The sequence below is a fragment of the Microtus oregoni genome, unplaced genomic scaffold (assembly GCF_018167655.1).
Source record: "Microtus oregoni isolate MIOR12 unplaced genomic scaffold, Mior012 000005F_ref0000423, whole genome shotgun sequence".
Taxonomy (NCBI): Eukaryota; Metazoa; Chordata; class Mammalia; order Rodentia; family Cricetidae; genus Microtus; species Microtus oregoni.
Window position 1 is genome coordinate 12,395,441 of NW_024543064.1, and position 107,278 is coordinate 12,502,718.

Here is a 107,278-nt window from a genome sequence, read left to right on the forward strand (position 1 = left end):
TCTCCACAGAGTCACCTGGCTGGAGGTGCAGCCTCAGGAGCCCTGCAAGACCTGTAAAGCCAGACCGCTTCTAAGCCAGATTCCCAAGGCTGAGGAGCACAGTGTGCGTGCTGAAGTCCCAAGTCCCAGGCTCTGCCTTCTGACTCCTGCTGGGTCAGTCTGGGTTATGTTGGGTGTGGTTTCCTCCTTTGGAAAGTAGAGACCAATAATAGTGTACACACACACACACACATACACGGCAGTGAGCTGATGAGTTAATACAACCTAAAAATGGAAAAACTATAAACAGCGTTGGGTCTAAAGTAGGGACCAAAGGTCACTGGTCACCCTGTTCAACCAAGTAGGCCCCTGTCCCCTGTGCCTTGGCTTCCCTCCCCTCTCCTCTCCTTGATGGCCAGGCTGTGACAGAGAAAGGACTGGTGAGTGCTAGGGCTTCTACAGGGTACCCCAAGTGATCACAGTGATGACAACGTGAAGGTGGGGCTGTAGGAGCTGAGGACAACCTTCCTGGCGTCCTTACACACTCTTGGCTTTCTAACACTCAATAACTATTCTTTCTTCTTTTTTCTTTTTCTTTTCCTGAGATGTGGTTTCTCTGTGCAGTCCTAGCTGTGCTGGAACTTGCCTTCTAGACCAGGCTGGCCTCGAACTCTCAGATAGCTACCTGCCTCTGCCTCCCAAGTGCTGGGACTAAAGGCATGCGTTCCCACACCCATCCCTCAATAACTATTTTATGGGACTGTTCACCTGGAGGCATGAGACTCTCTCCTTACTCTCCCATTCAGCTGCAAGGAAGGAGGAGGGGGAGAGAGGCGAGGAAACAGGGGACGCAGAAGGGGGAGAGGGAATATATACTGCGGTATACTGCCATAACAATCTCTAATGGCAGATGGCTCTGCGAGGCTTCCCCCCAACCGCAGGTGACCGAGGCTGAACTTCATCTCCTTCGTGGGTCCCACAGCCAAAGCAGGCCTGCCCACTGCACTGCCCCTTGAAGAGCTCCTCTCTGTCCCCCAGTGTAACTGCCCTGGCAGGAACGAAAGTGCGGTCGTCTCCAATGAATTCAAATCTCCCTTGACAGTTTTACGCTGGGAGAAGAAAAAGGCCGAAGGCTGCTGCAGGCAGAAGGAGGCACCAGCCTCTGAGGAAGAGATTCAATGCCCTCTGACAGTCTGGCAGACCACCTTACAGGACAGACAAACCGAGGCAAGGATGGTCAGTAGTGCAAGGCCACACTCGGACCAGGACTCAAGTGTGTGCGTCTCTGTCCCTCTGTTTAAATGACACACACTCAGACCTCCCAGATACATATGTGAGGGCCAGAAGACAGCTTGTGGGGGTCAGGTCTCTTCTTCTACTATTAGAGATCAGATCCAGGCTGTTCAGCTTGGTGGCAAAGCCCTGTACCTGCTGAGCTGTCTCTGGCTCCCCGTCCCTATGTACACTTCATGGTTAGGAACTGGAAATGGATGTTGGGGTGGGGGTCACTAGACTTCTTAATTCCTCTCCCCGAAGTGGCGCATGGAATAAACTCCCTTTCCCTGCTCTGCTTAGCTTCTGTGTTTAGTTAGCACGCTGGGGACAAACGGCTGAGCCTGCCTTGTAAGGGCTGCTGGGCTCTGGTCCCGACAGTTCCAGTTATCCCAGAAGCCTGGCTGCAGCTGGCATCTCGCCCTCCCTCGTTCTTCCAGTCCCTGTCAGAGCTCTCTCTTAATCCTTACCGCGCCTGCCTGGCTTGAGATCAAGGTCTAAAGGAGGAATGAGGTGGTGCTGGGCTCCACGGCTGGTCAGGGAGCAGGCGGAGGCCACGCCCTTAGGCTGCCAGCAGCAAACACCTGTCGGAAGCCTGGGTTTGAACTTCAGGTTTGGTGGAGTTGGAGCTGAGCGTGCATGGACCCTGTAAATATTCTATGGTGATTGGTAAAGGTCTCCTTTTTCCCAAGGGAGAAGGCGAGTCCGGGTACCCGCATTCATTTCTATGACTATTATAATAAATGGCTATAGATTTGCCAGCTCTGTAGGAGTTTTGGGGGTCAGAATTCTAACTGGAGTGTCTCTGGGCTTAGACAATCTCCCTCTGAGCAGGGCCTCTGCTCTTGGAGACCCCTCCTCCCCTGGTGTGGAGCCCCCCCTCCAGCCTCAGAGTGAACACAGTTGAATTTGGTTCCTACCATGCAGTCCCTTGCTCTACCACACCCGGAAAGGGTCCCTGCTGTGGTCAGGTCTGTGCCCTCTTGGTGAGATAGAGTTTCTCTATGTAGCTCTGGCTGTCCTGGAACTCTCGCTGTAGACTAAGTGGGCTGTAAACTCAGAGATCCACCTGCCTCTGCCTCCTGAGTACTGGGATTAAAGGTGTGTGCCGCCACCATCTGGCTATGGTACTGGAGTCTTATTCCCAATCCCGAAAATCCCCTCTGTAGGTTTCAAAGATTCTAGGAATTAGGAGGTAGCCTTTTTGTGTGTGTGGGATAAGGAGAGGTGGAGAGCAGGATCTTGAGTAGCCCAGGTTGGTCTTGAACTTCTGATCCTCCCACTGGCACCTCCCAAATACTGACATTTGTGGCAGGAGCTACCATATCCAGTAGATGTGATGCAAGAGATAGATCCCAGGGCTTCATTTATGCTGGGTAGAGACTACCAACTTTGCTTGGGGTGAATCTCCTAGATGGACCATTATTCTGCCTAGGACAGAGGTTAGGCAATCTGTCCCACCTCACCCCCCACTCCCAGGCTGGAAGAGCTGCAGCCAGCAATTCCCCCAAGTTCCTCCTTTCTAGTTCTGATAGCCACAGAACTACAGGGCTCGGAGGAAAGCGGTCATGGGAGTCTTCTAACTTGACAACTAAACCTTCCGAAAACTTAGACATCGTCCAAGGTGTCCTGGAGATAGGAGATCAGAGGACAGACATGCTGAAGACAGAAGCCCAACTGCCGAAGAGCCAGGGAAAGTCTCTCCCCACTTAACCCTAACCCTAGCGAGGTTCGTTAAAGGCAAGTCCTTTGTGTGAGAGAGAAGTGGTCCCTCGTGGGTGGCAGTGGGAAGCCTGGCGCTCACCCCCACCCTCACCCCCACAGCCAGTCTGCTCAGGCTTACCTGACTGTCCAGGGCTTTGGACATTGGCATCTGAGGTGTGACCGCGAGGTTGTTGCTCTGAGCTGTGGCGCGAGGGAACAGTGTAAATGGAGCTGGCGGGAAAGGGGGTCCCCTCCTGTCCTTTTATCTTTTACTCAGATAGTAAGAGGAGTCTTGAGACCCCTGTAAGACCCCTGTGTTGAAGCCGCTTAGGTTTCTTAGGTAGACTCCTCTTCCTTTCCTTATTTTCCTCAAGAAAATGAGTGGTTTTCTTGGCTTCTTGGTTCCAAGGAGATTTGACTAACAGAACGTGAGTTCAGACAGTAAGGAAATCGGGGAGGGGACAGTGGAGTAAGGAGGATAAAACGGGGGAGAGCCAGCTCGTGGTTTAACTAGCGCAGGCGCGTGCCTTGACTGAGCCGATTTCCTCATCTATAAAACGAGGATTCAAATCTCTGGAGCATAAAACCAAGAGGAGAGGTATGTAAAGGAAAACAGAAGCAAACAGCTTATCAGTCAACACCATTTCTTAAGGTGCCTACTGTGTGCCAGGTCCCATCCTGAGGACCCAGTGATGGGCCAGGAAGATTCAGGTGCTTGTGTCTGGGGACCTAAAGGGATTATCCACAGTGACTGAAAGATACCTGTGTCCTGGGAGCATCTGCACCCGCCACAGGTGGATGATGGCTTTCCCAAAGATGCTTAAAGGTGGAGGGCCTGGGACTTGAAGAGCCCAGAAGCCCCAGGAGCCCTTGGGTGGGTCCCACAGCCTCTCCCTTAACACACAGTAGTGCAGTTGCTGCCTCCTGGTCAAAGGGCTGAACTTCCCTGTTGTTTTCTTTTGAAGTCGCTCTTCCTGGCTCCAGGAGAAACAAGCCCTTCCCAAATTGCTCCTGGTAATTGGGGCGGAGAGTGAGTCAGGGCTCTGTGGTTCTACTTTCCCTGCCAGCTGCCCTGAGCGCCTTCCAGAGAAGCAGGCAGAGGATGAGGGCCGAGTAATGATTTTTGCGTTCTGGGATGAAGCCACAAGGAAAGGCAAGGGCAGCTTGGCTGTGGCTCTTTCTTTCTTTCTGTGACATGCTGTGTGGGCAGGTATGTGTGAGAGGGTCTGTGACCTCACTCCACTGTGCCCCAATCTCTCTAAGCCTCCTTTCCGGGCCTTGGTTTCCCTTCATATGCATGGGGGGCTCTTTGCTCCATCTATCCCTTGTCTTCCTTATGAGGAAGATGTCTGTTAATACTGAAGAAAGGAAGGGACACCCTGGGGGCAGAGGGTCACAATTTGGGTGCCGATGCCTCTGTTCAGGTTCCAGCTGCCTATCCCCAGTTGAAGGCATGTGAGAATAGTGTGAGAATCCAGCTGTGGCTCAGATCACTTCTGCAGCCCTTCTCTCAGGCACCAACAAGCACCTACGGAGACTCCAGCTGTAGGTCCCCAGATAACAGATTCCCAGAGGCCAGGGTCTCGCTTCTGGGAGGTGAGTTTACATCAAAATGGGTATTGTTGGACATGCACTGGGCTTCCTACCTCTTCCCTGCTTCCTACCTGGGAACCAGAGAGCCTGGCTGCAAGTGCGTAACCTCCCCTCTTCTCAGAAGAGACCCTCCCACCCCACACCTGCTTCTGCCGTGTGGACCCCAATTTCCTCCTCTCAGAGCCCTGCTGTGCTGTTTATCATGGCATTAACAACTCCCAGTAACCCCAACAACCTGCATCAGTGCCCCCCCCCCCCTTATTTGGTTTTTCGAGACAGAGTTTCTCTGTGTAGTCTTACCTGTCCTCACTCACCCATAGACCAGGCTGGTCTCGAACTTGCAGAGATCTGCCTACTAAAGGCATGCCCTACCAATGCCCAGCCATCAGTGTCCTCTTGAACCTGCACCCAAGACCTTTCAATGGCTTGGATTTCGCCTCTTTTTCCCTTAGTTTCCTCATTTGCAAAATGTGAAGACAGAAAAGGCAGTATTCCATCAAGTCTAAGACCCACCAGTCCACAGACACCACTGTTTTAAGTACTACACGAAGCCAGCTGGGGCTGCAGCTCAGGTATTAGATAGTCTAGTGTGCACCAAAACTGGAGTTTCATTCCGGGTGGTGGTCCATGCTTATGATTCCAGCACTCAGGGGTGGAAGCAGGAAGATCAGCTGTTCGAGGTCATCCTTGGCTATGTAGTAAATTTGGGCCAGCCTGGGCTACATAATATAAGTGTTGCAGCTCTAAAGGGAACACTATCTTGACACTCTATAAATCCTACAAACACCAAAACCCAAACAGACCCATTTTCTTTCTGTGAAACACTGTACTGTTTGGGTTGAACTCCCAAACATCCCTTCAAAGACTGAAGACCCTAAAGCAACTTGTCCTGGTTAGGGTTTCTATTGCTGTGATGGAAACACCATGGCCCCAAAACAAGTTGGGGGAGGAAAGGGTTTATTTGACTTATAATTCCACATCCACAGTCTGTCACTGAAGGAGTCAAGACAGAAACTCAAACAGGGCAGGAACCTGGAGGCAGGAGCTGATGTAGAGGCCATGGAGGGGAGCTGCTTACTGGCTTGCTCCTCAGTCTGCTTTCTTATAGGACCACCAGCCCACGGGTGGCACACCCATAATGGGCTGGGCTCTCTCCCATCAATCACTAATTAAGACAATTCTCTTCAGGTTTGCCTACAGCCTGATCTTACAGAAGCATCTTTTCGATCAAGGTTTCCTCCTTTCCAATGACTGTAGTTTATGTCAAGTTGACATTAGCGAGCACACATCTCTCTGCTACCAAAGCACAGGGGAGAGCAGTTACCCTGCACTGTTTAGGGGGAAAAAGCCAAAAATTTGTACTTGTCCAGCACAGATAATTTTTTTTTCTGGTATTTTGAGACGGGGTTTCTCTGTGGCTTTGGTGCCTGTCCTGGAACTAGCTCTTGTAGATCAGGCTGGCCTCGAACTCACAAAGATCTGCCTGCCTCTGCCTCCCGAGTGCTGGGATTAACGGTGTGGGCCACCACTGCCCAGCTTAATTTTTTTTTAAAAAAAGGAGAAACAGCAAATAATCCTTCCAAATGGGTTTTCAATCGGCTGTCAGTAATTGCTGTCACAAAGATCAGAAAGGCAGTGATTTTCATAAGAGAGGGGCTGACAGAGTGGGATGTGTGTTGTCTATGAGGGAGATGATTGATTGCTTGGGTCCCAGGCTGCTTCTCTATTGTTGCTCCACTCACCTTATACTTGGCTGGTAACTCACGATCTAAAGTGTCTGCCTAGGTTCCTTGATCACATCTTCATTCTAGCTAATGGGGAGGGAGAAAAGGGAAAAGGTGAGTGCCCTCCCTCCCTCTCTCCATCCTTCCTTTCTTCTTTCTCCTCTTCTTCCTTTTTCTTCTCTCTCTTTCTTGGACACAACAGAGAAACTGTACTTGTCACTTGTCCTCTCAAACAACTTGGACATACACTGGTTACACCAGTTGCCATAGATGTGGTAAAAAAAGGATTCTCAGTGGAACAGCCATGCATAGATCACCTCTAGGGGAAGGGCAGCCATGGAGACTTCTGAGGTGTGAATGAGGCCTCTGCTGGAGTCTCCAGTGCTGGCTTCCTCCTCCACCCACCCAAGCTGTTCCCCTTGTCTCCCCCAGTGATGTTTCTGAATACACCTACCAATTAATCCCCTTCTCCCCACCTTCCCAGGGTCCCAGGTTGACACACAGCTCCCTCCACCTGACAATATCATCACAGGGAGAAACACAACATTTTCAGCCAATCACGCAGCACAGATCAGTCATTCAACAAACAATGATCTTGTGAGCACCTGCATGGAAGGCGGATGGGTCTGGCTCCATGCATCACCTGCTGTCTGGGAGCTACTGTTCTCCCATTTCACAGATGAGGTGGGGTAATGTTTTCCAGGCACCCGGCCTGTAAGGATAATGTGTAGCACAGAGTGAGTGGTCACCTGCCGGATTAGGGGCAGGATGCTATGCCAGGCCAGGTGTCTGTGTCTCTGGAGTCTGCAGAGTGTCTTCATCCCTGTCACCTTATAGTCCTCCTCCAGGCTCCCATGCTCTACCATAGATTTTGTAAACTGGAGCGCTGGGCACCAAGGCGTGGTCCTCTCCCGTGATTCCTCTTTAATGAAGATAACAGCGCCCATTTGAAGGCCACTCACCGGGGCTGGCCTTATTAAACACTCCGCAAACATTGCGTCATTCCTCGCCAGCCCCTCAAGGCAGGTGGGGGTTGCAGGCTCTGGGTGTGGGCGGGGCAGTGGTAGCAGATTGCTTGGGGTCCCACAACTGAGAGTCAGAATTTGCCTGTGGCCTTGTGCCCCATGGCTGTACTCAGATCTCCGGGGTGACTCCAAGCTGGAGAAGTTTATCTAGTGTCTCAGGGCAGGAGCCTAGAAGGTTCCTGGTGCTGTTGGGGGGCAGGTCGTCTCTGAGAATCATCTCACTTCTGCCAGGGCAGAGTTCTGGGGTGCCGGTATAGAGGAAGCAACTAACCCTGCCTGGGAGTAGACCCTCTAACCTGGATACTGGGCCCTGTTCTAGCGAGGAAAGAAGAAACAACAACGGGGGGAGGTGGGTGGGTGAGAGGGGGCAAGGTCAGGTCCTACCATCCTCCTCCACTGCTCCCTCTGGTCTCTAGACAGTGAGTAACTTGCTTAGTGGCTCAGTGGCTGGTCACGAGGATGTGATGGGGCCTCATAAGGAAGCCACATGGGGCCCCTGGGGGGAGTGACTTGTGACTCAGTACTATCAGTAGTACTGTGCCTGGGGGTGGAGGGTCAGTTCATCAGCTGCTGGAGCTGTCCCCCCACCCCCATGCCTCTTGCTGGGTGTCCCAGGCCCACTCCTTCTCAATCCTCTGGAGGATGTCCTTGCTGTCAAAGCCATAGACCCTCTGTGACCTCATGAACTGTGTCCTCCCTGGGTTAGTGGTGGGTGCCCTAGGTTCCCAGAGTCAATCCTTATGCCCGGTCACGCTCTTTATGATGGCAGGGTACAGGGCTGGGGACTCTCGGCTGAACTCGGCTGTCTCTCCCAGCCACTCGTGGACTTTGCCCCTCAGCTCACTCTGGACATGGGACGGAGCAGTCCCTCAGATGTGGCGGGTTGTCTTGTTTATATCTGTACCACACTCCATCATGAGTGAGGCTTTTGAGTGTCTCTACCTATGGGACCCACAGCTAGGTGCCACTGGGACCCTGTGCTAAGGATCTGGTACTGTGTGTCTCTCACAGGTTGTTGTCCTGGGTTCCAGACCATGGTGTGTTGTTCTCGGTCTTCAGTAAATATCGATGGTCTGTAGGTGCCTGTGTGATGGAAGCTATGCCTTGGGCACCTTCATGTATCCAGAGGACCATGAGGAGGAGAGAGGAAACGTACCGGTGGGTCAGGACCGAGTTCTGCCTGTCTGCTGCTGTCCAAACTGACTGTCGTCTGGCAGGGCAGAGTGGCAGGAACTCGTGCCTTTGTCTGACTGGACTCTGTGGGCCTGGATTCCCACCTGGCCTTGGGGACGAGTACAGACCAGCATCTCTCCAGACTTGCCAGTTCCCTGAGGGCTTGTGGGCCTCTCGGACCCCAGACCTGCCATTTGGTGTCCACCACAATCATGGAGAGTGCCCCTTCTAGAAGACTCCACTCCCAAAGAACAGAGGGTAAGGAAACACCCCCAGAGTGGATCACAGCACCCCATGTTCATGACACTGGCCCACCTGTGGAGTGTCCAGGAAACAGTGCCCAGCCCTACGTGTAATTATTAGGTTTGGCTTTGGCCCTGAAGGAACTCACAGGACACCTGAGAGATGGACCAGCAGGAAAGGAAGCAGGGTCTGTCACTCCCATTACCAAATAGGTCCTAAAAGAGGGAGGCAGGGAGTGGTTGTGCCAGCAACTCACCTGGGTGGGCCTGATGTGGTAGGCAGTGTGTATACCGAGGGGTTCCTGGAGTGTCTCTGAGGGGTTCCTGAAGAGGGATGAACTGGGGACAGGCTGACAGAAAACTGAGAGCCTGTAGGGAGAGGAACGGGTGTCATGGCGGTGGAAGAAGCCGTATGCCAAGCCTGGGAGCAGCATGAGGGATGGTGGGAGAGAGGCCTGGGGTGTGACAGGAGTGGGGTGAGAGGCAGGGCCCACCCTTTCTTGGGGTTGGGGAGGCTGCTGAGGCTTTGGTTTTAGGAAGTCTTAGCGTTCCCATGCCTGCTTAGGCTAGACTAGATCTCAACAGCGGGGGGAGGGGGGAGGGGGGGGGAGGAGAGAGGGGGGAGAGGCCAGGGCTTCCAGCCCCGCACAGACCTCAGAATGTAGCTCAAGCACTCCAACCTCGCTGGGCCCCTTTGGTACCAGGCTCTTTCCCACTCTTTAAGCCAAGCACCCCGCCCAATGCTCCAAGTTTTCCCGGAACCCACTCAAAGCATCTAAACACCAAGCTGCCTGATGCCCCACCTGGAAAATTTGCGAATTCCTATGGCTGGGCTGGCATAGCCTCCACCACGATGACTTCCCCAGTCTATGCAGAAGGTAGACACCCTGTTCCTCAGGGGTCCCGGCAACTCTTGCCTAGAGCCAGGAGAACATGAGCTCAAGTAACTGGCTGGAAGAGCTCAGGTGAGCTGTTAAATGTCCCTGTTTCCTCATCTCTAATCCAGGGGGCATAATGGTTCCTGCCTTGAAAGGGTTGACACTTGTAAGCTCTTCCAAGAATGCCGGCTATGCACTAAGTAGTAAATATTACCCATTATTAAAGCAATTACTCTTACCTCATACGGCTGGCATGGGGATTGGTGTCAAGGGATTAGTACCTCATCAGGATCGTGGTAAGCACTCACGAAGGCTGGTCCTCCCTCGTTGCTGTCAACATCCCCATCCCCACTCTCCGTCCTCACCAATCCCACCTCCATGATTACCAGCAGCACTGTTGTCCCCACCCCCTCCCTTTCCACCATCACCAGTTCACCCAGCTCTCTTTCCAGAGGGGAACCCTGGGGGTAGATCTGTGCCTCGTTCTTTATTCTTGGGGGCAGCTTCTATCAGGTCACCAGGACTCCTGCATCTCCCTCTTTTCTGCCCTCTCCCCCAGCACCCACTCCCTGAAGAACACGTTTCAGGACTCAGCTGGGGAGGGCAGGGAGAGGAAGACTTGTGACCTGGCGTTGCCTGGGGTGTCATGCATCCCCTAAGCCCTCGAGATGGGTTTCCATCCTAAGACCTGTGTGTGCACTCTCCTCTCCTCACATGGGCACGGCTCCTGACACTGTCCTGGGCTTCTTACTCACAAGCCTTCAGCTTCCATGCATGTTTACGCAGGAGGCTTTCTCCAGGCTTTTCTATTTATTTCTTTCACAGACCGCATTACAATTTAAAATTGTGTTTCCTGTCTTAAATTTTACCATTCCCACTCTCTACTAGAACATCAGCTGCAGGAGGACAGGGCTGATCTGGTCCTGTCCCTGCCCTGCATGCATGACCAAGCCTTTCAGGCCTTGAAATGAGGAAGGTGGAGGAGGGCTCAAGAAGGGGAGGGATAGCAATGAGGAGGGGGTAGTGGTGCTCAGAGCCCTGGTCAGGCAGCAACTTTGTCCTTCCTGTGAACTGGAGCCTTGCTGTTTAAAAATCGCGGCCAAATTTACCTGTGGGAGGGGCCCAGGGGAATCACAGCCACATACTTTTAATACTTTTATTCCTATCTAGGTCTAAAAACTTCTACCAGAGCAAGGTTCTGCTTCTGGCAGGCTGTCCTGTGAGGTTTGAGACCATGGCATACCCATTTTGCAACCCAGTAGCAGTGTGACCCTGGAAGGTCCCTTATTAGTACCGGGTTACCTCACCTGTTACATGGGTGGGGGTGGGCTAATGATAATGGCAGGCAGGTGCTAAGTGCCTTTTACAGTGGCTAATTGGACCTTCCCACTGCCCCAGGAGACAGGTGAGGCTCAGGCGCTGTCTCTGTGGTCAGTCCTGGAGTTGAGGGGCTTGGTTCCATCCTGTTCTTCAAGAGCACCCCAACTCGTCAGCTGCCAATGAAACTGGCATTGTGGATTTGGCTCTCTGGCATAAGCCCGAGTCCTTGTGGATTTTGACTAAGCTTGAGTTCGTGTGGATGCTGAGTAGACCTGAATCCCATGGATGCTGAGTAAGGCTGAATCTTTGTGGATGCTGAGTAGGGCTGAGTCAAGTCCTTTCTCAAAGCTCTGGCCTTAAAGCTGCTGGAACATCTTCAGATCTGCTGGGCTCTCTCAGGAGCCTGGCCAACCACAGGTCCCCTGGGCCAGAGCTGCTGCTCCCCAGAAGTGTGTGAGTCACAGGGTACCTACCACCTCTCTGCCTTCCGTGCCTCACGTTTTTATACCAGCTAATTATGGCCATTAGTGTTGCCCGAGAAAAGGGATATGATCTTCAAGATCATATCAAGAAGTGGGGAGCAGCTGTGTGGAGGCCTAAACGGGGTCTCCTTTCTACACACTGTTTTCTCTTTGAGATTCTTGGATGGCATTTACCTGGTTGACTTGGAACCTATCTCAAACAAAATATACAAAGTGTCTCAAAATGTATGACTAGGCAGGCAGGAGAGCAGAGGCCTGTTCACAATATGCATGTGTGCACACACACGTACCTGCATGCACACACAAGAATGCATGTCCAAATCAAGAGAGCTTCCCCCTCCTTCCTGTGAACCAGAACTTTGCTGTTTACAAAGACACGGCCAGTTTACATAGAGTAGGTTTGTATCTGTTATTGTTATTATTTATTATTTGTTATTTATTTCAGATATGGTCTCATAGTTCCGGTTGGTTTAAACGTCCCTACATAGCCCAGGCTGACCTCTAGTACTGGACTCTCCTGCCTCCACCTCCCTAATTCTGGGATTACAGGTGCGCACCACCGTGAACGGTTTATGTAATACTGGGGATGGGACCCAGGACTTCGTATGTGCTAGGCAAGAACTCTAGCAACTGAACTACATTCTCAGCCTCCCTCCGAGTTTTGACCAGGACTACCCATTGCCACAGTTAAAGTAGATCCCCTTCAACCCATTTCCCTATATGTTTGGAGCCCCTGCCCTTCTCAGCCCCAGCCTTGGCAGATACCCACTCTGCCTTCCTGGTTTGCCTTTTCTAGGCAAATACAGATGAACCCAGACAACTTCCCCTCTTTGGTTCTCCTCAGTGTACCAGCAAGTCCTCCATGCTGTGTGTGTTTGTGTGCGTTGGTACTGCGTGGATGGATGGTGGGATGATCTATGTGCTTGTTGAAGGATGTGGGGAGTTTCTCTCTGTACTTTCATGATGAGTGAGACTGGTACCAGTGTTCACACTCAGGTGAGCTCAGGTTAATAGCTAGTTTGGGAGACTGCTGAGTTGCCTGGGAAGCCTTTGTTTAACTTAAGAAGAAACTGTCAGACTGGTTTCTAAAGTGGACATGCCACCCTGAGTCCCTTCTCTCAAGATGGTGGCACTTCACTTTCAGGAGTTACATCTGAGACAGGAGGGTGGCTCAGACCTGAGAAAGAAGGATCTAAGCGAGACCTCTCTGGCATTAATTACTTTTCTTGTTGCTATGGCAGGAGCAACTTAAGGGAAGATTTATTGTGGCTCACAGTTTAAGGGCTCACAGTCCATCACAGTGAGGAGGTCATGGTGTCAAGAGCCTGAGGTGGCCGGTCACATCACATCTGCAGTGAGGAAGTGGAGAGAGATGGATGCTGGTTCTCCCTTTATGTAGTTGGGGACTCCAGCCTATGGGATGGTGCTGCCCAGCCAGGGAAGGTCTTCCCTCTTCAGTTCAGCCTTTCTGGAAATGACTAGACGTGCCAGGACTGCAAATCCTGTCAAATCAATGACAAGGATCCTTTTTTACCATCATTTCTCCCTGAAGTGAGAATTTCCACGGTCCGTGTGTGCGTGTGCGTGTGCGTGTGCGTGTGCGTGTGTGTGTGTGTGTGTGTGTGTGTGTGTACGGTCGGGAGGGGGCATCTATGGGAAGAGACAAGCTTGAGGGATGTTTAAAAGAGGGAGGAAGACACATCCTCAATGTGAGCCACACCATTCCTGGGACTGGAACCAAAAAAAGGTGTCTACTCGAAAGTGAGTTCTACATAAAACCAGCCCCCAGGGAGTCCAGACTCAGATCCCTAGTTCTTGGTGGTCTTGAGGCCAGAAGCCAATGGTTTATTTATTGATTTTTAAAAAAGATTTATTTATTTATGTGGTTTTTTTCTGTATGTACATTTGCACACCGAAAAGGCCATTAGATAGCATGAGACTACAGTTATAGATAGTTGTGAGCCACCGTGCAGGTGCTGGGGAGTGAACTCAGGACCTCAGAAAGAGCAGCCAATGCTCTTAATCACTGAGGCATCCCTCCAACCCCAAGCCAGTGGTTTATTAAAGGAATCCTTTCCTGTATCCCTTTGGTTTCCCCAATCTTTCTATCCTTCCCAGTTCCACAGAAAGACTCACAAACATACACTTAGCAAGTTCGATGAAATGGGCTAGTTTATCCAAAGACACAATCGCATACACACACACACACACACACACACACACACACACACATACAAATAATAAAAATGTAATAAAAAGATAAATAAATGAAACAAAAATTGATCGGTCCAGTTCTTGTGAGAATACTAGGGGAAATAGTAGTCCATGTGTCTTGATAGTTAAAAAACAGAGGGTTCCAAAAACAGAGCAGTACAATCCGTAAACCCAGAGAAGATAAGTAACAAGGAGGGCTCAAGGGCAAAGGGGAAATAGAACAGACATTGCTGGTGGGCAGGGGAGGGGGTCTCTGGGTGGTGGTGGGGAACAGGAGGGATCAGGTATGGGAAGGATGGAGGGATAAAATACTGGGAAAGACGGCTAGAACGGAGCGGGGCATCTCTGGGATGAGCTAGAAACCTAGTGCGATGCAAACTCCCAGAGCTATGGCTCTAGCTAAGACTCCTAGCAATGGCAGATACAGAACCTGAACCAGCCATCTCCTGTAACCAGGCAAGGATTCCGGTGGAGGGATTGGGACAGCAGTCCTACCACACAACTTTCCACCTGCGATTTGTCCTGCCTACAAGATGTGCTGGGTTAAAGGTGGCATAGGAATTGTGGGAGCAGCCAACCAATGACTGGTCCAGCTTTAGACCCATGACACGATAGGGAGTCCATCCCTGACACTGCCTGCAGTGCCAGGACCCAGAGGCTGGATAGCCCAGAGACCCAGGATACATGTAAATACAACTGGTAAAAAAAAATGTCAACGAAATACTTCCCAGTGATGATCTACTATACTGACAGATTGGTGTCTAGCTCAATTGTCATCAGAGAGGCTTCACCCAGCAACAGATGGAAACAGAGGTAGAGACCCACAGCCAAACATTAGGCCAACTTTGGGGAATCCTATGAAACCGGGGGGGGGGGAGGATGGTAGGAGTCAGAGGGGTCAAGAACACCACAAGAAAACACAAAGAATTAACTAACCTGGGCTCATAGGGGCTCACAGAGACTGAACCAGGGAGCCTGCATGGGACTGATGTATCACAGTTGTGTAGCTTGGTCTTCTTGTGGGACTCCTAACAGTGGACACAGGGACTGTGTCTGACTTTGTTTCCTGCTTTGGGGACCCTTTCCTCCTACCTGGTTGTCTCATCCAGCCTGAATAGGAGAGGAGGTGCCTAGTCTCACTGCAACTTGATATACAATGGCTGGTTGATATCCACGAGAGGCCTGCCCTTTCCTGAAGAGAAAGGAGGAGGAGTGGATGGGGGAGCATAGCAAATGGGAGGAGAAACTACAGTCAGGATGTAAAAACAACAATAAATAAATACAAAAAAACCCCAAACCCAACCCAAACAAAACAAAACAGTGCAATTATCACTAGAAGATTGAATGAACATAGAAAGTTAACAAGACTGACCCAGTCAATGTGAGGGGGACTCTGCATCAGCCAAGAGTAGGGCATGGGACAGCCTTGAAAGTGGAAGCAAGTTTCAACAAAACTGAAATAAATCATGTCATCCTGACCACATCCTCCAATGCCGATAGCCCGGAGCTCTGTGGGATGGCCAGAAACCCCATCCACCCGGAAATGTCAAAAGCAGCCTTTGCAATAACCCTCTCTTCAAAGAAGACAGCAGGATGGAAATTATGGACTGAGCAATGGTGAGGAGACCACAGGGAACCCTGCACTCAGCGAAACGGTCCTGAGAACAGAAGGGCGCAGATGCTGACCTGAGAAGAGCAGTGAGGGCCGGAGGGAAGGAATGAGTCCCGAGTTTGGGAAGACAGGAAAACAGCAGGACAGTTGTCAAATGGAAAATGGTAGGGAAGAGGTTTTGGGTTTTTGTCTGTTTGCTTTTTACATCAAAATTTTAGGTAAAATTGGTGAATATCTAGAATGAATCCCTGGGCAAGAAAACAAGTTCCAAATAAAGGTACTTAACAAGAGAGGACAAGAGCTGGGATACAGTGCTTGTCTAGCCTGCACAGGCCATGAGTTCAATCCCAGCGCTGAAGAAAACATAACTAGGGCCTGGAAAGATGGCTTAGCAGTTAGGAGCACTTGCAGCTTGTGCTCACCTAAGTTGTTCTAGTACCAATAAAGACGTGGGAGTCAGATTTTGGGGTAAAAACCTAATAGATCAAAGAACATGTAAAAAGGTGATCAGCTGACCTTCTCTCCACACGTCCCAGACCAAAAGGGAAGGACCAAAAACCCAAGAATCTTCAAGTCCCTCCCTCCTCCTTCCTGTGTCTCTCTATTCATATCCTGGGTCCTCTGTATTCTCTATGACCAATTCTTGTCAACTAGTCACTAGCTCTGCCCTGATTCCAGGTTAATTTTATTAACACAGTCTCAGAGTGGCATAGTGTGATTAAATATCCTGAAGCATTTCCCCCTTCCTGTCCAAATAAAAAGGGAAGGTTTTAATTCTAACGCAGAAACATCTAGCTGCCTGGAGAATCAACCAAGGTTCCTCTGTGATGTCAGGGTATCCATATTTGGCCTACCAGCCTAGAATATCAGACAGACTTTCTTGTGAAGCACTAATGTTGAAGGATTTTCCTACCCTGTCCTGGCAAAATTTGGCAGACACTTTCCTTTGCATCCTGCTTGTACAATTTGGACAGCATACTGTCAGCAGGCAATGGCAGTTTCTTGCCCAGTGACCAACTTTGCTACATTGAAAGCAAACTCCATATGAAGGTTCTTCAATGCCCATCATCTTTTCTTAAGGAGATTGGTGCTACCAGGAGCAGACGTGTCTCACTGTCATGAAAAGCCTTATGTTATTAAAACATCTTAAATGCCATATTCTGTAAATCTCTTAAGTATTTTAAGATCACTTATCTATTTAAAATATAGGAGGCTAAATAGAGCTTTCTTTTGTCTATAGCTAAACCCATAATAGGAGTTTGACACCTTAATTATCGTAAACAGTTTATAGTAGTAGCTTACTAGAACTTTTCACTACAATTTTAAATGACAATCCTTTATTTTAGACAAAAAGGGAAATGTAGTGATATTTCATTTGTATTTTAATAAATAAAGCTTGCCTGAAGATCAGAGACCCTACTGGTCAGCTTTCCAGACAAGGCAGTGGTGACACATCTTTAATCCCAATAGCTACACTAGTTTGCCATAGAAACTGGGTGATAGTGGTGCTTGCCTTTAATCCCAGCCCTAGAAAGGAATAAAGACAGGAGGAGACAGTTCTCAGACACAGTCTCATTCTGAGATTCCTGGAGGCAGGATCATCATTTCGGACTGAGGTAGAGTTAAGAGCCAATGGCTGGCTGTTTTTCTTTTCTGACCTTCATGTTGAACCCCAATTTCTGTCTCTGGACTTTTATTAATTGTGTTACATTTAAATTTTTAATTGAATTTAGACCACAAAAAAGGCCATTTACCTTATATGTCTATAGAGAGCAGCAGAAACAAGCATTTGGGAAGATTGATGAAATTATACCCTATTGGAGGTATACTATACCATTAGGCCAGTTTGCTACTTTTCTTGGGACGTTTTCTCTAAATGATTTGCTTTTCTTCTTCAGATGTCACATTTTCCAGTAGTCTTCAGATTCCTTAGTTAGATGATTTTATTCTCCTGAAACGACAAAAACAAAACCCTAACCCAACCCTAACTTTGGAGAGTTCCTTTTTTGTCATGTTATATCTTTGTTAAGACAAAATGTTTTATTGGCAACAGAAAAAGTATTATTTTTTTCATACCTGATCAAATGAAAGGCATTTGTTAGCCTTATAAGTTAGTTTAAAATGAATGACAAAACTGTTTAATCAACTATCACCTCTCCTTATTCAAGATGGTATCCATAGCTTTTCTTCTGCTATGGAAACACAAGCAAAACCTCTTCTCCAATGTAACACATATCCTTGTTTCCATTCTGAGGTCAACACATCATTAAAAGAACATAAGCTGGTTTAATTCAGTAGGTTTTTCTATTATTAAGTGTCTCTCCACAGCTGTCATTCCTTTCTCATTATCATTTAAAAGTTTAAAGTTAATAAAGTACTGTGTAATCTACCTCTGGGAGTCTTTATTACCCCTTTCTGTTTATTAAGCATGTCTTTTAAAGTGTGATTAGACCTTTCTATAACTTCTTATCCTGTAGGATTGTGTGATATACCTGTAATATACTTTATGTTGTAAAAAACTGTTTCATTTTACTAGAGGCGTATGCTGGAGCACTGTCGGTCTTTAATTGTACAGGTATCCCCATAACTTCTAGTAAATGTGTAATTACAGAATCAGACTTCTTAAGAACTTAAAGCAGTTGCCCATTGAAATCGTGAATATGTACCGATTTTATGGTAAACGTTTTAATTATTCAAACTCCACATAATAAAACACATCCATTTGCCAAATTTTATTTCTTTTTGCTCCCTTTGGGTTACATTCTACAGGTAGTGGAATTTGATTATACAAAGAACAAGTAGGACATTTCCTTTAATTTCCTTGACTTGTTGCCAAGTGATAGAAAAATATTTCTTCAACCCTTTGCTATTAATGTGGTATTTCTTTTTTTGTTTTGTTTTGTTTTGTTTTTCGAGACAGGGTTTCTCTGTAGCTTTGGTGCCCATTCTGGTAATGTGGTGTTTCTTATGAAATTCTGAGGCTCCTAGCATGTATTCTACCAATATCTGCATCAATTTCATCATTACCTTGTGCTGGAGGGCCTGGTAGACCCATATGGGAACTGATATGTGGCATATATAATGGATGATTTATATTTCTGATTACTTGTTATAGTTAAATAAATAGTAAAATTAATTCTGAATCATCTGGAATAAGTTCAGTGGTTCCAATATGTAAAACAACTCTTTCTGCATATTGAGAGTCAGTAACTGTATTTGGAGGTTCTGGAATATCTAACAACACTGTGAGAATAACATGTAATTCTGATTTTTACACAGAATCATAAGGGCTTTGAGCCACTTAAATTTACTGACTTATAACCTTCTTTTCCTGATTTGCTTGCATCAGTATACAATGTAGGGACTCCAAAAATTGGTGTTCCTTGTACCATGTGAGAGAGGATCCAATCAGTTCTTTTTATGAACTCAAGTCTCTTGTTTTTGAATTTACAGGAATGTGGTTTGTTACAGCAATGAAAAACACACATTAGCCTTTTTCCAATCTCAAAAATAAGCCATAAAATAAAGTATGTTTTTGAGAGAAATATTAAAAGGTATTATTAAGAACAGGCACAGACTATTGAGGTTAAATATGAACAGGGAGTAACTGCTATTGCTCTTTCAAAGGATCAACAACCCTACCTTTAAAATGGTTAACTGACTACAACCTGTGTGGGTGGAACAATGGCCTTTGACATAAAAATTACAGGCACTAGAGCAGCCGGTACTGGAGCAGCTAAATGCTCAATATAATGAAGAACCGACCAGTCCCTAGAATTCTCCTATACTTGTCATTAGAAAGAAATCTAGAAAAAGGAGAATGGTAACAGATCTAAGAGCTGTTAAGAAGGTGATTCAACAAATGGGGTCTTTACAGCCTGGAATTCCCTGCCTTCCTTATTACCTAAATAACATGGTCTATTATACTGATTGATGTAAAAGGCTGCCTTTTTACTATACCTTTACAAGAACAGCATAGAGAAAAACTCACCTTCACAGTTCCCACTTATAATAATTCTCAACCTGTTAGATGATGCCAGTGGAAGGTCGTGCCACAAGGAATGTTAAATAGCCTCACTTTGTGTACAACAGTCATTAGAAAAAAATTGTAAACAGCTTCCTCAATCTATAATTTACCATTATATGGATGATACTTCACTGGCTGATTCATACAGAGATACTTTAGAAAACATGTTTGATGAAATAAAGAGAATTTTGCCTTGGGAATTACAAATTGCTCCTGAAAAATAAAAAGAATAGATTCTATTAATTGCCTAGGATATAAAATAGAGTTACAGAAATTTCAACCACAGAAAGTATAAATCGGGAGAGATCAGTTACAAACCCTTAATGGGTTTTCAAAAATTGCTGGGATATATTGACTGACTATGGCCCACAATTGGATTAGCAACTCAAGAACTAATGTCACCTGTGTAGCCCGGCTTTCTCCCTGCCTCCTCTTTTCAATTTTTAAAATTTCACTCATCCATTTGAAAGAATGACATGGTCTTACCGTGTAGCCTAGGCTGGTCTAGATCCTCCTGCTTCTGCCTCCCAATATTAGGATTTCGGGGGTGTACTGCTATGCCAAACTTCTTCCCTCCCTGGATACGGATATGGAAGGTTCAGAGAGAGCCAACCACACACCCAAAGTCACACAGCAGGTCATACATGGCGGTGTTCAATTGAGCCGAGTGTCTAGTCTGTTGATTCTGTCCCCGCCAATCACCCTCTTCCCCATTCCCTCCTGCTGCCCCAAGCTTCCCTGGGAATCTCAGTGGCTGGAGGAAACTCCAGGGTCAAGTGCATCTCTGCCTGCTGCAGTCTTCTCAGGGGGTCCAAAGAGGTGCAGCTGGGGGCAGGGGCAGCTGTGAGAATCTGCCCCTGCGAGATCGGGCCAGTGAGCGGGTGACAGGGTCCTCGGAGCCCTCTGTGGAGGGGGAGGGAGCTAAGGGGAAGATGGATGCTGACCTAGGTGCTGTGCAATCTCAGGTGCAGTGCGTGGGGATTGAGCCCCCGTGTCCTCTTGTAAAGTTGCCTGGTGACGTTAGCAGTTAATGGGTGATGTGTTCCAGTATCCTGCCCTGTGTCCAGAGGTCCTCAGTATGTAGTATATTTCTAATATAGCACAGCTGAGCCATTTTAGGGGATCCTGGTGACCGGTTAAGGGACGGATGGTTGATCCTCCATGTTCCCCAGACCCCATCTTGCCAGGGTCCTGCAGCTGCCTCCTACAGAACCAGGAATTCAGTCCCCTAAAACGGAAAGCCCATAAAATCCTCCATACAGGATCTTGCTGACGTCCTGAGCTGCCCCTACCAGCATGAAGACCTGTTCCCATGCAGCTTTGGAATTGTGAGAGTCCCGGGCAGAAGCCAGGGGAACAAGAGCAGGACCAAGGTGTGCTACAGGTGTGCTGTGTGGCCTCTGTAAGTTACTGCTTATCTCTGGTCCTTCCTGTTTCCCTTCATCCACTGACTCATCCCTAATCTTGGCTTCCATAGAAGCTGAAGTCAGAGTCTAGACTATATCTAAGTGGGTACTTTTGTTGGCACATGCCAAAGCTGTGCCCCAGGCTCTCTGGACCAGACCCATAAACCAGGCTCGTAAACTCCTGATTAGGCAGCAGGCCTCCCTCAAATAAAAAGCATTTTCCAAACAGGGTTGGGAAAGGCGAGCTCTGGGCAGCCCGAGGCAGGCCATCTTGAGGGCACTGGGGCAGAGGGTGCCCGGCAGCCCGAGCCTTCTGGCCAAATGTATGGGGAACCAGTTCCCTGAGTCACTAGCTGCTTCTCTGTTTCCTGTTGCAGGAACACTGGGCCCCAGTCTGGCCTTGGTGTGTGGCCTTGGCCTTGTGTCTTCTCCTTTGTGGTCTGGTTCCTCTGCCATGGGACAGGAAAATGGATGTCTGGCTGCTCACGTGCATGGCAGTCAGCTAGCAAGTGCAGCTGCGAGACCATGGGACAAGCGGTTGTGCAGTTTGGGAGGGGATTCTCTGTCCCAGAGGTGGCCCCTAGGATGCTCCCCCAGGGCAACTCTGGCTAGCACTTGCCTCCAGCCCTGACCACACTTGCCCAGAGGGATCCTGCAGGCATGGACAGGGACAGCCTGGACCATGGCTTCCTAGGGACCCTGCTGGGTGACTGCTCTTCTCAATCAGTCAGGAGGCTTCTAAAGGACCAGGCCTGAGTCCTGTCCATCAGATCAGGGATCTAGAGGACAATGGGATTTCGTTATCTCGGACACTCAGCCTGCAATCTCACCAAGCCTCTGCCTTAACCGCCAGGCTCCCACCCCTATCCTGCCCCATGTGTGAGAGGAGGACACAGGAGGCCTGTACTACTCTGTCGGTAGCTGGCATTTGGGACCACTGCTTCCATGACTAGGAGAAGGGAGTCACACATCCGCTGGATGTAGTGAGACAGGAAGCAATAAGTCTGACCCAGGTGCTGCCCTGCCCCACCAAGCCGGCCAGCAACCCCAGCTCCAGGGCTGGAAGCCAAGATCAGGTGGAATGATTCAGGCCTGGGTTGGGCTGTGGGTGCTCGGACCCAGCTCCAATCAACTGGCCTCATTCTGGAGGGTGGCGCTGAAGCTGGGGTGCTGCTGGGGAGAGGGTGAGGAAAGGTGTGTCTTGGTCTCCTGGAGTCAAAGCCAGACAGGCCTCAGAGCGGTAACTACCCAATGCTTCCTTGCAGAGTCAAAGAAAGTCAAGGCTAAGGAGAGAGAGCCAGAGGACCCCCCAACAGTCTGGGGGTCCTACTACTAGGACTCAAAGCTCCCTATATCCTGCCCAGCTACCTCTTGGAGAGACCCAGTTTGTACTAAGGGAGCTTCTGCCAGTCTGGGGGTACATATAATCCTTCCCTTGCACCCCTAGTCAGATTTCCATTGCTGTGATAAACTGCCATTGGGGAAGCAACTTACATGATGACAGATTTCTTTTGGCTCAGGGCTCTGGAGGTTTCACCCCCTGGTTACCTCGACCAGGCAGGCGGCATGTGACCACAAGCTAGCTGCTCTCTCCAGGTTGGCTGGGAAGAGAGGATGGGGGCCAGGACAACTGCCCCCATTCAAAGGCACACTCCCAATGGCCTACTTCCTTCTGCTGGGCTCCACCTCCTGAAGCCTCCACCGCCTTCCAGCAGCCCTAGTAAGCCGAGTCCATCGATGGATTAATCTATCAACTATGTAAGAGTCTCAGTGATCCATCACCCCAGAGGCCCCGCCTCTCAACCCGGCATCAGGAACTTTTAGAGAACACTTAAGATCTGATCCAGAACCACTCAGTAGTTAGCACTGTGCTGATGAACCTCTCCCCCACAGGGGGTCAGGGCTGGTCCTGCTGGGAAAACCACCCTCTGCCTCTTCTTCTGACTGCAGGCCTTCTTCAGCCTACTCCCCCTCCTTCAGCCTCCCACAGAAAGGCCCTGCCCTGAGCAGGACCTGGCACCGCCTCTCTGTGCTTGTCTGTAGTGAGTTACCTTCAAGTTGGATGTCTGCAACTCAGATCGTGGTCATGGGCACTCGGCCCTCCTTCTCTAGGATCAGTAGAGTCAAGCAGATCACAGCGCCATTGCCTAGATGACCCCTGTCCCCTCAGGAGTGCTATCACCTGAATGGTCTGGAAGCCTGACCCTTGAAGGAGAGAAAGGAGGTCTGGAAGCCCAGCAAGGCAAAGGGCAATGGAGACTGGTCTGTGGCTCTGAGGCCATCGAGACTCCCCTTGACCTGTGAGATACAGGCAGGGGAATTGTGGTCCAGAAAGAGAATTGTGTCTGAGGAGACATTGCTGGAGACTCCCTGTCCCAACCTGGTGTCCCTCAGGTCTGGCTGTATGTGGAGGGGAGCAGCTGCAGGTCAGCCACCTAACATCTTATTCCAGGACGAGACAGTTGGGGAGCCCAGGAAGTGGCATGAGCAGAGGGTTGGAGGGTGACAACTGTCCCACATCACCCATATGAGCCGGCGGAGGCATCCTGTGTCTCCTGTTCACGTGTACCTACCTGTGGGGTGAACCTGGGCAGATGCCTAAGGCGGATAGGACCTCCCTCTGCCTCCAGAAGGCAGGAGCTGGGAGCTGAAGACATCCGGCTGATACGGCCACCTGCCTCTCACTGTCTGCATGGTAGCCTAGTTCGGACAGCAGGGGCGGGGAGGTGTCCTTGCCATGAGCTGGGATCCAGCTCCAGCTTCAAAAGGAGAGGACGAGTTTGGGCAGCCCCCAGCTGCCTATTCCAGAAAGTGAGCAGAGGGAGGCAGGAGGCAGGGGAGGAGGAACACATGGCAGGAAGGGTTGGCAGATCTACGCGTCCGCAGATCTACGCGTCCGCAGTCGCCCATCTGATAAGATGTTGCCAGAGATTTAATGAGATTTACTTTGTTTTCTCTGGAGCCGGGCATTGTGCCAGGGGAGGTGGCTCTGAAGCTGCCTGCTGTGTGACCCAGAGCCAGTCACCACCTATCTCTGGGCCTCACTCTTTCTGTCAGGACTTTCCGGCTGTTGTCTACCTCTGCCTTCTTCCTGCTTTCTTCTTTGTCTGGCTCTGAGTGTTCCTCATTTCTGCCTCAGCTTTCCTGTGCATTCCCCCGTCTCCTGTCCCCCTGTCCTTCTTTCTCCCCACCCACCACCACTGGGATGCAGGGCCAGGAGAGGTAGGCTTATGTTGAGAGTTCTGCCCACAGGGGATCCTGCTCCCCAAGAGCCCTGCCGGGGGCACTAGGGGACCTGAGGGACCCTGTCTACCAAGGGCGGTAGCTGCTTCCCAGCGGTTGGCTGATGGTTCAGAACACCTATGAGACAGAAAGTATGAGGGGAAAGACTGAATCCATGATTATCTAATTGAAGCAAGCTTTGTTTTGGGGTGCAGTCTGGATTGGACAGTCCAGCTGTCTCTCCCTAAATTGGGATTTTAGAGAGTAGCCCTGCCAGCCTCTCGAGGTTCTTTTTATAGGAGAGATAAGGCGTTCACAGGAGCAAGCGACTTGGCTGTTACACGCTTTTAGAAAATACAATGAAAGGGGAGGGACAAGGGGAGGATTGATACCATGAGACTGGGGTCACAAGTTTAGCGTGGGCTGAAGAGCGTGTTTTGCAGCTTACGTCAGATCTAAGAAACAGGATCGTATCCTTAACTACGAATAGAAACCTTAACTTGCAAGGACTCACACAAGGACAAACAGGAACTAATTCTTAACTGTCTTGATGGCAAACAGAAGCCTTAGCCTGCAAGGTATATAATGCTTCTGTTTCAGTCTGACAAGACCCGAGTTTAAGACTTCCTTCACACGAGCCAGCTTCCTCTGAGCTGGTCCTGTCCCTGTCCATCTGTGGAACATGAATCTTGACAGAATGACAAGGGATGGGGCCGAGGTCAAGTTTTCCATAGTAGAGACGCTGCGTGGATTCAAGGACAGATACTTCCTGAGAGCCAGGGACAGCTGGGAAGGCTTCTTGGGAGGAGGTGAACCATGAGGGGCCAGCATGCATTTTGTGTGCTCACGGCCAGCTCCCTGGGAAGTGCTGGAAGGCCATGGTGTAAGGCCCTGGTTCTTGGGCCAGGTTTATAGCTGGTGTTCCTAATAGTCCCACAGACAGATGGGTCCAAAGCGCCCCCAGAAGGCTGAGGCAGCCAAGGGACACATGTTCTTGGGCTCACACTCTGTCCCCTGTTGGTTCTGCCTGCCCTACTACTGTCCTTGGTTCTTCATTCTCTGTCTTGTGCCCTCCTCTCCTCGGGTATGGAAGAAAGGGAATGTGCTATGTGGCCTTGGCTTAACTGCTCACCCTCTCTGGGCCTTCTTAGCAATACCAAGTCATTCATGGCTTTCTTAGTGGATCTGCTGAGCTCCTGCAAGAGTCATGGGGACTGTGAGTGGGGGAGGAGTCTCTACCAGGCTTAGTCCTGATCCTGACCTTCAGTTCTTCCGTTTGTGGAGTCTTTGGACTTCAGGTTACGTCTAAGCTTCCTCTTCTGATGCTCTTGGCACGGCCCAGTCGTCTTGGACTGCTGTCTACAGCACTCAGGACGCAGCCAGGTCAAAGCTATCAGGGGAGTGGCTTACATGGCTGGTGCCTAGACAACCTGGTCTAAGGCCCCCGGGGATGGGGAATCGGTGTCTTTGAGCCTTCTTGTTGTAACTGGAAAGGTTGGGCTCCAGACAAAGCCAATGACTTGATGGGGCGGGGAGCAGTGTGGGAAGAAGAAAGAGAGAACTATTGCTAAGATGTTGTCCTGGAAGATGAAGGAGTCAAACACCTTAGGGACAGCCATGCCCTCTAACACGAGAGTAAGCTCATTACACTATCCCTGCCCCATGCATGCGTGTACACACACACAGACGGCACACACATATACCCATAAAACACAAATCAAAACACTTTTTTAGTGCCCTAGTAGATGGCCCAGTTGACAGGGCAGTTGCCACACAAGCATGAGGACCTGAGTTCAGGTCCCCAGTACCCGTGTAAAAAGCCAGACACGGCCCATACCTTGAGCAAGAAGGCTAATTAGCATATCAGTGATTCCAGGTGCGGCGAGAGACCCAGTCTCAAAAACTAAGTCCGAGAGTGACGGGGGGGGGGGGGGGGGGGGGGGAGACAGCCGACACCGATCCCTGCCCTTCACCAGTCCACACGCATGTGCATATAAACACCACATCCTCAGAGATGTCCCAGTATTCTCTCTCCATGTCCCCATGCGACACCCACCCACACACAGACACACCCTGAAATCAGGCTGTCACCAGCTCTCCCTCACCAACTCTGGTCTGGATCAAGGCAGGTGCCCAAGAAATGGCTGCTGGATAGATGGTGGGCAGGCTCTGGAAAAGGGGAGGAACCATTTGTGCAATGGGGCTTGGGGGATCACTGTCTTGCTTAGGTTGAGATGGGAGAGAGAAATGGGGTGCAGGTGAGGACAATGGGCTGTGCCTGCTCTGGATTACGTCATGGGGTACAGTCTGGTGGCTTTCAGGCTGTGCATGCTCTGGGTTATATCCTAGTATACAGTGTGGAGGCTTCAGCCTGGTTTTGCTTTGGATACATCATGGGGTATGGCATGGTGGCTTCAGCCTGGTTTTGCTCTGAATTACCGTGTTTTACAAAGCAGCGGTTTGCCGTGAGTTACCCCGTATTGAGTGCAGGTGCCAAGACAGAAGGACTCCGCCTTGTTTATCTAAGCAAACAGCTGCCGTCTGCCAGGACACCAGGAGCCACAAACTGATAAATGGTTTATCTATGCCAATAAGCAACGCCTGTGAGCATATCACATCACACAGAAACACCGGTTACGTGGGCTTATCCATGCACCAGATGTCATTCACACTAGGACTGTCAAGGAACACCACAAAACTGCCATGTGGCCTTGTGTGCCAGCCCCTCACTCAGTTACCTCCCAGGAAAACAATCTTCTAAGCAGAGACTCTGTCGCATGATCTCTGTCCCTTGGCAGCTTCAGCTCAGGTGGGATGTATCCCTGAAGGTGGCATGTGGGCCACAGGACCCTCTTCAGTCTGATGGCTGGAGTTGCCACCCAGATGGCATTGACGGCCTTGTGCTCATGTTGTTTTATTTCTCATCTGGAGGGGCTCAGCTGTCTGAACCCCGAAGCTCTCTAAACCCTTCCCTGGCCGTTCTGTAGCCTGGATATCATGACATGACATGTGACGTGTGTGACGAGAGGTCTGAGGGTGTTTGATGTTAGTAAGTATGGTGGGAATGGAATAAAAGACACTGTGGTTGCCCATGGTTACGATGACCGAGTGTATCAGTTACTCTCCTGGTTGCTATGAGCAAATACTTAACAAGATACCCCTGAAGAAAAGGAATCTCAGTCTGGCATGGTGGCGCAAGCCTTTAATCCCAGCACTTGGGAGGTGGAGGCAAGTGGATCTCTGTGAGTTCGAGGCCAGCCTGGTCTACAGAGCAAGTTCCAGGACAGTCAGGGCTACACAGAGAAACCCTGTCTTGGAAAAAGAAAAACAAAACAAAACCAAACCAAACAACAGCAACAGAAAGCAGAAAGAGAAGAAAGAGACGTTCTCTCAGCTCCCACTTAGAGGGTAAATTCCTTCATAGCCGGGCAGGGACGGCAGTAGAAAGGCGAGGGAGCTGTCGTGTGGCATCTGCGCGAGGAGGCTGAGGAGGACAGTACTCACTCAGCTCACTTTCTCATTTTTATTGAGTCTGTGACCCCAGCTCAGGGAACAGTGACATCTACACTCTGAGTGAGTCTTCTGAGTTTAACTATTGATCTAGCCCGTAGATGCAGACAGTCTGACCCTGTAGACACAAACAGTCTGACCCTGTAGACACAGATGGTCTGTCCATACACTTGGCATAGTGTATGGATGACAAGAGCCCAGAGCTTGATGGGAAATTTCCTCTAGGCAGAGCCACCCCTGTAGAATCTAGTTTATTGGGTGCCAGGAATAAAACCCAGGGTGTCATGGGTCCTAAGCAAAGTGCTTACCGACTGAGCCACATGCCCAGTCCCCTCGCTATGTGGTTTATGACATATCACACCTCCCTTCTGTGTCCACACAGCCCATGAGGCAGGTGGGGCAAGCTTCATGAAAGGGCCAGCTGACTGGCAAAGCCTTGTGTTGGAGGGATGCCCAGCAGAGGGACTCAGGCTCCCTGAGGATGTCCTGGCTCTGAGAGCCAGTGGAAGGTGCTGGACCTGGGCTAATGTTTCTACGGGATGTCGCTGGAGCCTAGGCCCCTGCCCTCACTGTTTCGGGGAAGAGCCAACTTCAGGACAGACTCAAATCCCTGTCATATTCTCTTTGCCCAAAAGTTTGCTTAAAACAACGAATTCTCAGAGGAGTGTTTAGCGGAGGCAGAGCGTGTGTGTCTGTAGATACCGTCCCCCAGACAAGCCTGGGGGTCCATCCAGATACAACTATACGACTCCCATAAACCACACAGGATTCTTCCTGTGAGCCATTTCTAAACTCCACCCAGAGTCAGACCTCTGGGCTGAGAAGAGCCTGGCTTCTCTCCCTCAGCTGGCTTAGTCTTACTTTGTGAATGCCATGATTCATGAGATCTCTGCTACTTTCTCTTTTTCCTGGTCTACTAGGGAACTCATCGCTAAATCTACCATACAGATAAACTCCATAACAATCCCGCCTTCCTCTCTCCCTTTCTCCTTTGAGTTAATATCCTCATCTGAAGAGAAAAAAAAAATCCCAAGATTAGTGGTTCTTGACCTGTGGGTCGTGACCCCTTTAAGGTCACATATCAAATATTTACAGAACAATTCATATAGTAGCAAAATTACAGTTATGAAGTAGCAATTCAGTAATTTTATGGTGGGGTGGGGTCACCACAACATGAGGAGCTGTATTAAAGGGTTGCAGCATTAGGGAGGTTGTGTTATGTGGGCATTCTCCAATCCTTTCTCCTATGATGGGAGTGTGAACCCACCAAGGCTATGAATGCGGAGTCTTCTGGGATGTGTGAAGGACCGAGAGGTGGAGGGGAGGAGCCCTAGGGGCTGAAAAGCCTGAAACTCATGGAAACCCCAGGTCAGGGAGTAAGTCCCAGCAGGAGCAGCAGGAAGGCCCAGAGGGATTAAGACGAGGGATCCAGTCAGGAGGGTCGTTGAGGCTCTTGGGGACCTAGAATGCCAGGTCAGACTTGTGTTTCCTGATTTCCTGAGCATCAGCCATAAGTGTGCTACTATTTAATGTATGTCTCTAAACTTGTGCGTTATTGGAGATTTTGAAAATTAGAAGCCTGGGTGCTCATTTCAGCAGCACATAAACTAGAACTGGAACAAAGCAGAGAAGAGTAGCAGGGCCTCTGTGCAAGGAAAACATGCAAGTTTGTGAAACATTTCATTAAAAAAATAAATAAGTAAAAGACTGAGACATTGAGAGGAGCCATGCAGAACTCCAGCTATGTACCCAGTTCCTTGGCTTGGCTGAGGATGACCTTGAACTCCTGATCCTCCTACCTCTCTTTCTCCTGGTGCTGAGATTACAGGTACACACCACCATACTCGGTTTATCCTGTGCTGGGGATTGTACCTAGGACCTCAGGCATGCTAGGTGAGCATCTGACCCACATCTGAGGCTGTGAAGGCTTTCCAGAGAGAAGACATCGGACTGTAGAAAGCCAGGGCCTGGGACACCAGGAGCTGCCGAAATCTCCAAAGAGAGACAGTAGGGTCCGGGTCAGGGTGGCGGTGATGGTGAAGGGGAGGCCCTGTGACCAAGAGAAACTGGGAGGTGGGGAAGGTGAGCTGGAGGGTGACGGCTTCGAGTCTGAGACCGAGAAAAGGGAAGACTGAAGATGCGGGCAAAGGGTCCCTTCAGCGCCATTTCTAGAGATGTGGAGGCCATGCATGGCCTGAACAGAGCAGAGTGATCTGAGGTCACGGAACTGGCCACCTGCAGGGAGGCATTCTGGAACCTAAGCCCCTGAGGGCAGCATCCTCGTGCCTGCTCAGCTGGTGCCCAAGCCTGACCCAGCCCCGGCAAAGGTATCATTTAGCACTGTTCATACGGTCGCATGGGCCTCAGGTGTCCCTCAGCAGAGAGCTGGGCCTGGGCTTTGGCTCTGTGCGAACAGGGTTGGCAGAGTCATGTGGCGGCTTGTGGTTCTCACCCCTTCCTGTCATTGCAACCACTGGCCCCAGGGACCCCTGCTCTCAGGGAATTGGTGGGTATGAGGCTTTCTCATGACACGGAGAGTCAGAGTGTCTGGTGGCACTGCCCAGGCACCAGCAAGCCTGCCCTGGTGGCAGTGGTACAGAAAGAGGTTGTAGGCTATCTGGAGGACAACAACAAGAGTGGAGAGCACTCACCCACTGTCTGGAACTCTGGATTCTAGGGTAGCACCCAGAAACAAGTTCCCTCTAGATGTCTGCTGAATGAATGAGTGAGTGAGTGAGCGAATGAATGAATGAATGAATACTCTGGGTCTTGGCTCAGCTTCCTATGATTTCTCCCATGTCACCTTGGGTAAGTCATCACTCCCTTCAAGCTTAGACTAACCTGACTGGAAAATGAGCCCAGAGGCCATGACCCTCTGATGGCGACAAAGAATCTTTCGGCGCAAAGGTAGCATAGCAGGAAGCAGGTGGGACTGTCCCTTCAGTTCCCAGGAGTCCTGGAAGGGGAGGTGGCAAGAGGAATGGGAAGGGGTCTGGAGCTAGGGGCTCTACAGATGCCCCTCCTTGCAGGCTGCCCTGGGGAAGCACAGCCGGGGTAGGGAGGTGTGATCCTGGGGCTGGAAGAGCCACAGCTGGGGTTGGCAGTCCCCAGGCAGCCTCAGGATCCCTCAGATTTGTACCAAGACCTGGACTGGCAGTTCCTATGTCTTGCTGGTTGCCAGGGCTCCCCTGGCCCAGGTGCCTAACCTCACAGACATCCAGGGACATCCCCAAACAGACTTAACACTATCCTTACCCAGAGTCCACACCATGATGCAGTGTATCAGGGGTTTTGTTCTCAGGGAACAGCAACTGTGGTCTGCCTAGGCAGGCTGTGTCCCTGGGCCACAGTAACCACCCAGCCCTGTCACTTCACCTCTGACCACTCCTCTCATTTGAGCAGCCTGCCTGACCCCGGAAAAGTGTCTCGGGAGAGAATTCTGATCTAGTTCCACACATGGGGAGCTGGGGCCCTAGAGGGGGCAGGAATCATAGTCTCTGAACTCAGCCGCACCCTGGGACTTACTAAGAGTATGTGTGTGTATATGTATGTGTGTGTGTTTATGTGCATATGTGTGTAAGCATATGTGTGTATGTGTAAGTGTCTGTGGTATTGTTTTTCCGTCTTATTCCCAATTCATTTGTATAGCCAAGCTTCCCTCGAACAACCCCCTCGTATAATGCTCCCCACCCCTTTTGTTCCTCATCCTCCTTGCTCATTGCCTGGCTGTCACTGTGTGTACAGCTCCTGAGCCCCACGAGGACAGGATCTTGTCGGTGGGCTCCCTGTTGTATCCTGGCACAAAGAAAAATGATCAGCTTCCACAAAGCTAGTGAAGCGGTGGGACACGGTTGTCAGAGCCCAGCCCTAGACACCTGCCCAGCTGCCGTATCCCCGGCTTGTGCGTGGGGCATGCTGGAAGAATCTCTCAGTCCCACAGTCCCAGGACAGCTGTCCCCAGCATAGCGTTGTCTTTTCAGCTGCCCCAGCCAGGGCAGGAACTGTGAGCTGAATATTTCATCTGTCTGGGAAGTGGTGAAGTCACCCAGCTCCCACCCCCGCTGCTCCCAGGTCTGACCCATCAAACTTGGAGTCTCAAGTTCAAAGAGACCACAGCCTGGACGTGTAGGATGTGACTTTGTGGGTTGTGGGTAGGGCAGGGGCCTGGGCAGGTCATGGTGTCTCCCAGGAAATGGTCTCAGGTAGAAGAAAAGGAAGGGAGGTAAGGAGGGTTCAGAGTCCCCAGAGGGGGCTGAAGAGGAGGCACGTGGGCTTCCTCCAATGAGAGAATAAAGACAGCTCTTGCTATTTTCTAAACCGGCGCAAATGACTGTTCACATTGTTCACGAAGCCTGTGTGAACAACATGGGAAAGTACACAGAAGGAGCCAAGGACCTAATGCTCCCCTGGCAGGGACCTGTGGATGCTCAGGAACCCGGGTAGAGGCGAGGAGGCCCGTGTGCAGAAACCGGCCTTGGAAGTGTGTCTTAGCTCTGGCCTCGGTTCCTACCCCTGCAAAATAGAGGTGTATCCTATGATACCCCCACCCATTCCTCCACAGCCCTCCTTGTCTCCCTTCTTTCCCCTCAAGCCTGAGAGTGACCCCTTGGAGAAGCCAAGTCCTACTGGCCCCTGCCCTCCCCACACTGTCTAAGAGCACAGCCAGGCCATGGGTCTTCAGGCTTGATAGGAACTTGTCACCTGGAATTGTTGGGAATGTTGGAGGAGCGAATATGTAGAAGAGTCTTACAAACTGCCTGGCGCAGGGTGAGGTTGGGTCTGTGATGACTAGTATGGTAGACCTCATTGCCATCAGCACTGCCATTGTCCCCATCATGTCATTACCATGGTCTTCTTACGGATGGCTTCTTATAATCAGCTTCCTCCTCCCGTGTCTGTTCTCTTCCATCCGTTTGTCTATCCATCGCCCATCTGTCCACTCATTCGTTTGTTCATCTATCCACCAGTCTATCCATCAGTCCCTCCTTTTATCCATCCAGACTTCCTCAATGAAAGCCTGTGTACTTTGGGGGAGCTCACTTGACATTCCTTACTCTGTTTCATGAGAAATGGGTATGTTTCTACCACTGGATAGGTTTAGACAAAATGACTGGGGTCCTGGTTCTTCTGGTTTGGGGAAAAAGTGGTGGAGAGGCCACTTCTGAAGAGCCGCTTTTCTGGATTCTGTATCTGAGGAGGAAACTGAGGCTTAGCCTTGATGTCTATAGGTAAAATGAAGTTTTTTTTTTTTTTTCAAGACAGGTTTCTCTGTGTAGCCCTGGCTGTCCTGGAACTCACTCTGTAGATCAGGTTGGCTTCAAATTCAGATATTTGCCTGCCTCTGCCTCCTAAGTGCTGGGATTAAAGGCATGTGCCACCACCACCCAGCTAAACAGATCCCAAGTGCCACGTAAAACTGGGTGTCACTGCAATGACAGCAGGAGGATCGAGAGTTCAAGGTCATCCTGAGCTGTATAGTGAGTTTGAGGCTGGCCTTTCAGCAACAAAGGAGAGAAAAAAAAGTCAAATTAGAGAGCCATTTCAATTGTCTCTGTGTCTGTGCTTGTGACTGTCTCTCATACACACAGTTACACATACATGATCAGAAGAACATACGTGAAAATTAACAAAAGCAATCTGTGTAACTTTTATCTTCTTGACGTTTCCCTACAGGTCGTCTTCAACTTTAAAGCAGTAAATTTCCTTGAATAAGAAAACAATATTGGGGATGGTGCATCAGCAGGTTTGTGTAGACCATAGTCACGTGACACCGCCTCTGGTCCTAGCTTTGCTTATGGGAAGGCTGGGTAAGATCCTGAGAAAACCTCCATCCTCCACGGTCACATGGGGACAATTCAGACCCTCCTCACGGGGTCACGGTGGGAACGAAGTCATGGAAGTGAAGTTAGGGGTGGTGGCTAACACTTGGAGGCCCTGGTCAAGTCCCCACCCCTGTGGCTGGTCAAGGATGCTCACCATTGACTTGTGCCCCCTGATTTCTGGGCACCAGGGCATCGCCTCATTGGGTGGTGTGTAGGTCAGGTGGAACTGGGGGCAGGCATCTCTGCCACCCACTAGCAATGTTCTAGAGACCCGAGCGGCCACCAGCATGTCTTTTAGCCCAGGATAACTTTCTCCCACTGCCCTGACCTCTCACCCCATAGGTTCCCTGTGACAGCGGCTGTTAGACACACGGGCTAAACAAAGTCATGTAGAGCTTACTTAAGTGACCCTGTCCCCTCAGTGGCTCTGAGTGTCATGGCTGGGATTTGAACCATCCAACGCTCATCCACTGAGCTGACCCTGAAGACTGGCTTGCCACACATAGGAGACAGGATCTACAGATTGCTAGTGCCTCGCATGGAGCCCTCAGAAAGGCTAACAGTGTGGGTTCAGGCACGAGAGCCTAAGAATGAGATGACTAGACCACCTGAATTTCCTGGGGCAGCTGAACCCAGCTGTTCCCAGGGCCCCTTTCCACCCCACAGAGAGCTTCAGACACCTCCCTCCCAGCCTCCTAGATTGACAGCCCATGACTTAGGTGACTGGGCGTGGTGCCAGGAGGTGGGGACCAGGCTCAGGCAGGCTCCCCAGGTTGCAGGGTGAAATTAAAAGGGAGGAGAGAGAGCACCAACCCATTAGAACGCACGCTCCTGCCCGGCAGCCAGGTGTCCCCAAGAAGAGCTGGGGAGCCAGGGAGGCAGCCGGGGCTTGTGGCTGCTGGGCACCTGAGCTAGCCCAAACAGAAGGCTGGGAGCTGGGCACAGGATGGCCCCACAGAGAGCTGTGCAGCTATCTCTGAAGAAGCCCACTCACGCCGTGTGTGTGGTAGGTGTGGAGACGCTGGTGAATGTCTACAGGTAAGAGCTGGGGCACTCTCCTGTGCTTTGGTGGGGGATCCCCAGGCCAAAGAATATGCAGGAGGGTGTAGGCAGGATGATGTTTCGACACCAGAGAAGGTGGAGCTGGCTCCAGAGCTTGGGAGGGAAGGGAATAGGGTCTACCCAGGTACTCTGGGGTCGGAACACTGGGTCCAGTCCCTGGACGAGGGTAGCCTCAGAAGATTACTCTACGTCTTGGGACCAAGCTCTGTCTGGGTTCTACATGCCAGTCTTCAAGTGGAGTTTCTGAAGGAGCTGGGGCTCTAAGCCAGGGAAGAGGGTTGGGTCCCCCTCCCTCCCTCCGTGTCTTGCAAATTTTCCACCTCTGTGGTTAGGGGTGTGCATGTGACATCTTGACCCTTGGAGGCCAGCCAGGGACAACCAGAGTAACTAGGATTAAGAGGGAGTGGCCAAGGGATAACTCAGTGACTTAATTTAAGAAATGATCCTGGAGCACCGCCTGGGACTCGGGCTGGCAAGAGATGACGGTGGTGACGATGATGACTGTCGCAGTGGCCTTGATGGTGGTTCTGATAGTGGCAATAGAGACATTTGAATAGGACAGCCATGACATCAGTTCCCCCACTGACCCAAGTCTTTCCTGTCCTGGCTCTGTTTAGACAGGGATGCAGGGACCCAGTACAGCCTCAGCTCTTTGTCTGGCTGCCGGGGAAGGTGGTTATGGTGATGTCTGGGACCTCTGGAAGCTCTAGGTGCCTTTCAAAGGGTGCTGAGGGCTGGGAGTTCCCAGTGCACCATCTGAATTCAGATCACCGTTGGGACTCAGTCCCTGGGCTTGCCTAGCCAGGCGGGTGAAGCAATTCAGTTACCTGAATTCCACTGATGCCTTGTCTAACTGTCCCCCTTTCTAGTAGTGGTGTGGAACCCAGGTGACAGGAATGTGGAGGGATAAGCAGGAACTCGTGACTATCTGCTGCTGGGGACCAGAGCTCGAGCTGGTCTTGTCAGATCTATAGGCCTAGGGGGATCATATCTACTCCTGTCTGTTTAGCATAGGATTCTAGATTTCATGAATAGAGTCCACTGAGTGGAGCTGGGGGAGGGAGAGGGAAAGGAAAGAGACAGAGATAGGGAACGTTTTGGCACTTCCCGGGGCCTTATGCATGCTGGGCAAGTGCTCTACTTCGGAGCCAGCCCCCAGTGAATTTTTAGCGATGGCATGGGAGGGACATCCATATCCTGCAGCCTGCAGTTTAGCTGACACTCAATTGAGACTAGCCTTGCTGTACTGCATCTGGCCGTCCTGATTTGACATTGTTGCCAGGGAAGGAGAGCCCATGGGTCCCCCTTACTTGATCCCAGGCCCCTGCTCTTGCCTAGGGACAAAGTTGTTTCTAGAAGGTTCTTTCAAACCTCAGCCTGTGTTACTCTACTAAGGCACTTGGCAGGGACCCAGGTCTGCCTTCGTCACCAGATTGTCTCTACCGTGTGTGCCAAACTCGGATTGGGTGAGCTGGGCCCCCTGAAACTCAGCATGGAAGATGTGTGATCAGCCAGCGCATCCTGGTCCTGTTGGTCCCTGGCTGTGCGACCTTGGGCATGCCACTGCTCTTCTGTGAGCCTGCCTCTGCCCCTGAGAGTCAATGGGAACCCCATCATGGCTTGCGGGTAACTGAGACGTGCATATGGAGAACCCTTTCTATTGTAGGTGCCTGGCAGGCTGTGCCAGCTGCGGGCACCCCCGCGTCTGTTCTTCCGAAGGCTCCTCAGAGGTGAGAGGGGACAAAGTAGGATATGTGGTGGGAACACCAAGCCCTTGGTATCCTTCAGGATAACAGACCCAGATAAGAGCAGAGGAAGCCGTCTTGGCTGTGGAGTCCCTTGGCTGGCTCTAGGAGGGATTGATGTGTCTGTCACTCTGCATCCCAAGTAGTGACCAGCATCACGGCTACCCAGAGTTTACGGGGTAGCACAGGAGTTATCCCTGAGGAGGGCTCTCCTGCCCAGAAATCAGTGGCAGTGGGGAAAGGTGCCTTGGATGGGGAAGCCAGTGGGGCTTCCAGGAGCCTGAGGCTCCCCCAGGGGCTGAGTGGGAGCCGGGTCACATTTGATGATGAATGACGAACTTGGGGCTCCCACCCCTTTGCTTGGTGACTAGCTCCAGCTGAGGCCTAGAACTGGTCTTGCTTGCTGATAAGCCAGGGGAAGGCCCCCCAAGTGGTTGGCGTGTCAGTCCCTGTGCTGCCCGGAGTGTGAGCCTCCAGGTGACGGCGCTTAAGGTGACATCAGCGGAAGTGATTCATTCCCCAGGGGCTGCACGGCCTGGCTATTTGGAAAAATGTTCGGATGTGTGGTTCATTGTGTACCAAGGGGTAACCAGACTCAGCAGGTGCTGCAGACCCCCCACTGGGCTATCTCAGCACCATTGCCCCAATTTCCTCATGGGTTATCTCAGCACTTGAGGCCTATGCCCCAGCAGGCGGTGACTCCCATCCCCAATAGGCCACGTCAGCACCCTGACCTCCTCACTCCAATGGGCAGCTTCAACACTCTCTCCTACCTTTCAGCAAAGCCGAATAGGGTCTTCCAGTCCTATAGCTCTGGGGTTTGGGATGCAGGAGTATGAAGCCCCAGGGAGGACCATGCCTGAGCATCTCCTGGGCCTCCTGAATGCCAAACCAGCAATGCCCTGCAGTGTGTCTGGCCGGCTGTGTCCAGTGCTGTGTAGATCAGTGCTCTCAGAACTCACCGGGGCATGGGCAAGCTGGGCCGGGCTGCCAGGGAAGTAATTACAGGATTGATGGGATCCTAATTCAAGGGACTGACAGGTTGTAGGCGCCACTGGGACCAGGCAGGGCTCTCTCTCTCTCACTGCTCCAGCCTGTCCTTGTACCTTACAGAAGGAGGGGTGCCCTTATTTGGAGGTCACATCCAAATGCTTACGTTGTTTCTGGACTATGAGGCCACAGAGAGGAGGCCCTATTCGGGTTTCATGGTGGCCTGAGAGCCATCAGTTGCAGGACAGCGAGTAGACTGTGGGCAGCTCACAGCAGTGCTGGCATCAGGCAGGATGAGGGGACACACTTTGTCCTTCCACCACTCGGGAGGCTGAGGCAGGAGGACTGCGAGTCCAAGCACAGCCTGGGCCACCAAGTGAGACCCTGTCTCAAAAGTGAAAAGAGACCTGGTGCGTAGCTTGGTGGTAGAGTACTTGCCAGGAGCACCTGAGTCGAATCCTCAATACTGTCAAAAGGGAAAACCTGGTACTGGTATTGGTCTCAGAGGTCCGTTCCCTCAGTTCCAGACACAGTTCCTCGGAACCATCTGCCACCTACCGTGCTGAGCTGGCTGGGGATCCAGCCCTCCGGCACCCCCAGGCCTCTTCTTTCTGTCGCTTGGATCCTGGTGTGTGACTTGTTCCTTGGGTCCTCTCCTCCTGGGTTCTTAGCAGCTTCACATTCAAGCCCTGGTTCTGCTTTCTCGTCCCTGGACCTAGGTGGGGTCAGGGTCTCTTGGGGCTGAGGGTCAGGGTGATGGGCCAGGACGTGGCCAGCCAGGTCCAGTGCTTGCTGTCCTGAGCAGTGTGGACCTGGAGGGGGTTGACCGCCTAGGTGTGGATGCCTCCCTATCCTCAGGATGCATTCATTTGATGAGTGTGCCCCCTGCCTTCACTGTGGCCCTGCCTCCCAGGATGTGTGGGGTGGGGACATGCCACGCTGGATAAGGACCCTGGATATCTGGAGGGGCAGGGATGGAACCCAGCCTCAAGTGGAAAAGGCCAGGACAGGCACTGAGAAAGCTGGATCTTGTGGACAGGGGCACAAACCTGGCCTCCGTGTCTGGGCCTCCACGTGCACCCTGGGCCCCAGAGCAGGACCCCAGCATTCTCTGTTAGAGTTCAAGGTCACTTATAATCCTACTAGCAAGTGCTTCCAACAAGCCCTTTGGGCCAGACATCTGACCAAACTTCCTGGCTTAGGTCTTGGGCATAGAGTTGTTCAGGCTGGACAGAAGATAGGTCACGACTTCCCAAGGACAGTAGGCATGCTGTGAGCCAAGTGGGCCACCAAAGCCCTGGACATGGGTAAGTGTGGACCCAATCTCTGGTCTTAGTGAGGAGAGAGGAGGGCTAGATCTCCTTTCCCCCACCCCGCCAATACTCACCTGGGTGCACTATATAGGAAGAAGCACCCAGAGGTGGCCAATTGGGTGGCTTCTCAGAACAGAATAGCTGAGGGGTCGTACTGGTCCTTGCAGGCTGTGTGACCTTGGGCCCGTCACTTAACCCCTCTGAGCTTGCTTTCTCTCAGGCTAGCTAGGTGGGGGTGATGTCACCTATTGAGTCGGCGTCCCTCGTCCTCCCATTGTACTAGTGAGGAATTTCATCACCCACAGGCCTCAGATCTGCTTTGGCGAGAGGAACATGACTCATTGCACTGACTCCCAATCAGGGCCCTTTCTCTCTGGGTACTTTGGTCCCAGGCTCTAGTCTTCCTCTGCTTCGAAGAATAAGAGTGACAGCTGCCACCTGGGCCCCTGTACCCACTGTGGGGAGACCTGCCTGTCTCCGGCCTTCCTCCTGGGCTGGCTGGGCAGCCGGCACTGAGCAACGCCAGGGCGTAACTAGGTGCTCCTGAGCTACCGATCGCTATCTCTGGGAAGGAGAGGTCACAGACACACCCAATATGGTGTACACCTTAAGGAAATGTGTCCGCATGGTGCTGGCCCAGCCATGACCCTTCATGACTCCTGCCGGCTGTAAACGGCTAAAGGGGGATGGAGGGGGAAAGCCAAGGTTGGCTAATGCCCCATCCACCTGGTTGAAGAGCCCCCTGCTATCTCCCCTGCCCCCTACCCCATCACTTAGCACACACTCTCACCTGCTCTGCTGAGCTCTGGGACATTGAGTTTACCTGACTTGTGCCTGCTGAGGGGAACTCACTGAGAGACAGTGTGCTGGATGTTTGTTCTTGTTCCTAAACGTGCATTGCGTGGTGGGTGTGGTGTGGTGTGTGTGTGTTCTCTGTATGTGTGCGTGGGGGGGGCATGTGTGTGCGTGTGGGGGGGCATGTGTGTGCGTGTGTGTGTGGTGTGGTGTGTGTGATGTGTGTGCTGTGTGTGTATACGTGGTGTGTGTATGTACATGCATGCACGCATGTGTGTGTGTTGGTGTACCTGTATGTGCACGTGTGTGTGGAGGTCAGAGGATAATCTTGGATGTATTTCCTCAAGAGCCATCCACCTGGCTTCTTTCAGACAGGGACCTGGAGTTAGAATACATTCTCTAGAAAGTGATCTCCAAGGAGACTCCTGTGGAGTCTCCCTGGGTGCATGAGCCACCACACCCAGGTTTTTATTTTTATTTTAATTCTTATGGCTGTTTTATCTGTTGGTGTGTGTGTGTGTGTGTGTGTGTGAGTGTGTGCATACACCACATGCATGCAGTGCCCAAGGAGATCAGAAGACAGCGTCAGATCCCCTGGAACTAGAGTTACGTGAGCTTTCTAGTGGGTGCAGGGAAATTGAACCTGGATCCTCTGCAAGAGCAGTAAGCACTCTTAACCACTGAGCCATTGCTTCAGCCCACACCCAGGTTTTTTAATGTAAGTTTTGGGCTTTGAATTCAGGTCCTTATACTTGCAAGTAATTACCAATGGAGCTGTTTTCCCAGTCTCTGGTTTTATTTGCTTATTTATTTTAAGATAGGTCTTGCTATATAATTCAGGTCGGCCTTGAACTCCTATTCCTTGTGCCTCTGCCTCCTGTGTACTAGCATCTTAGATATCAATCACCGCTGTAGACGCTGGTTTGTGTCTGACTCCTTGGTCTGCTGAGAGTGAAGAGGGTCACTGCAGCATTCTCATCCATGGGTCCCTTCTCTCTTCCCATGTGGTGCCCACTCCTCATTGCCTCTCAGACCCCATGTGTTTCTTCCTGTGTGGTGCCCACCCCTTGTGCCTCTCAGACACCGCGTCTCTCTTCCCGAGTGGTACCCACTCCTCACACCTCTCAGACCAAACCCTGTTCATAGCAGCAGTGGCCATGGTTGCTGGGAGTGCTTCCCACAATATTCTTGTTAACTCCTATAGAAAGCTTGCAAGGCAGAAATCACTATAACCTCCACTTTGCAAAGAGACTAAGACAGAGAGATTGAGAGACTTTCTGAATTCAACTGCTGGGGCTGGGATTTGAACCCAGGTCTGCCTGATTCCAGATTCTATAATCTCTACCTCAGGGGATCCCAATCTCTGGAAATGTGATATGCTGCTGCAGGGTCTGTGTAAGGGGCAGGGCAAGGGCAGGGCAGTGCGCGTGCTCTGGGCTTCATTCTCATCTCTGCAGTTAACCGTATGTGACTTCTCAGGGCTTCCTCTCTGCTCTGTGCACCCAGGCATCACCCCTGTTCTGCAGGCTGGGGATGGAGTCAAAGAGAACAGGGGCCACGGTGCCTCTTCTGAGCGCCATTCTTCACTGCATCCCACGGTGCCCACACCATACAGTATTCAGGTTGAGCCGAAAGCAGACGAAACAGAAGCATTCGTGGCTCTTGGGGTAGAGACTTCGGGGACCTCAGGGCAGAGACTTTGGGGACCAGGTCAGCCTGGGGGACTGCCAGTTGTGTGGCAGGGTCTGACCTGCTGTCCATCCTCAGCTCCCAGTCACCTGGACCTGTGACCTTCCCTGTTTCTGTCTATGAGACAGCACGCACCTCCTGCTCCTGCTGGGCCACCACCCAGCCCAGGCCTCTCATAAGCCCTGCTTACCCAGCTCCAGCTCAGTTGCTGGCAATGCCCAGTTGTGTGTATGTGTGTGTGTGTGTGTGTGTGGCACAGAGGTCTCATTCCTCATCTTCCTCCTGAGACCAGGTGGCAAGCTTCCTAGCCTGGAGCGACATGTGGCCCGAAAGGTAGACTTCTGCAGCCTGGCATGGGAAGCGCTCAGACTGTGGCCTGCTAGGGTGGGGCCTGGCCAAGATGAGCCCCCTGGGACCCCAGACAGCACATAAAGTGTTTGCTCGCTGTTCTCAGAACCAGAAAGTCACAGACACCGTGCTCTGGCCTGGCTAACCTTGAGAGGATTAGGTAGATAGGAGGGGACGGAAACAGGATGGTGACTTTCCTGCTTCGTCCCACCCGGGCTCACTCACAAAGAAAGCCTCCAAGATGTCCTTCCCATGACCTCCCATGTGATCTCCCCTCAGCAGGACATGTCCCGGTCACATGCTCCTTATGATATCAGCCCACGTGAGAGATGGGGGATAAGTGTGTGGCTCCCTGCTGTATGACCTGAGAAAAGTTACCTCACCTCTCTGAGACAATGTTGTCATCTCTTAAACAGAGAAAGAAACGCCCACCTGAGAGGGTTGTGGGGAAGCAAAGAGGTCAAGAGTATGACAAACTAAGCTAAATGAGGAGCTCAGAGTCCGCCCCCTCCACACCTCCAGCAGTCCAGGCAGATGGCCCCAGCAGGCAGGCAGGTACATACCTTGACTAAGTGGGCAGACTGGGGAAGGCTGGGGCTCAGCGCCATCTTGCACTCCCTCTTGCTGCTGCTCTCTAAGGGCTGTCTAGGTTCTGATGGCCTCTACCGTCTCCGGTTTGGGTGGCCCTCCTCCTGGCACCAGGCAGGAGACCCTCCAGGACAAATCGGGCTGGCACCCCTGCTCTCCAGCATACAGGCAGACCAGAAGACATCCCAAGTGTTGCAGGCTGCCGAGGAAGAGGAGAGCAGTGGTGCTAAGCCCGGGCAGGTGGCACAGACCAAGAAGAGTGACAGCGGCAGCCACCAAACATAGCGCAGCTTTTTACAGCATCGCCAGAATCCTCGCCAGACCAGGGGGTGGCTCTGTAAATGTGCCCATTTTATGGAGGAGAAAAACCAAGGCGGAGTGGGTCAGGGACCAGAAGTCACACTCTGTGGAGGCTTTGGGAGAGTTCTCAGGCTAACGATGGACACGGAGATGAAGATGGTGGCTTGGGTTGGAGAACAGCAGCCAAAGTGATCATGGCCCCTGTTCTAACTTGTTTCTATTGCTGTGATGTAGACCGTGACTAAAGAAACATGGGGAGGAAAGGGTTTATTTGCCACGGCCTAGCAAAAGGAACTGTTTTCTAATCACTGGGGAGAGTGTGAGGAACCACCTCCAGCCGCTAGCCAAGGCCACACTCCCTCACTGCGGGAAGGCAGGGCAGGAACTCAAGGCAGGACCCTGCAGGCAGGAGCTGGTGCAGAGGCCCTGGAGGAGTGCTGCTTACTGGCTCTCTCTCCATGACTTGCTCAGTCTGCTTTTTTAAAGTACCCAGGACCACCAGCCCAGGGATGGCATTGCCCACAGTAGTCTACCCCCCTTATCAATCAATAGTCAAGAAAACGCCCCACACACTTGCCTGCAGCACAATCTCATGTGGGTGTTTTCTGAATTGAAGTCCCCTCTTCCCAAATCGCCATCGCTGTGTCAAGTTGACAAACACTGACCAGTACAGCCCCTTTGGCTCCTCCCCATTACGTTTGAGATGGGTTTCACTATGTAACCCCAGCTGGCCTGGAGCTGGCTATGTAGACCAGGCTGGCCTTAAACTCACAGAGATCCGCCTGCCTCTGCCTCTCCAGTGCTAGGATTAGGGGAATGCACCATGCCAGTCCTGCCCCTTCATTTTAGAGAGGAGGCTTCCTTTGACTGAGTCTGGGGGCTTACCAGAACTTCATACTTCCGGGAGCTTCCCAGCAAGATACCCTGCAGAGGCAGCATGGGAGGCATCGGGTGGCATGGTAATGTATACCAGAAGCGGATCCAACTGTGGATTTCCTGGGCTTACCCCAGCTCCCACACACGCCTGTCCCTTAACTCATGGCCCACCCACACGACCCGTAGTGCCAGTCCAATGCCTGAGGCTCTAGGAGGAGTAGGGCCAGGATGCCAAGGGAATGAGAAGCTGAGGACACACAGCAACCTCCTGGCAAAACCCGCCCCTCTCGGGCATCACAAGAAATAGCCATGAGTCTACTGACACCCTGGGACTTTGCAGGGTACCTGCTACTGGCGTAGACAGGGTGAGGGTGGCCAGAGCCTTGAAGGGAGCAGAATTGGGCTGGACAGGCTCCTCCATGCCCCAGGGAAGGGCTCTGCAGGCTTGCTTTGCCTATGGCTGCCTCTCAAGGGAAGCCACAACTGGTCCCTACCTGTGAGGGTGGCCAGACAGGGATGTGGCACCTTTACACTTGTGACAAAGCAGGGAGCATGGCAGGAGACAGGCAGGCATGGTGCCGGAGCAGTAGCTGAGTGCTTCCATCTGCTCCACTAGAGGAAGACAGAGAGAGAGAGAGAGAGAGAGAGAGAGAGAGAGAGAGAGAGACAACTGGTAATGGCCTGGATTTTTGAAACCTCCAAACCCACCCCAGGGTGATTCACCTCCTCCAAGGCCACGCCTCCTAATCCTTCCACCAACTGGGGATCAAGCATTCACATATCCGACCCTATGGGGTCGTTTAAACCACCACACTTTCCAGCACTGACTCTGAGGTTGCTGACTGAGAGGGGAGGTGCTAGGTACACACACACCTGCATTTCACACACATCTCAAGCCACAGTCAGGTCTCCCATCAGATTCAATGGCAATAGCATTATTGATGAGATAAGGATCAATCTGGGACAGACGCTACTGCCTGTTCAATTGTGGTATGAGCTGCCCCCACGGCTAGCTACCGCGAGAAGGGGGTTCTACAGACTTTATTCAGCGCTTACCAATAAGGAGTAACACACAGTGTAGCAACTATAGGATACACCTTGTTTATGTTAATAAGTCTTATAATAAATGTGTTTGCAAATATGTGCCCCTAAACGCTGTTAAACCTGGGGCTGGGGATGGGGCAGCAAGGGACGCATTGGTGAGGCTGGGTGGAGGGAAAGCGAGCAGAGACTGGGGCCTTGCAGCCAGTTAGAGACGAGTTTCAAGCAAGAGGAGAAAGGGTTCTGAGTCTGGGGTTGGAGTGACGCTGGTGGCCTGGGTAGGGAGGAAGGCTGAGGGGTGTTCCACAGACCGTGGAGGGGTGTTCCACAGACCGTGGGTACCTGACAGCCTGGTGACAGTGGAGGGAGCAATGACCATCAAAATGGATGATGTTTGGAGTGTACATGAGCTGGATATGAGGGAGAAGGGAAGGGGGTGTAAATGACACCCCTGGCACAAGTCAGGGACAGGCTTGGGTGGGGTTAAGAGACAGGTGTGATAAGTACAGGTGACGGGCAGGTGCCCTGCCCCGGGGAGAAGGGGAAGGTGGCAATAGGAGAGAGAGAGAGTTCAACAGTCAGGCAGTGTCAGAGGTCATTTTCAATGTCAGCAGCCCCAGATCCAGAGGATCCCTTGTCTCCAGCACAGTTCAGGAACTGAGTGAAGAACTGGCCTTGGCAGTTAAGCCAGGCAGTTGGCAGAGGAAAAGCTCGGCCAAAAATGTCCGAGGACCAAAGCTTCAAAGGCTGAGAGGGTCAGATCAGGGGATTGAGGCCTGGTGTGGGAGTGTCGGGATTCAGCAGTGGTCCCATGGGTGCTGACAGGGCAATTCACAGCCGGTTGGTCCTTAGTAATGACAGTGTGTGGGGCCTGCTACAGAGATACCTGAGGCCGGACGGAAGCAGCTGCATTGGAAGCCTGGGGTCAGGAGCGGGTGCCATTGCTAAATAAAACCGGGGGAAGGCAGACTGCAGAGTGCTGGGAGCTGGTACCCTCTAGGGGCAGGGGCAGAGGGACAGCCATCAGGGAGTGAGGGAGGGGGCCTTGTGCATGCTGGTGATTGAATAATTCATTTCAAGGGCTGGAGGATCCGAAAGTCAAGGCCATCCTTAGTTATATAGAGCTCAAGGCTCTGGGATGACAGGGAGGAGCAAGGACCAGCTGGGGCCCAAGCTGTGTGGGCAGAATGGCCATAATCATGGAGATAAAGCTGCAGGAGGACTTGGCCACTGCGGTGGTCGATGGGACTCTAAATCAAATGCTCGTGACACCTGGAAGAAGTGGAGAGGATGGGACATGTGCAGTTTCCATGGCAATGGGAGTGCAGTGGGTCAGGGGTGGCCTGTGGTGCTCTGGGGACCCTTCCCCTCTGCTTCTGCCTCATCAGTGGGGTTGTGGGGAGCCCTAGGTGTGACCAGAGGAATTGTGGCCATCATCACGCTTGTCAATGAAGACAGTTACTTGGCAGGGACAGGGTGACTAAGAAGAGGCTGTGGGAGGGTTTTCCCCGGAGGTGTACATGGATGGATTCTCAGAAGGATGTGAGAAAAGCCTCCCACCTTTTCTCTGTAGTCAGGGAGACCTCTGTAAGTGGACTTGTCTTCAGTGACTGCATCAGCTACGAGGCGCTAGGGTAGACCGCTCTGAGCACTGGAGAGTGTGGGAGAGAGACATGGATGTGTGTCCCCCTCTTCTGATGCCTCCTCAGGGCACAGCTCCTCAGGGAAGAGGGCTTTGTGGGGCCCGAGACCAGGCTAGAGCTTGACAGAGATAGGCAGCTTGTATCCATCAGTGGAAAGAAAATACGTCTCCCCCAGACCCTGCTGACTTGACCCTGGGTGCGCAGTAGCCTGTGTCCACCCCACAACTGTGGCTGCAGAAGAACCCCAAGCAGGTGGCCCAGCAGACTGATGGATCCCTGTGTCTCCAGGGCCAAGACCTTTGGCGCTTCAGTTGGGTACCCAGTGTCAGTTGGGTAGGGAGAGGCTGCTGTACGGTGGGGCCCATGTCAGTGGGTACCATCGCCCTGCCCCAGTGCAGACAGGCCTGAGGGAACCCCGAGATTGGCAGGAAGCGAAAATCCATTTCTTCCTCCCACGTGTCTGCTGAGTGTCCGCACACTCTCTGAGGATCCAGCGGCAAGCAAAGCAAACTGGCTGCCCTCTGGAACTATGCTGGCAGGACAGCTAGACAGCGACACCCACTGTCGGTAAAGCAGGGAAGGGCAGGTACGCAGGTGACGCAGCCTTAGCTAGAGGGGTGGGGGAGGGGTAGTGTCTCCTCCCAGTGCGGTAATAAAGCAACACAGTGAAATCAGCTGAGAGGAGGAGGGGCTTAACCTGGTCCAACGTTCAAGGTGCACCCATCACAGTGGGGAGTCAGGCAGCCAGAGCCGGAAGTAGCTGGCCAGGTATGCCGAGTCAGAAGGGAGCCCTGAGAGCAGCCATACTTCTGCTCAGCCTTCCCTCTGCCCTTGTACAGTCTGGGATCCCCTGCCCAGGAAATGGCCCCACCCATGATTGAGATGGGTATTCCCACACCAATTAACAAATTATGTTAAAGCTCTTTGTGTGTGCACTATGTGAGAGGAGGTCAGAGAGAGCTGGTTCTTTCGTTCTGTGACCAGGGCCTTGGGATCGAACTCAGATTAGTAAGCTTGGTGGCAAACCCATCTCAACCTGCTGACCCATCTCACCAGCCTGTTTGTATCAATTAATGTAATCAAGACAATCCTTCAGAGGCATGTGCTAAGGTCCAGACTCCTAGGTCATTCTTTTTATTATTATTATTATTTATTTGGCTTTTTGAGACAGGGTTTCTCTGTAGCTTTGGAGCCTGTCCCGGAGCTAGCTCTTATAGACCAGGTTGGCCTCGAACTCACAGAGATCCACCTGCCTCTGCCTTCTGAGTGCTGGGATTAAAAGCATGTGTCACCAACGCCCTCCTAGATCTTTCTTGATGCTCTCGATTAACCTTAACCGTCTGTGGAGGGTAGCTGAAAAGGGGGCGTTTAAACAGAGCCCTAAAGTCCGAGGGTGTGAGCCTTGTGGATGCTGGGGGTAGGCTTTCAGTTACAAGGAGGTTCTGAGGCAGGAAGGCTTGGCATCTTCTTGAACCAGAAGGGAGGACCATGTGGTTAGAGCAGAGAGAGTTGGAGGCAGGGGCCCCCAGTCCCACTGGTAAGGGGTCCCCTCCAAGCTGACATTCCAGCCTTGACCTCACACGGTCACACTCTGAGCCCCTTGTTGCTCCCCTCTTTTCTTAGTGATGTGCCCAAGGGTGCCAACACCTTCGGGGTGTCTGGGAGCTCTGAGGTGAAGATCTACATGGTCTATGATCCCGCACGGGTGGCGGAGCCCACAGGTCGGGCCCACTGGCCCCTGGACGCCAACGTGGATGTGGTTGTGGTGGCGGACAAAGTCAGTAAGGACTTAAATGACCTCAAGGTAAGCATAACTCAGGCTAGCTTATACCCCATTCTGTGTCATCTTGGAAACATCCCTACAGAGACCCAGACCTCATGCACCCCGACATCACACAGCTCATGGAAACAACCTGGTCACCCCCAAGGTCCACACAGAGACCCAGACCCATAGCCCACCTCATCCACCCCGAGATCACACAGCACACAGGAACAACCTGGTCGCCCCCAAGGTCCACACGGAAACCCAGACCCATAGCCCACCTCATCCACCCCGAGATCACACAGCACACAGGAACAACCTGGTCATCCCCAAGGTCCACATGGAGACCCAGACCCATAGCCCACCTCATCCACCCCGACATCACACAGCACACGGGAAAAACTTGGTCACCCCTCAGATCCACACAGCTCTGTTACTCCCTCCAGTTGCCCACAGACATCTGTGCTCCCCCAGCAGGAGTCCATGGCCACACTCATATGACCTCACACGGGACCCCAGCACACCCAGTCAAGCCTCCACATGCACCCAGAAAGCCACCTCTGGGCTGACCCCTCCCCGCTGGCCCTAGTGTCTCCCACACATGATGTTCCCTCAACTCCTGGCCCAGTGCTTTCTCTGGATGGGACCGAGTAGGACCTGTGTGTGGCTCTGCACATGGTGGCCTGTGGCAACCCTCCCTGGACAGAATCCTGCCACGTGGGTCAAGTGGGATAGGGGTGGGAGTCTGGACTTTGGCAAAATCCTGACATTCACTGTGTTCACGGGACCAGAGTGGTCATTCCCTCAGTACGGAGACTGAACGATGCCAAGCGAGGTCAAACTGCCTAGGCCAGCAGGGACAGTAGCCCGTCTGTCTGTCTCTCTCATGTCCAGAAGGTCCTGGAGCTACCATATCCTCTTTGTTTCCCTGCTCCTTTCTCCTCAAATTGCTTGACACCCTGGAACAGCACCCCAGGTCATAACTGCCAAAGAGCTTTGCCTCTGCCTCAAAACAGAGTTGTAGGTGTGGCCCCCACGTCCCCTGCCTATACCACTCTCAGGACTGACTTAAAACAGAGTTGTAGGTGTGGCCCCCATGTCCCCTGCTTTGACTTCTCAGGATTAACTTCCTTTCACAGGTGAAGGTGTCCTACTTCGAGTCGCCGGATGCTCGCGCCGTGGGTCATAGCGTGCTCTACCTCACTAGTGTTGGTGAGTCCTGCTTCTGCCCGGCTGTGGACATGGTGGCTATTGGAATGTGGTGAAGGCAAGGTGGAGCCAGCCGCCTCTCCCCTCTGCCTCCTGGGAACACCAAACTTCTCCAGGACCATAGGGATGGAGACCCAACCTAGAAATGTTATCGCTACCCGCTTGAGCCACAGCGGCTTCCTCATGGGAGTCCCACATGTCTCTGGATCCCTGAGATCCAACCTAGAACCACAAAGAGCCACGCGCCTCTTCCATCCAGAGCCCATGGCAGCTTCCCCTGAAGACAACAGACCCTGACCATGGGTCCCCAGTGACTACAGTTAAGGGCGCCCTGTGTGTGGCATAGAAACCCAGGGTCATAGTCACCCAACACACATGGCCAAGCCAGTGACTTGTGTCCCTCCAACACCAGATCCACCAGTGCCATTCTAGACGGAGCCCCAGGGCCAGCATGTGGGCTCCCAGATCTCGAGTCTCCAGAGTTGGGCTCCTCATCAGCTGGGGTGGGAGTCAAGATGGCTGGGCCTGCCATCACAGGGAGAGACAGGTGACCTGTCTGACCTTTGCAGATGTGTCCCTTGATGCTGACACGGGCCGCACAGGCAAGGTGAAGAAAGGCTCCGGTGACAAGGTGAGACGCTGGGTACCCCGAGAGTGTGGAGCTGGAGCTGACAGGCAGACCTAGGTGATGCTGGCACTGTTCGCGGGAGGATGGCCAAACTGGCTCAAGTGAGCAGGAGCTTAGATCATGTCAGACATGCTGTGTGGCTCTTGGGAAAACACGTAGACCTTCTGGTCTGTCTTATTCTGCTTGCTGCAGTTTCTACTCGGGGGGGGGGGGGGGTGGGAACCCCTCAACATGGCAGGTGTTTCACAAAAGGCTATTGAGTAACTGGATGACCTCTTTTCAGTAGAGGGGGCTGTGGCATTCAGCTACAGCTAGGCCATGAAGAATGAAGGAAGATGGCCTTGTCCCCTGGGAAGCATGTAGTCCACATGGGGCAGGAGGAGGTACAGTTTGTAGGGAAAGATCCAGAGAGTCGGCCTGGATCTCGAGGCACTGTGGACAAGATGGGGCAGGATGCCCGAATGAAAGGCTGTGTGTCCACCCTGCACAAGGTCGTTCGGGGGTTGTAGGCAGGGACTCCGATGAAAACCATGGCACGGACCCTGGCACAGGGTGGCATCTGCTCAGAGGAGTGGGCAAGTGTCATAGGTGCCATGGAAGCCAGCAATGGGCCTGTACCATCCCAGAGACCTGGGTTTGAAGATTAACTGTGCAACCTAAGGGTTTCCTCCCCAGAGTTTCTCTTTACTTTCCTGCCAAATGGAGAAAACTTACCGGGTATTGGGGACAGTAGCGACCCCAGAGTCAGGCAGCTTGGTGCTCAGCCTGGAAGGCCCTGCAAGGCCCTTATGAATGTTAGGTCCAGGAGAATGCTGGAATGGGAGAGACTTCTTCATAGAATCAAGATGAAGTGACTTCTGTCTTAATGTGGCCATTTCTGTTACGTGGTAACGTCACCCTGCTCCTCTGATGTGGGTGCTGGGCAGAGTCATGTGGTGATGTCACCCTGCTCCTCTGATGTGAGTGCTGGGCAGAGCCATGTGGTGATGTCACCCTGCTCCTCCACTATGGGTGCTGGGCAGAGCCATGTGGTGACGTCACCCTGCTCCTCTGATGTGGGTGCTGGGCAGAGCCACTGCATACAGTCACACAGGTTGTTCACTGCACAAAGATGACCATCTCTGGGTCTGAGCCTTACTAATAAAGTTCTGCTTCCCGTGTCCACAGTCCCTCTTTAAATCTTGGAACAAACCCAGAATATGAAAGTTTCTGGGCTGACCACTGAGCTAACCCAAGTTTCCCGTGTGCCACAGAAAACCTGGCGCTGGGGCTCCGGGGGCTCTGGGGCCATCCTGTTGGTGAATTGTGACAGAGACGTCCGTGGGTCCAGGGAGGATTTGCATGCCAGCCATTTGAGGTCACTGGAGGGTGAGTGACAGCAGACGTGGGAGGTGAGGAGGGAGGGAAAGAGGGGGTCTTGTGTACCAGGCTTTCTTTTGAGCCACCAAACAGCTTTCAAATCAAGATGCAGAGGCTTCTTACAGTTATGAATGCTCGGCCTAGCTTAGGCTCATCTCTTGCTAGCTCAGATCTTAACCTGTTTCTCTTCATCTGTGTTTTGCCTTGGGGTTTTTTACCTTTCTTTCCTTCTGTATATCTTCCTTTCACTGCTTCTCACATCTAGCTGGCAGATGCCTGGCTTCTGGCCCCAGGCATCTCTCTCTCTCTCTCTCTCTCTCTCTCTGTCTCTCTCTTTCTCTTTCTCTCTCTCTCTTTCCCTCCTTCCCTCCCTCCCTCCCTCTTTCCACCCACTCTCATCCTCTCCTTCTCCCTATGTTTCTCCTCCTACTTATTCTCTGCCCTCTAGCCCCGCTTATCCATCTCCTGCCTAGCTATTGGCTATTCAGCTTGTTATTAGACCAATCAGGTGCCTTGGACAGTCCAGGTGAAACAAATGGAGCACATCTTTACATAGTTAAACACACATCCGTATATGGTTAAACAAATACAGCATAAACAACTGTAACAGACCTTTACGCAGAGTAATATTCCGCAGCATAAACAAATGTAACACATCTTTGCCTAGTTAAAACAATATTCCACAACAGTCTTGGGTGGGGTGTTTGTCTCAGAAGTCACTCTCCCAGACCTGCAGGACATGTCCCCAATGGTGCTGAGCTGCGGTGGCCCGGATGAGCTCTTTGAAAGCCACAAGCTGGTCTTGAAGGTGTCTTTGCCCGATTCCAGGAGACTGAGGGTCTTCTGTGCCCGAGGTGAGTGGGGGTGGTTTGTCTCATCCCTGTCCTCCTTCCCTGGCTCTCTGCCTCTGTCACCTTTTTGTAACTCATTGTGGTTTGTGTGACTCCTCCCCTGGGCACAGTATGGCAGCCAAGGATGGGGCCCAATTGCCGGTCCCATTGCACAGAGGGAGAAACTGAAGCCCAGACACACAAAGTCACAGCCGCACAGTCAGGTGGGATGGAGCGAGAGTTCCAAGCCCTGCTTCTTGGGCACCTAGGCCCCTCCCTGACCCCACGTGATTTGCTGGCTCCTCTAGGCAGTAGGCCAGCACCAAACTCTTGCTGTCTGGGGGCCCCACCCAAGCAGTCAAGGAGAGGCAAGGGACCTTGGAGGCTAGAGCCTGGCTTCAAATCCTGGCTGAATTGCTAGATTCTTTTAATCAGAATCTGTGGCTTTAGTGGCCTGGGGTGCAATCTAGTGGTGATGTATTTAATCACCCCAATAAAAATCCAACCGCAGCAGAAGCCACTCCCGTCTTCCGTCCCACAAATGAGATTCGTCCATTATGTGGTATGCACGCGTGCTTCATTGCTTTCTGTGGGTGGAGAAGAGCGCATCTATGGATGCACTTTATTGGGTATAATCCGTTTATAGCCGCTATGGACGGACATTTGGGTCTTCATCACCTTTGGGGCCAGATGCTTTTCTCTAGTTATCCGCTATACGGTTCACCTGAGGCTCTGAGAGGCTGAGACATGGGCCAAGGTCACTGCTTGGGCAGTTTAGAGATGGAAAGGTTCCGGCCCAGACGACCCTGTCCCCACCTTGGCCTGACCCTCTTCTCCTTAGGTGGGACCTCCCTCTCCAACTACAAGCAGGTGCTAGGACCCCATCACGAGGTCTATGAGGTGGAGCGGCACCCCGGGGAGAGCGACATTCAGTTCTATGTGGAAGGGCTCGCCTTCCCCGACACCAATTTCTCAGGGTTGATCTCTCTCAGTGTCAGCCTGGTAAACACAGAGGTGAGCGCTAGATGGGGGCCAGGTCAGGGGAGGGGCGTGGTCAGGGGAGGGGCGTGGTCAGGGGAGGGGCGTGGGGAACAGAGGGCAGCCTGGAGCCCACAAAGTCACAGAGCGCTCCTCTCAACCAGGCCCTCTCCGAGGTGTCGCTCTTCACAGACAGCGTGACCTTCCGAGTGGCCCCCTGGATCATGACCCCCAACACCCAGCCGCCCCTGGAGCTGTATGTCTGCAGGTGAGCCCTTCCCACAGCCCCACCTTGCCTAAACCAGAAGATAAGCAGTAATGCTGGCCAGCCCTCACTCAGGATGGTGTCACAGCCTTGAGCTGCCACCGGACCGCAGGAGAGGTCACGCCACTGTCACTGGCACCAGCTCCAAGTCTGCAGGCTCCCCACCTGTTAGGGAGGCCCATCTTGAATTCAGTCTAGGAGATGGGGTGAGGTGTGGCGGTATAGGCCTGTAATCCCTCGTTTAGGAGGTCGAAGACTGGGAGTTCAAATCCAGCCTCTGCTACTTGAGACCCTATCTCAAAATAAAACAAAACAAACAAACAAAAAATCTGGGTTGTGGGGCTGGGCCCTACATGTATGCCAGGAATGGTAGGGACCTGGTTTCACTCTTCTGAGGTCCCTTCTGCATCTTCTGAGGACCTAGGGACCCAGTCACAGGATCCATTGTTGAGTCTTGCCCATTCTGGGTGTTCCTGGTACTTCTGCTATGCCCTAGTATCTAGCGGCCTCTGCTGGTCAACCTTTGAAATACCACAGGTAGGAGTGGCCAGATGCAAATCATAGGAAGAGGATGTGGCCACTAAAGGCCTTCTGTCCACCTGGATCCAAGAGTGTCCCAGCCTCCTCTGTCTGCTCAGAGACCTCAGCTTCACTCTCTGCTCTGAGAAGACAAGGCTAGCCCACTTACTGGCCCCTCCATCAGTGGCATCAGCCCCAGGTCACCTCCGTAGCCACCCCAGACTGCCTGCCTGGGCTAGTTCAGGCACCCTGCCTCTCTGGGCTCCCCAGCCTGGCTTTGCCCTGCTCAGGCACCAGTCACCTGATGTGATCTAGGGACGGGATGCCCATCCACGAGTCTTCCAGTCTCTCCAGGGTAGGGATGGATCTGAGGCTCAGCGCCCAGGGACGCAGGGTCTGGCACAGCTGGATTCTCGTCCCAGTGGCAGTCGCTGTCCTTGCAGTGTGACAGATGCCCATGGCCGCAATGACAAGTTCCTGGAGGACATGGCCCACCTGGCTCTGAAGGCCAACTGCAAGCTCGTGGTCTGTCCCCGGGTGGACAATCACAACGATCGCTGGATCCAGGTGGGTGAAAGGCTGGTCCAGAGAAGAATGTGGTGGGGGGTGGGTGCCTGGGAGTATGGGAGCTCAGGCATATCCGCCTACAAAGCCTGGGGACATGGGCCTGCCTGGCCATACTAGAGCAATATAGGTCAGTCAGAGCTCTCCAGTCTCCTCCAGATGCCCTGATGCAGGGCCGGGCCTTCTGGATAGAACCCTGGAGGCCTCCCCCTCCATCCCCCCCATGTCCTCCCCAGGACTTGGGTGATGTCATTGTCTGGGGTCAGCTTTCCTGAAAGCTCCCGAGAAGGCCTGCTGTAGATCTTTCTTCCTCACGCAGGACGAGATGGAGTTTGGCTACATCGAGGCCCCTCACAAATCCTTCCCTGTGGTCTTTGACTCCCCGCGAAACAGAGGCCTGAGGGACTTCGCCCTTAAGAAGATCCTGGTGTGTAACCAAGTACACGAGGTGGAGAGGGAGGAAGTGGGGGATGCAGGGCTTTGGTGGCTCCTCTCCTGGGAGCCCTGGTGGAGCCTCATCTGGCCTTTTAGGGTCCAGAGACTGTTGGGGATGGTGACAGCAACCTGGAGAGTGGGTGGCAGGTTCCATCTAAGAATGCAAATTGTATGTAAATCATATGCAAATAGGCACCCACTCCCATTATACTGTCTCCCATCCTGGGAGAGACAGAATAGTAATGTTCTTCGTTAGGGATCATTCTCAGTGGCCAGGGGTCATTCTCAGTGGCCAGGGGTCATTCTCAGTGGCCGGGGGTCATTCTCAATGGGAGTCAACAGAAACAGCAGCCCTGGAGACCAGGCTGGTTCTGAGGGGCAGCGTACCCTTAGCAAGCTTGCCAGGGACTGTGGTACTCCCTGTGCACAGGATGGCAGCAGCGGCTACTGCTACCACTGAGTTCTGGACAGTGTCCCCTTGTTTTTATGGCTTCCCACACTCAGTCCACAAGACACTCTGCCTTATTATTAATAACTGTTAATTATAAAGTTTCCTTTTCACTACCAAGGAAACTGAGACTGGGGAGGTTAAGCAACTTGCCCCCAAGGTAAGAAGCCAGTGGGGCACCCATGCACGAACCCCAACTGGTACCTACAAAGTCTCTGTACCTTACAATTGGTGACACCTTCTCCTGAGGTGGCCCAGTTTCTGTGGGTTTATGGGTCCCAAGTCCCTTCCTGCCAGGACAGTGCAGATCCAGGTGGGAGTTTGGGAATAGGGTGTCTCAAGCCTGTAGCTAGCAGACCTGAATGGGGGTGGGGATGGGGTGTAGCAAGTCTTTCTCTGTCCTGCCAGCCAGTTCCCAAATAACTATATGGAGACTTATTAATTATGAAAGCTCTGCCTTAGCTTAGGTTTGTCCCACTAGCTCTTACAACTTAAATTAATCTGTTTCTGTTAACCTACATTCTGCCGTGCGGGTTATAGCTTTTCCCTCTCCTCCTGCATATCCTCATTCTTCTGTGTCTGGCTGCCTCTCCGTGTCCTCTCTGGCTCAGAAGTCCTGCCTAACCTCTTCCTGCCTAGCCATTGGCCACTTAGCTCTTTACTAAACCAATCACGGTAACACATCTTCACACCGAGTAAAGGAATATTAGCAATGGGGGGAATGAATCCTGCAGGGTGAGTGGGGGGGACCAGAGCACCCTGACTCTTGGCTCGGTGACCCCCCTCGGCCTCTGCTCCCTTTGGGTCCATGGCACTCCCTTCTTTTTGGCTTACTGTGGAGGCTGAGCCTGCTGAACTCCTTCTCTTCCTGGTACGTATGTCAGGAGGCCTGAGCCCTCTGTCTTCCCAGCGGCTCACAAGTCTTAATGTGTGGGGCATTTGTGTGTGTGTGAGTGAGTGTGTGCACGCACATACATGTGGAGACCGGGGGTCATCCTTGGGTGTCATACCTCAAGAGCTGTCCACCATATTTCTTTTTCTTTTCTCTTTCTTTTTTTTTTTTTTTTTGAGATAGTGTCTCCTGTTCTCCTGTTGGCCTGGGACTTGTCAATTAGGCGAGGCTGACTAGTGAGTCCCAGGGCTTTACCCTGCCTCCTGGCACTGGAATTGCAAGTGTGTGATGCTACCACACCCAACTTTTATGTGGGTGCTGGGATAGAAACTCAGGCCCTCATGCTAGCATGGGGAGTGCTTTCTTTACCTCCCGAGCCATCGGCCCAGCCCTGATAGGCTCCATTCTCCCTTCATTTCGTATCCATGGTCTCTCTTCCATGCCCGTCCACGCACGACTCCTTTAGATGTACGCTGCTTGACCAAGGGCCTGGAAGCTCTCTGCCCACCTCTGGGCATTGACTAGATCTTGAACTGCTCAGTGGGTAGAGAGAGTTAGGTGCGGAAACCCGGGGAGCAGGCGCCGGGGGTCTTCCCCTCCTGTAAGCGTAGCTCCTTCCCCCTTGACCCTCCTGTCTGTGGGTGCTCTGACGGTGCCTCTCTAGGGTCCTGACTTCGGATACGTGACCAGGGAGATCCAGTACGCAGGTGCCTCTGGCCTGGATTCCTTCGGCAACCTGGATGTGAGCCCACCGGTGAGGGTGGGCAACAAAGAATACCCACTGGGCAGAATCCTCATCGGTGGCAACTTCCCCAAGTGAGTGGCCTGGGAGGGTGGCGGGTGTGGGAGGATGCAATAACCTCCTCCACGTGGCTCTCCAGACTGGGAGGTGCTCTCCAGAACCCATGGGGAGTGACTATCACAGCATCCAGACTGGGAGGTGCACGGAATGACTGTCACACAGATCGTAAGGTCTCAGGGACAAATTAGTGGCCCAGAGTCTGATAAGGATAATCGCCACATTAAATCAGCATGTCAGAGGCTGGGGATGAGCTCAGCTGATAGGGGCTTGCCTACCACGCACGAGTCTCTCTGTGGGTTTGATCTCCTATAGTAAGTAAGCCAAGAGTGAAGGCTCACAGCTGTGATCCCAGCACTGGGGTGACTAGAAGCAGGAGGATAAGAAGTTCAAGGTCATCCTCAGCTCAAGGCCAGTCTGGGCTAATGAGACCCTGTCTGACGGGAGGTAACACGCCCTTTGCTACTTAAGCCGGGACAGGCTCTTTGCGTGGGGAAGGCGAAGTCACTGCTGCCCTGTCTTGAAAGGGCCCAGAGGCTGCCCAGAGGCAGAATGGGCAGCTGGATCCCTTGTGGCAGAGTGACTCAGTGACCCACACGGGCCTGCAGTGATGGCGCAGAGAACATGGTGTTTAGGATTCAGTTAACTCTCAGACGGGTGCAGATGCCTGCTCATCTTGTAGTGGGTCCCTCCCTGCCCCCAGGGAGCCAGACGAGGGTGTGCTCCTTGAAGCCCACTTGGGTTTCACCCTATCACAAACTCTGCATGCCCCTTTTATTTGTGGAGATGGGTGTGGAGCCTGGGTGTGCCCCACTTGTCCTCTGAGCCCTGGCTGGCCACACAACCCCAGGTGGAGAGCCTGGGGCTGCTGAATCAGACAAGGTGAGTTTTGCTGGTACCAAGTGAGGCCCAAAGTTGGGTGCTCAGACCTGTTGCACTGGCTGAGGCTGGCTAGGAGATGGACAGAGGCCCCGCTGTCCGTCTACCTCAGATAGCAGCACTGGGGCTGGGCTTCAGGGGGCTGCCTGTGAGTCTCCAGGATCCGATGCCCATTGATGCTCGTTGTACGGCTCAGTCGGCACTCACCACAGTGTCTGGCAAATACTCAGTGCACAATTCATTCATTCAAATTAGGGCCAAGTGCCAGGCGTGGGTGAACATACTATGGGTGCTAAACATGGAAGTACAGCCAGCCCTGTAACCCCAGGAGGCTGAGGCAGGAGGATTGCGAGTTCAAGGCCAGCCTTGGCTACAGAAACCAAAACCAAAACCAAAAACCCAAACAAATAAAATGAACAGACTAAAATGGGTGGGGGGACTAAGCAAAGCAAAAATCGACACACAGAGAAGGAAGTTCCAGGGATGTGGGGTGAGCAAGGCTGTTGCATTTTAAATAAATGATTTCTTTTATATTCCATGCCTTTTTTTTTTCTTCAACTGTAAAGCAGGCTTGATAAAAAGCCCACTCTCTCTGGGCGTTGATGGTGTATGCCTTTAGTCCCATCCCTCAGGAGGCAGAGGCAGGAGGATCTCTGTGAGTTTGAGGTCAGCCTAATCTACAAAGTGAGTTCCAAGACAGCAAGAACTGTTATACAGAGAAACCCTGTCTTGAAAAACCAAAGCAAAACCAAACCAAACCAACCAAACAAAAAAACCTCTCATCTAGAATTAAAGGTGGTGGTGGTACACACCCTTAATCCTGCCCCTCAGACTCCTGAGGCAAGAGAACTAAAGGCCAGCCTGGTCTACAGAGCGAGTTCTAGGATAGTCAGGGTGGCACTATATTCTATATTCTGAAAAACAAAGTCTCTCCCTTGGGGCTGACTAGATGACTTGGTGGGTAAGGTGCCTGTTTCCCAAGGGTGAAGGCTTGAGTTTGGGTCCTCAGAGCCCATGTAAAAAGCCAGGCATAGCAGGCCACGTTTGTAATCCCAGCACTGGATGCAAAGACAAGAGGGTCCCTGGGGCTCTCTGGGCAGCCAGCCTACCTGAAAATAAATCTCAAGTTCAGTGAGAGACCCTGACCCCAAAACTAAGGTGGCGGGCACTAGAGGAGGACACCTGATATCAACTTCCGGCCTCTATGCATGCGCACACACACGCACGCGCACAAACACACACACACACACACACACACAGGGTTGGGGTGGGTGCAGAGGGGGCAGCTCTGTCCCAGTCAGGAGACTATTCTACATACAAGCCGCAGAAACCCCTTCTGGAGTCTCTAGGTTCACATAAAGGAACAAGGAAGTCAAAGTCTCCAGGTGCCCATGAGCTGTGGCCCACTGAGGAGCTATGCATCAGCCTTTGGGCTGTTAAAAACCAGGAATGAGGCCCTTAGTGGAAGATGAAACCTTGGTGCCCAGAGAGGGAGAGCCACATGTCTAGATTCACACCGGATTAATGATGCTGTCAGAATCCAGGTATCCTCCATGGGTCCCATAGAATTTGACAAGTTGGGCTGGTGTCCCCTACCATCCCTGACATCTGTCCTCAGTAGCAAACAGAATAGCCAGCATTCAAGATCTGAGCTCCAGGATAGCCTGGTCTACCTAGTCAGTTCCAAGCTAGCTAGGGCTATGCAGTGAGGCCCTGTCAGTAAAAACAAAATAAATCCCAGTAATTTTTCTGAGCTCCACGGTGCCCGTGTCTATAAAACGGGGACAGTGCCAGCCCCAGCCTCATGAGGCTGCAGTGTAATCAGACACGGCCCAGGTAGAATACTCCATGCTTGGCACGCAGTTGGTGGATAGCACCTGTCCCCTCGGTCTCGGTAAGAATCTGACGGCTAGAGGATGTTTTGAAGGAAGACAGTTACAAGGCTGACTGTTTAGAAGGAGATGTTCCGGGGAAAGACAAACTTTTTTGCAAAGGCCCTGAGGTAGGAGCGTGTCAGAGGCTTTAGAGGCCTGTGAGGAGGGCAGTGTGCAGGGGCTGAAGCTGAGGGAGAAAAGAGAAGCCTATGCTGCACAAGATGGGAAGAGGCAGAGTGACCCCCAGATGGTGACATTGCTAATATACGTGCATCCTGGGATGACCATTTTTAGGGTCATTTGTTTCCAAGACAGGGTTTCTCTGTAACAGCCCTGGCTGTCCTGGAACTAACTCCGTAGACCAGGCTAGCCTCAAACTCAGAGATCCTCCTGCCTCTGCCTCCCGAGGGCTGGGATTAAGGGTGTGCTACCACCGCCCAGCTCAGGATGATCTTGAGGACCAAAGGTGGCATTAAGTGTAAGAGCCTAAGCCAAGTGCTCAGTAGGCACCCAACAAACCAGAACGTTTCTGGCTGCCTTGGCATTCTCCCCTCATGCACGCCAATCATTGAGCAATTACGCCCCCTGGTGGTGGCTTTGGTGATGATGCAGAGATGAACCTGCCCTCACCTGGGACTGGGACCACCTCCTCCTTGCTCCAGCCTCCAAAAGGAGGGTGGGAGAGAGTCCCAAGGAGGGGCTTCACGCAGCACCTGCTGAACTGTGTTTGCTTTCTCTCCATCTCATTGTTTTTAAAGATACCCTTCAAAAAACTATAGTAAACAGACAAAAGAATGTGGTCCCCACCTTCCACCCTCTATTCTCACCAGGATCTTCATTTGGGCTTTTGTCAAGCTTGTTTGCGGCAGGCTCCAGGCTCCATTTTCTGTAAATTACGAACTTTCTTTTTCTGTCTGACTTCAAACTCAAAATACAGCCAAGGCTCTTCCTGCCTCCGCCTCTCAGATGCTGTAGTGACCGATGTGTGCCGCCACACCCCGTTCACGCAGTACCAGGGCACTGAACCGAGGACCTCAGGCGTGGCAGGGAAGCACTGCACTAACTGAGCGCCTCTGAAGCCGCTCGGTCCTACCTGTTACTCCAAGGCCTCTGCCTCACTCGCCATTGTTCCGGAAGCAGATATGTGACAGGGGCTGAGGCTTCAGCAGAACGTGGCTTAGACTAGGCCCCTGCCCTGGTTGAGTGTGCATCCCAGCAGGGTGTGAGAGCCAGATGAGAGGTGGGTAACCAGCAGACCCTGATGAGGTAGTATTCCAGCTGGGGACCCAGTGCTGTGGGGAAAAATGAGGCAATGAAGGGGGTTGGGGCACGGCTGCCATTTGTCAAAACCTCAGAGGAAGAAGTCAAGATTTGAGTTACACCCAGAAGAGGAAAGAGAGGTGCCTTGGGACCATGGGGAGAGGACTGTGACTCCAGAGGGGACGGGGACAGAGTAGGTGCACAGGTCCTGAGGCAGGAATGTGTCTGATAAGTTCAGGAGACAGAAGAAGACCAGAATGAGTGGAGAGGAGAGGGTCAGGGCCAGGGTGGGCGTTAGGTGGACCATGGACCATGGGGAGGTCAGGAGGAGGTCAGGAGGGGCTGTGCAGCTTCTGGAGGTAAGATGGGAACAACCCCAGGGTTTCAACCGGAAGAGGTACATAGTCTGACTTTTAAAATTCTCCCTCTGGACGGATCAGGGATCAAGTTTGAAATAGGCATCAAAAAAAAATAAATAAATAAAATAAAACAGGCCACTGGCCACCCAGACAGGAAGGCTCCTGCTGGTCCCTGAGAAGGTTTGACATCACCCCTCTTTTAGGGCAAAGTCTCCACACTGGAGAAGAGCTTTTGGATAACACAGCCTTACGCTGGACGGTTGGTGGGGAGCAAGATCTTTTTATACAAAATAACCCTCTGAATGGTCCTCTTTCCCAGAGGAGAGACCAAGGCTCAGAGAACCGAGAAGACCACCTGGGCCACACAGCTGAGAAAGTCAGAGCCAGCCCCTGATGATTCCAGGCCCCGAGATCTGAAGCCCAAGCAGAGACCAGGGTCTGAGAACATAAACCAGTCGGTGACAGGCATGAGTCCCTAGGTTCAACCCCAGCACCATATAAACCGTTAAGGTCTTGCGCTTGTGATCTCAGCACTTGGGAGGTAGAAGCAGGAAGACCAGGGGTTTGAAGCCCTCCTTAGCTACATAGGAGGTGGAGAAGGACACATCCTGCCGTATTTTCCCCAGGTAAAGGGCGCTTAAGAAATGCTAGATTTCATTTCAAGAACTTCTGGAGAACCCCAAATTCCTGAGGCAGTATGTGAGTTTCACACTCTGGCATAAATAAGACTCAACCTCTCTTCAACACGCAAAGCCTTCAGACTCCTCAGGGTGATTGGCTGGGCGCAGAAGTCCTCGCTCAAACAAGCTCCACCCCCTTGCCAAACCTACCCCCGCCCCCGACCTTGGCCTGGCCTGCATCTGCCACGCCCACCTATCCCCTAACCCACGGTGTCTGCTCCTCTCCTCCTGGGACATCCTATCCCCACTCTGTTCCCAACGGCTTCAGCTTGGGCTGCACATCTCTGGGCCTGTAACCAGTAGAATATGGCCCTGACCTTTCTCAGCAGCGTGGCCCAGGCTACGTCACCTTAACTCGCTGAGCCTCAGTTTCTCCTTTGGTAAAGAGGACCCACTCAGAGGGTTGTGAGGGCATGGAACGTGTACCGGGTGGAGGCATAAGATGACTGACCGAGTCTCTCTCCTCACCAGGTCCAGTGGGCGGCGCATGGCCAGGGTGGTACGTGACTTCCTGCAGGCCCAGCAGGTGCAGGCCCCCGTGGAACTCTACTCCGACTGGCTTTCCGTGGGCCACGTGGATGAGTTTCTGAGCTTCGTGCCCACCTCTGACCAAAAGGTGCGTCTCCTGTGTCACCACCCCACAGTGTTCCGGTTGAGTCGCTGCTGCCCCCGCCTGGCCTGATGGGGTTGCTTGGGGCATAGGCACTGCAACCAGCTCAGTTCTACGGGATCCGCATGTCCTGGGACTTAGGCTGCGTTCATCAGGGAGGGCTTCCTGGAGGAAGCCAGGAGATCTGTGCTTCCTGCCGGTGTTTTCAGACCCAGAACACTCCCAGAATGGCACTGGTTAGAGGGGTGAGAATGCCTCAGGCACCTACTATAAGCCAGACTTACACACACTTTTAGCCAGGGAGCCCTCCAGCAAGCCCATCCTTGCCTCTATTTTACAGGTAAGGAAACCGAGGCTCAGGAGGGTTCTGCGCTCTCTCAGGTCCATACATCCTAGGGGGGCTGGGGAGATTTTAATTAGAATGTGGGCTCTGGTTGACCACATTGACCACAGAATCCCGCTATCTTGTAGAGAGGGCAAGGAAGAAACTGACCCTCAGCCCTCATGGAGAAAACCACCTAGGGGGAGGGGCTTCCTAGTGGCCAGGGATTCTGGTCCAGCCAGCTTGGTGAGAGCTCTGATGGGGTCAGTGAGCAGCTGCAGAGGGACACACCTGGATTAGGTGGAAGGGCCTGCAGTTGGGACCCACTTGGGCGGGGGGGGGGGGGGGGAGCAGGCAGTGGGGGGAGGGAGGAGCCCAGGGCAATCTGGCTCCTGAGCTCAGTCCTTGGAGGTCTCTGGCATCTCACAGACCCAGGCTTTGAGCCATTTGTTCCCCTCTGTGGCAGGGCTTCCGGCTGCTCCTGGCCAGCCCCAGTGCCTGCCTCCAGCTGTTCCAGGAGCTAAAGGAGAAGGGCTACGGGGAGGCAGCGCAGTTTGATGGTGAGTGCCAGCGATTCTGTCACCTGTCACCGCTTGGGGATGCTATCCCTCCATCACCCTCCCTGGGGTCGTCCCTACTGCCGTCCCTGGGGCAAGGAGGGAAACCGAGGGGCTAGGGAGTCACCCCAGACACTCCTAGGCTAGACCTCGGGAGAGATGTAGGGGTTCCACCTGGATCCAAATCCTAGCCTCAGCACTTGCTGGGGGTGGAGCCACAGAGGCTGCGCCCTGCCTCTTAGAACCTCCATTCCCTTCTCTGAACTACACATGAAAATCACCCTCCCTGGACGGTCTTAAAGATCAATGAGAATTAAGCTGGCCCCAGCAGGTGTGGGAGGTCAGGGCCGGGAGCTATGGGGAGCCCTGGGGCTTTTTCTCAGCATCTCTGACTCTTCTCCCTTCTCCTGTCCTAGCTGCAGTAGGAACCAGCCTTCTAGCGTCCGGCCTTTTCTCTCTCACCTTCCTGCTAGTGTTAGCATCTCTAGCCTGCAGTGTGCTGCTTCAGGCCTGTGGGCTCCAGGCAGTGTCCCTGAACCCACGCCCTGTCTTGTCTGTCTGTCTCTGAACTCACTCACTGTCTGTCCTTCACAGGCCTCAAGCATAAGACAAAGAGAAGCATCAACGATATCTTAGCCGACAAACACCTCAGGAGGGACAGTGTGCACGTGCAGGTGAGGGCAGGACAGTGACCAGGTGGTGGCAAGATCCAGGGAGTGGTAGACATGGTCCAGCCTTGGTTTGTCCCGTAGACTTCTGAGGGTGTGGGTGTGAACTTCATCCTCGGGGGCCTGGCAGACTGTGAGGACAGGCTGGCCACCTTCCGGCCACAGCAGGCACCTGGAGTTGCGTGGCTCTGGGGGTGCAGTTCCCGTCCACAGATGTGAATCCAAAGCCTCACCCTGGGAGTGTGAAGGTGAGATACAGAGACATGGGTTCCTCAGGGGCCCTGAACAGAGAGCAGGTAGGACAGGTCCGGGAAGGGTTAGCACTCACCAAAGACAGTGCTTGCCCTGTGTGCGATGCTGGGCTTGGCGAAGGCAGGAGGCCTTTGGCCCCTCTTCAACAAGCTAGGGACTTTACCTAGATGGCTGGGGTACGACAGAAGAATGAGCCCTGGACAGCATGTTAAAATACAGGGGTCATCAAAGAGGCTCAGCAGGTAAATGCTACTGCTGCCTGAGATGCTGGGTTTGATCCCCAGAATTCATAGTGGAAGGAATTGACTGACCTCCACATGGGCCTATATTGTACACACACACACACACACACACACACACACACACACACACACCACAATTAAAAACTGTAATCAGGGACTAAAGAGAGGATTCTGCAGTTAAGAGCACTGACTGCTCTTCCAGAGGACCCAGGTTCAATTCCCGACACCCACATGGCAGCTCACAACCATCTGTAACTCCAGTTCCAGAGGATCTGATGCCCTCTTTTGACCTCCGTTGACACCAGCCATGCACATAGCACCCAGGCATGCATGCAGGCAAAACATCCATATACATAAAATAAAAACAACTTTTAAAAATTGTAGTCAAGTGACAGGATCCTTTGCAACCAAACCTCAACTGTTCCTTGCTCTTTGCAGCTGGGCGGGCTACCCTGAGCCTCAGTTTCCCCACTTCAGACAACCGTGACTCCTTTTGCGCTAAGCCGCTGAGAGTCTCCGAGGCACCCATAGGTACTCAGGGCTGCAAACAGGTTCAGTGCACTCAGAGTCTCCTGTCTGGGCCATGGCTTCTCTCTCCCCTAGAAATGCATCGACTGGAACCGGGACGTGCTGAAGCGGGAGTTGGGCCTCTCCGAGAGCGACATCGTGGACATCCCACAGCTCTTCTTCCTGAAGGGAGCCTATGCCGAAGCCTTCTTCCCCGACATGGTGAGAGTCCCTGGTGGGTGCAAGAATGGCTGGGTATAGAGGCTGCATGGAGAGCGGACAGCTGGATCAGCAGTTCCTACACAGGGCAGGTACATGCCCTGGGGCATCTCCGATGACCACAATGAGTTGGCGCTTTTGATACCCAGTGGGCAACAGCTGGGAGGGCTGTACAGCAGGGAGGCCAGCCCATCCCAAGAGATTTCATTTTCTAAATGGAAAGGCAGATGGGGATGTTTCTGTCCTCTGTCTGGAGGTTGGTCTTCCCCTGTTCCCACCTTAGCCTTCATTTGAGGCCTCCCCAAGGGGCTTCTATGTGGGCCTTCCTGGCAGGCAGAACAAATAGTAGCCACTGGTCAGCTGATGTGCAGATGAAGCCAAGAGTCTTCAGTCAGGGGGGCGGGGGCTGAGTGATGCTGTCAAATCAGCTGGCCCATAGACCCATTTCCTGCCAGGGTGAGGGCCTCAGTGAGAGGTGGGCTCTGGAGCAGGAGGTGACCCTCCTTTTTACGGTGCCTTTAGCCTGGGTGCTTCTCCTGGGACAAGACCAGAGTAGTACTGAGTTAGGGGAAGGGGTGTGCAGGCTGGAGTGAGGGGGTGCCTACCTAGTTCCTGACTGTCCCTGAGGTCTAGCCTCCAGACTGGCAGGGCACTGTTCTCCAAAGACAGAAGCTTTCTACCTGAGCTTCCTGCTGCTGGGCACTGCAGGGTGTTTATGGGTATCCCTGGTCTCCTATAACAACCAATAATATCAGGCAATACCAGGCAGGTAAATCCTTCCTTGCTGAACAACGCTGCTTGAAGCTGGGCCTCTGCCTTCTGTTAGAGTTTTCCCTGCTGGGGTGAGCACTTGGCACTCTAGAGTGGAACATGGCATCCCCTGAGTCATTGGGATGACATGGTGGGTCACATGTGGCCCGTAGGTAACAACCAGGAACAGGAAGTGATTGTAACCTACCCAGCCATCTGTGGCAAATGGCTTGTGGACACTGGGCTTTGGTTCCCAATGCAGGTGGACGTGGCTGAGGTTAAGGCCCATGACTTTGGGCTGTGACTCTTGACTCCAGGAGCAGAGGCCCGGCCATGGCAGTAAAAGTGGCTTCTTAGCCCTCTCCCTGCCCTTTGACCCCTGGCATTCCCCAGCCCAAGGATTAAGGACAGCTAGGAACAGCAGGGCAAGCAGTGCATTGCACAGGCTTCTCCACACTGGCGAGGACAGCTATAGAATAGGCCCGCAGATCTGCACGTCTAATCTCTGTCCGTGACAAACTTGTTACTAGATGACAATTGTCTGAGTAACGGAAGAAAGCATAGGAGGAAGGGGTGACTGTCACTGCTACAGAGCTAACCATACGTGCTATTAAGTAAGGAACCGTTCGACCACTGAGCTACACATCCCAGCACCTCCACCACGCCACACCGCTCTGTGTCTTTGTTTTTATGTGTGTTTTTTTTTAACATGCTGAGACATGTTTTATTTCTGTGGCCCAGGCTGGCCTCAAAGTCGCCATCTTCCTGTTTATGACTCCCAGATTATAGTGGGCACATTCTCCACCCACAGCTCAGATCCTATTTCCTGACCCTTTCCTGGTCCTGGTGAGGATAGGTCAGCAGAGCCAGAGCCCAGAAGGAATTCTGGATGCAGTACATTCATGGCCAGTGGGGTTCTTCCTCTCTCCTGCAGGTCAACATGGTGGTGCTGGGCAAGTACCTGGGCATCCCCAAGCCTTTTGGCCCCCTCATCAATGGCCGCTGCTGCCTGGAGGAGAAGGTGCGCTCCCTGCTGGAGCCGCTGGGCCTGCACTGCGTCTTTATCGACGACTTCCTGTCTTACCACCAGTTGCTCGGGGAGATTCACTGCGGCACTAACGTGAGAAGAAAACCTTTCGGCTTTCGGTGGTGGAACTCAGTGCTCTGAGCCTGCCCGGCCACCGCCCTTGCTACCCTCTCGATGGGAGTGCCAGGGCAAGGGTGAGGGACACGAACCAGCCTCCGTCCTCCTGGGACCTGGAAACAAGCTGGCTACTGTGGTCAGCTGGACTCCAGGGCGACACCACACTTCTTGGTCTCTGGAGCGGTCTGTCCTGCCCAGGGTGACTACTGCCACTCTTCCCTCTCCTGTCCCCAGTCACAGCTCCCAGAGACCCAAGGTCGGCAGCTGAGCCTGTTAAAGGCGTGGCCTCTGCAGGTGCACCCCACTTTGAGTTGCTCCCCTCTCTTTGGACTCCTCTCTGGAGCCGGAGAAATGGCTTTGGGGCTGTTTTCGGAATGCCCGCCATGCCTGAACCCTGGGATGAGAGCACCATGGTTCCATATGACTCCTGGATTATGTAAAATGGAAAGGAAGATTTGGGACATCCTTTTTCTCAAGGGGACCCCAGGCCATGGCCGTCAAGCACCCTTCAGTTGTGTGTAGGCAAGCAAGGACACAAAAGCCCAGTGGCCAGGCCCCTTTCAAAAATGAAAGCGAGCTGGCACCTAAGCCCCTTTAACGCCCTGCTCCATCCACTCCGTCCTCAGGATGCTCGTTAGTTCTTGGGACAGCCTTTAATTAGGAGTCCTGCTACTTCCGTTTGGAAGACGCTGGGGGCTATAGGGAGGCCCTCAGAAGTCTACAAGCAGGGGACGGATTAGGGAGGGGAGGGCAGGAAGATCCAAACAGGAAGTCAAATGGGCTGTCCATCTTGGGGCAGGGAACCTGGAAGCCTGGGACTCCTGGGGCCTCGGAATCTGAAGGTTGCAGGCTGGTCCAGATGTGATGGGGGTGGGGCTCAAGATGTTAGGAGAGGGTGGGGCGGGCCATTAAGTTACATCTGGAGGTGGGGATTAATTTCCTCTAATAGTCTGTAATTACTCCCCAACCTGCTGCAGGCAGTGGGAGGGGAGGGCCAACACTCCCCCAGCAGCCCAGGACCCTGCACAACACTTGCGGTGCCCTAGTAAACCCACGGCAGGCCTGTGACCCCCTCCTGCGGTCGGAGAGACAGCTGCCCTGGAGGCTAATAGTACAGGGTGAGGTCACAGAGGCCTGTGTAGGCAAGCAGGCAGGCAGGCAGACCCAACTGCAGGGCATGGCTGGCAGACGGAGCTGCCTGCCCCCTTCCAATTCTGGTGAGGGAGTCACACCAGGCTGCCAGTCGCTGGATTCTGTCTTTGCATTTCTAGTAACTTCTGGTGCCACCCCAGGCTTGAGGCAGCTGTAGTTACTTTGTAGTCACTGGACATTCAGTTAGTAAAGTCTCCCACGGAACTGTTAGGGTGGACATGGCCAGGTAAGGATTGACTCCTCTCCCTCTAGAAGGTTCTGTGGAACTGGAACCCCATTTGTAGACTCCCGACATCAACATCCTCCTCTATAGTCATGACCCAGTTGGGGCTGAGCCATGGAGAAGAAGAAAAAAAGGAGGAGGAAGAGAAAGGTTGGGGGCAGGGCCTGGTCTCTGAGGGGGAGACCGCAGAGCCCTGGCGAACATGGGAGCGAGCCTTCAGAGCCTCATGGGGGGACTCTGGAGTTGCTGCCCGGGCTGTCTGGGGTCCTGGGTGAGTGGCCACCCTCTTTCTGAACAATAAAAAGATCGTGTGCATTCTATAAGTGGCTGTCTCATTTGTCCCTGGACTGACCGTGAGAGGAAAGCGAGGGACCCTGCTTCCCTGCCCTACGCGCCCTGCCACAAGTCTATGGGCTCAGCTTCAGCAGGCCACAGGAGGGCCCTGTCAGCTGAACAGCTTCCTGGGTGATTACCAGGCAGCAGATGATTCAAGAGAATGCTGGGCATATGCCCACGTCCACCCTGCAGTCAGTTTGAGATACTATCTGGGAGGAGGGACCTGCCTCTTCCTCTCTCCCCATTCTTTGGCTTTATCTTCATCTGTCTGGGAGGATGAAAAGAGGCAGGGAGGCCCTGGGTCCTGCTAGCAGAGGGGCATGATGTGCCGACAGTTCTGGGGCCAGGACATTGGCCAACGAGATTCTGTAGCCCTGATTCTCAGGCTGAGTTACCAGCCTTGATGGCTTGATTTCAGGAGCCTGGAACTACTACCATTTCTTTCCCATGGTGCACGCTTGCTATGACCTCAGACTGTACCCCTTGACACAGGTTTATTTTAACTATTTTTTTTTTTATTTTTCGAGACAGGGTTTCTCCGTAGCTTTTGGTTCCTGTCCTGGAACTAGCTCTTGTAGACCAGGCTGGCCTCGAACTCACAGAGATCCGCCTGCCTCTGCCTCCCGAGTGCTGGGATTAAAGGCGTGCGCCACCACCGCCCGGCTATTTTAACTATTTTTTTATGGACTAAGAAGCTGTCCACCAATCACTGACATCTAAAAGCCTGAATCAACCATGAGACTGTTTCTAAAGGTTGGGACTGGGCTAACAAGATGGCTCAGTGGGTAAAGGTACTCGATTTACCTGAGTGCGATTCCCAGGACCCACATGGTGGAAGGAGAGAACAGATTCCCATAAATGGGCCTGGGACCTCCATACATTCACTGTGGCATGCATATGGCCACACACTTAAAATAAATTAATACATGCACTATAATAAAATGCAGTTTAAAGACTGGCGCCAGCTGGATGAATTTGACGGCAGGGATTTACTTCCAAAGGGAGATGGAGACTCTGGGCATGAGACTCATCGCGTCCCTAGCGCAGTGTGTTAGCACCCATGCAGGGGGGTTCCCCACCCTTTCCACCCATTCCCCACAGTTAGGGAGACTTTCTCCAGAATTCTGGTGAAGCTGTCCTGGGTGCTGACTACTTTAGGGACTGCCCTTCCCAGATACTGCACTACCACAAGGGACTGTCACAGGTTCCAAATGTCATCCTCTGACTGGTGCAAATGGGAGACCCTGGGAAATAGATCCTGGTCCCTGCCCTGCCCTGGAGGGCAGCAGCCACAGGGAGGAGGGAAGGACGCTAGTCAGCAGTTCTGAGCTCCACAGCCATTATCTCTGCCAGAACAGTCGACTGGGTCACATTTTCTACACATGAGGAAACTGAGGTCCCGGATGAAGAGATGCAACCTCATCAGTACCTGATCCGAACGATCCCAAGACTTCTCTTCCCAGAGTCCTTGTTCTTGATATTCCAGACACCTCTCGGCCTCAGTTTCCCTACCTACAAGTGGGCCTCCTGCTCTGACATTTTTGACTCCTAATGATGACCGATATTCACTTCTGTGTCATTCACCCCCTTGGGAGGATTTGACCTCCACCAGCAATAGCAACAGTAGTCAGAAGAATGAGTGCAGATCCCTGTTAGACCTGCCACCATTGATTCCTCCAGCCTTGCTTACAGGGAAAAAGTGACGCTCAACCAGGAAGCCCCTGAGGCAGGGAGGAAGCCTAGTGCTGTCTTACAACTCAGGCTTCTAATTATGAAAGGCAGGGGACCAACAAGATGACCCGGCGGGTAAAGGTGCTCGCCAGTACGCATTACAGTCGGAGTTCTACCCTGGAATGCACACAGCGGAAGGAGAAAACCAACTCCTCCGGCCTTCACACACGCACTGTGGCACACGTGTGCACAGCCTCCTCCATAAATACATCAACGTAAAAATCATATATATATATGCATTAGTTATGATATGTTTAAAGAGAGAGTAAAACCAGGCCAGTGGGAGCTGGAGATACGGCTCAGTTGGTAGGGTGCCTGCCTAGCATGCGCAAATCTCTCGTTTTGATCCTGAGCACCAGATAAAACTGAGTAGAGCAGCACATGCCTATAATCCCAGCACTTGGGAAGTTGGGGATCAAAGTTCAAGACCATCTTCAGTCTCATAGTGAGTCTGGGGTATTGGAGACCTTGTCTTAAAAAAAAAAAAGAAGGAAGGAAGGAAAGAAAAGAAGGGAGGAAGGAAGGAAGGAAGGAAGGAAGGAAGGGAGAGAGAGAAAAGAAAAAAAGCCAGGAGGTGGTGGTGCACATCTTTAATCCCAGTCCTGGGGATGCAGAGGCAGGCGGATCTCTGAGTTCAAGGTCAGCCTGGTTTACAGAGTGAGTTCCAGGAGAAAACATATCTCAAAAAAAACAAATAAATAAAATAAAAAAAAATAAACAAATAAAATTTTTAAATTTTTTAAAAAGAAAAGAAAAAAAAGAAAGATGGGGAGGTGAGTGGGGGGGGGCGGGGTGGTGGAGAAGGAGGAAGTAGAGGAGGAAAAGGAGAGAGGACCAGCATTTCTCCCAGGCTTGCATGAAGAATCCCATTGCCTGCAGCAGGTTAAAAGAGGCCTGGGAACCTGCACTCTCAGCAATGTGGAGAAAGGAGAGACAACGGGACAGTGAAGGATCAGGGCAAAGAACTACCTGCCCTCCCCCTTCCCCATCCATCCAGACGTGCTGGCCAAGTGCCTGTGGGGACTTGCTTTCTTTCCAGGTAGAAATTAACTCTCTGGGTGCCCTGGGGTGGGAGCCATGGGTTCATATGCAAATGCAGGGCCCTTCCTGCCAATCCTGAAGAGGGGGTTGGCTATTTGTCCTCTGAGAAGAGGCTGGCCTTCTAGGACTAGAGCCAATGAGCTCGCACCGTGGGTTGGAGGGGTGGGGCTGGGTACTTTTAAGCCACAGCCAGGGGGACCTCTGGCTAGTGCTGGGTTTGGTGGCCAAAGCCCCCATCCTAGGCCGGCATGTCTCTGCAGAGGATTGTGCGTGTGTCGCTTGAACACCCTACCAGCGCCGTGTGTGTGGCAGGAGTTGAGACCATCGTGGACATCTATGGGTAAGAGACCCCGGAGGGTCTGGGGTTCTTCATATGAATCACTAGGAGCTGTATGGCTGTTCCTCAGGGCACAGGGTGGGCCTGGCTTAACCTTGGAACACCTGCCCACTGAGGAAGCTTGGGTCCTTGCTGTTGTCAGCCAGATTCTCAGTAGGGTTCTTGAACCAGGGAGGTGAGACCTGCAGAACTGAACTCCATCCAGGGCCTTAGAAGGGTCTGGGGCCATGGGCCCATTTCTCTCTTTGGGGGTGCTCGGGAGAGGCTGGGCAGCCTGTCTACAGCCCACAATTGTCCTACAGCTCCTGGGCTTATGGGTATGGGGAGAATTAAGTCATTTCTTAAAGGTCACATCATCACGTAGCACTTAAGGTGCTACGCTCCGTCCCCGGAGCTGGTCAGACTTCTCAAATGCCACCCTGACAAGAGCCCTTCGGTTTAACACCGTCTCACATGGTGCTGGTCACTAAGTGCCGGTGGAGGCACAGAGAGGGTAGCTCCGGTCACACAGTCACCAGGGAGCAAAGCTGGGCTTGAAGCCCACTGCAGACTTGCTGAAGACTTCACGTCCAGCTGCCCAGCCACGGCAGCACTGGGGCTTCAGATCCACCATCGCCAGCTCTTTGCCGCCTACGCACTGTGCCTGCTACGTGCCAGGCTGAGCCTTTACACTCCAGGGTGTTTGGGTAGTGGGTGTAGGAACGAGTCTGGCTTCTTAGGCTCTTGAGTCTCAGCTCTGAGACTGAGCTGGGGACAGATTCCAAGGATACTGGGATCATGGTGCCACCTCTCACCTCCCTGCCCCTTCTTGGACTTGACTTCTGCACTGGGACCCCAGAAAGTCCTTGTGAGATGATACCACACGCTGTAACACTGAGGGTCATGTTTGGCCTCCACTGACCAGGGGCCAGCAGTGCTCCAACCCTTTCTGGGTCAGCCAAAAATGTCTCTACTTATTGTCAGAAATGCCTCAGGGACCAAAGTTTCACACCCTTTGAGAACAAATGTCTAGAACTAAAAAGTGGCGTGAACTTGGTTGGAAGCAAAGAGGTTCCAGGTGTGGAGGATAGGGAGTGAGCTGCCAATCACAGGAAATAACCAAGTCTGGATGAACTGGGCACCAGGAGCTAAAGCCTAGCTGAGGGTAGGTGGGCTGTGGGCTGTGCAGAGGGGAGTCTGTGGCCTCCGAAGAATCAGGCAGGACAGGAGGGGGTGGATGCTGCCTGGCGCCATGACCAGCTCTGGGGCTGTGTGCCCATGGAAGTGACTCACTACCCAGCTGCCTTGTGCCCGGTGGGTAGATAAGTCTCCGGTTTGACCCGTCCAAGCTGGGGACGGCTCCTCCTCCTCCCCTCAGAGGTGCCTTCAAGGACGGGGGAGGGGCTGGGTGAGAGGCAGGAGGCTAAGGTTGTTAATGTGAATGAGATGGGCAATGGTGAGGACTCACCTGGAAGACTGGGGATGGGACAGCGTGGGTGGTGGCAGGGCTTCCAGGATGTCCGCTCACCCTGATGGCCAATCCCCCTGGGAAATGGCGTACCTTATTTATTCACACACTTAACGTGGCCTTTGAGTAATAGCCCATGCCCAAGCCTGGGGACTCTCAGAAGGGGACCTACCTGGGAGAGGAGTTCCAGCATAGGCCAGGCTGCTGTCCAGTGAAGGCTACAGAAGTATCTTGGAAGGGGAGTGAGACTGGACATCTTGGAGGGCTCTTCCCAAAGCCCTGGCCTGGCCTGTAAGCCAGGAGATGCAGGGTGGTGACTCAGCCCTGACTTTGGTCCTTCCCAGCCACCTCATCTTAGAACTTTCCCTGTGGACTCTGCTTCCAGCTCTGCAAAGTGGTGGGCACCAGGCTGTTAGTGGGTCGGTGATATAGTGGGCACCAACTTTACCCAGATAACCGAACTTAGCAGAGCCAAAGGGTATAGGGTGCTCTCACCACTTCATGGATGAGAAAAGAGAGACCCAGAGAGGTTAACTAACCTGTCCAAGGTCACACAGCCAGTTGGCAGAGAGGTAGGAGGCCGTGTGAACTGTTTGAACTGGTAGGAGGCGGGCATGGCTGGTATGTGGAATATAGAGTACCGAGCCAATGCTAGCGCGCACAAAACACTTTATTATCCTCTCTGTCACCATCCTTATCACCGCCATCTTTTTATGACTCTGTGCTGATCCTAGGGAAAGTTTCGGGTGTTCCCAAATCTGCCGTGTACCATCTGGCTAGGACACAGTAAGGGATGAAGGAATAGATGCAAGAGGAAACAGCATGGCTTGAGCAATCAGAGTGGGCTTCCTGGAGGAGGGGCCTGAAGGCTGAGGCAGGATAGAGAAGGCTCAGCAGAGCTTGACTGGCCACATGAGAGGCATCCAGGAGCAGTTCCTGAGCAGCCAGGGAAGGGAAGCGAGACTCTGGGCCTCATCTGTTCCTCTAGGCAACTTGAGGTGTTGATTCACGTCCATTTCCCACGTGCATGGTGAGGCTCGGGCACAAGGCTGGCCCATTCTATGCTGTGAGGTGCAGGAGCCTCCCGAGGCTCTCACAAGGACCCTCCTCAGGGCTGAGGAGTGAGGCTGAAACTTCAGCCTTGGAGGCAGAGAAAGAAAGGCTGCCTCACACTGGGAAGAAGGAGGTTCTGGAACAGCTAGTGGCTTACTGGGGCCACAGTCGCAGGCTGTAATGAGGCGGGGAGACAGGCTGAAAGCCACCGTCAACCATTCATCTACCATGTGACTCACTTCTGGGTGTCTGTCCCCTGGAGCTGCTCATGGGACCGCTTGTCTGGGAAGCTGTCATCTTTATGACATGTCACATATGAGTGTGGAAAGCAGTCCCCAAGCTGGCCCAGTGGCAGCCTCTGGGGCTCACCCATCCCTTCTTCTAAACAGGGAAACTGAGGCCTGGTGGGTGAGAGAACTTACCCAGGTATAGGGAAATGAGCTGAGATAGAAACCAGGCCTTGAGACCCAAACAGCTCACAACAACTGTGGTGGCAAGGTACTGTGGGGTGATGGGACCTGAGGGCCCCATGCGTGTATGTTCAGGGAGAGAGGCGGGGCTGGTCTGCACACCTGCAGTGGGGCAGTAGCCACAGGTGCCTCTTGGCCTCTCCTGAACCTGCCCAGGCGCCTTGACCTTCAGGTAGATCTCAGTCACTTTTGAGCAAGCCCCAGAAGCAGCTCTTGGGAAAGCCAGAGGGTGGGGAATGAACCATGAGTGAGATCCACTAGGAATGTCTCTGTCAACGGGAAGCCGCCCTAGGCTTCCCCGAGAAAGCTGTTCTCTGCGAGCAAGTGTCTTAAGTTACCACACCTGGTGATGAGGTGGCACCCCCCCTCCTCTCAGCAGCAGAGTGTCTCACCCCCCGCTGAATCTTTGAGTCATGTGGGACATCTAAAAAGTACTGCTGGACCGGGCGGTGATGGAGCACACCTTTAATCCCAGAACTCAGGAGGTAAAGGCAAGAGATTGAGAACTCAAGGTCCTCCTTGGCTCCATAAATTCAAGACCAATGTGTGTGGCTGGGGTGCCTTGCAGTGGAAAAGCACATCTTTCTGTGCTTGAAGTTCCGGGTTTCAGCACCAGCACCTCCCCATCCCCACACCCCAGTTGCAGTTTGGGTCTCTTCATACACAAATGGAGAAGTTGGCCCTGCTCGTTTGTTGAGCGACTTGGACGCTGCTCCCCTAGGCGGGAGAGCAGACAGCTCATGGCACTGATGAGCTGCCCAGTGGTGCCAGGAAGGAGCCCTGTGTCATCCTGAACCACTGGCTCCTCCTCCCTGAGCCTCAGTTTCCTGGAAGACACCAGAAAGGGTTGTCTTAGTAAGTGCCTTTTGGGGCTGGAGAGATGGCTCCAAGGTTAAGAGCACTGACCTCTTCCAGAGTTCTGAGTCCAATTCCCAGCAACCACATGGTGGCTCACAACCATCTATGATAGGATCTCATACTCTTTTCTGGCCTGCAGGCAATGCAGGCAGAACACTGTATATATAATGAATAAATAAATCATCCTTTTTTAAAAAGAAAATAAAAATAAGAAAGAAAAAATTCCTTTTGAGCTCTTCTCTGAGGCCTCAGAGCCTCCTGGACCAACAGCGCAGACTCCTCTGTCCACGCGCAGGCTCCGCTGTCTGCTGCAGGCTCCTCTGTCCACGTGCAGACACCTCTGTCCACATGCAGGCTCCTCTGTCCACGTGTAGGCTCCTCTGTCCACGCATAGGCTCCTCTGTCCATGTGTAGGCTCCTCTGTCCACACATAGGCTCCTCTGTCCACACATAGGCTCCTCTGTCCATGTGTAGGCTCCTCTGTCCACGTGTAGGCTCCTCTGTCCACACATAGGCTCCTCTGTCCACTGCAGGCTCTCCTGTCCATGTGCAAACACCTCTGTTCACGCGCAGGCTCCTCTGTCCATGTGCAGGCTCCTCTGTCCACACACAGGCTCCTCTGTCCGCTGCAGGCTCCTCTGTCCACACACAGACACCTCTGTCCACGTGCAGGCTCCTCTGTCCATGCGCAGACACCTCTGTCCACGTGCAGGCTCCTCTGTCCACGTGCAGGCTCCTCTGTCCACGTGTAGGCTCCTCTGTCCACCACAGGCTCCTCTGTCCACGCACAGGCTCCTCTGTCCACGTGCAGGCTCCTCTGTCCACGCACAGGCTCCTCTGTCCACCACAGGCTCCTCTGTCCACACACAGGCTCTTCTGTCCACCACAGGCTCCTCTGTCCACGCACAGACACCTCTGTCCACGCGCAGGCTCCTCTGTCCACGCACAGGCTCCTCTGTCCACCACAGGCTCCTCTGTCCACGTGCAGGCTCTAATATAGGAGCTCAGAGCACTCAACAAGAAGCGAGTCAGGAGTCTCAGAGCCATTCAGTCTTTGGAGAAGGGTCAGTGTGGCCACCACTGCCCAGGACCAGATCAGGGTGGGGTCAGGATGTGGGGTCAGATGGGCCCAGAGTTTCCTGGGCCTAGTTCTATGAACAAATCTGGCAGGGTAGGGGGATCTGGGGCCCTTATTAATTGAAACTGCCACTCTGAGCCTGTGTTGTTTGAACTGTGGTCTCTAACCCCACGGGCCAGTGCTGAGGAGACTGCGTCTGTTTTTTCCTGTTTTAAACACCAGAGTCTCTCATTAGCAGTTTTGTTCTGGAGGCCAGAACCTTAGCCAGAGGGGACGGCATCAGGTCAGCTTTACCTGGGCTTGAGGACAGGACAGCTAAGCCACAGAACGAGGAGTTGTCAACAACTGCTTGACTCTGGACAAGTCACCCGTGAGCCTCAGTTTCCCCAAAGCAAGATGGTAGCATGCAGCTTCATTTATCAAAGTAACCAGTGTTATCCTTACGGTGGGCAGGGGACAAGAGCACAGAGGAAGAGCTGGCTGAGGGTTCCCAGGATGGGGCAGTCTCGCCCCAAATCATCCTCATGCCAGCGTTTCCAGACAGTCCCTTTGCCACGAGGCTCAGGCATCAGTAGCCATCAGAAGGGCTTGCTGACCAGGTCTCTGCAGCACCCTGGCACTGGGAGTTTTGTCCATGAGGTTCCAGGACTGCCACCTGTAGGATAAATGAGCTGTCCCCATTTTCAAGAACTGCCCAGGGTGGTTTTTCTGTTTGTTTTTATTTTTTTGGCTTTTCAAGACAGGGTTTCTCTGTAGCTTTGGAGCCTGTCCTGGAACTAGCTCTTGTAGAACAGGCTGGCCTCAAACTCACAGAGATCCCCCTGCCTCTGCTTCCTGAGTGCTGGGATTAAAGGCACACGCCACCCCGGCCCAACTCTGCCCAGTTTTTTTTTAAATATATATTATTTTTTTTTAAATATTTATTTATTTATTATGTATACAATATTCTGTCTGTGTGTATGTCTGCAGGCCAGAAGAGGGCACCAGACCTCATTACAGATGGTTGTGAGCCACCATGTGGTTGCCGGGAATTGAACTCAGGACCTTTGGAAGAGCAGGCAATGCTCTTAACCACTGAGCCATCTCTCCAGCCGCCTTAAATATATATTATTACCTTTGTTTTTTATTCATTTGTGTGGGGGACAGAACACATGGTGTAGGTGGAGGTCAGAGGACAATGTTCAGGAAGAGTCGCTTCTCTCTAGCATGTAGGCAAGGGATCAAACTCAGGTCATTGATCTTGGTGGGAAGCACCTTACCTGTGGAGCCAGCTCACCAGCCCCTGCCTAGGTGTTAGCCTTGGATGTTCCATGTCCCTGGAAACATACCTTAGTTCCTGCAAGGCTGGTCACCTCGCCGTGTGCATGGCCACACTCAGGTGACCTGGGAGGACTGTGAACGAACTCACTCGGGCTAGGAGAAATGGCCTACAGTCATCTGGAAGCTGTGGGATTTGCCTCGCTGTCTGTCATGGAGGCCTGGCCCAAGGAAGAGTGTTGCCCAAGAGAGGTTCCAGGCACTTCCTAACTTCTGGAAAAAGGCATCTGCTCACTGGCCCAGGTTCTCCTTCCTTCCGGTAGCCACCTTGGCCATCCCAACACACAGCTTCCATGCTGGGGCGTCAACCCTGGATGGGGTCTGAAGTCTTATCTTTGGCCTGGCTCAGTTTCCCTGGCACTAAAATAAGATTATGTGTTGAGGGATATTTGATGACATTCTGAAACTCTGAGACCATGTTAGTAAAATTAACCTTGGATCAGGGGGAAGAGCCAGTGATTAGTTAACAAGAATTGGTCATAGAGAGGCTGAAGGACCCAGGAATATGGATAGAGAGTCTCACAGGAAGAAGTAGGGAGGGGCTTAGAGATTCTCAGTCTTTTTTTGGTTTGGGATGGGTGGAGAGATGCTCTCTTGCTGGGTCTCTGGTCAAAAAGGAAGGTCAGGTGGTTGCTTCTCAGCCTCTCTGATCTAGCAGGTTTTCACCCCCACATCTGACTCCTGGATCTTTATTGGTGAATAGAACAATAGCAACTTAGTTAAAAAAAAAAAAAAACTACATTTGGTGTCTTTGGCTGAGTCAGCGCCAAGGACTGGAAATCCCGCTAGGCGGGTGCAGAAGGGAGTTATACTAGATTCAGGAGCTGCCGCTAAGTCGATAGAGAAACAACAGTTCTGACTTTTGTTCTGACTGCTTTACAGCCATGCCCACTCCTTATACCCTCTTGTCATCCCAGCTGGATAGAGTGGGCTGCTGAGGAGGCCGCATCCTATCCTCCAGGTGTGAGCACTGAGCTGGGATTTGAACCCCGGCTTCCTGACTGCAGGGAGCCCTGGTTTAATCACCTTGCCTCACCACCCCTCTCAAGAATGGCTAAAGCGGGAATCAGTCCAACACAGTCTAACGTTGGCCTCCCGAGGCTCCAGCGTGAAGGAAGCCCCCTTTTCCTCAGCCGCATCTCAAATCACCTCAGCTCACTCTCGGAGCTGTCTCCATCCTCCTCAGCCTGCTCCGTAATTCATCTTAATAGCCCCATCTTTATCCTGGGCAGGGATGTTCCAAGCTTCTCATGGCTATTAATACACTTGAGCCTCCTGATTTCCCAGGAGGGTGGCCAAGTGCGTGTCATTATCCCACTCTCTAGGTGACTAGTCAAGGTCACCTGGCTGAAATGGGACCCTGAGATCGCCAACTACTGCTGATTATGACCTTGGCACTGCCTAGTATTCTGCCGAGGCTGCAGTGTGTGCCGGCGGCTGCAGCCACCACCTTTGTGTGTCCCTCCCAGCCAAACTGTCTCCAGCTTCCCTAGGGACTCCCAGTAACTGACAGGGTGGCCTAGGGAAGAGCCCTGGGGTGCTGAGCTGAAGAGACTGGGGCCTCCGAGCCAAAGGACTTCACATCAGGAAGGTGTCAAGGCACCTTAGCCCTTTCTTTGGACACAAGACCAAGCCTGGTGGTGGGCCCCGCTGTAGAAATCTGAACAGCTGCCTGGATTACTGGAAGCCAGCTGCCTCTGAGAATGGGGTGCTCCCTGGGGTGCAAGAGAGCACTTCCTCCTTGGCTCAAGTGACTAGCTATGTTTTTGTTTTTTGTTTCTTTGTTTGTGGGTTGTTTTTTTTTTTTTTTGCTGGTTTATTTATTTATTTTGGAGATTTGAGACAGGGTCTCACTATGTAGTTCTGGCTGTCCTGGAACTAGCTCTGTAGACCAGTCTGGTCTCAAATTTGCAGAGGTCCACCTGTCTGCCACCTGAGTACTGGGATTAAAGATGTGCACCACTGTGCCCAATTCATGTCTGTCTGATTCCTCCATCTCTCTGAGTCTTTCTGCTGTGTGTGTGTGTGTGTATGCATGTGTGTGAGTGTGAATAGTGTGTGTATGTGAGTGAGTGTGGTGTGTGTGTGTGTGTGTGTGTGTGTATGTGTATGTGTGTGTGTGTGTATGATCACCAGCCCCAAATGAGCCGGATGGTGGTGAGGTATTGGATCTCAACACTTAGGCACAGGAGTGTGCATGAGTTTGTGTGGTTCCTACCTGGGCTTTACTGCCCAGACTTTGCTGTGAGCGGCCTGTGAAAGGCTTCCCTGGGGGAGGGCATGAGGCTGGAGCTCACATGTTTGTGCGAGTTCTTGTCACATTGCCCATGGATCCCCCACTCTTCTCAGGGCGGTTCCTGAGGGCACAGCCATGTTTGAGGTCTACGGGACACCCGGCGTGGACATCTACGTGTCTCCCAGCATGACGAGGAGCCGAGAAAGAGCCGAAACCAGGCGGTGGTGCTTCAACGAGGGGCTGGAGATCATCGTGGTCATGAACTCCCCTAGCAATCACCTCAATGACAGTCATGTGAGCTCACCCCCAGCCCTGCACCCCTTCTTTCTGTAGAGTGCCACAGCTCCAAGGTGGAGTACTCAACCTGAGGGTCACATTGCTGGGTGTGAATATCAGTTCTGCAATTTACCAGTCCAGACTTCACACCTCCATGTGTCTATCTGTAGTGTGGGTCCACTCCAGTCCTGCTCCCAGGGTGGGTGGGGATGGATCCTGTGTGTCTTTTCCTGCTTAACCAGCCCCGTGAGGGGAGGAGTTAGCGAAGCCCTGCTGTGTTGGACCTCAGTTTCAGGGGGATTCTGCTATTCTGGATAGAGGAGAGAGTGGGGATGAAAGGAAACTGGTACCCAGGAGCTCACAGTCCCTGATGGGTCTCACCCCCCTCCCACCCTCTTCCTGTCCCCATTCAAAAGGTAGGAGAGATTTAAAACAGAAGAAATGAGTGGCTCTTGAGCTGGTGGCTGCTGATATTCCCTTGAATGACTGATTGAGACCAGGGAGACATTCCTGCAAGGGCAGTGTTTTGGGGGAGCTAGCCCTTTAAGGATCACTGACCTTTTCTAAGCCCTGGATAGCCCATATGTCATGGGCTGGCCCCCTCCCCTATATGGGACACCAAGTAGCTCTCAAGGGGCCCATTGAGATAGGGAACAGAAGGATTCCCACACATCTGGCTGCCTCCCTGACTTTTCTTCCCATTTGCCCCTCAGAATGTGGCTTCTGCCCTAGGCTCAATGAACCCATTTTTCAGAGAAAGAAATAAAGGCTGAGGAGTGTGGTTTCTCTAATGTCTTAAGTCCTAGTGAGTATCCAAGTTGGTGAGGACCACAGAGTCCTTGGGGCTGGGCCACAGGACCTGCCAGGCTGCGGAGGCCCCACCTGGTGCTTTGCAGGTTGAGGCTGTGTGGGGTACTCCTGAATTCTGGGGTTCATGGGCCAGTAGGCATGAGGAAGGTGCTCCTCTCCTCCCCACCTGTGAGTAACTGGCGCAGAATTTTGGGACTCCCAGGCTGAGGGTCCTGACACTATGACCCAGATGAAGGATGTGTCTGCAGGGCATGTCCCAGGGAGAACAGGTCAAAAGGTCAGTGACAGAGCTGCCACCACCAGCTTCCCAAAATGGTCACCTCCATCCTTACTCTTTATAGCAGCTGGAAGCTGAACCCGGGCCAGCTGTGATGAACCCCCACATTCTCTGCCCCTTTAATCCACCTGACTGTAACCCATTCTATGGGGTAGAAACCATCATTATCCCCCACTTTATGGTTGAGGAAATTGAGGCCCAGAGAAGGTCAGAAACTGACCCAGGAGAGTCACGATGGGCAAATATGAGATCTGAAACCAGGCCACACGGTAGAGCCCATGGGCAGTTTGCTTCCGTGACCAGTGAGTGATAAACACGGTCAGGTCAAATGTGGGGCTCTTGAGTTTTATCACCTGCAAAATGGGGGCCCATGCAGGTCCCAACTTCAAAGGATCTCCAGTTCTGGTCAGAAAGGGTGGGGAAACTGAGGCAGCTCAGATAGGCATCGTAAGTTGGCCGAGAGATGCTGGACTCGAGTCCAGGTACTTGTTGGTAAAAGTAGAACCCAGGACAGATGGTGCCCACTTTACAGACATGCCAAGGGATAAATGACCTAAGGACTTAAAGAGGAGCTGGCACAGTGTCAGAGGTAGCAGAGGGTCCTACCCCTGCCCACCAAGTCCCATGGGCCCCTCTGTAAGACATATATGTAACACTGAGCATGTCTCTCTGCAGGTTCAGATAGCCTACCACTCCAGCCGTGAGCAGTTGCCCCTGGCCTATGCGGTACTCTACCTCACCTGTGTGGGTAAGCTGGGCAGGTCTGAGGGTGTGGCCAGGGAGCCCTGTGAGGTCTGCTGATGATCTTCATTTTTATTTTTATTTAATTTATTTATTTATTTATTTTGGTTTTTCAAGACAAGGTTTCTCTGTAGCTTTGAGCCTGTCCTGGAACTAGCTCTTGTAGACCAGGCTGGCCTCGAACTCACAGAGATCCGCCTGCCTCTGCTTCCCAGGTGCTGGGATTAAAGGTGTACGCCACCACTGCCCAACTTTTATTTAAAAAAAAAAAGTGATTAGAAGCTCTTATAGTAGAATACCCTCCAGGCCTTTGCAAACACTTGGGTTTGGTCCCAGGGACATTTGTAGGCACGCGCACACACACACAGAGCAAGTGGGTTTTTTTTTTTTAATTTTTTAAATTGAAAAAGAAAGCACACATTAGAAAATTCAAACATAGGAGATGAAGGGCCAAGGGAGATAGGTAAATCGCTTGCTGAACAAGTGTGAGGAACTGAGCTAGAATCTGCAGCACCCAGATAAAAGCAGAGCATGCTGGTCTGTGCTTGTAATCCCAGCATTGGGACCAGAAACAAGAGAACCCTAGAGCCTTGCTGGGTAACCAGGCTCGCAATCATTGAGCTCCAGGTTCAGCGAGAGATCCTGCCTTAAAATGGAGGGGCTGGACAGATGCTCAGAGGTTAAGAACATTGGCTACTCTTCCAGAGATCCCGAGTTCATCTCCCAGCAAGCACAGGGTAGCTTAAACCATCTATAGTGAGATCTGGTGCCCTCTTCTGGCGTGCAGGCAATGCAACCAGAACGCTGTATACATTAATAATAATAATAATTAATATTTTTAAAAAGATAAGATGGAAGCCAGGTATGATGGCACAAGCCTTTAATCCCACCACTGGGAGGCAGAAGTAGGCAGATCTCCTTGAGTTCCAGGCTAGACTGATCTACATAACAAGTTCTAGGCTAGCCAGAGCTAACATAGTGAGACCCTGTTTCAAAAACAAAACCAAAAATCACCACAGGCACCCAACTGTGCACATCAGTCACTGAGGTCGGGTTGGGAATATGGTCAGCCCCCAGAGCCACCCCGACCCAGTGACTCTTATACTGTCTTCTGCTGTGATCCCTTTATCTTCTATACGGCTTATAGCCAAGCACAGGTAGCAAAGCAAGGTAGGCTGTCTGATTTCTGTAGCTGGAATCCCTCCGCATCTGTTCTTCTGTGTGGGGCTGCTTCTACCCGCTTAATGGCGGTGAGATTCCCCCATTCTCATCGCCATGATTGGTGAATAAGATCCCCCGAGTTCTCTTGGGCTCTCTCCCTCTGTCTCTCTCTGTCTCTCTCTCTTTCACACACACACACACACACACACACACACACACACACACACTGTCTCCTTGTAAGCACTGCACTATTAGCACCTTAAGAACCTTCTGGTTTCCAGAGAGGAAGACTGAAAATGGCCTGGAGTGGGGGGAGAGGCGATGCCAAGGCAGCGTTCCCCAGGCTGTGTAGAGAGGTGGCCAAGCCCAGCTTCACACCCGTGTCCTTCTGACACCAAAATCCGAGCTCACTGCTCCATCCAGAGGAGCTGAAGTAGTTTCATGTAGAGGGAGACTGTCCCCAGCCACCTGGGCTCAGTGCTACTGTGCCCCTCCACACAGCAAGGGTTCTGGGGCTTCAGAATGTGTTACCTTCGAGGAAACCTTCCTGCAGGGGCAGTCTTTGGTCCATTCTTTTCTATGACCCTCCTTCCTCCCCAAAACCCCTTCCCTTGTCCAAGGATGGGACACTCCAAGGCCCCAACCTGTGGGTATCTCCTGGGGCCCTCATCTACCTGGCCCCAGATGTCTAGCATGGGGACTCACCTGCTGCTGCCTCCCGACAGACATCACCCTGGACTGTGACATGAATTGTGATGGCCGGCAGGACAGGAGCTTCGTGGATAAGGTAGGCTTCTGATTGAGCCTCAGAACCGGGGGCAGCAGGTATGGAGTTCCTGGGCTCCAGGTCAGAGGGACAAGGCCATATGAGTGTCCCCCTTCCTCCTAGTTGACTCAAGGTTGAGGTAGCCAGACAAGGACCAGGCATGGCTGGAGTTATCAGCAAATGTAACCATAATATGATGTTCCCAATCCTGGGCTATCCTTGATTGATGAGGAGAAAGTTCTAGGTTTATAAAATAGGTCAAGAGTTATAAAACCAGATAGACAGACAAACAGACAGACAGAAGCCTTGCCAGGAGGGGGTGGTGCACACCTTTGATCCCAGAGCTCAAGGGGTGGAGGTAGGTGGATCTCAGTGTTCGAGGCCAGCTAGGTCTACAGAGCAAGTTCCAGGACAGCCAGGGCTATTCAGAGAAACACTATTCAGCACGCCCCCCCCCGAAAAAACTAACTAAATAAATACAAGTCAGATTGTAAATCTTCAGGCCTTGTGACCTATACTATGAAAAAGCCAGTTAATGCATAGGGTAATCATGGACTGTGTTCTGATAATATTTTATTGACAAAAATAGGCACTTGAGCTTGTAGGAGGATGAGAGAAGAGTCAAGAAGTTACCCATGCTGGGCGGTGGTGGCACACACCTTTAATCCCAGCACTCGGGAAGCAGAGGCAGGCAGATCTCTGTGAGTCCGAAGCCAGCCTGGTCTATAAGAACTAGTTCCAGGGGCTGGAGAGACAGCTCAGAGGTTAAGAGCACTGACTGCTCTTCCAGAGGTCCTGAGTTCAATTCCCAGCAACCACATGGTGGCTCACAACCATCTGTAAATGAGATCTGGTGCCCTCTTCTGGCCAGCAAGCATACAGACAGACAGAACACTGTATACATAATAAATAAATAAATAAATAAATAAATAAATCTTTTAAAAAAAAACTAGTTACAGGACAGACTCCAAAGCTACAGAGAAATCCTGTTTCAAAAAACTTTTAAGGGGCTGGAGAGATGGCTCAGTGGTTAAGAGCACTGACTGCTCTTCCAGAGGTCCTGAGTTCAATTCCCAGCACCCACATGGCAGCTCACAACTGTCTGAAGATCAGTTTCAGGGAATCTGACACTTCACACCAATGCACATAAAATAAAGTTAAATAAACCATAAAAAAAAACTTTTAAGGGGCTGGAAAGATGGCTTGGTGGTTAAGAGCATTGCCTGCTCTTCCAAAGGTCCTGTGTTCAATTCCCAGCAATCACATGGTGGCTCACAACCATCTGTAATGAGGTCTGGTGCCCTCTTCTGGCCTGCAGACATACACACAGGCAGAATATTGTATATATAATAAATAAATAAATATAAAAAAGTTACTCATAAAGAAAGAAGGTCATGGAGAACAGAAGTGCTCCTCACAATCGGCCATGATGACAGCCTTGTAGATTGGACTTAATAATGTTTACGAAGCAGTGGTTGCTTTGATGAAAGTGTACTTCTCACAGGATAGAGTGGAGGACCAGGAGGCCGGCCGGAAGTACAGAGTAGGAGGCCTGCCCTGGTCTGACTGGAGTCCCTGTTGCCAGCTGTGTTTTCTCATTGACAGAGGCAATGGGTGTGGGGGCCTGATGGGTATGGAGCCATCTTGCTGGTGAACTGTGATCGGGATGATGTGGGCTGTAATGCCCAAGATAACTGTGACCAACATGTGAGCTGCCTGCAAGGTGAGTGTCCTGGGGCAGCCCAGTCTCTGGGTACCCAGGGTTCCTCCTCAGTTCCCCCACAGGCATCCCTTCCCCCAGGAGGGGCTCTGAAGGTGGACAGGGGAGGGTCAGAGTTCACCATGAGATTCTTCAGAACACAGCCAGGCTATCCTCATCGCAGTCCCCAGTACTTGTGGCACTCATGCTGGGGCACCCAGTATTCTCCTCCTGTAGGAGAGAAGGGGCTGCTGGCATTGTTTGAGTACCTACTGTGTGCAAGGCCCTTCCCCCAGATCTTTCTTTAATCTTCCAAGGGGGTGAGTGTCATTACCCCAGTTTAAAGAGGAGAGGGCTGAGGCTCACAGGTTAGAAGGGTCCTGCAAATTGCACATCCAGCCCATGGGCTGCCAACCCCATGTCCAGACCCCTTCCCACTGGATCTCTGACTTGTGTTGGAGTGTGATCCTGTGTTATGCTCATAGGAGCTGCCTTCTAAAGGAGGCATCCCCTGGAGATGGAAAGGGGATGGCTTGCCCAGTAAGATGCCCAGGTGGCCTTCAACTCTGCTCTGGGCATATGAGGATATGTGGATCACAAAGAGGACACGAAGCAGGGCAGTGTCCCATGTGCACAGATGCACAGACACCTCTTTCGCTCACACTAGCAGATTCTAGTATCTCCCTGAGCTGAGACTGGGGTCCCCAGCTCTGGACACCCAGTGCCCTTTGGAGCAGTTGTCAGTCAGCTCCCTCTGTCTTACTTCACAGATCTGGAAGACATGTCCCTCATGGTGCTACGGACCCAGGGACCTGAGGCCCTCTTTGATGACCACAAACTTATCCTCCATACCTCCGGCTGTGATGCGGAGCGGTCACGGGTCTTCCACGTGTGTGGTAAGTGCATCCTGGGCACCCAGCCAACCACTTCAGGCAGATGTGCATCTCAGCTCAGGTTCCAGTGATGCCCTGGTAGCAGAGCAATCAGACGTGTGGGTTGGTGTGTGTGTGTGTGTGTCTGTACATACGTGCAGTGTGGATCCCAAAGGACAGCCTCGCGCATCATTCCTCATGTCCTGTTCGTTTTTGAGTCAGAGCCCCTCACCAGCTTTTTAAACATGAGTTTTGGGCACAGGACTTGGGTGGGTTCTCTTGCTTGTACATCGAGCAACTTTACAGATTGAGCCATCGCCCTTGCAGCCTGCAGCCTGCAGAACGGGCTTCTCTACTGGACCCCTGAAGTGGAGGTTTTTGGTTGGTTGGTTTCATTTGGTTTGGTGTTGGTGAAAGGATTTTTCTGTGTAGCCTTCACTGTCCTGGAATTTGCTCTGTAGATCGCGCTGGCCTCGTTGAACTTAGAGGTCCTCCTCCTCTGCCTCTGGAGTGCCGGGGTTAAAGGCGTGCGCCGCCACCACCCGGTTGAAGTGGAGCTTCTTAGTGAGATTTGCACTTATGTATTTTTAGATTCATTTCTATTTATGTACATGGGGGGCGGGTATTACACACATGTGCCCATGCTCAGGGAGGCCAGGAGAGGGCATCAGATTCTCTGGAGCTGGAGTTACAGGTGGTTGTGAGCTTTCCAGTATGGGTGCAGGGAACCGAACCCCGAGTCCTCTGCAAGCACAGCAAACACTCTTTAAGCACTGAGCTGTCTCTCCAACCCCTGTCTGCATGTTCTTGTAGGAAAGATAGCAAGAGGCAGCATGCTGGGTTAGGGTACATTACCTTGTCTCTTAGAAAAGAGCGTCCTTCCCCACCAAGCCTTCTTTTCTCTTTCTCTGGGGGTAGGAGAGGAAGGGCTCCTTTGAAAGGCCGTTTGCTTGCACCTAGGCGAGACTGCTCAACTCTCCTGAGACCTTCACATTCCCTGAGCAGCCCAAGAGCCAATGCTCTTCTCCTAGGTCCCGAGGATTCCTGCGAGTCCTATAGGTGTGTTCTGGGCCCGAACCACGTGTCCTACGAGGTACCCCGCCTCAACGGCGATGAGGAGCGCTTCTTTGTGGAGGGCCTCTCCTTCCCTGATGCGGGTTTTCCGGGGCTCATCTCCTTCCATGTCACCCTGCTGGATGACTCCAATGAGGTAAGGGTGGCCCAGCAGAGGGCGAGATGAAGGTTCCTGGCAGATGTGGACATCACTGGAGCTAAAGGTCTTATGCCCCTTCAATATCTTACTGGTCAATCCTCTGGAGAGTCAAGGAACATTTGTTTGTTTTGAGACAGGGTCTCTTATAGCCCAGTCTTAAGCTCATGCTAACCAAGGATGACCTTGAACTTCTAACCCGGCTGTCTACACTTCCTGAGTGGTTGCATTTTGGGAATACACTGCCATGCTCCTCTCTTAGGCAATGGTAGGGATAGATCCCACGACTTGGATGCTGGACAAGCACTCCTCCCTCCAGAGGAGCCACATCTAAAGCCCTAGCCAGGGGATTTCTTGAGGACCCTAGAGGAGGGGCTTCAGAGAACCTGTAGTCTCCTCTGGCTACCAGACACTTGAGTCCAGCACTCTCTGTCTTGGTCCTCCTGTGAAGGACTTCTCCGAGACCCCAATCTTCACTGATACTGTGGTGTTCCGGGTGGCGCCCTGGATCATGACACCCAGCACCCTGCCGCCCCTGGAGGTGTACGTGTGCCGGTAAGTCTGGGTGGAGTCCTAGCCTTGGAGTCAGCTCTGTTCCTGAGCCCCAGCTCTGAGTTCCTCCTTCCTCCCGGATCGCTCACAGGGTGAGAAATAACACGTGCTTCGTGGAAGCCGTGGAGGAGTTGGCCAGGAAGGCAGGCTGCAAACTCACCATCTGTCCGCAGGAGGAGAATCGGAATGACCGCTGGATCCAGGTAACAGCGTCACAGGCTGCCCCGCTAGGATAGCATCCTACAAGGAAATACCCAAGAGGATCCAGGATTCTCTGGCTCCAGACATAGAGTCCTAGTTCCAAAAGTTCTCCGACAGGCAGGCCTCTAGGTAAGGTGGCAGAGGCCACACACTCCCAGCCCACAACGGCTGAGCTGAGAGGCAGTTTGCCCTTCAAGGGGACATTAGGTACCATCTGGAGACATTGTGGTTGTTGCATGGGGTGGAGGAGAGGGACCAGCCTTTAGCACCTAGAATCCCATCCTGTCACTAAAAACTCCACTGCCAAGGTAAGCCCCACAGGGAACAGTCTGGTCCAACATGTCAGCTGCAGTGGGCTGGGAAGCCCCGCTGTGGTAAATGACTGTTTCAGAATCCCTAGAGTCCAGGATATAAGGGGTACCAGAGTGCCAGAGGGGACTGGAGGAAGCTTTATTGTTTCTTCTGGGAAAATAATGGATTGGAGGTGGGCTCCAAGGAGCAGGGCTTCTGATGGAGAGCCATGGGGGAGGATCCTCCGAGGAAAAAAGAAACAGAAGGGAGGGGCCAGGGGCGGGGCTTCTGGTGGAGGGCCATGAGGGAGGATCCTCCAAGGAAAAGCCCAGGAGGGAGGGTCCAGTGAAGGAGCCTCTGTGTGAGCTGGACTGGGACTGTGGGGAATGTACGCGGTTGGCCTTTTCCCCAGGCACTTTCCCCTCAGGCCCTGCATAGCGTCATTTCCTCTTCTCTGGCTTCTTGTAATCACACCTGGGTGTTTGCCGATGAGCTCATGCCGCGAACACCCGGCCCCTGTGCTGACAAAGGCTGGGACTTGGATCATCAGGTGGGATGGGATCCGGAGGTCCTGACAGAGGACTAGCATGTGCCAAGACCCAGAGGCAGGAGACTGAACCTCATTTGCTCCCTGGGCCAGGGCAGTGGTTCTGGGAAGGGACAAGCTCTGCGGTTTAGTCTTGTGTGTTGAACTTGGGCCATGCTGCGTCTCCCTCTGTGCCCAGCCCCAGCACCGGCACACCCCGAAGTCTGGTTTCTCATTTATTCCTATGTGACTCTCATAGGCAACCCAGCCCCTACCCCCTTCACTTTGCTGGTTCCCCCACCTCAAAGAGCAGAGAACAGCCCACACCTAGGAGCTGCCCTCCCCAAGAGCTCAGTAACCAGCACTTGGGGATGCTGCTGACTGTCACAGCTATGGCCTCTCTCCCATCTGCAGGATGAGATGGAGCTGGGCTACGTGCAGGCGCCTCACAAGACTTTGCCCGTGGTCTTTGATTCCCCGAGGAATGGGGAGCTGCAGGGTTTTCCTTACAAAAGAATCCTGGTGAGTGGGAGGGGGGCATTGCAGCCCTAGGGACTGAGAAGACACATCCCCAGGGACACCCAGGGTATACAGGGAACCTGGTCTGTAGGAAGGACAGCTGGCCAGTTACTGTCTGAAAGAGGGCCGGTGACATTTGTAAAGAGGCAATTAAGTTTGGTGTAAGCCTATCCCACACTTATATGGGATAGACGTACACTAAAGTGCACATTTATCTCTGCTTCTCATGTGATAGAGTGCTAGGTGTTTTTCTTTGCTGATCAGCCGGGGCGGGGGGGTTGTACCTCAGGCAAAGCTTTGTGTCATCCACATGCTGTGTGATATTGTCAGACTTAGGTCCCTCTCAGAGCCTCTATTTCCTCAGTGGCAGGAACAGCTTCGCAAGCGACTGTCATCATCATGGTGATAGCTGTCTACCAGGAAGGTTCTGTCTGTTCAGGGTACACAGTCTGTGGTCTGTGACTGGCAGAAAGACACCAGCCTGACAGGCCCACCACAGACCTGGCAATTGAATACTTCCCAACTTGGGCCCCCTTGCACAAGTAACATACAACCAGACCTCCCATTTCTGACTCAGTATTTCCACCTGAAGAATGGGAGCTCACTCCCACCCCATCTTTTAGGGACTCAGAGCCCGTCACATGCAGGCTCTTCCTGGCACTCTGCCCCTGCCTGACTCAGTTTTCCCTACCAGGGTCTAGATTTCGGCTATGTGACTCGGGAACCGCGAGACAACTCCGTGAGTGGCCTGGACTCCTTTGGCAACCTGGAGGTCAGCCCGCCCGTGGTGGCCAATGGGAAGGAGTACCCCTTGGGGAGGATCCTCATTGGGGGCAACCTGCCTGGGTGAGAGGCTCCGGCTGGAATTGGTGTTGGTGGGGGTGGAGAACGGGGATGTCCTGGGTGGGGTGGGCCACTCTGCAGACTGCCTGCACTTACCCTGGGAAGTCAGATAGTCCCTTCGGAGCAGGCCAGAGTGAGCAGGGACCTAAGATGTCATTAACTCAAGTCAACCCTTCCCTCTATAAGGGGCCCAGAGAGATCGAGTCTGTCTCTCTCTCTCTCTCTCTCTCTCTCTCTCTCTCTCTCACACACACACACACACACACACCACATTCTGGTTAGACTGAAGTCTCTGTGACATAAATATGTGGTAACATGTAAGGTAGCAGCTGGTAGCATAGAGAAAAACAGCATTTAAGTTAAACCTTGTTCATAAGATGGTGGAAATGACAAACGGTGGGTCTTTTTCTGGAGCAGGAGAGGCATTAAGTAAAATGTGAGTTGAGATGACAGTAGCCCTAATGTACACACACACATGCACACACACGCACGCACGCACACATGTACACATGGTGTATTCTGCACGCGATACAGGTTGATGATGGAGAAGGAGATAATAGTCACAGTCAGTCAAGCAAAGCCACTAGAACAGATGACATCACATAATGGATGAATCCTGAGTCAGGCTAGAGAGAAGACAATGAGACCTCTCTGTAGTAATTTTTCCAGAAGGCAAAAGAAGGATGGATTGTAAATGCTTGCACAGAAAGTTCTAGGATGATGAGACCCGCTGGGACGGCCCTGTTGACCTCTCCCGCTGACATTCAGGGAAACTGAGGCTGCCAGAGAAGTGTAAACTAACCCCACTATGTGAGAACCAAGACAAGAGTAGGGATGGCGTGACTCAGTGTCCTGGAGAACGTAGTTCTGAGGACCCCTCACGTGGCTAGCCTGTGCTAAGTGTGGTTGCCAGAACCCACCCTGCGTGGAATATTAAAACATGCCTTATTGTCTTTCCTGCTTATAAAGTAATATGTTGTTTTGACATTAAAGTCTTGCTGTGTAGCTCAGGCTGGCCTGGAACCCACTATCTATCCTGGGCTAACTTTGAACTTGCAAGCCTCCTGCCTCAACTTCTCAAATGCTAGAATGTTAGGTCTGTGCCACTATGCCTGGGAGCACATTTTGGAGTAAGATACTGGGGAGAGCTGCCATCTGGCCATTCTGTTTCTTCCCGAGTATGTGTTTATTCTGGCATCTTTTCCTAACCCTGGCCCAGGTCAAGAGGCCGCAGAGTCACCCAGGTAGTGCGAAACTTCCTCCATGCCCAGAAGGTGCAACCCCTGGTGGAGCTCTTTGTGGACTGGCTGGCTGTGGGCCACGTGGATGAGTTTCTGAGCTTTGTCCCTGCCCCAGACAGGAAGGTAAGGACTGTGGACACGTCTTGGCAGCCTTGAGAGTTTGGGGCTGGGGCTGGGCTGGAGCTGGTGGGTACATAAGGCCATGAATTCAGCTGTACCTGCTCTTTACACACAGGGCTTCCGGCTCCTCCTGGCCAGCCCCGCTGCCTGCTTCAGGCTGTTCCAGGAAAAACAGAAGTGGGGCCATGGCAGGTCCCTCCTTTTTGAGGGGGTCATTGGTGAGTAAAGACGTCAAGTCCCCCCAAAGCAGCATTGTCTCTCTCTCCTGAATTGAGCACCCCATGATTTCAGAAAGGAATGAGCATTTTAAAGCCAAGTGGTACCCCCAAAATTCAGGAATGTTTCCTCATGACGACACTGCCTGCGTGGGGGCAGGGCTAAGGTGGGCACAGGGCAGAGGGTATGGAGAAGAAGGTGAGGGCCAGGTGTGCCCAGGGATGTCCCATCATGCCTCCCCTTAGAAGGTCGCAGAGCCCAGGTTTCGCGCTCTTTGGTCACTGGTTTGATTTTAAATGAAGTCTAACAGGTCTGCAAAGCTGCTGGTGCCCCAGAGCCTCCACCAGTGGCCTCTGTCTCTCGGAGGAGCTCTCTGCTGCTCTCTACCCTGCTTCTGAAGCCCCAGCTACCATGCCTTCTTTCCCTGGTCATCATGGAATGGAGTTGTGCCCTCACCTGCAACAAGGCCTGGGTTTGGGGGGTGGGGAGGATGACCCACAGCCTGGCATCTACTGCCCTTGCCCTTCAGGGGCAGCCGAAGGGCACCTTGGTGGGAGGAGCCCCTTGCCGGCGCATCTTTGCCAGGAGGCTGTGGCAGTCTGGCCACCTCCAGTGGTGGCTGCTTGAGGTGGTGAGCCTGTGGCAAGGGAGGTGCCTGGCTCAGTGAGTCACCCCATGCCAGCGGAGTGTGTCTCTCATGCAACCACATCAGAGCCAGGCCTCAGGGTTGTGAAGGGCCACACTGCCCCCACAGATACCCTGTCAATTAGCAAATTTTGGACACTATGATGAGTCAAGAGAGACTGTGGAAGGAGTGTTTTCTACTCTCGTGTGTTTAGCGAGGCTTTTCCTCACCCTGTTTTTGAATGAGGAGCCTGTGCTCTCATTATTCAAAATGGAGCAGTTTAGATGGGCAGGACCGGCTGGACTGTAGCAGGGCATGGTGCAGGCCTGGAACCCCAGCATCGGGATGGAGTCAGGGTAAGTCAGGTGTGAGGCTAGCCTGTGCTACCTAGTGAGACCCTGGCTCAGTAAACCAAAAACAAATAAAATCAAAGAAAGCTCTTTTGGGCACTAAAGTCCTACATTTTCTCGGCCACGTGGGAGGTAGAGAATATCCTGGACCAAATCTGCTTCCAAGAGCCCTGCTCGGTTTGTTAGGTCTCCCTGCTCCGAGCACAGCATTGGGGCCCAGAAAATAAAACAGCGACTGTGTTCCCTAAGCCATTGCTCCACAGGGACCCTAGTGAGACTTCTCTGAACCCAAATTCAATCTTAAAAACAAAACAAAACAAACGAACAAAAAAACCTAGCTAGGCAGTGGTGGCACATGCCTTTAATCCCAGCACCTGGGAGACAGAGGCAGGCGGATCTCTGAGTTTGAGGCCAGCCTGGTCTACAAGAGCTAGTTCCAGGACAGGCTCTAAAGCTACAGAGAATCATTGTCTTGAAAAACCAAAAAACAAACAAACAAAAACCAAAAAATACCCTGAACAGTAGGTAGACCAGAGTTAGTCCAACCTGCCCAGATGGGAAGATAAGCCATATGCAGCAGCCACACCCCCCAACTACAGACACACCAGGCCAGGCTGCTGTGGCTTATTCAGAGCCCCAGGAGTGTCAGGCCTAGGTTTGGGGTATCACAGACATTATCCCGATGATCCTGACAGGCCCCAAGGGTGGGGTGGGGTGGGGCGGGGCGCTGAGTGGGATCTGCTGTTAGTTGAGGCTCAGAGGGAGGAGGTGCTGGCCCCAGGGCCTCACAAAAGATGCCACAGAGCTGGCATGTAATAAGACTGTCTGCCTCCAGGTGGCGACATGGGACCTACAGCTATGTGTGTAGGTCAGAGGAGCCCTCTTCTGCCCCTCAAAACCCTCGGATGCTCATGGCTGGCATCCCTAGTTTTCCCAGGTTAAACGAGGGTTTAGAAGTCCCTTAGGAGCACCTGGCTCCCAGGGCCCCCAAGCCCTTATTATAGGACCTTAGGTAAGTCACCTGAGCACCTGGAGCCTCAGTTCCCTTGTCAGTCAGGTGGCAGTAATGACGCATCCCTTGCAGAGTACAGGGGAATGAGGCACTGAACACAGAGGAGCTTCCTTTCAGCCTCACGATCAGGGTTTGGTAAGCTGGCAGCTGGGGGTGCTGCAAACTCTGCTCCCCTGACCAGTTCTGTCTCCATGGCCTCCACTGGGCGGGCAGAAAGCTAGGCCCAAAGTCGCTCCTAAAAAGCAAGCCAAAACCTGTTGGTTTGGACTCCTAGCCTGTTGGGACTGGCTGGTTCACTGCCTAGAGAACCCATAAACCCCAGCCCTGGGGTGAGGGCCAGCAACAGAGCCAGCTTCTTCCCCAGGAGCTGGAGGAAGAAGAACCACTACCGGGTGCCCAGGTTAGTCCCAATTAGTCATTACCACCTTCAATGAACTCAAGTAAAACTCTGCAGTTCGTTACCCCCAGCAACCAGACTCCTCCAATGCCTCTTCACCCTCCAGATGTGCCGATTGGCTAGGCTAAGCTCTTGCAAATGCTGCCCACCCCTTGTTCAGGAGACTCGAGGAGCCGTTGACTCAAGCATACCAGCAGCTATGTACTTGGCCTCTGGTCTCCAGAGCGGGAGGCCCTCATACTGCCTTGCGCTAGAACCCCCAGGCCTCTTTGTCTCTTTCGTAGGCGACAGGCGGGTCAAGACCATCTCCATCAATCAGGTGCTTTCCAACCAGAACCTTATCAACTTTAATAAGTTTGCACAGGTATAAAGGCCATGGGGCTGTAGGTGGAATGTGGGTGTGGACAGGACTGGAGTCAGAGCCAAGGCAGACATCTGGGACCCACAGTTCACAAAAGGTCAGTCAGGTTGAAACAGGCCCGGACCCTCCTTTAACCTGGGGGAAATACAGCCCTGTGCATCTGAGAAATACAGGCAGGGCCATGAGCACCCAGAGCTATAAGCAATGAGAAAGATACAGCTCAACTCCCAGGAAAAATGTCAGCGTCTACAGCAAGTATGGCCTGTTATATGGTCACAAGTTGGGACCGTGTGAAGACACAGTGAAGAGGCTAGGATAAGTCAGTGAGCAAAGGCAGTGCAACCTACTCAGCCAGAGGGCAGCCTTCAAGGCGCGCGGGGGGGGGGGGGGGCAGTGAAGGTGGCAAGAAGGGGGCAGATGGAGACAGATGGAGTGGACTGAAAGAAAAGGAAACATGAGAATAACAGCAAGGCTTGTGGCCCCAAGAGCCCAGTGTAGGGTGGCCTGGGGATCTGATGTCCTCTTCTGGCCTCCAAGGGTACTGCATCCAGGCGCACACACACACACACACACACACACACACACACACACACACACTTAAAGACAACAGAAATCTTAAACCATGTATTGAATGAGATCGCCTAAGCTGGGGTCTAGGATGGAGTGTTCTCAGTGTTTGCTCAAACAGAAGAACAGGACGTGGGAGGGAGGGATCTAGGCTGGTGGGCACTTGCACACCTGCCTCAGCCACACTGGCGAGGTCTCTCCAGTTTGGTCCCTTACCAACCCGCAGAGCTGTATTGACTGGAACCGCGAGGTGCTGAAGAGGGAGCTGGGCCTCTCTGACTGTGACATCATTGATATCCCACAGCTTTTCAAGACAGAGAGGAGGAAGGCTGTGGCTTTCTTCCCCGACTTGGTGAGTTCCCCACCTGGGCATCCTCGGATGAGCTCCAAGACCCAGTTCTAGGGGAAGACATTCGATTGCCTTCATGAGTGGAACTGTGGTGAGCAACAGGTGGTGATGAGGAGAATCAGGGTCCCAGGATGCCCAGGCTGACATTGTGGCTTCCTGTGGCCGCCCATGAAGGATGAGGCCTAGTTCACATCTATGGCATGAGGAAAAGCTACACAGAATCATGTGTGCAGGCACATGACTTTACCCAGGAGCTGAGGGGTCATGCCCAATTCGGCTGACATCACCCCACACAGAAGCAGATGTCCCATGGGGAACATGGTTAAGAGATGGTTAAGAGTTGTCTCTGTCCTCCATTGAGGGGAAACTCTCCTCACTACTCTGAGGGCATCTACCAACCACCTACTCTGTATGGTGAAGGGTTAAGTGGTCAGACCACAAATGAGACAAAGTGCAACCACTCTGAGATATGAGTGGAGATACCAGAGGTATTCCTGGAAACATGCCTTTGATGGAACTGTAGCCTTGGCTCTGCTGTCTCTGAGCCTTGAGTGTGCATCTCAAACCCCCAACGCCTAAAGTCCCCCTCAAATGTCCTGATTAAGCAGATCTGATGAAGGCTCAGAGAGTGTGTCTGCCTTCTAACACACCTCCAGGGGACAAACTGCTAACCCGGGGCACAAGCTGGGCTCTTATACACAAGTCTCAAAGCCTGTATCCATTAACCCTAACGTAACCTAACTCTAACCCTAACCGTAACTCCAAACAAACACTAACCCTACCAAAACATTAAACAATAACCCAGCCCTAACCCCAACCCTAACCCAAACTGTAACCCAAACCATAACCCTAACACTAACCCTAACCCAACCCTAGCTTTAACCCTAACCCAAACCGTAACCCCAACCTCAACCCTAGCCCAACCCTAGCCTTAACCCTAACCAACCCAGCCCTAACCCTGACCCAGTCCTCTTTTCCGTCCCTCCCTGGCTTTTTGCCCTTGCTTGCAACGCCTTTCTCCGCTCCCCTTCCTTCCTGCATGCTTGGGGAGGCCTTGTTATTAATCCACGTGTTCCCGGAAGCTTGTGCAAGGGTTGAGGTTCTTGTGTTGGCTAGAAGCAGAGGCCCACCCAAGCTGGCTCCAATGGATATTTGACACAAGGACACTATGACATCTGAGGGTGGGGACGGTGACAGGAAGCCCTCAGCGTGGCCTCTCGTTTCTGTGTCCACATCACTGCTTCTGCTTGTTTCCCCGTCGCTGCTCCTCTCTCCGCTGCTCTGCAGGCAGACACGAACATCTTTGTTCCTTTGCTGTCGTTGTGATAAAACACCGTGACCAAGGCGATGTAGAGAAGACAACATTTAATGGGGGCTTACAGTTTTAGAGGGGGAATCCCTGGCCTTCACGACAAGGCACAAGACAGCAGGCAGACAGGCATGGCACTGGAGCAGCAACTGACAGCTTACATCTGATCCATGAGTGCAAGGCAGATAGAGTTAACTGGGAATGGCGTGGGCTTTTGGAACCCGCCCCGGGACTGTATTTCTTAATTCTTCCCAAATAGAGCTGCTAGCTGGGGACCAGGCCTTCATATAGATGAGGCTATGGGGGCCATTCTCATTCAAACCACCACGATGAACATGGCCATGAGATGCAGGACCTGTCTAGGCAAAGACTGAGACTCTCCCCATGTCAACTCTAACTTTCTGGGAGAGAGAATCTGATTGGCTCTTCTTGGTTAGCTGTTTAACTTAGTCCAACAGAGATAGCCTAGGAGGTAGGGGGTTCTGTTGTGCAAACGTGACAGCCACCACAGTTCACCAACGAGGAAGGGAGTGGCTGGGGACATCGCAGGGCTGGGCTCTGCAGATCCTTCTGTGGGTTTTGGATTCATTGGCTCTCTCCAGCCCCCACCACACAGCAATGAGAGAGCAGATAAGTTCAAGGCTGCATGGAGATAACCCCAGGCTCTCCTGGGGCTTCCAGGGTGGGAAGATGATGTTGAAGTCTCACCTTTGATCTGGGACCACTCTGGCTCCGCAGGTGAACATGCTGGTGCTGGGCAAGCACCTGGGCATCCCCAAGCCCTTCGGGCCCATCATCAATGGCCGCTGCTGCCTGGAGGAGAAGGTGCGCTCCCTGCTGGAGCCGCTGGGCCTCCACTGCACCTTCATCGATGACTTCACGCCTTACCACATGCTGCACGGGGAGGTTCACTGTGGCACCAATGTGCGCCGGGAGCCCTTCGCCTTCAAGTGGTGGCACATGGTGCCCTGAGCCACTGCCCATTCCCCATCCTTCCCCTGGGATGGGGCATCCGCCCAGGCCGTGGAGACTGAGACAGACCCCTGAGCAACAAGCACCAAGAGACTCTCAGTTTCTAGAACGGAATGCCCAGGGTGCCCCATTCCCCGCAGAAGCCTTTCCTCTTGAAGCGCCTGCATTTATCTGCAGCCCGTTCAGTTCCCAGGCATGAGTCCTCTTGGTGCCCCCCAAAGAAAGGCCTTGTGTTAATGGACTCTCATGTAGACCAACATGACCATGGGACGCTCCTAAGTACCATTTACACACAGCCCCAAACTTCTCTGTGGGTAAATTCACTTGAGGGTCTGGAAGGATGGGTACATTATCTCATCAGCCACTCGGCTTGTGCTTCCTATGATGGAAGGCCCCGGGGATTTTGTTCCAGCTGATAGCCTCCACCCTATAAGGGATGGTTGTGAAGTCATAAGCAAGAGAGAATCTACCCACCCCACCCCCTAGGCAGTACCTGGGGGTCCATTTAGGGTCAAAGTGTAACCATCATTCCCACTGCAAGTTCCTACCCAGGACCCGCCTCTGTCCCACCCAGCTTGAGCTGTCACAGTGGGTGCCTCTGTGAGCCTGTTGTCACACAGTGGGTGCCTGTAGATGCTTTAGGAATGGCAGGTATCACTTTTTAGCTTAACACGCTCCCCATCATCCGATGTTTGAGAACCTGGCTGTCCAAATCCTCTGGGAGATGAAGTGATTGGAGGGCTATTGAAGCTTAGGAAGACTGGCTTCTAGGTGAAGAACATCTTTCCTAAGACACGGATTGACTGTGGTGGTCCCACCGTCTGGAGGGGGATGGTCAACTGGCCTGGGGGCTCTGTACAGGAGAAGAGATCACTGACACCTTCTGCCTATACCCCCATCCTGCAGGAGAGCCCCAGGGAGCTCCACCCCAGAGGCCACCAAGGCAGGACTCATTGGGACAGCTGAACCTCTCCACATACAGGGAGAGAGGAGGGGCTTGGCTGTCTCGAGATGTGTGGGTCCAGCCGGCCAATAAATCAGCAGAAGCGCAAATGCCCTGGGTCTCATCTCGGCCTTTCTTTGGAGATTAAATTGAGGGGGTTCCGTGCAGCTGAGGCATTTGCATGCCTGGCTACTCCTCTGGAATTTGACGCTCGATAACCCCCAATGTGGGTAACATGGTGAGATGCTTTGTCTGGGCTACAGGATGACTGGGAGCTCAGGAGCACCTCAATGACACAGATGAAACAGATCAAGCCTAAGGGTGGGATGCCGGACTCAGGGACTGAGCAAGCTGCCAGGGACCAGGGCCACTGTGCCTGGGACTGGAGGCCACTTTGATGGGGCAGGAGTTTGAGTGCTTGGAAGTGCCAGTTGCAAAGGGACAAAGACACAACTCCACATGGGCACCTACAATAGCCTAAAGAATCCCCCTAGATTTTAAGGATCAAACTGGGATCCGTGGCTTTGGTGCAGGTCGGAATTTCAGAAGTAGACAGTGTAAAGGGGAGTTTGAGGTTTTATCAAAGATAACCTTAAAACACAAGGTGCGGAGAAACGGGGGGGGGGGGCCTCAGAAAGGCGCCCCAAGGCTGAGGAAATGGCTCCACAGTTTAAGAGTGCTTGCTGCTATCCCAGAGGACCAGAGTTGAACTCACAGCGCCTCCCTATCCCCCGCTCCCCATCTAGTAACTCTGGCTCCAGGGGTTCTGCAGCGCACAACGCCTGTCTGTGCTCTATGCACTACCATACAGTTCGTGTGAGCTTCGGGCAAGGGGCTGGAGGTTGAAACATACAAAGACTCACACAGACAGAGAGACAGGGACATGGACCTCTAGTCCCTGGTAAGAAGTCCTTTATTCAACAGCACCATGGAGGCTTCTATACCCAACAGTCGGGTGGGCCAACAGGTGAAAACCTCATCCTCTGATCCTCAAGGCCAAGGCAACAGTGCTCGTGAAGCAGAGCTGGTAAACAACTTTGACACAGCTTTCAGTAACTCAAATCAGAAGGAAAGTAAAGATCTCTAGCAGGGAAGAGCAGCTGGAGGCCAGGACTCCAAATGGTCCCAACAGGGTTCTTACACCCCCTCCTGGCTTCTGTGGGCCCCTGTGCACACCTGGTACACCTGCACAGATACACACACATACATATATTTATTTGATTTTTGATTCTTGAGACAGGGTTTCTCTGTGTAATCGCCCTGGCTGTCCTGAAACTCACTCTGTACAACAAGCTGGCCTTGGTCTCACCGAGATCCACTCTGCCTCTCGAGTGCTGGGATTAAAGGCACGCAACACCACCACTTACTTTTTTAAATAAAGAGCTAAAAGACACCCAAAAGCATGGGTGTGGCTACGGGCCTCCAAGGAAGTGACATTGGAAGTGAGATGTCCCCAAGTGTGGTATGGGCAGTTCCAGAGAGAGTAGCAATTCATTGTCTTAGTAGCAGAAATGAGAACAGCACAGCTGGGCAGGAAAGAGAAAGGGGGGAGCAGGGAGGAGCGGGCGGGGAGGGGGGAGGGAGGTTATCTCAGATGGAGACAGCCAGACTGCTGTCTAACTAGCAGGAGGCTTCCCAGTGACCTCTATACTGACAGGAACGCAGACATGGGACCCACAGCCTGTAAAGTCTCCCCCAAAGCTGTACATTTCTCCCAGAACCAGACTTTTAAAAGGGCCTGAGTCACCGAGGTAATAATGATGGCTGCCTGCCCGCCACCCTGCTTTCCTCACTTTCCGGTTCCTCCTTGAAACTTCTTAGCCGATCCCCCCTCCACCCCTCCCCACGATCTGTCTCTCCCGCCTCACCCCACACCCATCCAACTCAGCCAAACAGGAATCTCTGAACTCAATCCCTAATTTAACTACAGGCCCAAGCCAATTAGGCTCAGGTCCTGTGGGCAGGGGCAGGGGGATGAGGACAGGTGAGGGGAATGGGGGGAAGCGTGGACCACGAGGTCGGGCTGGCAACACGCCTTCAAGTCCTTTCAAGTCTTTTTCCCTGTGGGAAGCTGGTTTCCAATTCAATACAACCTTGCTTGCTTTTTACTGTCCTAGCTCATCTGGGGATCCACAGACCTGAGAGCGTCTGGCTTGGAGAGACTTGAATGGTCCTTGGACTTCTGGGACCCTTGTTCTCTGGGCTAAGCCCATCTGAGCCAGGTAATAGGTTCCATTGTTCTGCTCTCGGGGATCACAGAAACAAACATTAGTGTTATCTACGTACGTTTCTCTCTCATGACGAATGAGATTGTGGGGTGTCTGTGGAGAGGCCTTGGCTGGGGCTACCACAAGTGAGGTAAGCCGAGAGCCAGGGTTGCACAAGTATGTGCTCCTTCCCTGAAAATAGGGTTCCTGGAGAGATTCCTAGGTTTAAATTGTAGGTTCATAACTGGTAAAGGCAGAAAAGTGAGGGGCTCCTTTAGGTCCCCACAATTTTTCTTGTCTTTCTATCCTGCCTCAGAGATGTGCTGCATTACTGGGTCTGGTTAGACATGCATGAGGTACCCACAAACCAAAAGAAATGAAATTTCTTTCAGCATTGAGTGCAGTTCCTGGGGTCCATCCTTTCAAATCCTGCTAGAATACATATTGTAATATTAAGTTGGGGGCATCACCCCAGCCCCTGGCAGTCATCCTTGGGGTGCCAATGGAGCGAGGAGCTCCATCTCAGGCCCCCTCCCCCAGAAGTTGCCTTGGGCCAGACTCCACCTCTGGACTCCCAACTCCCAGCCTGCCAAGCGCTGACCACGCCCACAGGGTATTTAGGCTGCTGCCCAGGGCTGGAACACGTGTTTTAGGTTTTGCTTGTGCTCTCCCACTGTCTTCCCTCTGCCATGCTCCTGGCCACCCGAGAGTGCGGCATTCCTTAAATGTGGGCATTTTTTATTTGGTCTAATCTTGTTTGATTGGAGCTTTTTGCACCAGCGGAGAGGCTCTCCTTAAGATTTTTCCTAACAGATAGAGGCGGGGTTCACCCTTTCAAATCCTGCTAGAATACATATGAAGCTCTCTGACTTTATAGAAAGGCGGGATGATAGCTCCAGGGTCGGATACAAAAGAAGATGAGTATGGGGGACATATTCACCCCAAAGGCCAGTTGCTCCAGCAGAAACGTTAGGAGACATGATAAACATGCCTCTCCTGCCCAAGTCTCTGCAGTCGAAGGAGGTTCAGGGGTGAGGGGGATGGTTTAGCCGGTCATAGGCACTTGCTGTACATGCCTGGCAAACTGAGTTGATCATTGGAACCCACATCAAAGTGGAGAGAACTCACTCCACAGAGTCGTCTTCTGGCCTTGGTCTTCACACTGTGGCCTATGCCCCACCCACACGGACGCTACTAGATCTGAATAGTGAGCACACTGTGTCAAGGTGGGGTGAGACAGCTTCACTCCACACTGCCCTTCGGAGACCCAGACTGATGACGGTCTTCCAAGTGTGCATTCCAAAGTCACCTTGAACTTGACCCTGAGAAGACAGAAAGGAGAAGACAGAAGGCAAACCTGCTTGTTGACCACCTCAGATCAGAAGGGGTGTGCAACCTTGCCAGTGGCTACGTTTGGGTGCAAGGGACTCTAGAAGATATATATGTGTAAATATATATGTTTATATGTGCAGGTGCACGCACACACACACACATTGGGAAGAGGGCAGTCTCCAGCCAAATGCAGAGGAAGCAGGAGATGAACACACTGTGCTGCAAAAAGGTACTGCCACATGGTAGAGCATAGATAGGAAATATGGGTTAATTCAAGTTGAAAGAGCTAGTAAGTAACAAGCCTAAGCTATTGGCTGAGCATTTATAATTAATAAGAAGTCTCTGTGTTTATTTGGAGAGCCACCAGTCCTGACCCCCCCCCCAAAAAAAAACAACTCTAAACAAATACATTTAAAGGAAGACAAAAGAAAAGTCTAAGCACTTGAAGACAGACACCGGCATCTGTCTGTCTGGGGAGGCAGAGCTTAAAGACAAACACTAGCCTCTGTGGGGAGGCAGAACTCGAAGACAGAAGCTAGTCTCCATCTAAGGAGGTGGTCCTTTTCCTGTTTACAAGGGAGGAAGTGACTGGTGTGCCAATGTCTGACAATAGCCACCATGGGCCATACATGCCCTGCAGTCACATGGATGAAGGAAGCCCCTTAACAGCATAGAGGCATATAGTGTCCATCCTTCAACACAAAGGCAAACCCTAACAATAATGTAAAACCCATAAACAAAAACAAGGGATTAACAACTGCAAAAGGCAGTTGTGCTGGGGGTGGCGGGTGGAGTCAGGGAGATGACCACGAGCATCTAAAGGCTCTGTTTCTTTAGCTGGGTGGCATTTGCCAGGCTTCACTTTAATATCCTTTAAGATTCCCATATGTTTACGCATCCTCCTGATGTATATGGTATATTGCATGATTTTAAGAGGTGGTGACCGACAAGGAAAACAAGGAATTCATATGTGAGCATGCTTGGGCATAGTGAGCATGCATGAACATAGTGAACACACATGATCATGCGTGAACATACATGAGCATACATGTACAGATCAAGCCTAGCCTGTGGCAAGTAGTGGCCCACGGGCAGCTCACCGAGAGGGCTGCTGGGGTTGGGCAGGCAAGGGGCTAGCTGCCTGAAGCTCCCAGGAGAACAAGATTGCGTTCTAACAATCACTTTGCATGCCATGGCTGGCTGGAGGAGTCCCTAAGTGTGTGGGTGGAAGACAGCTGTGTCAATAAGCTTCCCCTTCCCTGAGGAGACAAGTAGACTGGAAAAGGGAATGGGGGGGGGGGGGGGGCGTGAGTCACACTGGAAAGGTCTGGTCTACCCAGAGTTATTCTGAACTCCTTAGCTGGGCTCCAGGGTCCATGAGCCCATGAAAGTTTGTGGAGAAAGCCCCCCCACACACACACACCAAAAGAAAGAATAAATGGATGAATGAATGAATAAATATTACATTTTTTCTTTAAAAATTGTATGTGTTTGTGTGGATGTTCCTTAGGGTTTCTATTGCTGAAATGAAACATCATGACCAAAAGCAAGTTGGGGAGGAAAGGGTTAATTGGGCTTACCCTTCTGTACCACTCACTGTACCACTTCAATCACTGAAGGAAGTCAGGAAAGGAACTTAGGGCAGGGACCTGGAGGCAGGAGCTGAAGCAGAGGCCATGGAGGGGTGCTGCTTACTGGCACGCTCGGCCTGCTTTCTTGTAGAGCTCAGGACCACCAGCCCAGGGATGGCACCACCTGCAATGGGCTGGACCTCCCCCACCAAGCACTAATTAAGAAAAGACCATTCAACTGGGTCTTAGGGAGGCATTTTTCCAGTTGAGTTTCCCTCCTTTCAGATAACTCCATATCGTGTCAAGTTGACATAAAACTAGCCAGCACAGTGCCAACATGAGTTCATGTGTGCAGGTGCCCACGGAGGCCAGAGAGCGTCAGTTCCCTGGAGTTGCAGATCTGGAGCAAACTTATTTTGTGCTATCTTTAGTGTCCACCAGGGTCTAACGTGGCCCCTTGTGGCTTCCACAGAGATCTTTGGGGACGTAACTTAACAGACTGCAGGCTTCCACCAGCTCGACACTCAAAATGTCACCAGACAGCATCCGAGGCCTCCAGCAGAGCTCCCCTCACGTCTGTGACCTGATGTTCCCACTGCAAACTTGAAAAATACCTTGATTTATGGATTTTTCTTTGAGATAGTCTCTCTAGGTAGCCCTGACTGGTCTAGAACTTGATATATAATCCAGGCTGACCTCAAATTTGGAGATCCGCCTACCTCTGCCCTCCCAAGTGCTGGGATTAAAGGTATGTTACCACGTACTACTGATTCGTGACTTTTTTCTTGTTCTATTGCTATATTAAAAAAAAAAAAGCCGGGCGGTGGTGGCGCACGCCTTTAATCCCAGCACTCGGGAGGCAGAGGCAGGCGGATCTCTGTGAGTTCGAGACCAGCCTGGTCTACAAGAGCTAGTTCCAGGACAGGCTCCAAAACCAAAAAAAAAAAAAAAACAACAACAACAACCTTCTTGAAACTGTTACTACCCTGGACCACAGCGTTGAGGGTGACCTGAATAGTACCGGACCATACTCGGTCATATTCTGCTTCATAATAATCTCCTCTTCCCTTTGAGCTGAGAGCCATGTTTGGTGTAGGAGTTCCTTCAGTTTCTGTGTGGTTATTTTGGGTGTAAGCTAGCCGGGCGGCTGGGACAAACAAAGGGCCCTTCTCCTTGTAACACATGTTTGTGCATCAACAAGGCCTTCCTGCTATGTCTTCACTGTCAGGTCTGGGCTGCCTGAGCAACAGCTGGAGTCTCACTGCATGTTCTTACAATCGACTTTTTCTCTCCAGCAGGTAAGAGGGTCACCCAAAGCTCAGGATACAGCTGATAGCCCTGGAATGTCTACCATGCAGGGGCCACATAGCAGCCATCAGAATGACTGGGAAGAGATGAGGATATATTAAAAGACACTTGTGTTCTTCACTTTTCAATAGTCCCTATCGGACTATTGAAACAATCGATCACCCCAACATCGGCAGCCCCCTCCGGTATCTCATGGTGGGAGAAGGAAAAGGCTGAAACCTGGCAACAGCCAGAGATGGAACTTGTCTCCCAGGAAGAGACTTCCCACAGTGCGACAGCTTACTTCTTACTGCCCTCTGAAGAAACTGGAGCCCAGACGATGATGGGTCATCAGTGGGCAGGACCATGCCTTGATCATGGCATGCTTAGACTTGCAAATCCCTGGCCCTCTACTTAAATGTTAGAGATCTTTTCAACCTTATTTTTATTTATGTGCATGTGTGTCTCTGTGTGTGCGCCCACAGTTGCATCAGATCTGTGCAACTGGAGTTATAGATGGTTGTGGACCGCCATGTGGGTGCTGGGAGCCCACTCAGTTCCTCTGCCAGAGCATCAAGCTCTCTTGTTCTTGTCCTCTGAGCCATCTCTCCAGCCTGAGATTTAAATTTCGGTCTCACCTCAGGACCCTGAAGATGGACTCGAAAGGGTCACCCTCTCACTTTGTCCCTTCCCAATGGGGCCACTTTAACTAAATCTCCTTTTCCTGCTCTTTGCTATTTATGTGGTTGTTTTCATCGACTTCTTGAGATCAGGTGGCTCAGCCTCATCTAGGGTCACAGACTATGACCCCAAATTCAGTAACAATAACATCCCAAAGAAGCCAAGGCCTGAATGCTTGAGACCTGGGAGACAATGTACCTGCCAGGGACGGGAGGACAGTGCGCCAACACCCAGCTGCTGCCACTGGGAGAGCAGGGACACAGTCCAGGGTTGTGAGCGGGTGCCGTGGCTACGCATGACGTCTGTAACTACCGGAAGCTTGTTCATTCTACACCACGGAACTCTTGAGTGACAGCTGAAGATGATGAGTGGCCCTGCTTTGTTGCTGGGGAGCTTAGTGAGATCTGGAAGACAGGGAACGGAAGCACTGCAGAGCTAGCAGTAGCCAAGGAACCCGGGGCAGCCCTGACCACACCTGGCCACTGGGCAACCCAGCCCTGCCTGGCAGCTTTCCGCTGGGTGTCATTCCACTGGACAGATAAACACATCCGGGGAGAGAACGGCCCACGCACGGCTGAGGAAAGTGCAGGTGTCTGTGTTATTTTAAACCCGCCCCAGGTTCAAGTTCGAATGCCAGTGTTATTTCTGAAGGCAGCTCAGTCCTTGCGTTGCTGCTGGAGAGATGTGATCGCAGTCCTGACAGCAAAGCACAGCGGTGACAACTCTTCAACGTCGCCAGATGCCTGCAAGGCCCGTCCTAACGCCGATGCCCAGCATCCATAGTATCTGTCCATCTCACCAGCAATGACATCAATCGCAAATGACACCGTGGAAGCAGAAACCATGCAAACAGGGCCAAGGCAGCGACGACCAGGAGCGGGCTCAGGGAGGCGTGGTTTGATGGGATCATTTGGAATGCAATCGCCTGCCTCTGCCCTCTTACTTCCGTGGGTGTAGACGAATAAATCAGTATTTGGAAGACCATCATAGATGAAAAGAATCTAAGTGTCCAGCAACAGGGACAGGCAAGAAAACGACAAAAAGACAGTTCCCTATGTGAGGAGATGGATGCGTTAATTAGCTTGATTGTGGCCACCATTTGACAATGG

At 52.3% G+C, this 107,278-nt stretch overlaps 2 protein-coding genes and 1 non-coding gene across 3 annotated transcripts; all 3 read left to right on the top strand.

Moving 5' to 3' along the window:
* The first annotated feature begins 28,966 nt into the window (after window positions 1-28,966).
* LOC121449007 lies at window positions 28,967-29,073 on the top strand. The gene has a single exon (XR_005974466.1). It is a non-coding gene; the product is annotated as a U6 spliceosomal RNA (small nuclear RNA).
* A 5,078-nt stretch (window positions 29,074-34,151) lies between these two features.
* Padi1 (peptidyl arginine deiminase 1) lies at window positions 34,152-66,632 on the top strand. The gene is made up of 16 exons (XM_041652754.1): window positions 34,152-34,243; window positions 47,219-47,399; window positions 48,497-48,569; window positions 49,136-49,197; window positions 50,448-50,562; window positions 51,282-51,407; window positions 52,225-52,397; window positions 52,526-52,629; window positions 53,589-53,712; window positions 54,029-54,136; window positions 56,149-56,300; window positions 61,807-61,951; window positions 62,734-62,827; window positions 63,419-63,498; window positions 64,590-64,715; window positions 66,397-66,632. The coding sequence occupies exons 1-16, from the start codon at window positions 34,152-34,154 to the stop codon at window positions 66,628-66,630; spliced, it is 1,989 nt and encodes a 662-aa protein (XP_041508688.1). The 3' UTR covers window positions 66,631-66,632.
* A 4,700-nt stretch (window positions 66,633-71,332) lies between these two features.
* On the top strand, window positions 71,333-98,162 carry Padi3 (peptidyl arginine deiminase 3). The gene is made up of 16 exons (XM_041652540.1): window positions 71,333-71,429; window positions 79,999-80,179; window positions 81,924-81,996; window positions 83,876-83,937; window positions 85,522-85,639; window positions 86,386-86,511; window positions 87,519-87,697; window positions 88,149-88,252; window positions 88,341-88,452; window positions 89,682-89,789; window positions 90,481-90,632; window positions 91,849-91,993; window positions 92,106-92,208; window positions 94,875-94,954; window positions 95,745-95,870; window positions 97,915-98,162. Exons 1-16 carry the CDS (start codon window positions 71,338-71,340, stop codon window positions 98,146-98,148), a joined length of 1,995 nt encoding a protein of 664 aa, XP_041508474.1. The 5' UTR covers window positions 71,333-71,337; the 3' UTR covers window positions 98,149-98,162.
* The last annotated feature ends 9,116 nt before the right edge of the window (window positions 98,163-107,278 follow it).

Coding starts and splice junctions, on each gene's coding strand:
- Padi3 (XM_041652540.1), top strand. CDS start 71,338: ATGTCTCTGCAGAGGATTGTGCGTGTGTCGCTTGAACACCCTACCAGC. Junction 85,640..86,385: donor ACATGTGAGCTGCCTGCAAG/GTGAGTGTCCTG, acceptor CTTACTTCACAG/ATCTGGAAGACATGTCCCTC. Junction 95,871..97,914: donor TGGCTTTCTTCCCCGACTTG/GTGAGTTCCCCA, acceptor CTGGCTCCGCAG/GTGAACATGCTGGTGCTGGG.
- Padi1 (XM_041652754.1), top strand. CDS start 34,152: ATGGCCCCACAGAGAGCTGTGCAGCTATCTCTGAAGAAGCCCACTCAC. Junction 34,244..47,218: donor ACGCTGGTGAATGTCTACAG/GTAAGAGCTGGG, acceptor CTCTTTTCTTAG/TGATGTGCCCAAGGGTGCCA. Junction 56,301..61,806: donor ATCGGTGGCAACTTCCCCAA/GTGAGTGGCCTG, acceptor TCTCCTCACCAG/GTCCAGTGGGCGGCGCATGG.